Genomic DNA, 119,247 nt, shown 5'->3' on the forward strand with positions numbered 1-119,247 from the left:
CTGCAACTACTTTCCGAAGGACCCCTGGGATGAGAGGGAGAGGAGGAAAGGCATAGAGAAGGCCCTCCGGCCAGTTGCACCAAGAGCATCAACTGCTTCTGCCCCTTGGGATGGAAACCTAGAGATGAATATGGGTAGTTGTGTGTTCGTTGGCATTGCAAACAGGTCTACAATGGGCCACCTGAACCTCTGGCAAATCAGAAGGAACAGTTCTGGATGTAGCAGCCACTCGCCATGGTCCATTGTGGCTCTGCTGAGCCAGTCAGCCTGATGGTTCTCCATGCCCGATATATGCTCTGCTCTCAGTGACAAGAGATGCCATTCCTCCCAGGTCCCCAGTTTCAATGCTTTGTGCCACAGCGCATGTGAGTATGTGCCCCTATGTTTGTTGATGTGGGCCTTGGTTGCCATGTTGTCTGTTAGTGCGAGTACATGCCAGCTGCAGACCTGCACTTTGAAATGATGAAGAGCCAGGTGGAGTGCCCTGAGCTCCAGCCAATTGATGTTGTGATGCATCCAGCAGTGCTCCCCAGCCGAAGAGGCTTGCATCCATGGTCAAGGTCAGATGGACCGGTTCCTTGAACACTGATTCCTTGTGTCCACCAGAGTAGTGACAGAAGGACCTGGGTGGCACACGGATTTTGAAAACAGCATCACTGGTTCCATTCCTTTGGTGTGGCAGAAGGTGTCACTGTGGTGCTCTGGCGTGGAGACAAGCCCAGAGAATAATTGTGATGCAGGAAATCATATTCCCCAGTAGCCTGGACAGCAGCGCTACGGAAACACAGCGTGTCCTGCATATCTGTTTGACCAACTTCACTATGCTATCTCTGCGATCAATAGAAGCTAGGTGATTGCCGTCCCTGATCCCTTCAAGGATAGACTTCAAGGAGAACATCTTGAATTGCCTGTATACTAGGTGAGAATTTAAGAGTTTTAGATCAAAAATCACTCTCCAACCCTCCAAACGTTTAGGAACAATGAATAGATTAGAACAAAACCCAGATCCTTTCTGATCCAGAGGAACAAGCTCAATTGCTTGGATATCCAGAAGATGCTGGATAGCCTTCTTCATAATCTGTCACTTGACCCTGTTCCAAGATAGAGAGAAAGTCCTGAATCAGCTCGTGAGGTGGGAGAGGAACTCTAATCTTAATCCAAATTTGACCATGTTGAGGACCCATGTGTCGGACAAGATGGACTCCCAATAGTCCGCAAATAAGGCAAGGCAGCCACCAATCGGGTGATCCTGTCCTGGATCACTTACCCCAGTGGAAAGGTCGGCCGCCTCCACCACGAAAGAGCTGCTTACTCTGGGGTTGATATCTAGATCTATCCCTATGGTACTGCCTATCCGTCTGTCTGTCTGACCTGGGGGGGAAATGCCTGTGCTATTGTGATTCCTGCTCAGAAGGACAAAAGAAAACCTTCGAAAATAAGAGGCAGGTCATTGATCCGAACGTCTGGTCACCATGAGAAAAACTTTGCGCTTGTTTTTGTCCTCCACCAAGATGGGATCCAGAGAAGCGCCAAACAAGGACCCACCTGAGAATTATGAGAAAGCTAATCTCCACTTAGATTTGGCATCAGCTTGCCAGCCACGAAGCCACAGCAGTTTTCTAGAGGTGACCGAAGAAGAAAGCGCCCTGGAAGCATACATCAGCAGAAAATTGAGTGGCGGTGGTTAGTTTGCTTACATCTTGCTGTAGTCTGACATCATTTGAGGGAATGCGCTCCTGCATTTGGCGTAACCAAAGGTGATCGGTGGTCCGATTGAAAAATGAGACTGAGATGGCCATTTAATGGCACAAGCTGCTGTTTGGAATGTTTTGCGTAATGTTAATTCAGCCTTCTTGTCCTCAGCCTTCAAGTTATCTGCAATGTCCTCTATGACCAGGGAGGTGGAAGTAGCCAGTGCAGCCACTGGGGAATCAATGATAGACATTTGTAATGCCTGGGAAAACCCTGATTCCAGATTGTAAAACCTGTGATAATGACCTCCAGGATTTGGGAAAGCACCAGGGCATGCCCACTGTAGATTTTTTACTACATCCAGAAAAAATTGTGAGGCCAGAATTTCCTTCTTCTCTATCTGTGGTTTTGAGAAAAGACCTCTGTCCAACTTCTGCTGAGTGTTAGGAACAGCAGCACCCCACAGCTTGGTGGTGGCTCTTGCTTTGCGAAGGAGGGATTTAAATAAAGCAGGAGAAAAAAGGCCAGTGAATGCAAGAGGATCAGGAGCTAGAATTTCCTCATCATCCGAGAGGTCAACATCCCTCTGACCCTCTTCCGCTAAAAGGGAACCCTCACTAGCAATTGATGGAGATGAAGGTCTCCAATCCTGGCTTGCTTCAATTCTGGGTTGGTCTAGATGACATCATTGGGTCTCACGGGATTCCCACTGCAAATTTGGTGGCTCTCTATGCTGCAGCCCTGAGACTATTCCCTGAGCTATAGCCTGTGAAATCAGTTGCTTAAAGCATTCAGGGAGGTCAGGCAAGAGAGGAGGAGGGTTGGGGGACATCCAAGTCAGGTCCAGGTTGGCCTGCTTGAGGAGCAAGCCTGGTGCTATTCTGGAGATGCAACGAGCCTGATGCAAGGCAATCAAAAGAATCTCCCTGTAAGGCAGGAAAAGAAGGGATTTTATTCCATTCCTGATCCCTAAGAGTTCAGGGAGGCTTCCTTGAAGGCTCTGGAACACAAAAAACTGGCCCCAAAGGCAAACCAGAAGTTTGGGAACGGACCTACGGTTTGCTTGTAGGGCCGTTTTTTGCCCTCTGGAGCCTTCAGGAGGCTTCCCTAAAGGCTCCAGAGGGCAAAAACGGCCCTATGAGCAAACCAGAAGTCTGTTCCTAAACTTCCGTAGGGCTGGTTTTTCGTGCTCTGTGGCTTCAGGGAAGCTCCTGAAGCCTCCGGAGGGCATCTGGGGGGGGGGAGGCTGTTTTCGCCTTCCCCGGGCTCCTAGAAAGCCTCCGAAGACTTGGGGAGGGTGAAAAAAGCGTGCCAAAAGGGGGTGGGGAGGAGTGCTAGTCGCACATGCATGCGCAAGGGGGGAAGCATGCATAGCATTATTGGTGTGGCACACCATTGCATGACCCCCCTGCGCTCCCTCCCACTTTTAGCCCGCAAGCCAAAAAAAGGTTCGCCATCACTGCTGTAGCCTATTGCAGCCTCCTGTTTGCTGCAAGGAGGTAAATTGCTGGGAGGCAGGGGCCAAAGGGTTGGGGCCAGTGGGTGGGTGGGCTACATTCAGTGTATAAGACGCACCCAAATTTTCACCCTCTTTTAGGGGGAAAATGGTGCGTCTTACACTCCGAAAAATACGTGGTGTCCCTCCAAATCAATAGCGTTTTGTTCCTCAAGCCACTCCATTATTTCACCCAAGTAAGAATTGAAGCCTGATAATACAATTCCCAATCTGGTAGCCCAAACCACCTCTATTTTTGGAATCTTGCAACATTTTCAAACTTAGCCAAATATATTTTAATATTGTTTTATTTAATTCTTCAAAATATTTTTTCCAGTTTTATTGGTATTGTTTGAAATAAATATAGTAATCTTGGCAAGATATTCATTTTTGTAGTGGCTACTCTTTCCATCAATGATAGTTATAGATTTTTCCACTTCTCTAAATCTGGTTTAATTTATTTTGCCAATTTATAATAATTATCTTCTTTAATCGTTACACAACTTGTAAATTGCCAATTGACGTTATCAAATGCTTTCTGTGCATATAAAAAGATCAACTCCATTTGTTTTCCAGGGTGTGCTTCATAATATTCCAATGTATTTAAAATCATTCTCATATTGTTTTTAATCTATAGGTAAGAAGCCATTTTGGTCTGAATGTAAAAATTCATTTAGAAACCTTTTTAGTCTCTCTGCCATTATTGAAGCGTATATTTTATAGTCAGCATTCAGTAAAGATATGGGCCTGTAGTTTTTTATCTGCATTAAATCTGAGTCTTCTTTCGGAATCAAAGTAATATTTGCTTCCATTTACAAATATGGCACCTTCGCATCAATCAATACTTCATTACAGACTTCCAACATTGTTGGACCTAGAGTATCTTGTAAACATTTGTAAAATTCTGCTGGCAGCCCATCTGGTCCTGATGTTTTATTTTTCTTTTGTCTCTTAATCGCTTCTGACAGTTCCATCATTGATATTTGTTCATTTAACATATCTTTTACTTTTTCTGATACTTTTGGTAGTTCTGCTTTTTCAAAATATTATTTAATTTTCTCTTCTGAAACTTTCTCTTGCTCATAATAATTTTAAATTATTATTTTTTTATCCTCATTTTGGTAGTGTAAAGTTCCTTTCTCATCTCATGGCCTCAAAGAAAATGCACTGCCATATTTTTATGTTGCCTTTCTATTTCTGGCTTCACGTTGGCTATTTATGATTTATTATTGGTTGGTTGCTTTAATGCTACAACTCAGTTTCGAGAGAAAGAAGTTGGATTAAATGAAGAACCAACATAAGGAAGTGTTGTAATGTTTAACTTAACGGTAATAATTTAATAGAATTTCTCTCTTGAAAGCCAGGATGCTTGCAAATATACTGGTGATAATTAAGGAAGATTCTTACTTTCCTGTTCTCTCACTTAGGGATTTGGGGAAGAATTGGTATGTTTATCATTTTAAATAGGTTGCTGCTTTTTATGTTGCAAGACAATAAAAACCTATCTGTACTGAATATATTGCTGTGTTTGTGATGTACAAACATACTAAAATGTTTCAATATGCTCATGTAATACTTGTTACCTATTTGTTTTTAGGTGCAATTCAAAGAGCCAATTGTTACCTATAAAGCCGTACATGGCAGTTGGCCTGGTTACTTGTGGGACTGCCTGTCTCCCATGGTATCTGCCCAGCCAATTCAATTAAACAACCCCAGAAGTATGCCTTTTTTGTAGCAGCACTTGCCCTCTGGAATGAGGTTTCCCTTGGCTGCCCCCTCCCCCTCCTACCAGTGTTTCCAAGGGCCTTAAAAACCTGGCTCTTCATCCAGTCGTTTGGTAGTGTGTGTGAAGCCTTCTTGGATTGCATGGATGGATTGGTTTCTTTTTCCTTCCCTCTGGTATTCATAATCCTTGCCATCATTTATTATTTTACTTTCATCTCTCTCTCCTTTTAAATATTTTTACTTGTGAGCTACCCAGAGTCTTTGGGAATTGGATGGCATACACAGTTTAATAGTAATAATAATAATAGCAGCAACAACAGCCATGTTTTCCTGTCTTCTAGGTCTAAATTAAAGACTATTGGAAAACTGTATTCCCCTTTATTATCTCCAACTGAACATTGTGTCAGCAAAGAAATTAAAAAGAACGAGGAACTCAATTTTTCTGGTAGAGATCTCACACTGGCAGTTTCAGAAGTAGATCTTCTGCCAGAATGCCTGTCTGCTAAGCTACAGCTGGAGAAAGTAGAGAGCAAGAGGTAAGATTTCTCTCTTTCTTTATAAATGTTGAGAAGTGCTAAGAATGGGAATATGAATGGGTAGAAAGAACAGAAAAAACATAAAATGATGGGATTCAATATTCATTCATTTAGTTCTAGTTCTGATATTCTAGTCACTTAGAGTTGGGAGGCAGCAAATGTTATCAATAAAGAAATAACATTAGGAATGTTATCTATTGATTGGAATAAGAGGAATAGGGCATGTGATAATGAAAACATGGTACTATCACACGTAGACCCATATTTTACTTTATTGTATTTCATTTTATTTTTATTATTTCTCAATTTATTCAGGGATGCTTCTCATTAATAGGAATAATAAGCCTGAATCTATTTCCATTCATTTCTGATCCCAAATCAGCATATCATCTGCTGTTGAATTTCAACGGCACGTCTTTCAATGACTCCAGGAGCTACAGGAGGCCTGAAAAGAATGAATTGTCCATCTCTGGATACCCAATCCCAGGCAGACTATCCCAAATATTCCTGTGGAATAAGGTTATAAGAGGTACAAAATCACAGCAGCCATCAGAAAGAAGTTTCCTATCAGGACGTCTTAAACAATAGATTGCCATCATGGAGGTTGGTTTAGATCAGTGATGGCTATGGAAGGCAGAGGCAGACAGTGAAGACCACGGTGCGGTGAATTTGACGATTTGTGAATACTGTGTGGCCATAGGGGACAACAAGATGGCGGGTGCCATTATAGCCGGAGAGGCGAGCTCTCCGGTGCCCTCTGGAGCCCTCAGTCCAGGGGAGGGAACTTCATGGCCCATAGCTCCGAGCACTAAGAAAAGGTCTTCGTACTGCAAGCACCCTCCTAGGGCTGTGGAGAAAGATGAGCAGCGCAGGGACAAGGCTCTGAACAAACATCTAATAAGGACTGAAATGGAAAGACTTACCAGAGGTAGCAGAATTAGCCCTTTTCCATCCCAGTCCAGGTCTCCCTGCAGGCAATCCCTCAGGCTGGGCACATACATTGCTCCCCAAGCTCCCACAGGAGCTCTCTTCCCCCCTCCCCTGTCTGCTGGGGGTCCAGCTGACTTACAGGGAGATTCTTTTGATTGCCTTGCACCAGGCTCGGTGCATCTCCAGAATAGCACCAGGCTTGCCCACCCTGGCCACGCCCCCATCCCTCCACCTCCCCAAGGTCAAACACAACCCTGATGTGGCCCTCAGTGAAATTGAGTTTGACACCCCTGGTCTAGATTAACTTTGTGAAATATTCAAACTCCAAAAATATGTTTTTGTATAAGACTATAGAATAGAATGTTCTTTCAGAATACAAAGAAGGGATTTTATTGTTATTATTTATTCAAGTTAAGTAAATTATCTGCTAGTGAGCAACTATGCCAAAGAAATGCTACAGCTGTGCTTAATCATAATGCTGTTTATTTTCTATTTTCAACCAGGTTCCCCTCCCCAATTCAGAAACTGAATTGCCTAATGTAAGTTAAAAGACTACTTTTCTGTCTGAGACTTCAGATTCCATTCTGTGCTATGTATGTATGTATGTATGTATGTATGTATGTATGTATGTATGCATGCATGCATGCATGCATGCATCAGTGGTGTGTTTCAAAAATTTTTAGAACCTATTCTGTAGGTGTAGCCTGTTTTGTGGGAGTGGCTCGGCAGTCATGTGACCAGGTGGGCGTGGCAAACTTGGAAAATGTGGTGAAACTCACTTAACAATGCTCTTGCTTAGCAACTAAAATTTTGGCCTCAATTGTGGTCATAAGTTGTTTTTCTTTTTTCTTCTTTTTTCTTTCTTTTTTCTTTCTTTTTCTTTCTTTCTTTCCTTCCTTTTGTCTCTCTCTCCCTTTTTCTTTCTTTCATCTCTCTCTCTCTTTCTTTCTTTTTCTTGGAAAGAAAGTTTATTTTTCAGTGCACATAAAACTTCAATAGTGCTAAGTCTCTAACTTGAAACCTTTCATACACTCATTTCTCTCAGTATTCTATAGGATCTCTGCTTCGGCTTAAGCTCTGCAAATGGAAGAGAATCACAAATCATAGAACCTCCGTGCTGGCCCATACGGCTGAAACCCACCCCTGGTATGTATGCATGCATGTATGTTGATCTATTGGAGAACCCCACATGACTCAGGAAAAATAAGCATTCCCTTTAAAAAATGAAAGAAATCCATATTTAAGGAAAGAAGAAAAAAATCATATCACCCGTCATCTTTTAATTTTTCTAAAACCTATATTTTTTATTACTACATATAAAAACTATGGATGAACCAGATCATATTTCCCTAATGCTATTTATATTCCCTAATATAAAATAGCCTATACAAGTATAGACATTTTTGGTTTTTAGCCTAGGTAAATTACACAACTATTTGCACTAGGTCAGGCTGGGGATTAGTCTGAAAGCCAATGTTATTTGGATAATTCCTGTTTATGCAAACAAAGTGTTTATTATATTTTGAATGCTGTATGCAAATATGATCCTTTTGATAATGAACTCAGAGAACTGAGGAAAGCTTGAAAACCAAAATTAAGGACATCAAAGATTACAAACATTTTTAAAATTATTGTTTATTAAAGCAAATCTATGATGAATGAAAAGTCAGAAAACTTGGATCATTTATACAAAAGACAAGCATATAAAAAGAATTCAATTTTTTTAATAAGGGTCTTAATAAAACCAATTCTTCAAGGGGGAGAGAAATAGTGCACAGCGATGAAATATAGATAAATTGATGAAAGAAAGTAGCAAAAGGAAGTAGGGATATCTTAAGAAATATTAGAAAAAGAAAGAAGGAGAAAAAAAATCTTAGGGTTAGGGTTATGCACAAGTAGGGCATATAAATGACTGGACAGAATAAAGGCGGTTAATGTTTTTCCTCTTATTTCTACTTAAGAGAGGGGAGCTTCAACCAGTCAGAAGAACAAAGTTCCACAGGCCTTCAAGACTCCATATTTACATTTTTCCTCAGATGTGTTTGTCTTTGCCAGATAAGTTCTTTTTTCTTCCAAATGTAGCAGAATTTAGAGACACCTTATAAGGAGCAACAACCAACAGGGCAGCAGCAGGTTTTCACTGACTTCTCTCTTCACTGGTTCCTTGGAAAAGAGTCCCTTTGGCCTCAAGTTACTGCCTCAAAAAGAACCTCAGACAGACTTCAAGATTGTTACAACGAAGCAGCAAATCCTAAACTATGTCTGTTGGTCATTTCTGCAGCCAGTTCTTTCCTCCCGTTTCTTATTGCCTTTGTTGAGCATTTGCCTGAAAGGGGACTGTCAGGATATAGGGAAGAAAAGCGCCCCAGGGTCCAGACGGGGAAGACATTTCGATAGGAGCTGTAGCTGATAGCACAAGTCTTGTTAAATACACCTGCATTATTCTCCTGTAAGCAAAACAAGAAACAAAATGTAAAGCTTCCCTCTCATCTTTCCTGCGCATTTCATAGCCCAAAAGATCCTGCAGGAAAGGAAAATAAAACATGTGAGTCACCTGCACCTAACATACATGACCACATACGGGAAGCTTCTAACAAGTTGACTTGCCTTGTATATCAAAAGAATAAAAAGTCTGCATATTTTGAGGATAATTTAGGAATTCAAAAGGAGGGACTTGCTGCTGTTGAAATGGACTTAACCAAGAAGGGTATCAGAATAAATCAAAACTGAACTCATGATATTATTGCAAAGTACAAGGCAGTAGTGGCAGATGCTTTTCGCTTTCCATCCATATTTAAGCATGTCAGCAACTTCATGAGAGTTTGGGGACAACCCACTTTAATGTATTTTAATTCATATATTAATCATTATTTAGCATATAGTAATAGCTTTGGGGGTGGTGTGGTTATCCATTGACTGAGCTGCTTTGTTAGGCAGGGAAAATAGCAATAGATGGAAGCCAGACCATCTGCCTTCCTGCTCAAGAATGGCTGTCCATTAAGATGATGGACAAGGTCAAAGTACCAAGTTCTCAGGAATTCTTTTAGTGTAGGAATATTATTGATAAGATAAAAGTCTTAGCAAACCTTGTAGGTTTTGGTTGAACTATGTTACTTCTGAAATGTGTGCATGATGTTACTTTTAATGATTGGTTTACAGTAATGTTTCTGTGACTGGTTCATGGCAATGTATGATTTTCAAACCTGCATAAATGGGAATCCACTGTAAGCAGGGATGTGGCGATTTTGGAACTTGCTTCTTGGCAATCTTTTTTTTTTTTTTGCAAATAAAAGTCTTATTGCTTTCCATCTATCTGGTGTGGCTTATTGGCTCTGCACGCCGGATAAAAGGACCTAAGCTGAGAAGAGGACTTTGAGAACTAAGCCTTTTAAGCATTAAAAACTGTTGGCATGGCAGTTCCTCAAGAGTAGCCTAAGAGTGGGAAAGAATATACCACTTAGCTGGTAGGCCGTCCAGAAGATAAGTAAAAACATATCAGGAAATCCTACAGAGTAACAGAAAAGGAACTTTTTTGATGCTGAAAAATCCAGGGAGAAGGATTATAAGGGCTAAGTAATTGAGGCACAATGCTTTTAAGCAAAAGACAGGTAAACTGAAAAAAGAGACATTTTACCTGGGGCCAGTCCCCATTAGGCAGCTGTTTCTCAATCAATAGTTTAATTCCCTTTTCCAGAACTCCAACATCTGGATACCTGCAAAGCAAAATGAACCAACCTGATGTAGTAATTAAGAGGCTGGACAGAAACTAGAAGCTAGTAAGTTCTAGTGCTCCATTAATCATGAAAGCTGGCTAGATGACTCTGGGCCAGTCATTCTTTCCCAATCTAATTCATCCCACAGAGGACAAGAGGAGGAGGTCAGAGCATAATGTGCATTGCCTTGAATGCACATTATAAAGGCAGGATAGAAATCACCATCTTCCCCTTCTCCTCCACTTGCTTCCTATAAAACTGCTACAAGCAGATTCAGGGAACTTAACTTGCAGTTACATTTAGAGAAAGAAAAGGTAGCAGAGAAAACATCTATGTTCAGAAAAGCTCTTTTTCCATGTGCTGCAGTACCCCAAGCACAAAAATCCAGTCCAATCTCTTGTTAGAATTTCCATCAGAGACCTGTGATTAATTACCCAATTCATGGCAAACATTTAAGATGGCTGAGGGCATTGCTGAAGGGTCTTGTGGTGTATAATAGGTCTTCAGATAGACTCTATTCACAGCTCAGCACACTTTATTTGAAATGATAGAAAATTGAATGTGGATGTGAGACTATGGAGAAAATGCTGTTTCGGGAGATATCCTAAGGATACTGTTTTGCACAATCAGTTACAGCACCTATATTGGAAGTGGTTGTGTGGACCAGTGGTGGGTTTCAAAAATTGCTACCTATTTTGTGGGTGTGGCCTATTTTCTGGGTTTGGCTTAGCGGTCATGTGACTGTGTGGGTGTGGCCAACTTGATGTCACTCACCAGGAGATGTCATGGCTTGGGTAAAATGTGGTGAAGCTCACTTAACAACACTCTTACTTAGCAACCAAAATTTTGGGCTCAATTGTAGTCATAAGTCAAGGACTATCTCTGCTTTCCTCTGCATGGCAGCCTTGTCCTAGTAAACTCCTTCTCCTTTCTGGCAATTTTTCTGACACCAAAATAATCCAGACAATGTAAAGTTTCCTGTTGTAGCAGGGGTTTGGACTAGATGACCTTCTAGCCCTAAATTGCTGTGCTGTTTTCCCTCCCTCCCTTCCTTCTTTCTTTCTCCCTTCCCTCTGTGGGAAGCCACCAACCCCCAAAGGGAGTGGATCCTGCAAGCTCTTACCTAGCAGCCATGAGTCCCAAGAGAGCCCAACAGGTGTTGTGGATCTGCGATGCAATGCTCTGGACATATCTGCGTTGTTCACAAGACTCAAAGTCCTCTCCCCAACCACCATCCTCCATCTGCTTGGAGACTAAGAACTCACAAGCCCGGGACACTGCCTGATAGGCCACTCTAGGAGAAGAAAGGCAAAAGGATGGAAATTCAAAGCCATCCTTGCCAACCAAAAGAGTGACTGGAAGAGCAAGGAAAAAGATTTTATCCTAAAGTGCTCATGAGAAGTTTCTTCCACTGCCAATCTTTCCTTCTAACCAGAAATGAAAGGAGAAAGGAGGTGACTCACCTGCCACAGTAGGTCTGCTGCATACAAGCATGTGCTTCCAATCCAAACCATGTGCCATAAGTGAAGCACACACCCCAGCTTCTAAAAAGGAAAAGAAATCAGTCAGCCAATGCAGACTGCTCAGGGCAGAAGGGAAGGGAGGGTAAAATACTGGGCTGTCTGTTGTTCATTCTCGGCAGCAATGAGAGAGAGAGAGAGAGAGAGAGAGAGAGAGAGAGAGAGAGAGAGAGAGACGGAGAGAGAGAGAGAGAGAGAGAGAGACAGAGAGAGAGAGAGAGAGAGAGAGAGAGAGAGAGACGGAGAGAGAGACGGAGAGAGAAAGAGATGGAGATGTGCCTGCCAGAAACAGGAGGGATCTTCCAGGTTCACAGTGGGTAACCTTCTGCTACAATGACAAAGGGCCACTGACTGCAAACCAACAAGTGAGAAAACAGGATCTGTGAAACAAACCAGGGATCTCCCTATTTGCAATGACACATTTTCCAATCCAAAGAAATGTCTGGAATAGACAGCCCTAAAACTGTCAAGCTGTATTTATTTAGAAGATACTCACCCTTCCCATGACCCATCAGCTCTCTGCTTTTTCTGACAATACCTCAAGCCCTTTTGCAGTATCTCTCTAAGTAAAAAGGAGAACACAATGGGAAACCATTTCAACATTTCCACTCTCTGTTCTCTCCTTCCTAAGCTATCAAGATTTTCTCTCCCCTTAAGGAATCATGATCTATTTCCTCCCCTGCCCTGATTCTGCAGTTTGTCCTCTAGCAGACTTTCTCAAAAAGAAGGTCCAGTAAAATAAAATAAAGTAAAATAAAAGTAAACTCTGAAAGAGTCTTTCCTTCTACCTTCACTCGCCTTTGTTTACCTGATTTCCAAGGTTCTGTGTTCCGGGAAGCACTTGTGGAAATGCTTCAGCGCCTGCATCACAGCTGAGGTACATTCCACATATGTATAGTCAACCATGATATCACCTAAACACCACACAGCAACAAGTAGGTCAGAATGATCTGGATGTTGGATGCGGAATATACCATGTTTTTCAGAGTATAAAATGCACCTTTCCCCCCCCCGCCCTAAAAGAGGGTGAAAATGTGGTGCGTCTTATACACTGAATAGAGTCCCACCCACCACCCACCACCCTTTGGCCTCTGCCTCCCAGCAATTTACCTCCTTGCAGCAAATGGGGGAAATGGGGTTTGTGGAGGCTGCAATAGGCTGTGGCAATCTCTGCAGCCTGAAACAGCTGATGATCGGGAGGGCCATGCTTAAACTGAAATTGAAAGTGAAACTTGCTGTTTGCTGCAGGAGGCAAATTGCTGGGAGGCAAAGGCAGATATTTTTTTCTTGTGCTAATCAGGCTGTTTGCTGCAAGGAGGCAAATCAACACTATAAATGCCTATAGAATGTTCAAATTATTAGACTTATTTTTTAAAGACTACTTTATTATTGTTCTAGACGACTTAACAAAATGAAGAAGCTTTTTAAAATAAATGCTTGATCTGAAGAGGCCCAATGCTATTGTATCTTTTTTTAAATAGCAGAGAATAATGTATACTTCCAGAAAGCCACATCAATTTTAACAGCATCTGTACAAGTATAGTCTGAAATATAACACCACAAACAGTGTATATCGTCTGTACTGTTTCCTGTTTGTTGCTAGGAGGCAAATTGCTGGGAGGCAGAGGCAGATTTTTTCCCCTTTTTTTTCTCCCCAAAAGCTAGGTGCGTCTTATACTTCAGAGCATCTTATAGTTAGAAAAATATGGTACTTTTCTTTCTTCCAGTGCAATTCTGGCACGTTTTACATGGTGAAGCCATCAAAAGGCAAGAAAACTGCTGAGCACTGGGAAAGTGAGGGGGGTCGGTAGATTCAACCCATCTTTATTCTACAAAGGCACCATCCCTTGGACAGAATAAACCGTAGCAGAGACTGACATGAATTGTCCAGAAAGGAAACTGAAGGCCTTCTAGAGAAAGTAAAGAAGCCATATAAGTTTTCACTCTTACCAAATACCTCTGAAGGATTCAACAACTCCAACAACCAGCCTCCGCGCATAGTTTCATAGGTTGAAAAGCCACCATCCGCATTCTGCATGTTTAGCAGCTAAAGAGAGAGAGAGGACAAAGAACAATCTGACTTGATCAAAGAGGAGTCCAGGAAGCTGCAAAAAGGTTCAGACTTTATCTGCCTTGAAAATCGTCTCTAATGGAACCATCACTCCATCTAGATCAGTGGTTCTCACCTTCCCAATGCCGCAACCCTTTAATACAGTTCCTCATGTTGTGGTGATCCCCAACCATAAAATTATTTTCATTGCTACTACGTAACTATAATTTTGCTACTGTTATGAACCGTAATGTAAATATCTGATATGCAGGATGTATTTTTATTGCTATAAATTGAACATAATTAAAGCATAGTGATTAATCACAAAAACAATATGTAATTATATATTGTGAAATATTTATTTCTAATTACAAATTAATGAAATTTTGTCTTGAAGTATGGTGTAGCACAGGGGTAGGCAATCTTAAAACACTCAAAGAGCCAACTCAACATCACTCCCACCCAGTCACATGACATCCCCCCCCCCGAAAGGCCTACCCAGGTTTCATGGCTCAGTGTTTTCTGTGGGAATAGGGTCTCTCTCTCTTCTCTCCCCCTCCCTCTCATTTCTGTTTTTCTCTATTTTTCCTCTTCCTTTCTCTTCTTTCTTCCTTTCCTTTCCCTCTTTCTTTTTCTTTCTTTCTCATTGAACATGATAGCAAATCCAAAATAAAGTTATTAATTGTAGGAAATTGCTTCTCTGCAATCTATTCATAGTTAACTCTTACATTGATAAAAACTGGCAAGATTGTACTAATAGCAATAGGATATATATTTTGATTTCTTTTGAGTTTGACAATATAATATGTTATCTAAATTATAAATAATCTTATTTTCAGATGCATTTTTTCACCTTCTCTTTTATTTTCTTTAAAAAATATCAGACTTGCTTCCAATTTGTGCCTTCTGGCAAACTGCAGTTTTCTTGGCAAGAGATCTAGCTTGCCATTGCTTTCGTCATAGGTCTGAGAAAGTTAGTCTTTCTTTCTTTCTTTTTCTTTCTTTTCTCTTCCTTTCTTTCCCCCTGATTTGTTTCCCTCTCTTTTCCCTCTCCCCCTTCTCTAATTTGTCTACCTCTATTTTCCTTCTTTCCCATTCCCTCCTTCCAGCTCTTTCATTTTTCTCTCTCTCTATCTCTCTCTCTTTCCTCTTTCATCTCTTTCTTGCACGTGCAAGCAAAATACCTTCCTGGGCCGGGATCACAGCGGCGGGGACAGCGACTCCTTCCGCTGCCGCCACTGAGAAGTGAGTAGCTAGTTGTGCTGCGCAGGAGAGCCACGCTGCGCTGGAGACTCCTCAGCGCCAGACTCCTCAGTACCAGGTCCCCTTCGTGTTGGCTCAGGAAAGAGCCGGAGCAGCCACCTCTGGATGCAGAGAGGGAAGAGTTCCAGAGCCCTGCGCAAGGAGAGCCATGTGCAGCACAGGAGAACTGGAGCTCTTCCCTCCCTGCACCCAACCAGCTGCTGCTGCTCTCCATTCCCCTCTTTCCTGAGCCAACACGAAGGGGAAAGGAGCTCACAACGACCTAGTCTGGTGCTTAGGAGTCTCCTGCGCAGCGTGGCTCCCCTGTGCTGTGTACCCAGTTACTCACCTCATTGCGCAGTGTTGTCCCCTCCGCCTTGATCCTGGCCCAGGAGGGTATTTTGCTTGTGCACGCGCTAGAGATGAGCAGCTAACAATTCCCCCCTCAGATCCTGGCGGAACTAAGCAGAGCCAGCTCAGCAGAGCCAGGTCTGTGCCGGGGGCAGGGAAGCGATGTCAGATGGAAACTCGGCCACCGCCGCAGCCTCTCCTCAGCCGTTACCCTTCTCACTGCCCAAGCCTTCCCCTTTGATGCAGCTCAACCCTGGCGAAGGAGTGCGCCCTGTAGGAGCTCCCTGGCAGGAACACTTGCTGAAAAACGCCTGCTAGGAAGCCTGTCAGTCTTCTGGCACCTCTCCTTCCGCCGCGCGGGGAACCCGAGCCGCTCCTTCCCTTTGAGCCAGCTTCTCACTAGCCTCTCTGTGGGAGGCTCCTCGGTGACCCCTGTGAAAAGGTTGTTCGACCCCCAAAGGGGTCGCGACCCACAGGTTGAGAACCGCTGATCTAGATGTCTAGCCCCCTACTTCCCTGAAAATCACAATTCCTCTGTGAATTCAGTCTAACTTATTGTTTGTGGGTGCACCTTGTATTGCTGCTTTTTTTAAAAAAAATATTTTGTTTCTACAAACTTTACATCTTTGCAACACATTACATTTTTTACCTATCTATGATGTCTGTGCTTCACCGATTGCTTTGAAATTTTGACACAACGTTGCATTCGAATGGCGTATATTATACACGTATATTACATAGATGTCACACCTGTGATAGGTAAAAACATTATTTTTTGTAAAAAATGCTTTTTTGAAAACCAATGCCATCTGGTGGACGTAAAAGAACACACGCTATACTAAATATTTCATTATTCCATTTCAATGTTTCCAGCACCATCTGATGGATGTAAAAGCAACACACGCTATACTAAATATTTCATAATTCCATTTCAATGTTTCCAGCGCCATCTGGTGGACGTGACAGCAACACATGCTATACTAAATATTTCATGATTCCATTTCAATGTTTCCAGCGCCATCTGGTGGACGTAAAAGCAACACACACTATACTAAATATTTCATGATTCCATTTCAATGTTTCCGATTGCATTGTTATATTGAATTTTCATAGATTTCGATTAATTTTCATTTTGATTTAATTATTTTGTGTGACATTGCATTGGAATTGAGTCATTTATCATAGCGTTCATTTAGTGAGTATAGTATATTCGGAACAATTCGGCCTCTCTCCAGCTTCACCCTGACGGTCCCTTTATAAGTGTTGCTGGGCTGCGGCCACACCCTTTCCCCTTTCCGCCCCACAACTGACGAGCTTTGGCCATTTCCGCCAAGGGGAGCCGAAGCCCTTCGGCCTCTCCCTCCCCTCTCTCTCCTCCCCTACCACCGGGCCTTTGCTGTCTGCGGCGGGGTGCCACCTATGCCATCCCTCGGCTGCCTCTCCCCGTCCTTAAGCCGACCTACCCCAGGCCAGCCCAGTGGAGCTCCAGAGGAGACGGAGGCAGAGCTAGCCGCACGCACTTTCCACCCCACCTCACAGCGAGCCAGCTACGGCCTCGCCAAGGCGGTTTTGACGGGGCGGTGGCAGCAGTGGCAGCCTGAGGTGCAGTGGGGCTGGGGCAGCCCCTGGATGCCCCGTGAGGCGGCACACCAAGGACTTCTCCTCCTCCGAGATCCTAGACATCTCACTCTCCTGAGCCACCGACTTGGGGAAGCCCGAGTGGAGCTCCTCCGAGGAGATGCTCAACAACTTCCACGAGGTCGACAGCCCCAGCACCATCTCCCCCAACCAGCCTCACCCAGCCCAGCAGCCCCGAGTCCTGACCAATGGCAGCACCCACCCGCCGCCCCACTACGCCCAAACTGGGTCACAGCAACGCATGGCCGGGTACAGCTAGTATACAATATATTAAATCTTTTATAACTGATTTTATATATTTGTGCATTTACTTTATTTCATACATTTTTTTCATTCTATATGTAATATTCTATATATTCTATGTATAACAGTTTTTACTACATTTACATCATTTTGTATAATATTTATTTGCTATAGTCTATCTCATATTTCAATCTTTTAATCCTTTTCCGGTTTTGTAGTTGTCTATTGTTTTGTTCATCTTTCTTCCTTTCTTTTTTGCTTTCCTGCTTTTCCCCTCCTTTCTTTTAGCCAATAAATCCCATACGGAGTAATATTCAGATTCGTCTTTCTCTTTTAGTTTTTTCGTGAGCCATCGTTGATATCTGTTATAGCTTTGAAGTTGCTAATTAGACATATATCATATTCTATTTCTATTATTTTTTGGTGGATCTTCTTATAAAATTCTTTTTGGTTTTGTATTTGGGGCGTATATTGCTGTGAGAAGAATTTTTCTTTGTTCTGTTTCTATTTCTATCATTAAAATCCTCCCCTCTTCATCTGCATATTTTTTTTTGCATTTATCCATTCTTTTATATATATTGCAATTCCTCCTTTTTTGTGCTAATGTTGCAAATAATTTTCCTAACTTGGGATATTCTAGTAGTTTGTTATATTGCTTTTTAATATGTACCTCTTGAAGGCATACTATGTCCATATTCATTTTTTGTAATCTAGTCAAGTTTGCCTTCTTTTTTCCAGTGAGTTTAATCCATTTATTTTTAGTGAGAGTAACTTAATTTCTTGTTCCATTGTGTTATTTGTATGCCGACCTTAGTTTCCTTGCGTTTCTTGTCTCTATTCCTATTTTACTACCTTCTTGTTCTATTTGTTCTCTTTCCTGTCTTCTTCTTTGTTCTTGTTCTCTTTCTTCCTCTGTTTTCAACTGACTGTTCTTCTTGACTTCTACTCTCTGGTTCCTCTTTACTTTCTTGTTCTTCCTCAGCGGTGATATGATGTTCAAAGAACTCATGTGCTTTCTCAACTGTGTCTATTTTATATCTTTTATCCTGCCAGGTAATCATCACTCCCTCTGGTGTGAGTCATCTGAACATTACATTGTACTTTATTAGTTGTTGTGTAAGGAACATATTGCCTTCTCTGGTCTCTCACTATTTTTGGGATTTGTCTCAGGATTTGTATCTCTCTTCCTTTATATGTTATTTGTTCTTCTCTCACTTTCTTATATACTTCATCTCTTACCGATTTTCTAGTAAAGTGGGAGCCTGTGTCTCCTGGCATAATTTGTGTGGATTTGATACACCTCGTCTATGTCCCTTCTTGTTTCTTGTTTGTTTTTTTGTAATATGTTCGCAACAATCTCTGTGATTGTTTCCTCTAAATCCTCCTCCTTTTCTTCTACTATATTTTGAAAGCGGAGAAAGAAGCCAGCTTTTTCAAGTTCCAAAAACACTATTTTTTCCCTAATTGTCTGTTTAGTGTAGTCAGCTTCTAATCTACAATCTCTATTCTCTTCTCTGTTTTTTCTACCTTTGTTTCTACTTTTTGAATTTTTTGTCCATTTTTTGTTATTTCGCTTTGTATTTTCCCTATTGTATCATCTATTCTAATCTCTCTTCATTTCTCCCATTTCTAGTTTAATTTCTTCATGATTTCTCCTAGTTTCTTCGTGATTTTTTGTAATTGATTCTTGTGTTTTTGTAATTATTTCTTTTGTTTTTGTAATTGTTTCTTGTGTTTTCAGCATTGTTTCTTGTATCATTGCTAATGCATCTTGTGTACACTGAAGGTTCATTGTTGAGCTCGCTTTCTCTAGACCCGGTGTGCTCTCAACTGTATGCTGGTTTGACTTCCTGGGCGGGGCTTACTGATGGAAGCAGCTTAACATAGCTGCTCCCGAGTTCCTGGTCGCGTTATCTGTTTAGACGATCGTCTATCAGACGTCTGACAGGTATCTTACTCTTCGGGCAAGAAGGGAAGAAGATCAGTTCTGCTGTGCAAGTGCCTTTTGATCTTTGCAGCTTCTGTGTCTGCGGAGAGAGGGGGGCCAGCCGAAGGCAGAACTGTATCCATGCTGGGAATCTCCAGCTGCCTTGCAGCACGAAGTAAGCATTCTCCCACTCAGAACAAGGCTTGAACTATTTGATTTTAATACGAGCTGAACTCGTATGCGAGAACTTTAATTGTTTATTCAAATCCTAGCTTCATTTTTACAAGATCTTCTTCTGTTAATCTAGCTATTTAAAGAGACATTTAAAATGGCAATGAGCCTGCTGAATTCTTCCATAACAATGATTATTTTCTTAATCTCCTTGTTAAGTTCTACGGAGCTTTAAAACTTCAAAGGAAAGGAGTGATTTATTACTTTGCCTCACAGTCGGCCAGCAGAGTTTTACTAATTAGTTTCACTTTTACAAGACTTTCTTTCTTCCGTTAACTCTGCTAATATAGAGACACTTAAAATGGCGATGAGTATGCTGAACTGTTTCGCTACAATGTTTATCTTCTGAAACCTTTTGCAAAGTCCTACGGAGCCTCATAAATTTCAAAATAAAGGGGAGATTTAGTACCTCTTTCCATAGCTGTACAGTGGGCCAGTAGAGTTTTACTAATTGCTTGAAGATAAAACTTGGAATGGCCTCAAAACCAAATCCTAATTTGAAACCCCCTCCCTCAGCCCCCAGAAGCACATCGCCAATACCTAGCACAAAGTCGCAGCCTCCGCTCTCCATGCCCCCTACTGGAGATTTGCTAACGAAAGAATTTTTCTTGAGGGAATTAAATGAGGCTCTCAACACTCAGACAATTAAAGTGGAAGACAAACTTAAAGATTTTAAAGAGGAAATAAAAGAGGAGATAAAAGAGGAGATAAAAGAACTTAAAGAGGAGTTGTATGATAAAATTGATGCCAGGGATGCTAAAATTAGAGATGATATGCTGGGGCTTGTAACTGTACTGACAGAACATGTTTCCGGAATTGAAGATAGTCTAGAGGATCTTAATGAAGCTAATATAAACTTGACATCGAAAACAGAGGTGGTGCAACAAAAAGTTGAAAATGCTGAAAAAGAAATTATGATACAGTACAGCAAATGGAACTGGCATTAAGAGTTAAGGGGGTTGCGTGAAGAAAAACAGGAAAACCTGAAACAGATTCTTTCAGAAGCTTTTGATAGTCTGGTGGGAAGACCGGGGGCTAAGTTTGACTGGCAAATCGATAAAGTTTCTCGCGTTAACTCTTGGGTCGCAAAGCAGAAGCAGCTCCCTTGAGACATTGTTATATATTTCACTACAAGAGAGCTCAGAAACACGATATTACAAGAGTCTTATAACACTAAGCTCCAAATTGGGGGTCAAGACCTGACTGTTTTGAAAGAGATACCACCTCAAATGCTAAGAGCCAGGAGAGATTATGCTTTTTTAGTTGAAGAACTTAGAAACCGTCAAATACAGTACAGATGGGACGCACTATTTGGCATTATACTTACATTGTCGTAAGAGGACTAAGGAAGTTTTGCTATTGGAGAGACATAGGCTGATAGACTGAAGAATACAATTGAAAATTAGCTAAATCTAATTACTCTTATTTGTAATAGATATAGCTGAATAATAATTGATATTGATAGTAATGTATATAATGTGGAGTTGATATGATAAATAATAATTGGATATGAGAAAGGAAGGTTGGAAATATTTTTGGATTATATATAAAGGGTATTAATCACAATAATTATCACTATTAAAAAACTAAATAAAATATATACAGTTAAATGTTAATATGGGGAAAATGTTATGATATATGATATAACTAAATATTATGGATGTTCAGCTAAAATGAGGATTTGATGTTAATAGAGGATTTTACAAACAAGTAAATGAAATGTCAGCATGTGTTATGGATTAATTCTTTGGCATAGTTAAGGATAAAGGATGTTTAAATAACTATAGTTAACTAAAAGTGGAGGTATAATGATGTTAATATGGTAAACATTTGAGTTAAGATATTTGAATTAATATGAATTAATGGAAGAGATGCACCAAAACATGTTGTAACCAGCTAATATACTTTTTTTTAAAATAATATATACCTGTGTTCCTTTTTTTTTTCCCCTGCCTTGTGTTTTGTCCTTTTTGTCCTGTTTGTCCTTTTTGTTTTTTTTTCTTTGTTTTTTTGTTGTTGGTTTTTTTGACTTTTTCTTTTCCCACTGGTGTGGGCATGTATTGTTTAAGATTATTACTTTTATTAATATTTTTAAATAATAATTACAGTCAAATGAAAATGGATATATGACGATGGTGATATGTATGAATATCTGAGTTAAAATGCTTGAGTTAACATGAGTTATGTTTGTTGAATGTGGAGGAGATGTACCAAAGTTTATTTGTGATCGACTGATACACTTCTATAGATGTAAAGAAAGATGTTGTACTTGTTTCAAATTAAAATTAAAAAAAAAATTAATAAAAAAAATCCTCCTCCTTTTCTTCTACTATATTTTGAAAGCGGAGAAAGAAGCCAGCTTTTTCAAGTTCCAAAAACACTATTTTCCCCAAATTTTCTGTTTAGTGTAGTCAGCTTCTAATCTACAATCTCTATTCTCTTCTCCGTTTTTTCTACCTTTGTTTCTACTTTTTGAATTTTTTGTTCATTTTTTGTTATTTCGCTTTGTATTTTCCCTATTGTATCATCTATTCTAATCTCTCTTCATTTCTCCCATTTCTAGTTTAATTTCTTCATGATTTCTCCTAGTTTCTTCATGATTTTTTTGTAATTGTTTCTTGTGTTTTTGTAATTGTTTCTTGTGTTTTTGTAATTGTTTCTTGTATTTTCAGCATGGTTTCTTGTATCATTGCTAATGCATCTTGCGTAAACTGAAGGTTCGTTGTTGAGCTCGCTTTCTCTAGACCCAGTGTGCTCTCAATTGAATGCTGGTTTGAGGGTGAAGACGTTGGTGATGCTGGATTGGATGCTGCCTTCCTATTCATTTTACTAATTGTTGTTGTTGTACTTGTCATTTTTGATTTTAATTTCTTTACAATGTTTTCCCACAATAGCATATACTTCTCTTTGCCCACTGCCTGTTTCCACTCTCTTACCAGCCCCTTCAATCTTTGAACTTTCCCTCTTCCATGTACATTTCAATTCAATATCATTCAATCTTACAATCTAACAACTTAATTTCTATATATTCGGGTTTGTATGTAAGTCAATCCACACAATATTCATGCAATATTCAATATATTTAACCTAACACGTTCTTGATTTGATTCAGTATATAACCTTATATCGTCTGTTTAATAACTACAAACTGTTACCCCCTACTTCAACACTATATTACTATTATTATTTTTTTATATTCTCAAGGTATACAGTATGTTTAGGCTAATAGATCCTTAATTTAATTCTTATATACTATTATATAATATTATGTCTTCTATTTATAACGTTGATAATTTCAGAGTATCACAGATAGTTCATATATCATCTATGCTCTCTCTTCCAATTATAATATAGTTCAATACAATTCAACAATATTTTATCTCACCACAGTTCAGTTTAGCTTTATATTTCTTCTTTCAATGTTATCCTTCAAAATAAAAGATTTTTTTTTAGTCCAATTTCAGAGATCACAACAAAAAAAAAATATTTTCATGTTGCATCAGCAGATTTGTCCTATATATTGTTATTCAGTTCACCATCCACTAGATGGAGCTGTTACTCTTCTTTCGTATAGGCTTTTTTTTTTTTTGCGCTCTTCAATCATCCGATATTTTCTCTCAAGTATTCCCAAGTATTTCTCTCTCCTTCTTCGCTGTTATCACTGATTTATCTGGCTCCAATTTCTGTTTATTGTCCAAATCGCTCCAACAGCCCTCTCGTCCTCTGCTTATTCCGTTCCGTTCTTAAATCACTCCAAGTCTTCTATTGCTACAGGAAATCACATGCTTTCAGCTCTTCTTATAGCTGCCAATATTGAACTGTATCCAGCTCGCTTCAAAGCTTTGAAATTCTACCTCAAAGAATCTTTAGTAGAATTTACATCGTTTTAGTTTAGTTCTTTTAGTTATTCTCACCGATGTTGCTGTGTTGCTATCTTCTCTCCCTCATGTGCGGCTGTCACCACCCAAGCAAGACCATGAATGCCAATTTCTTCAAAGATGTTTTCAAGGGGTTTTCCCTTGTCCGATAGGGAAGTTGCTTGCTTCCTCCTTCGGCGCCCAGGCTCCCCCTCTCTCCTTTTGATTCCTCCAGGTTCAACTCATCCTTTTCCCAGATTTTCACCACAGAAAAGCTAGCGGAGATCCCATTCCTTCACCCACATGGAAGTGATGTCACTGCAGGAAATCTGTACTGCTGCTTTTATTTGGCTATTATTGTTTCTGTTTTGCTTTGTTATTTACCACCTAAAGTCATAATTGATCAGGGCAACCTAAAAATACAATTAAAACATATACATAGCCCTACTTCTTGTCTGGAAATCTCTACATGTAGTCCTCAGGTTATGACCCAAATTGGAAATGGAGTTTCTGTCATTAAGGAAAACAGTCATTAAACAAAACATTGTATGACCATGCCATTTAGCAATGGTCATTGGACAAGGATTTCCCACTTCTCTGCCCTGCATGAATTGTCTCTGCTTTAACTCCCTCCCCCAGCTATCCCTTCAGTATCTCTGCCCTTTTGGTCACTCTGCACAGCATGGGCAAGATGAGAATAAGTGGGGGAGATGGATTCTCAGGAAGAAATTTACTTTTTTGTGCTCACCACATTTACAGCATCAAAGAGACGACCGGGGGGGATGTGTTCCTTGATGAATGGGCACTTTTCCTGTAACAGTATCACAGATTTCAGACCTTCTGCAGTACTGTCAGCAACGATCCAGCCACAGTCACGAGTGCTGAAGGGAAATCCACCCTAGTGGTTATTAGACAATAGTGGTTTAATTTGGTTTGGAGCACAGAACACCGAAAAAGAACACAAAAGAAAACAAATTTGCAAACTAAAATGGCAACATTCACCGAGAAGAAATAACGAATTACATATCCTAACTAACTAAAGTTTATGAAATATGGTGAAAATCAAAGACAGGTAAATACTTGTAAAAAGCTAGTGATTAGTATGTAAACTATTAGGAGGAATTAATATGTTGAATGAGGTGGGAAAGGTAACCTTGAGAAATATATGTCATAAAACAAAAAGAGAAAAAAACAAGAATGTATGCTTACATGAGTATTAATTGAATTCAAAATAACCAATACAAAAGATGTACATTGAGATTATAAAGGAAAAGTCAAAGAGTTGAGAGAAAGGGGACAACTAAAAACGTATGCTTGTATGCTTGGATTGAGTTGACAAGATTGTAAAAAGGAAAAATAGTAAATTACACTGCATCTATGAAGTAGTGTCAGAACAGGGAATCAAGGATGGAAAGTTGGAAAAGTGAATGGTGGTATTAGGCTCAACAATTTTTTTCCTTTTTTTCTCATTCTTATGCTCTAATTTCTCTGCCTTACTATTTCTTTCTCTCTTAAACACATTGCTTTAGCACTCAGGAAAATATTAGAAACCTCCAACTCCTTCTTGGGGTAAAAATTACCAGGCAAGATATTCTATCTGCCTCTGTTTAGCATATGTGAGCTGCAAGTCTAGATATTTGTTGACCTGAATCTAGAAGATGGGAGCAATGAAACTCTGCTTCTCTAATGATGATGCAGATTTTTGCAGCATGGCTCTGGTAGATTTATTTTAAATGCCTTGAGTGAATGAGTCCATAATGTATCATTACAATCAATTCCAATGCCACTCTCACCCTATTTTGCCCTCTGGGGAAAAGAGAACAATTCTGCCACATCTAGAAGAAAGGGAAATGCTAAAAGATGGCCCAATGTTCAGAGTGTTCACTGAACACTCTCATCCATAATCCTACAGTGTGACTGCCTCTGAGGTTAGATCATTCAGTGTACAAGCAGGAATGCAGAAGGCTCCTTCAAACAAACCCCCAAATCCACTCAACAATTACAAACCTGCTTTGCTTCTTTCACCCTTCTTATTCACCCTAGCTGTTCTGTTCTAGGGCACAGAGAAGTTTTCACAACTAATTTAAGATCTTGTTTCCACTTTCTGTCACCTTGAACAATCATACCTTGTTCATCTGACGGTAGTACTTTTCATAATTAGGTGGATTATCTGGAACCTGGAGGAGATAAAATATTATAATGATATGCATCTTGCAGGAGTAAACCACAACAAAGTTACTTAGTTCTAGCTATGGGCTTGAGGAGAGAGAACCAGTGGTTAAGGTGGTAGAATAGGAATCTGAAGATAGAGTTCAAGTCCCACCATAAGTGTGAAAGCCGCCTGGGTTATTTTGGGCCCATCACTCTCTCTCTCAGTCCAACCCACCTTACAGGATAGTTGTTGTGGGGAAAAACTTGAGCTATTTACAAAAAAACAAAAACAAAGGCAAGATATAAAAAATGAATAATAGAATGAGAATGGATAGGAGGTATCATTTCCTTTCTCCATAGTTCTATTTTCCAGATTCAGGGTGTTCATTTTTAAGAAGAGCTATGGACTTAGAATTTTTTATCCACCTATCAAGTACTTTGTAAGGATCTGGGATAGGCAGATGTTGTTGTTGGGACTATCAGAAATGGTTAGTTTGTTCTCTGATGTGATTAGTCCTTTTTACTCAAATGTTCAATAGATACAATGTCTATAGTACATAGCTCAGTGGCCGCTGGGAAAAAAATCCTTCAAATATAATCAGGGACTAGAATGTGACATTTTCACCTGTGCTATTCTGAAGTGCTGATGTGCAAGTATCAGACAGTTGTCAAATTCAGGCTTCTCATGGGCACCAGCCTTTAAATAAAAGAGTTTAATCAAGTAAAGCAAAGACATCATTTTAGATTCCAATCAATCTCTGTAATTTTTTATTTAATATTTTATTACCATTTTTTTCCATTTAGGGTTTATTGCTAGAATACTATTTACACTCAGTGCAAACCACGTGGCACGACATAACCGCGAACGTCAAAAGCGCAACGACAACACCGCGGCGCTAAAACCGCGATGTCAAAAGTGCGCCCACAACAGTGCGCCCACAACAGCGCGCCGACAGAAGCGCGATTTAACTTAAGGTAAGGTTTAGGGTTAGGTTTAGGGTTAGGTTTAGGGTAGATTTAGCGTTAGGGTTAGGGTTAGGTTTAGGGTTATTTTTAGGGTTATGCTACAGCGCGCTTCTGTCGGCGCGCTGTTGTCGGCGCGCTGTTGTCGGCGCGCTGTTGTCGCGCGGTTTTGACGGTGCGGTTTTGTCACCGCGCTTTAGTCACACACGCTTTAGTCTACCGCGGTTTTGTGGTGGAACCGCAAACCATAGCCAATATAGTTATATTAATTATATCCAGTTTAAAAATGTAAATAAAATAAGGAAGGAAAAGAAGCCAGAAGAAGGCTATTAGCATACTGAATAGATAGAGTAGAAAGTGATGTAATTTCATTTGTTTTGTTTTTCTCTCACAATTGCAATTTGAAGCTGAAAGAGCTGCTTTGGGGCAGAGTTCTTGTTTAAATTATGATATAGGAAAGTGCAGCTAGTTAACTATTCCACAAAGTTCATTAAAATTAACAAGAAAAACTTGTGAAAAGCTGTTACCTCCAGAAAAGCTTGGACAGCAAATGCTGTATCCCAAACCTGTGATCCATTGGTGCCCTAAAAGAGAAGATAAATGATGCTTTTTGAAATATACATCATGCATACTGTTTCAGCCAGCAGACTACATAAAATCAATTGCAGCTGATTTCCCTTCCAAGAGTACAGTATGCTAAGGGATACTCTTCCAGGAACCTTTCCTGTAGCACAAGGGTGTCAAACTCGCTTCATCACGGCGTTTTCATGTGACATACCAGGACTTTTTTCCCCTTCACTAAACCGGGTGAAAATGGGGCTAACACGTGATAGATGTGGCCTGTGGGCTGCGTTAGACACCCTGTTCTAGCACCAATACCTTCTACCTGGAACCTTACTGTACTCTTCAAGACAATTTCTCTCCCCTGCAATAAAAACTTCGATAGTCCTTTGCTATTTAGGAATTACTTTCTAAATGTATCCCTTTCCACACATGGGGCAACAAAAAAAGGTGTTGGTACTTACCTGATACACCTCTTCTAATAGAGTGGAGATAGCATCCATGTATGGATTTACACTTTTCCTTCTCTGATTGGACTGAGTCTGATTACTAATTAATTAATCACCTATATAACCCGTCCCTGTGAGTGATTCCACCCAGCTTACGACGAAGAAAAAGACAACAGACTCCTCGTGTTATCCAAAGATCAACTTTAGTGAACGATTCAACTCAGATCCTGACCAAAAACACCAATAAAAAAACCAACATAGACCAGCTGATCAATCACCTCCCCAGTCCTTGATGGGAAAACAGTCTCCGTGCAGGGCGGGGCTGGATGCTATCTCCACTCTATTAGAAGAGGCGTATCAGGTAAGTGACAATGCCCTTTCTCAATAGAGGTGGAGATAGCATCCAGCCCCGCCCTGCCCGGAGACTGTATGGGACATACCCAAGCTAGTCCCCATTGAGAGGGAGGAGACTGTAGGTCTACCTGTCAGCATGCACTGCTTGTAGAACTCTACGGCCAAAGGCAGCATCCACCGAAGCAAACTTGTCTAATTTATAATTACGAATAAAGGGCAAAGGGAGTGCCCACGCAGCTGCCCTGCAGATCTCTCCCAGGGAAGCCTGCGTACTCCACACCATAGTGGTGGCCGAACTCCTGGTGGCCGAACTCCTGGTTGAATGTGCCGTAATTCCTTGAGGGATCGGCTCCTGATTAGATGAATAGGCCGCAGCGATGCACTTTCTAACCCATCTGCCCATTGTAGTGACTGATACCTTTTGCACCAGGGAGGAAGATTGGAAAGAGACAAAAAGATGTTCCGTCTTTCTAAATTCCAATGTCTAGTTTATGTAGATTTGGAGAGCTCGCTGGACATCTAGGCTGTGCTACTGCTCTTCTAATGGCCTTGATGGTGATGGACAAAAGTCTGATAAAACAATTTCCTGTGCCCGATGGAACCATGTACTGGCCTTGGGTCGGAATTAAGGGTCCATCCAGTCTAAGTATCACCCTATCCACATAAAAGGTACACAATTTGTCCCTCACTGATAATGCCTGGACCTCTGATATCCTCCGAGCAGAGGTGATGGCTACTAAGAATGAGACTTTCAGGGAAAGAAATTGTAGCGGAATCGTACAGAGTGGCTCAAATGGAGACTGAGTAAGTGCAGTGAAAACCTTTCACAAATCCCACCCGGGGTATCTGTGCACCACAGGTGGTCTCAGGTTGGATGCTCCCTTTAAAAACTTCCTAACTGCTGGGTGATGGGACAATGACTGACCCGCTCCACAAGACAATAGGGTTGCCAGGGCCGCCACCTGCCTCCTAAGAGTATTGGGCGACAACTCCAGGACCTGGGGAACTGAAGCTGAAGTAGACATGATCCCCCTCACAGAACATCATTCACAAAAAATCCTCCAGGTGGTGTTATAAATGCGGTCCGGAGAGAGCCGTCTAGATGCCTGTATAGTGTCTATAACTCTAGTGGAAAAGCTGTCCAGCATTAGACCCTCCCGCTCAATCGCCAGGCAGTTAATTGGAGCCATTGGGGGTTCGGGTGGTCCAATGACCCCTGGCTGAGGAACACCCTGTCTGGCGGGATCCTCCAGGGCTTCTCCAAGGACAATGTCTGGAGACCTGCAAACCATGACCGGCGCGGCCAATGCGGGGCAATGTGGATGATCTCCGCCCTGGACGAAATGATCTTGTGCATGACAATAGCGGAAGTGGTGGGAAGGCATACAGTAACCCCAGAGGCCAGGGCCAGCAGAGGGTGTCCATCCCCTCTGCACCTGTCATGGGGAATCTCGTGAGGAATGTTTGGCTGGAGAGGTGAACAGGTCCATGACTAGAACCCCGAACCGGCATGTAATCTTCTGGAAGAGAGAAGGGTGCAATTTCCACTCTGCCTGATACAGGGTAGAGCGACTCAGCCAGTCTGCCCCCATATTGTCAATCCCTGAAATGTGCTCAGCAGTAATGGACAGGAGGTTAACCTCCGCCCAGTGACCCAGCTCGCTCGCCTCCTTCATCAGCTGTCTTGACCTGGTACCCACCCACCCTGTCTGTTTACATGAGCCTTGGCTATAATGTTATCGGTTAGACAAGGTCATGGATGCCCTTGATCAAGTCTACGAAACACAGGAGGGCGAGACAGATGGCCCTGAGCTCAAGGAGGTTAATACTCAAGGTACCCTCTTCCTCCGTTCACCTGCCTTCTGCAATATGTGCCTCCAGGTGGGCACCCCAACCTCTAAGACTCGCATCAGTGGTGATTGTGATTCTGTCTTCTACCCCAAAATGGCACCCCCTGGAGATAGCAGGGGACCTCCAAAAACTCAAGTAGAGCAGCACCTCACCAGGCAAGGTGACTGTTATCAGGGAAGTGCTCCTCCATTCCTTTTGGAAGGGCAGGAGGAACCATTGCAACTCCCTGGTGTGTAGTCTGGTCCAAGGGACAATTGAAATGTCTGAAACCATTTTCCCTAGCAATTTTGGTAAGATAGCTAGCGGCACCTTCCGTTCCCTTTCCACCTGAGACACCAGTTGGCGGAGACTGTCTTGTCTCTCCTAAGAGATGAAAACTTGGGCCGCCTTCGTGTCAATCCAAGCCCCTAGGTGCAAAATGCGAGTGGTGGGTGTAAAGTGACTCTTGGTCCAATTGATGGAAAACATGGGATTGGAGCATCCGAACAGTGGTGTCAAGATCCCTTGTGGCCCCATCCCTAGAAGGTGATAATAACAAAATATCATCCAGATAAGACATAATCCTAATGGGCACTGTTCTCAAATGGGCCGTCAGGGCGACTAAAACCTTAGTGAAAGCCCGGGGGCAGATGATAGGCTGAATGGCAAGGCCCTGTACTGGTAATGACAGCTGTCATAACAAAAACGTAGGGAGCGACAGTGGTTCTGGAGGATAGATATATGTAAATATGCCTCTGTCAGATCTATAGAGGTAAGATAGTCCCCTTGCTGGACCCCCTCTAAAATTGACTGCAAGGAGTGCATTTTAAAGCGCCGGTATTTCAAGTATTTATTAAGACATTTAAAATCCAAAATAGCCCTCCAACCCCCTAAGGACTTGGGGATAACAAATAAACAGAATAAAAACCCTGATGACATTGGTCGTCCGGCACTGGTTGGATGGCCTTGATGTCCAAAAGGTGCCGGATGGCCGAGGTCATCAAGAGTTGTCGCTGCTGGAGGAGCCAACGTCACAACGATATGGTTGTGTAGCCTTGATGCGCTGAGACCGCGGGCAATACTTTTGCTTCTGGGTGGTCCAAACGGACCTAAACTATCCCAAAGAGACGGTGAACAGGAAGGATACATCTTGCTGATCTCGGGGAAAGGAAAGGAAAAGGAAAGAGAAAGTGTGATCATCTGGTGAATCTTTTCTGTTTTGAAAAAGATTGCCCAAAAGAACTTCTTTTTTATGCTAAATTAAATCCTTAAGCAGAAGAAGTAAGCGGTGGAATTGATCTCCATTGGATTGTTTTGGTTAGTATGCTTTTCTTTTTTTAATTACACTTTGTGGATTGAAGTGCTCACAACTTTTTTTTCTCTCTCCCCTTTTCTTAAACTGAACGGACCGGTTTTTCTTCTTCGACTTTTTCGTGCTTTATTTTTTTCAATTTAAGGATTAAAATCTCAGTCTCTACGCTAACAAAAATCGTCTATTATTTGCTATTAAACTCCATTTAAGAACTTTGTCCCTCCTAAATCTGAGACAACACAAGAAAGTGAAAGGAAAATACTTGAATTCTGCTGCTCGGAGGCTATAGGCTAGAGTTTTTTTGAAACTACGCATTTATTCCTGTTTCTCCTTTGATCTCACCGTCTTTGTGCTGGAGGCTGGTTGGCCACCAGGAGGCACCTGAGCCTTGGACCAGTGGGGAGGAGACAAGGAAGAGTGAGCCAGAGGCCAGTAGTGAGTTGTTCCTGGATGTACACCATCGAAGAGCTACTAGGCGTCAGGAACAATTACGCAATTACAGGAGGTAATTGCGCTCAGCTGGTGGTCATTAGGCTCCTCTCCAGACTATAAAAAGCTACTTGTGCACATGCCCCTCTTTGCAGAAGTCAACACAGAATCGAATGTCGGAGAACTTTGTGCGAGCTTGTTAGGCTGGATTGCTGCCAAGCCTTATCTGTCTTTAAAGCTGCCCAAGCTTGTCTGTGCTGGGTTGCTGCCAAAGACCTGTTTGTCTGCTAATTAAATGCCGTAATTTATCTCTGGCTCAGAGTATGCTTTGGTGTGGAACGAGTGGGGTCAGAATATATAAAGTCTTGAAAGCTAGAGTGGCAGTAATTTACAATTTGGAAACATGGATCAATTTTCAGAAGAGGAAACTTTAATCTTGCAAAAGATTTGGGGTGCAATTCAAAACTTATTGGAGGTAGTAACTGGGAGAATGGAGAAGAAGATAGAGTTTATATTAGGAAAAAATGATGGAGATGGAGCCCCAAAAACTGAAGAGAAAAATGAATACAAAGATAAGAAAACTAATGATTTGATTTCTGAAGCGAAAGTGGTTGAAAGCGAAAAAATGGGAGTATGGAAAAGGGAATTTGATGGTCAGGAGTCAAAACTTACTTTATCACTTTTACCTTCTCATACTTAATGGCTGGGAGTGTGGGTGGGGTAGGAATTTATTAGAAGAAGAGAAACAGTTCTCTACCTCCCTAATACCAACTTCCTCTTTGGAAATGAACTTTATATAGTCGCTCATGCCCAGTCACATCCTGGTTTGACTACTCAATGCACTCCATTTGAAAACTAACTGGAAGCTTTAATTAGTCTAGAATGTAGCAACAGTACAGACAGCGATGGGCATGCCCATCTCTAAAGCTTCTGCTTTACAAGCTGCACTTGTTGTTTGTTTCCAGGTGTGATTTAAGCTGTTGTTACATATAAAGCACTACTTGGCATAGGGCTTGCTTGGTCCAGGGACTGCCTGTCTCTCCTCGCTTTTGCCTGGCAGATTTGTTCCTGCAGGGTTGGCATGGTGTAGGTTCCTTGGATTAAACAATGACATCTATTGGGATTCTAGAGTTAGATCTTCCCAGTGGCAGCATCTACCCTCTGGGAACAGATCCCACCAAGATCCAAATGGCCCCCACTCTGCTATTGTTTGAAAGAGCTAGGAAGACTTGGCTTTTCACTCAGGTCTTTGACTTGAAGGACCCTTCACTTCATCATGCTTGCCATCTTTTTAAAATTGATTTTATTGTACATTTTTATTGTTATGAGTCACTCAAAGTTGATAGTAGCAAGATGACAAAAAATTAATAAATTACTATTGTTACTGTTAATTTTAAGCAGAGCTCTTGGCAGAGTCTACAGTAGTCATTACCCGGTGAGACGGGTTCAGACCTCAGCAAAATAAAAACATGCCAGGAATGATTACCTGCATCTTCATGCCATCCAGACCCAGCCTGCAAGAAAAGCAAAAGCAAGCATGAGAGGCATGGCAAAGAAGAAACAGGTAAGGGACCTGTAAGTTTCACTATCATAAACATATTTATTTATCATAAACAGTGAGCCATGAGTAGCATGAACATTGGGCTTCTAGTCATTCCTGGAAAGGCCTTTTGAATAAGAGACAATGGCTAAATTAGGACTGGATGTGAGGAAGGAGGCAGGCAGGCTAGATGACCCACCCTTATACTTATTGGCCTATCGCTAAAACGCTGCAGTGATTTCCTAGAGGAGTGAGTCACAACACAAATGGAAGGGGAAAAAATGACTTTGTAAGATTTTCTACCTGGAACTTTAATGTGTACTTCTCATCTCAGGATATCTCTCCCCTACAATAGATAGTCTTTGACTTACAACTGTTTCAAGTAGTTTAATAAAATGCAGTTAAAAACACTATACAAGCCCTCATTAAGAAATTATATTTACATACACACCAGGAACAGGAAGAGAGCAGATAGAGGTAAATCCTAGAATGGCAGGAAATGCATCACAAAACAATAGAGATGAATGCTAGAGAGGAATAAAGCTGCACACAAGGCAGACATAACACCTGTAACATCTTCCTCTTTTCATATTAACAACGCACAACATTGTAAAAGTTCAGATGAGAACCAACACTTTCTACAGATTTAGTCTATCAGGTGGTTGCGAACATCTGCTACTACGGTTGAAGACTGGCCCTCTTGTGCAGACTGGCTCTCTTTGTACCAAGAGCTTCTCTGACCTCAGGGAGGCCGCTGGGCTCTTCTCACCACTTACTGGGGCAACCAGTGTTTGACTGCTGTTGGGTATACTGGTCACTCAGAACTCTCATCAACATTGGTCTGAGGCATCATCACTGTGCATTTCTTATTGTCAGTGGGTAAATGTGGTGTGGGAATACCAGGTGCATCTGGCCTGTCCACTGGATATGGAAAATCTGACTGTTCAGCCACAAGCAAATCCAATTGGAGCCACAATTTCCATTGCTAAGCAAGATGGTTGCTAGGTGACTCATGCCAGATTCTATGATCTTTTTGCCATGGATGTTAAGTAAATCACTGCAATTGTGAAGTGAATCAAGAGACCCTTACATGAATCAGCTCCTTCCATTGACTTTGCTTGTTGGAAGCTGTCTGGGAAGGTTACAAATAGCGACCACGTGACCCTGGGATGATGTAACTGTCATAAATACATGCCAGTTGCCAAGTGCCCAAATTTTAATCATGTGGGGATGTTATGAAGTGTAAGCATGAGGACTGGTTGTAGATCACTTTTCAGTGCCGTTGTAACTTCATAGGGTCACTAAACAAGTGGTTGTAAGTCGAGGACTACCTGTATAACCTTAGATAATCCATCTATATTTTGGAATTACTTTCTAAATGTATTTTGGAGTACATATGGTATCTTCTAAAGGATAGTAGGCAGTATTTAAGAGCCATGTTGCACTTTCAAACTACATAACAGCTTTCATAACATGGTATCTTTTAGCTGTGTTGCACCAGACTAGAATTTACACTTTGCAAAGTCAACTCCCAAAATACCTAACCAGAATTGCTAATTCTATAGTTCAACATATCAGGAAGATTCCAGGTTAAAAAAGTTTGCTGGACAAGTTTGGATTTCAACAAAGCCTTACCAGAGATAGTCCGAGATTCTAGAAACGTGTCCCTGGAATGCGGGAGACTTCTCTCCTTCGACATGCCAGCGTACGAACATGTTAATTGTTTTAGACATCTACAAAGGCAAAGAAAAAACTATTATTTTCCTCCTAAAGTCTAAAGTCATCTGAGAGTAATAGCTGTGCTCTTCACAAATGTAGCTCTTCATCATTTCAGAAACTCCTGAGAAAAGCAGTATCTTCTGTTTAACTGTAGACACAGATGAGAAATATTTAAAAGTACAACCTTTTTCATAAAAATCAAAGGAATATTAACTACTGAGTAAACTACTGAAGTTTGCAGATGATACAACAGTGATTGGTCTCATTCAAGACAATGATGAAACCACATACAAATGAGAGGTTGAACAACTAGCCTTGTAGTTCGACCAGAACAACCTGGAACTGAACACACTCAAAACCATAGAAATAGACTTTAGGAGAAACCCTACCATACTACCACCTCTTACAGTACTAGACAACACAGTATCAACAGTAGAGCCCTTCAAATTTCTAGGTTCTATCATATCTCAAAACCTAAAATGGACACCTAACATCAAAAACGTCATCAAAAAAGCACAGCAAAGAATCTTCTTCTTGCACCAACTCAACAAGCTCAAACTGCCCAAGGAGCTGCTGATACAGTTCTATAGAGGAATTATTGAGTCTGTCATCTGCACCTCTATAACTGCCTGGTTCAGTTCTGCAACCAAGGAGAAAACTCCACCCCCACCAATACTGGCAGGGCAAGCTGCTGAATATAAACAGGGAGCAAACCCTACACTCCCCAGCACTCATGATGGTACTTGTTGAGTAATGAAACTTGGTTGCGAACAAAAACAAAAAACACAACCCAAGCTCAGACAGCACCAAGGATACCACAAACAATGGTGCCACTGATTTTGTGCAGAGCAATTTATGATACAATACAGTGTTATTGAGTTAATTGATACTTAAAAATTACTTACAGAGCCAATGCTGATGAACTTGGTAAATTGGTCATCAGCCTTGATATGATCATATAATTCCTCCACGGCTCGCTGTCTCAATTTTTTGATGTGAAATTGCTCATAGATATTGGCTATTGCTGGAATAGAAGCAGAAAGAGACCTATGGAAGACTCAGTTTACCTTCTGAAAAATCAGAAGCAAATACAACAGAAACTGTATTCAATCAATTTGCATATGATTTGCACAATCAATATGATTTGCACAATGAACCCAGCATGTTTCCAATTCAAGCTGCAACTGGGAAACACATCTAATTTCCATTTAACATATTGCTCCAGGCAAACCATGTCTAGTTTTTACACCTTTCTTAATCTTCATTCCCACTCCCCCCAACAAAGGCTTTGGTTTATAGCTTTGCCATTTCCTGTTAAATGTATAGGTAATCTTCAGGAAATGATGGCAATTGGGACTGAAATTTATATTGCGAAGCAATGTGATCATAAAGACTAAATCACATGACTACATCACTTAGCAATAGCAATCCCTGTGGTCCCTATTGCGGTTGTTAAACAAGGATCATGAATTTTTAAGTTAGTACTTCCTTGCAACTTCCTGCCAACGTCCATTAATCAAGATCAGTGGGGAAACCAGCAGAAAGTTGCAAGTCCCAGGTGCTCCCAAGGCAGGTAGATAAGTGGCTGCTGCCAGGTGGTAGAGAAAGGGAGTGAACAGGTGGTCAGGAAGGAGTGGCACAAATGCAGTATGGCTTGGGATGGCTGCTGCCATGGGAGAGGATGTGCAACGGTATGCGAGTGACTAAGGAGGGTGCTGTCAGATAGGAGAATAATATATCTGTTACTATCACTGTCATTTGGGGGAACCATTAGATAGAATGAAATGTTAGGAAAAACACCTGTTAGGCTTATCTTCCTTATATTCTGAGGATCCTTTTGGAATTACAAAGATGTTTCCTTGGCAGCGTTTTTTATTCTGCAGTAAAATGGAATCTAGCAAGAACAAATGAGGGGGGCCCTTCGGCAAGAAGCAGGTTTACATACCATAGATAACGGTCAGTAGCCAACTATGTGGTGTGTATAAATCCCCAGAAGCAATATTATTTTTTTGTGCTGGCCAGTCAATACTGTCGTAGTCTTGTACGTAGAGTTCCTACAAAAGAAACCCAGAAGAATAAAGAATTAGCATTTGAAGATCCACAAGAAATCTCAGTGGGTTTTGAACAGACAAAACTGTTACTTAAGGAACATGCCAGAAGCGCTGACTTCCAAAAGGCCTTTAGAGAGATTTCACCATGAGACCAGAAAAAAACAATTGTGCCTGCCCAATATTTATTTAATATCGTATCCTAAAAAAGATTGGACAACCACTTGTCTGAAATGTTATAGTTTCCTGTTTGAGTAGGGGGCTGGACTAGTCCCACTCACTCCAAGAGAAGAGCCTTTAACAGATTAACAAAGTTGGAAAGGACCTTGCAGGCCATCTAGTCCAACCTCCTGACCAAGCAGGAGACCCTACATCTGCTTCTACCTAGGATCGAACTCACAACCTCCTGATTGTGAGACGAGAGCTCCACCTCTAGGCCACAGCAAACCGAGTTCCCATGTGCAATAATTTCTTTGGCAGGATCTAGGAGAAGAGCCTTCTCTGTTGTGGCTCCCGACATTTGGCAGATTCTTCCATTGAAGGTAAGGTTGGCCCCATATTCCTGGCCTCCCAGAAGAGCCTTAAAACCTGGCTCTGTTGGCTGGCCTAGGGCTCCAATAAGGGTGCTTAATGCTGGGGCTGACTATGCAGAGAGAATATCCCCACCATGTCATATGTCCTCTTGGTTTTTTATCTGTATTTAATCTTTCTTACTTTTAAAATTGTTTTGTATTATCTTTTTATTATGCTGTAAGTCATCCAGACTTACTTTTACAGTGAGATGAGTGTCACATACGTTTCATAAGTACATTTAATAAATAAATTAGATTATCCCACTGTAATGCCCTTCCACCTGCTCTTTTCAACAGCCAATTTAGCAACACCTCTAAAATATAAGTCAGGGAGAAACAGAAGCTATGGGCCAGGTCCTGCTGTGCTGCCTCTTGGTGGAGATATCTGGACTACAGGTAGTCTTAAACCATTTGTTTAGTGACCATTCAAAATTACAATGGTACTGAAAAAAGTGACTTATAACTTTCACATTTACGACTGAATCAGCATCTCCATGGTCATGTGATCAAAATTCAACTTCTTAACAACTGGCATGTATTTATGACAGTTGCACTGTCCAAGGGTCATGTGATCACCATTTGTTACTTTCCCAGCTGGCTTCAAATAAATAATCAATGGGGAAGTGAGGTTCGTTTAACAACCACATGATTCCAAAGTGTGGAAGGGTTAGCTGGCATCCACAAAGGAAAACTTTCTAAGGAATGAGTCACAGTTCTGCTGTGCACTGACTTAACGGAGAGAAGCTAAAACCTTTGGTGATCGGTAAATTGGCAAAGCCATCCTCATTCAAGAACCTGCAGCCCAAAGACCTTCCCGTCACCTGGAAATCTTAACAAATCTACATGGATGACTGATGCCCTATTTGAGGAGGGGATAAGTGGTATTGACTGAGAAATGAAGAAGAAGAAATGGCCCATTCTTCTGGACAATTGTCCTAGCCATCCCCAAGTGAATCATCCTACAAACTGAAAAATTTGCCTCCAAACACTACATCAAAACTTCAACCTCTTGACAAGGCATAATCAAAACATTCCACTGTAAATGCACTACTGAGCCCAGCTTCTGCAGTGGGTCAATGCTAACATCCAAACCTATGGTTCGTCTGCAGAAGCAAATCCCTGACCCTGATTCAGAAGCAATTTTCCAATCAGTACTGACTGAGGTACAACCCAGTGGAAAAGTGCTGGAAGGAACTGATGAAGCAAAAGAATTAAATGAGGATAATAAAACTGCAGATATTCCAAAAGAAGATGATGTCAGTCATTTGATAATGCAATTAAAGTCATTTGCCATGGAAAATTGCCTAGATATAGTGAGTGGTATGGCCAGCATTCAGAGTGCTTTCTCCACTTACCTTCATAACATGAATAAGAAACAGACTAAAATTGACTCTTTTTTTCATGAGAAAATAATACATACATAAATGTATTGATTTTGTATGATGCAGTATTGTATGAATGATTTTACTATGTTTTCATTATGTGTGTTTCTGTAAAGTAAAATGAGGCATGTGTACATATCAGTACAGTTGTTCAGTATGCTGGCCACTTTCATTCAGTCCCTTGGGTCAATTTTCAGAGGTTTTATTCTATTTTATGAACAGAGAATTACAAGCTTAAATAGTAAGGCTGTGCATTCTTTGAAAACTATTTGGAAATATGTTTTGGAATATGAAAGAGCACAAGCACAGCTTCTCTTTAAAGCAGCACTAAATACAGGGGTGCTTTAATGAGCTGAATTGTGGAAGGCTGAAAAATGTAGCTGCTTTAAAATGATGCCTTAATCCCATGCATTTCATAATACCGCTTTGAAATAATTTTTGAAGCATGTACATCTCTTCTAAATTGGTTTGAAATATATGTATGTATGTATGTGTGTGTGTATGTATGTATGTATGTGTATGTATGTGTATGTATGTGTATGTATGTGTATGTATGTGTATGCATGTGTATGTATGTGTATGTATGTGTATGTATATATTTATTTATATATTTATATATTTATATATTATATATTTATATATAATAGCAAAAAGTTGGGGTGGGGGTCAAAAGGCATTTTCCTATATTTCAATTTTGGAATCCTTTGGGGACTGGGAAACTGAAAATTGGCCCAACCCTACATCTTAAACAAGATTAGAGATTCCATTAATTGAAAGCCATTGGACTAATAGGAAAGCTATGCTTTGGCAACTACCCGTCGAAGGCTCAAGATAAGTTCATCTTCTTCTGCAGTGAGGCGGACAGCATAGCAGTAGGCCATTGGCAGGTAAACCTGGCGGCAATGACACCAAAGTGTGGAAGGGTTAGCTGGCATCCATGAAGGAAACAACCTATTGTGAAGTGGAAAGAAGGGAAAAGCTCGTAACAGTGGACAGTTGCCTGCAAAGACAATGTAACAAGACAATGTGACTGAAGGAAATGCAAAAAGATCATGACAACAAAACATGGAGTGGCTGCCTAAACACACTTCATCCAGCAGGCTTTGAAAAATTGGCCACTGGCATGCCCATCTCTAGCAATTATCAGACCTCAAAGAGTCTCCATGAAGTTGTTCAGTGTATAAATAATTTCACCTTTGGGGACAGTATCAAAAATACTGGAATCAGGTTGTACTCTTTTAGTCTTAGATGAAAACTGTGATATAGTGACCCTTTTTACTCTGCTACTCTAATTGGTAGACAAGTTTAGAAAGCCATTTGGTAGTGCTTAAAGCACCATACACTCCTTGTGGGGAGGGGGTATTAGATTCTAATCTTAAACATTGAGGTGAATTTTTAAAAGTAAATATAGGAAATTTCTCCTCAGCTTGTAGAAAAGAAAACAGAAGAGAAAGTAAAGGAGGACATTCAAGAGCCCAGGGAAAAAATCCTCATACTAAATACTGAAACAGATTCCATTAATAATGTGACTTCTTCAGTCTCACCATGAAAATACAACTAAGAATTCATTGTGAAGCTTTCCCTATACCTCTTACCTCATAAATAAATTTTCAGCAGTTTAAACTTACAAGTGGTCTGTTTTGGAAGGAGATAGGGGGGATAATCTGGAACATGGGTTGAAATATAATAAACTGATATGAATGAATAGGAAATTAACTGACTTGCAAAGAGCATGTGCAAATTCTAATAAACCTTTGTGTCTTGGAAGGGCGGATGGTAAACAGGGTTGGGAATTTTTTGGGTCAAGTGCATCCATCCATATAACGAACACAGACAGAAGCTGGGTATAATTTTCTTGATGATGATTTACACACCACATCTCAGGAAGCAACGTATTCATTCCTTCCCAACTGTAGACATTCAAGACAGCCAGCCAAAATTTACCCCAGGAAGGGACTCCTACAGCACCACCTGAAGAATTCCAAAACAGAATAATAATCAAAACAGCTGACAACTTTATAAAACATAAACAGTTCATAGTTATTACAGAGGAAAAGAAAGGGGAGAAATGATCTATTTAAGAGCTACAGTTCTCCTTTTTCCCTCCGCCTATGTGGTGTGTCTTGCCTTCTCACTCCCGAAAAGACACTGCTACCAAATAGTCTGGCCTCATCCTTCCTCTTTTTCCCTTAGCCCTGTTCATAACAACAGTTTTATATGAGTCATTCTTTACAGATAGACTTTTCATATCTCCTGAAGTTTCTGGCCAGGAAAATGTACAACATACAGTAGAAAACAAAAAGTAAAAGAGTGGCTTCAATTTATTCAGTCAGAGAGAAAGCAAGAAGAGCTAATGAGTAACTTTTTACCTCCCATAGAACTAATACAAATACCTACTATTCATTGGACTTGGAGCAGACTAGAAGAACAAATCTACTCACAAGGCTAAGTAAAACAGGGAACTCTTAGGAAAGAAGAGATGGTGCTTCCTACTTAAAGACTTCCTAGGTATCAGATCCCTAAAAGTGATACATTTGGGAGGAGGGGAGCCTCGGAGTTAAATCATTAGCCACATCTAAAACAACTGAGTTTTACAACTTTACAACTGGTTTCCTGTCTCCGGGAGACTGAAGGTCCCACCATCTCTCGAGGGATGTTTATGGTAGCCATGTAGGATATATAACTTTGATGTCTAACTAGAGATAGCCATGGGAACGTGTGCTTTATTGACTCCCAGGGCAGAAGAGTTAAGGAAGTATCTTCACACTTGTATATAGGTCAGAATCTGCATTCCAACAAACGGGAGGGGTCATTATCAGCTTAATCCCATTTGCATGGCCTAAAGGTTTTTAGGTGCTGCTTTGCTTCTAATGGTTTCCATCCTGCTTGATTAAAAATTCCTTTTGAAATAATCAGTTTCAAGAGTCTTTACTTTCTCAAGTTAGGAGAGGAGCCATTACACTAGGAAAATTGAACAATGTAAGTAACATTTAATTCACAAGTGGTCACATAATCATTCCCATTTCCTGCAAATAGCAAACTATTAATCAATGAACAGCATGAGGCATGTTAATTACTGAGCAGCTTCAATCAAGCTGAGAATATCATCTGAAAACCAGAGGAACCTCTTAGCTAGATATTTAGAAAAGGAGGCAGGTTGGCATCAAGCTGATCTTTTTTTCTTCTCCTAGATTTTCATAATAACAAACATGATCAAGGAGAATCAAGAATGCACTGAAAAATCTAAAGTAAAAATGTAATATTCCCCCTCAAGTCCTCCTGAACATGGGAAAGCTCAAAACAATGAAATAGGAAATGTATTTGCTACATGTTTAAGTCTTTGGCATCAGCAAATTAAAATGAATGCCAACTGGATATTTTCAGCCAGTTGACCATACTGTTTACTACTCAGGACACAAAAACAAAGAAACTGCATTTTTTTCATAATCAGGAAGGATCTAGTGAAAGTAGTATTTGGGCATAATGTAGCAATGTTCAAATATTAGCCATTACACTTCCTGTACAACCTTTTAATATGAAGGTTATCCAAGTATATTCTCCAACCACTGAGGCAGAAAAAGAGGAAATTTTATGGTCCAGTGTTTGGATCAACTTGTCCAATTTTATGGACAAGTTTTATGATCCAGTTTAACGTGAAATCAGTAGAATATGCAAACAAAATGTGCTATTTGGAGATTGGAATGTCAATGGTGGAAATCATGATGAAGAAAATATAGTTGGACTATACGGCTTAGGAAACTGAACTGGAACTGTCAGGACCAGAAAGACAGGACCAGAAAGACAGGACCACACATGAAGTTCCAATTAAACTGATTTATTACAATTCATGCTTATGCAGAGGAATTTACTCAACTAAACTTTAGCACTATTTTGACACTAGATAAAGTCAACGGAATTCAAGACAAGTTGGATTTTGTCTGTTTGTGATTATGTAAACACTCTAGGCTGATTCCTCTTTTGACTTGCCTCCAAGTTCTGCCACTCCTCCTTCAAGAACAGAACAATGTATCAGTTTCTGGCAATCTAATTACTTCACTGCTATCAAAATCTTCAAACAACTAAAGTGTTGGACATCATAGAAAATGAATACAAAAATGAAAATAACTATGCTATTGGCAGAAGCATGTGGAAGACTCAGCTACAAGAGCAAAAATGTGGCCAGACACTGACTATGGAACAGATCATGAACTGTTCATGTACAAGTTCCAAACTAACCTAAAGCATAAGAACAAAGCCAACTTGTTTCTATGATACAATCTTGAGCATATATCCACCATTTTCAAGGAGCTTGTCAGGAATTGCTTGGAAGCCCTGAACCTAATTTGACAGAGGATCAGAGGAAATGAGGAATAATATCAGAGAAATTGTTAAGAATAAATGTGAAAAAAGACTGCCAAAAATAGACTAAAGAACACTACATGTCAGAATAAGAGGTGGAAATTGCCAAAAAGAAAACAGAAACTAAAGTAAATATAGGCAAAGATCTCAGGAAGCAACCTAATAAAGAGTTTCAGAAAGCTGTTACAAATGACAAGAAGTGGCATTGACACTAATAAAGACACTGAAGACAGGAAGACCTGAAGGGCCAGAATAGGGATAAATATTTCTAAAGACAGTGTACCAATATGGTCACTAAGAGATGAAATCAACTTAATCCATAAACACATAAACCATAATTTGTGATTATTCTGTAAGCAGAGTGTCCTTTTTTTCCAAAGGCATCAAATGATGGTAAAATAAAAAATAAAAGCCACATTTATTTCCAGGCTCCAGCTGGTCATTCACCTTTGCTATGGAGGTTATTTCGAGCCTTCACTAAATCTGGATCATCAGCGCTGACTCCAAGAATACGCATGGCCGTGTAGTTCAGAGCAGTAGAAAATACCTTAGACAAGTCCTCAATGTGTCTAACAGACAACAAACAAGAAAAGTGTTAGGTAGATGGGTTCACACAAGAAAACCCAACTGTACTTCAAGTTCTGTGAATTTTTAAGAACTGATTAAACCAAAGAAGGCAAAATAAAAGAGCATGGAGTAATTTTATTACAACTTGACTAACAATGGCTATATTTTAGAGTTTTATTTTAAATGCATAAAAGAGAAATATAATGCTGCAGATTGAGATTAGGTAGAATTACAGTTTGCTTGCAGAATCAATTCACCAGAAATAGGAAAAATTAATACTGTAATCCCTAAGCATTCAAATGATAAATCAGAGAAGTAAAGCTTAATGAGCACTAGTGGTAACAACTCTATGGATTTGTTTCCTATTCATCCAAGCCATATAAACATTAGGAATATCGTGTTATCTGGGCTGTTTTGAGTTTCTTTCTCTCTTCTATTAATTAAACATTCCACCTTCTAGACAATGTGGAAGACAAAAGACAATGTCTTTTAGACAGAAAGTCATTCCTCAACCTCATTTGTGAAAGGAAGCTATTAGCGCATTTTAACAATGCAATAAATCTAAAATTTCTTTCCAAGAAATATAACTATAGGAAGGATAGCTTTAAAAAGAAAACAAAGAAGTCTGGACATTTCACTATCTATAGCTACAATTAATGTATCTGTTAGAAGAAGCATTGGAAACAACTGCAGGAACCAGCCAGGAGTTCCCAGCCCATAGGTGGGTAGGAAACATTTTAAAGTAACTCCACCTTAATTGATCTGCTATGAATTTGTCTGGAAGTTATTTTTATAGTTTTCAAGACTACACATTAAACTAGCATTAAGAAGTCTTCCTGAAATTCATATCATTTTCATTTGCTGAGTTTTCAAACTTTGTGGGGTTTAAGAAGCATAAATAGGACTAAGCAACAGAATTTCCACCTATTCCAAACAAAGCCACTGTCTGTTCTAAGCCCTTCCCCCATTCTCCCACTTTTTTTCCTACCAAAGTCATTCGCTCTGCCTTTATTTTATACCATTTTGGTAATAAAATCATAGTGATGGAAGGAACCTCAGAAGTCTTCTAGTCCAACCCTCTGCTCGAGGCAGAAGCCTTATGCTATCCCAGTCAAATGATTGTCTAGTTTATCCCCTCTTGGCTTCATAAAAAATCTGTCAATCGTGACGCTAGAATTACTGAACAGTTATTAAGAAAGTAGTGTTTTATGTAAAGGGAAATCTATACTTATATTTAAATTAGTGTAGATTATGACAGGACAAATGTTATTAATAAACACAGGTGTGAACTATGTTGGAGCCCCCAAATTAATAAAAATTAGTCAACATGACAAAAGACATATATTAGATACAAAACAGAGTAAGCTACAGGCCATTGCAATAGCAGATAAATTGGATAAAACAAAGTATTGGCAGGGAAGGAAATAAGAGATAAAAAGCACAGATTATGCACAAGATTTTTTGGTTCAAGTTGATGTCTTGTATATTTCCTAGAGATAGAAAAATGTTTGAAATAACTATACAGATAATTCTCAACTAACAACCATTTGTTTAGTAATCATTCAGAGTTACAGAAGAACTGAAAAAAGTGACTTATAACCATTTTTCACACTTATGACTATTGCAGTTTCCCTGTGGTCACATGATCAAAATTCAGATGTTTGGCAACTGACTTATATTTATGATAGTTGCAGTATGCCAAGACTGAGAAAGATTCTCCAAGGTTTCATAAAATATTTCACTGCAATAGTAGATTTTTGCAAGATAACAAATTTCTACTACCCTTTCAAAATGCAAAGTAATTGTAGATTTCTTACTGATTTCTTAAGGCACTAAACACTCTTGGCCAATTCCTGAAACAGGTATCAACTTCTCCTTAGGAATCCCAACCATTTGCTCCTGAAGTAATTGGCTAGGCATTGATGCCCATCAGCAATAAGAGCTTTTGCTTTTTTATGCCTTTGGTTCAAACATGTATGATATGCCACTGTGTAATATGCTTATGAATTCACACTGCCCACACCGAGAGCAGCATATCAATCCCTTCTGAACCAGGATGGCATTTGCCAGCTGGAAAAAGGAGTGACTGTCAGATATTTACAATTGAAAAAAAAATCCAGGGACATCTCTATTTAGGCTGAGGAGAACTGAAATGTTGCTAGTGCTGCTGCCACCACCACTGGTAATGAAATAGCAGAAAGTGGGGAAAGTCCTTCTGAAGCAACGGCTTTTGAGCTTTACTCACAGGCCCCATCCTCCATCTGGGAGTTGCACTGAACGCAAGTAACGCACCATCTCCTTCCTACTTTCTTCTGGGAGTGGAATCTTAGCAACGTGGCACACAATCAGAAGTCCTGTTGGAAGAAGACCAGAAGGTAGAAAAATGCAGTTAAGGCTGGAAAGCCTTTTCAGGCAGCAACAACAAGCTGTTGAAATAATGAATGGTCTCTGAGCTTCTGCTGAAATCCAATGATTGGAATGCTTAGACTTAAAAGATTCCAAGAGGCCTGGAGACAGACCTGTCTTTTAAACTCACCACCGTCATGAGCCAATTTGTTCTAGCTATCTATTCCTTTTAAACTATTAGTCAGTAATTGGTAGCATGTAGAGAAACATTTACTGTATTTTTCGGAGTATAAGACGTACCTTTTTTCCTCAAAAAACAGGCTGAAAATCTGGGTGCATCTTATACATCGAATACAGCATTTATTGCCCCCTGAAGTCCCACCCCTTCACCAAAATGGCCGTGCATACCCTTATGGAGGCTTTCAGAGAGCTCCTGGGGGCTGGGGAGGGCAGAAATAAGCAAAAAATGGGCCATTTTTGCCCCTCCCCAGCCCCCAGCAGCACTCTATAAGCCTCCATAAGCAGTTTTTTTGACAAAAAACGGGCCTGTTTTTGTGAAAAACGGGTCATTTTTTGCTGATTCCCCCCCCCCAGCCTCCCCCCAGGAGCACTCTGCAAGCCCCCCCCCCCCAAGGCTCTTCATGCCTTTTATTTGAAAAACGGGCCATTTTGGGGAGGTTTCCATACTGAAAAAACTTTTTTTTCCCTTTTGGAAAGCTCTTTAACTGATTGATGAGAATTACATTGATCAAGTGCTGTGCCAGCAGAAACAAGTCTTAGGTGCTGCAGATTGTCAGTGATTTCCTTCTTCAGCACATGGATAAATGCACCTGGAAACATCTACCTACCTACCTACTCTCTCTCTCCCTATCTACCTACTGTATTTCTCCCTCTCTCTCCCTCTATCTACCTACCTTCCTACCTACTCTCTCTCCCTACCTATCTACTGTATTTCTCTCTATCTATCTCTTTCTGTATCCCTCTACCTACCTACCTACACTCACTCACTCTCCCCTACCTGCCTACTGTATTTCTCACTCTATCTCTCTATTTCTCTCTCTCTCTATCCCTTTATCTACCTACCTACCTACCTACTCTCTCTATCCCTACCTACCTACTGTATTTCTCCCTCCATATCTCTCTCTATCCCTCTATCTATCTACCTACCTACTGTATTTCTCTCTCTCTTTCTATTTCTCTCTCTCTCTCTATCCCTCTACCTACCTACACTTTCTCTCTCTCCCTACCTACCTACTGTATTTCTCCCTCCCTCTCTCTATCTCTCTACTTACCTACCTACTCTCTCTCCCGACCTACTGTATTTCTCTCTCTATTTCTTCTCTATCCCTCTACCTACCTAATTACACACACACTCTCTTACCTACCTACTGAATTTCTCTTTCTCTCTCTCTCTCCCTCTCCCTTTATCTACCTACCTACCTAATTATTCTCTCTCTCTCCCTACCTACTTACTGTATTTCTCTCTCTTTCTCTCCCTCTATCTACCTACCTACTTTTTTTAAAATTTGCCTCTTCAAAACCTTGGTGCGTCTTATACTTTGGTGCGTTTTATACTCTGAAAAATATGGTAATTAATTCTGAAGTAGCTACAACCAATGTAGCTTAGAAGATTATTTGCCTTTGATACAAAACACTGATCATCTGACCAATGCATGACCATCTGTGAGAAGAAGCTAGTGGGACCTTTCTTGTAATAATACCTGGCAACAGAAAGAGAGGTCCTCCATAATCCTCAGCCCAGTGACCATCCTCTGCTTGTAGGCCTGCAAAAAATTTCATCCCATTTAGCGCTGCCTCTTCTGCAGTACAGGCTGTAGGCAAGATTGGGAAGACTTTAGTCTGCAAAATAGAAAGAATTGGAACCAGAAAGTAATATAAATGACCAGATGTAGGTCCATAAAAGTCTAAAGGGAACTGGCATATGTATAAAGATGTTCACTGAAGTCTACTGCTTTATTCAAGCAGTACAACATATGGAGGGGTACTTAACTGCTCTCTCTCCCTGATTCTGGTACAACAGAAAGGATAGCAGCTGACCTTGGATTTGCTCCCTAGGCAAACCAAAAACAGTTCTGATACCAGCCAGAAAAGATTCATAGTGAATTTGTTTACTTGTTCTTTGTTTACTGGTTTTTACAAATGATTGAACATATTCAGAACACCTTGCTCCTCCTATTTTCTCTACAACAACCCTGTGAGGTGAGCTGGGTGGAGAGAAGAAGCTTGGCTCGAGGTAATCCACTAGGCTTTAATGGCTAATGCAGGACTAGAACTCAGTTTCACACTTTCTAGCCTGATGCCTTAAGCACTAGACCAATCCTACTGTATGATAAACCACAGGTTATCTAACCCTGCTTTCATCTAATCTATTGTTTTATGGAACCAGCCAGTATCTGTATGCTTCCTAAAGGGCAGTATCCTCTTTCACCTTGTGAGAATCTGCTGAATATTGCTTCTGGACCCAGATCCAACACACTGATGCCTGAAACACTAAAAGATATTAGTAAGAGAAATACATAGAATATGAGCCTTCTTCAAACACTTTCTTGTATATACTGGAAAGTAATATTTCTAATTACAGAAGACTAGAAATAAAAGTTGAAGTCTGCAGTATAAGTCATGTATTTCAGATGGTATCTTTCTAAAAAGAGAGCTGTAGATCGCTTTTGCATCCTTTCTCCAATTTACAGAGGGCCAGCACTGACATGTGTACACAAACCATCTGAATCCATCACATCTTCTTATAGTTTTGTCCTTTCAGAGGTTTTTGTCAAGCAAATCAGTTTCACCATATTTGCCCTTTTCCAAAAGAAATTAAGTAGTAACAGACAAGCTCCCCAGAAATATGGAGCGCTCTCCCACCATTACCATTTTCCCTTTTGCAAAGACAATGTGCGTCATGGGACAATTCCTGGATACTCATGTTAACAGTAGAGCTCCACAGATCTTCACAGTGCCTCACATGACCCAAAGATGCACTATGAATTTGCTCTCTTCCATGTCTGCTAGAGTACAGAAATATTTTGCAACAGACAAGCTGTCCTGCTCCCTAAAGACTGAACTTGAAAGAAATTGCTGAGAGTTTTGCAAGCTGTCCATCCCCCTCCTATCTCATATTTACAACAGCATCAGTCACTTACTGTGTCCAGCCCTAGAGAATGAGCCTCCAGTGCAGTCTGCTCCTGCTCCACATCCTCGCCATCTGCTAGATATCGCCACCGCTGCCGACCTTCTTCATTACTCAAATGCCAGCGGGTTAAGTCTGTGGCTGGTTCTGTCTTATATGGACCTCCTCTTCTCCGTAAATATCTAACAGGGGTGAAAAGCAAAAGAGAGACCCTAGGTAAAGCCTTCATCCTCGCATTGCAAATGAAAAATGTCCAAGCATTAGGATCCAAGCAGTGTCTGAAACTTGTTTTTTAGGATTCCAGCTTAAAACTAAACTATGGATTAACTGTGGATAAAATAAAACTCGCTACAGCCACATGTAATAGAAAATGTAAGGAAATAAACCCATTGGATAAGTAAAACAGAACAATTAATCAGTAGAACAGCTTTCTTCCAGAAGTTATGAATGCTCCAACAGTGGTAGTTTTTAAGAAAAAACTGGACAACCATTTGTCTAAAATGATATAGGGTTTTCTGCCTGAGCACTAGAATACCTCCAAGGCCCCTTCCAATTTTCTGTTAGTCTATATCTGTTTAAATGTGTAATCTCAAAATCCAATAAAAAATTAAATCAGGAAATAAAACCTCTACTGTTTCTCCCTGTATGCTTCCAATGTGAAGCTGCTTGGGTTGTGGAGGGTTCAGCCCCATTCCTGCTTCTGAGCATTTGCATCCCTTCTATTAATCATACCATGATATGCAAACAGCCAATTATGGGCTATTCATCTAATGGTAATTCAATGGGCCTTGGCTTAGTTCAATATTTATATAGGTAGTCCTTGACTTACAACAGTTCATTTATTGTCCCAAGGTCATATGATCATCTTTTGCAACCTTCTGACAAGCAAAATCAATAGGGAAGCCACATCCAATTAACAACCAGGTTATTGACTTATCATCTTCAGCGATTCACTTAACAACTGGTCATAAAATGGGACAAAATTCACTTAACAAATGTCTCACTTAACAAGAAATATTGAGGTCAATTGTGATTGTAAGTTGAGGACTATTGTACTCAGCTAATATATTCAAACTGTTAAGAGTAAAAATGCACCAGTAATTACTTGCACACCTTCTGATGGCGTGATACTGGGGATTGTGTCAATTTCAACAGATGATGTGGGAAAAGTTACAATGTTTTAATTTAATTTAAAAGGGGTTCTATTTTTGGACAAAGTTCTAGATCCTTCAAATAGATAAACCAAAGAAACATCTCTGTTGACATTAAATTCCCCTCAAACTGCTTTTCTCTGGGACTGCTATTTAAAGAGCTACATTGGTGACCTTTTTACATGTTTGAGAATGATTTGCTTTCCAATAGCTGAGAATATATGAGAATAAGTTTAAAGTGTTGGTTCTTGATGTTTTCTGAGCTCAGAGTACCAAGAATCCAGGTTCCAAGCCGATGTGCTGCAGGCATTCTTACCAAACCAGCCTTTTTACATCAGCCTTCTTTGGTCACTAACTCCCTCGGCACCTCTATTTTAAGGGATTATTTTTACCATGTATCTTTTTATTCTACCATTTATATGGGATTTGTCAATTTTACTATGTTTAATCTAGAAAAGGTTTATGGCTATTGCAAACCAATTCAAGTTTTTCTATGATATAGTAGAGAAATATAATACAGAAGAAGAAAAAGATGTATAAAATACAAGAATGAATTTGATAAATATGAAATATTATCAAAATTAACCTTTTTTGTGAAACGAAAGGACAACCAAACCACAAACAGCCTCTGTGTGATTTAAATTGTTTAACAGAGAAAGAGCACAGAGCAATAATGTATGTATCACATCATATATATAGTACAAATATGTTTTTAATTATTCCCATTTTGTCAAAAAAATTAACGGGTAGATGATCACAGAAGATTCAAATCCCTTCTCAGACCATGGGAAAATGTGTCATTTTTTAATCACCAATTACGTCCTGGACTTTTCATTCTTTTCTTTTTTTCTTTTTGCATTGCCACAAGTAAAGCATCCTAGTGATTTTTCCAAACAAAGCTAAAACTAAAACGACCAGAAAGCTCTGGAAGAATCCTAAAATAGGAGAGATGCCAAAATACTCACGTTCCATCCATCCTGTCACTCTGAGCTAAGGTTGAAGCCTGCAGGCAGTAGCAGAAGGACCGGCATAAAATAAAGTACAGCCAAGGCTGGACTTATCACACACCTCACAGCTCGACTGTTTCAGCGGCACGCTGGGATATGAAGACTTTTGTGTGAATCGTGGCCCAAAGCAGTTCCTTCTTGAGGACTACAATTCCCAAGAAGATATTGGAAACCTCCGATTTGAACTGATGAAAGTACGAGCCAATCACGAGAGTTTAGGTACAATTGAAGGCGGAGTCAGTTTCCAAGTAAAGCTTGCTGTTGGTCTCCTATGGGAAAGGAGAAACCTTTGCAGGGAGTAATCACAGAAAAACGAGTTATTGGATGTGGAACAATAACAGGCGCTGGTGGCTTTAACGGAGCAAGCGAGAGGATCCAAAGAAATGCAGGGACTCAGCAAGTCAAATTCCGGCGCTTTCACCATTGAAAATTTAAAGCCGAGGAGCGCCAGCCGTTCCACGCTTTGATCTTGTTTTCCTCCTTAGAGCTTAAATGTGGACTGCTGCAGAGCTTCCATGCGAAGGAAGCGAGTCTGGCTCAGATCAGTGACAAGAAAATGGGGATGGGAAGAAAGCCGCAAAGAGCACAGAAGGGACGCTTCCAAATCAAGTGCAAAAATCATGTGTTGGGGCTACAGCCCTTTGCAGGATATGAGGCAAAACTTCTTTCAAGCCAGCCAAACCAATGTAACTCTCCAGATATAGATACATATAGTTGTAGGGCATTGACACCAGGTGGAAATCTTCTGGTGAAAAATCGCATCATGCTGGGGATCTCTGTAGAATTTAAAGTGATTTACAGCTTCACAGCAAACCAAAGGTGTTCTTGGATTATGCCTAACTGTGACAGATTGTGGCTGGAGGGAGGCAGTTAACGATTGAAACAGTTTGAGTTACTGAAATTAGCCCGTAGTGTCATCTAACGAACTTACTATTTGCTTTTGCTAAATAAAGAGGCTTGGCTGGTTCATCTCTAACAAAGTTGGTCATTATTGCTGAGATGTTCAATTAGCACCAGTAGGCGAGGACAAGCTGCTGCAGTGTTTCTGCAAACACGAAACCCTTAAATGAATCCTGAACTGTAATGTCAGATCTTAAATTCTGCATTCTGAATGTTGTTTCCTATTGATGAAACTGACAGCCTTTTCTATTTAAAGGAAGCCATTGTAGACATCCAATCATTCTGTACGTTGATGGTAATGAGGCAGATTGTTCACCATATCACATAGATGTCAAATTATATGCCAAGAACATTTGTTGAATAAGAGTACCCATCTCTTTCCATAAAGTTGAACTGAAAAGACATATCAGTACATATGTGGTCCTTGACTTATGACCACAATTGGGACCAGAATTTCCATTGTTAATCAAAGTAGTTGTTTAAGTGAGTTGTGCAAGTTTATGACCTTTTCTGCCATGGTTGTTAAGCAGTTAAGTGACTCATGGTCATTAAGCATATGCAATTTACTCCGTTCACTTTGCTTCTTGGAAGCTGGCTGGGAAAGTAGCAAATGATAATCATGTGACACAAACACCCCCCCAACGCTCCAACCCTCATTAATATATGCCAATTGCCAAGCTCCTAAATGTTGATCATGTCACTCTGGGGATGCTGCAATAGTTGATTGTCACTTTTCAGTAGTGTTGTAATTTCAAATGGTCAGTAAACAAATGGATGCAAGATGAAGACTGCCTATACTTTCACAACAGGATGAAGTCCAAAAAGAAAGAATTACACTAACTGCAATAGGAACTTCTAGCTCTCATTTATAAGTGAGTTTAAGGCAGAGTCTGAACATTTTGAATCTTTTCTTCCTTCAAAACTGCCTTTTGAAAGATAGCTGCTAACAAACTCCTATCTGCTAGTTGTGATTCCATCCAAAATTTTGCGTCTAATATTAAAAATATTGACTGATCAATTTGGCTGGTCTCAACATCTCAGAAACAGATTTTTTTTGGTATTTTTTCCCCTGAAATGTTTGGCCAAAAAGAAAGATTTCAGTGGAACATTCCCTTGCTGCAGTTATGATTTCTACTCATGAGTTGACAAGCTTGTTTTACTGGGATATGTTTCAGGTTGTTTTGCTGAAATATATTTCGTCAGAGCAGAGCATCGTTCTGTGGGAGAATCATTCTGTGAGAGAAAATTGTCCTGCTTCACTTTGCATGTTGAATAGAACATACTATGCAACATAACTGGTCTAAACTAGGATTCAGGAAATTCTTTTGATCAAGGGCCTGATCCTACCTCTGTCTTTGCAGGTATAAGATGGCAAGACTGCAGGCCAAACAGCACAGTAGCCATTGGACAGTGCCAGCCTGTCAGAAAGCAGGCTGACTGATAGGCCTTTATGGCCACCTAGGATATTCACGCATCCACGGCCCTTGGCTGAAATATGGCACTGATAATCTGCCACCCACTTGCCTGTTCATTCATGGCTCATGGGCTGTATAAAAACAAATGGCAGGTCAGATTTAGCCTGTGGATCATAGTTTGAGGAAATAAAGTCTTCAGATTTGGTGTGAATATAGTTATTTATTACACAGTATAAATATAAGTTGGAAACTTGTTTTAGTGCATTCCCTCAAATAGAGCATTTTGACATATATCAAATTGCTGGATGCCCCATTCATGTTGTCCTAATTGTTTTAACTATACATTTCAAAACTTTCTAGTTCTACATGATGGATTGGTTTGTCTAGTTCTTCATGAGCTTGATTGTTAAGGGGTTAGTAATAGTATAATATTAAGTGACATTGTTTTCATGGTAAGACGCTGAGCCTGCGTTCTGCTGAGGTCAGCAGCTTGGCAGCTCGATTCCCATGAGCAAATAAACCATGTAGGGACAGGAAAGGAGCCTCCCCCGATTGTCTACTGGCATCCTGGCATCCTCCGGGTAAGATAACACCGCCCGAAAACAATCCTTTCACAGAGGCAGGCAGCCGCTTCAGTGATCCCTGGCTAACACGTGCCATACACTAAACAAAAAAAGCAAAAGCAAAAGGATGCACCAATCACCCAACTTGAAAGTAATTGGTGGTATGAGTTGACTGAGACCAGAAGATTGACATTCTCAGTAGTATCCCACTGCCTCTGGAAAAGCTTTCTTACTAAGCATAGGTGTATTCTTATCCCAATGTTTTAGAATATAACAAATAGTCTTTTAATACAGCATACTGACTTGTTTGATAGCAGGTATAGAGTTATAGTTTTTCTCATGTGTTGTAAGCCGTTAGAATAAAAGTACAGGTAGTCCTCGACTTACAACAGTTCATTTAGTGACCGTTCAGTTACAACAGCACTGAAAAAAGCAACTCATGACCGTTTTTCACAATTACGAGCTCTCCAGCATCCCTATGATCAAAATTCAAAATTTTGATCAAAATTCAGATGCTTGGCTAATGAATCATATTTATCATCATTGCTATGTCCCAAGATCATGTGATCCCCTTTTACGACCTTCTGATAAGCAAAGTCAACGGGGAAACCAGATTCACTTCACAACCGGATTACTAACTTATCAACTGCAGTGATTCACTTAATAATTGAGGCAAGAAAAGTCATAAAATGGGTCAAAATTCACTTAACAAATGTTGGGCTCAGCTGTAAATGGAGAATTACTTGTAGATGGCATATACATATGGGCAAATCAGTTTGAGACATCACACATGCTTTATTTTATCTGCTCTATTCCTACTTTATTTTAGAGAATATAGGTAGTCCTTAAGTTACAACCACAATTGAGCCCAAAATTTATGTTGCTAAGCAAGTCAGTCAAGTGAGATTTGTCCTTTTTTACAATCTTTTCTGCCACAGTTAAGTGAATCCTGTTATTAGTAACATTAGTAATTGATTTCCCCACTGACTTAGCTTGTCAGAAGATAACAAGAGAGGATTCACAAGACCCCCAGACACTGCAATCATCATAAATACAGGCTGCTGCCAAGTATCTGAATTTTTATCACATGACTGTGGGGATGCTTCAATGAGCATAAGTGTGAAAAATGGTCCTAAGTACATTTTTTCAGTGCCATTGTAACTCCAAATGATTGCTAAACAAATGGTTTTAAGTCAAGGACTATGAATATTCGGTAATAAACTTTTAAAAATTGGATTCACCAGGAGTTGCCATCAAATCACAGAATTCATCTTTCTTTATTGACTGAACCATAGTATTACACTCGGTCTAAATCCAAGACATAGATGCTCAGTTTTAAATGGAATCCCTCAGAAACCAGGCACTTGATCTTAATACTTTACTGCAAAACAGGCCATCTGCAGCCCTATAGGCGGTTGTGTTTCATGAGCCTCATTTATGAGCTCTTGAACTAGTTTTTTGCTGTCTGGGGGGGGAAAGGGGGAAATGATATAAGCTGTAAAGAAGGCATATAACAAGTAACAAAGAATGTCCATCCCTCAAACATCATCCTGCAATCTCAGGCAAATTGTAGCTCATACTCCAATTCCCCAATTGGAGGTATTCAGTAAGGCACTTGTCTACCCGTTCAATATCAACCAACCAAACATATATGTAATTGAAGTCTTCCACTTTGCCTAAAATATTTCCACTTTATAATTGTAAGCTCCCTTAGAGAATGGTTCAATGAAACTTGTGATTACATTTAAAAGTGTTTCAATCATTTTTAATGTACATCATCAGCTGCAAACCTTATGTGTAATTTTTTTTTGTCTTAAGGTTTGTAGCTGATATACATTAAACATGATTGAAACATTTAAATTTCATTATAAGTTAAAATAATGAAACATCAACAGTAAGAACTGCAATTTCACAATTTGGATGGATTATATTATTTATCTTTCTAGCAATAGTTTATAATAGTGTATCTTACATATATGGTAAATGTGTATATGTGCAATATCTGTTTTATTTACATGGTAGTTGTCTTTTGAATTTTCTATATATTTTCTTTATAATTTTCTTTTTAGTATAATTAGCTGATACTGTGTTATTAATCATATTTCAGTAAAACAATGGAATAATAATCAGATGCAAATTATAAAAAATATACACCCTATCCAATATACCAGAAAAAATGCAAAAGCTGGGGAATAATATCTGGTCACAATATAAATACCTCTTTCAAATCATTATACTTAGCTAATTGTTTTAAAAGATAAATATAGTTACCAAGTGTCTTAGTCTTAATAAGCTACTGCCCACTTTATAATCTGTATATTTAAGAATATTTACATCAAATTGATAATATTTTCTGGATAAAGACTCATTAAAAATATGTTCTAATGTTTTAATACAGGTAGTCCTCAACTTACAACAGTTCATTTAGTGACTGTTCAAAGTTACAATGTCACTGAAAAAAGTACTTATAACCATTTTTCACACAACCATTGCTGCATTTCCATGATCATGTGATCAAAATTTGGATACTTAGCAACTGTTGCAGTATCCCAGAATCATTTGATCACCTTTGGCGATCTGACAAGCAAAATTCAAGGGGGAAGCTAGATTTAGTTTACAACTGTATTATTAAACAACTGCAGTGATTCACTTAACAATTGTGGCAAGAAAGGTCATAAAATGGGTCAAAATTCTCTTAGCAACTGTCTCACTTAGCAACAAAAACTTTGGGCTCAATTGTGGTCATAAGTCAAGGACTACAAAGTCTGAAGTCACTTCATAAAACTATTCCAAAAGAATGAGGTGAGTTAGTCAATTCAGATTAGGGTTTTTATAGATCTCAGAAGACAAAGGATAGAACATTTATGATAAAAAATTTCCAGGGTCTCATGGAACAGAGGTTGCTAATATCCCACAACAGAAAAAAAACCTAGATGCCAAATGTTCTTGGATTCTCCACTAGACTTCAAGTCTCTTTCATGACTGAAAGTAACTTCATCTGAAATTCAAATCTCTTTTCAACCATGGAAACCAATACAAATGAAAAAGATACATTAAGGCCACAAATTCATTCCAATATTCATAAAATTCATATTGACAAATCCTAATATGAGGGAACTTAAGGAAATTCAAAGAACGTTTTTGCCCTCCTCTTCTGCTGCATTCCACATTATCCAGAAAACCCTTTCCCAAATCCTAGCCAAAGAAACAGGAAATGCTCTGTCCATGAACTTCTTTATATTAACTTTTCTTAGAATTCAAGCCTTTGCCTACATAGCACACATTACATGTCCATAAGGTAGCAACATACAATTTACAGGATACAGTAAATTCTTACATAGAAACTATGACTATGTAAAAAGTAATCATTAGAAGTTGTTTAATATAAGCTCTATAAAATAAAATTCCCATAAAATGCATCATGCAAAGAATGTTCCACTTTTCACAGTAGAGTTCCAGATAAAATCCAGAACTTGAAAATATGATTTGTAATGTAGACTGGAAATAAGAACTTCATTCTGAATTGTAAAGCAGAAAAAGAGGTGCACAATTCATAAAAAATAACAATTGGCTTTCATAGGAATAAATACTATTCAGATTAATGGAACATTCCCAGGTATACACATATAGTAAAATAACCAGGTCAAAGAGCAAGAGCTGCTTTCAACTTCATCAAGGAAGTATTGCCTGTGCAAGAATTATCAGACAGTCATCCATCTATTGTGACTTTTTTCCAGCAAACTCTTGTTATTCAAGTCTGACGCCATACATCGTCAGCTCTCTTGTTCTAGTTTAAGGAAATGCTGATCAAGCATCTACCATGTCTAGCAAAGCAGACATGTGGAATTCACAAGCTGTTTCTTCTTCTTTATTAACTTTAATCAGTTGTTTCAGCAATGTCAGTCTGCCAAATAAAGAGGAATCTATGTCTCTCCTTTCCGTCCCAACCTGAATAGGAGAGAAGCATAAAACATTTTCAAAATCAAAGTAGATAAGCAGTAATGAAAAGTGACAAATACCTAGAGACTTGAATAGGATATAATGGTTGTAAGAAACCTGGGTTATATATGTTGGATCAACCCAGTTAATTGTAATATTCCCAAACATGCTGAGTACTTTTTACATTCAAACATATGTAAGAAAAAGCTATTTTCAGCACAGAAAACATAGAACTGAGGAAACAGGAATCCTAAATCAACAGTTTGTTCTCTAATTATGGTTGGTTACATAATCAATCATATTTGGCAAGTCCTTCCCGAGAATTTGGAATAGACAGATTGTCATTTAATAATATTAAATCTATTCTTGCAGGATGTTATTATAATTGGTTGCATGATTAACCAGTTATTAAGAGTGGATTTGGCATTTTCATCCACTTACAGAGTCCTTTCCAAGGGCCTGGGATAGGCAGAAGGGAATGCTTGATGGTGTTAAAGGTATTGCCACAGGAAGTAAAGCTGCCTTTATCAATGGACTGATGATGATTTTGTTGATGTCAATAGTGTTCAAATAATGTTCCAATTGTTTTGAGAATGCACTCAAGGTGCCTATTACTACTGGTATTTGATTTCTTTTGCCAGAATCATTCTATTTGAAAATGCTATTAATATTGATTATGTTATACTGATATTGATTAAATAATAGAATGTTCATTAATATTACATAAATATTAGTTCAATGAAATCTGCATGAAAGAATACAATGCATCAAGACCTAAGCATTACATTAAAAGGAAAAATATATTCATTAAACAAAAAATGAGGGGGGGGAGATGGACCCTAAGAAGTAGAGAATGCCAGCATTTGAGTCAACAATACCTTTTTTACACATTGCCATACCTTGTATTAATGTAATGCCCAAGTAAGATTTTAACTGGATACTGAGCTCAATTGAATGCCCAAAATAAATCATATTTGGATTAGAGAAATATGTTAAAAATTACTATGAATGGTGAGGTCAAAAAGATTAAACGTTATTGTGGCAGCATTATTAAAGCCCTATCCATTTTATGTATTATACAAAAACTAAGTCAACCATTGAGCATTTATGGACAAGACAGCACTATGGATTGAATACTCAGCTTCACTGAGGTTTGAGATTGCTGTTACAGGTAATATACAACTCAAATCTGATGGCTTTGATGCAGCCACAATGCAAGGCCTAATCATAGCAGTTCCACTGCAATAAAAGTGCCAGGTTTACAGTTTGCTTGAGATACCTAACAAACTGGACATAAATTAGTGTTATTATTTCTGGCTCCTTTCTGTAACTGACTTGCACCAATTCTCAAAATAGGAAGAGAATGGTCAAGGGAAGTGAACAGAAAGTCTAATATTACAGCCCACCACCATTATATTTTAATTTATATGTTACCTCTGGACTTCTTGGTTTTGGAATTCTGGTGAATGGCTGAATAATCTGGGGCATAGATACTAGAGATTCAGGAAGATAAAGAGGCAGAGGCAAGGTGTCCTGAAGTGTCTCAGAATCTTCAACTAATAACTGCTGCAGTTGTTCATCAAATCTAGACAAAAGAAAATGAAACACATAAACAAACATTTATTTCCCATGACAGTTCAACAGAGGTTCAAAAACATTAATAATGAATATAAACCATCATCATCATCCCACTGGCCCAACCTGGCTGTGGCCAACACCAACCTTGCTAATAAGAGGGCTGGCAAGGTGGAATGGCATCCGGGAGGAGGGTACGAAGGAAAGGGGGACAGGCGCAAAACTGAGAAGCAAGCACGAGCTGCGCAGGGAGCTCCCTGAATCCCCGCTTGTGCGCACCCTCCCAGCTCCACAACAGCCGGCCAGGGGGTCGCATGAAGAGGAGGAGGAGGGTCATCTTTGGGAAAGCTGCCACTGTCACTGCAGCTCGTGCTCGCTCAGCCAGCCCAGAGAGACAGAGAGAGAGAGGGAGGAAGGGAGGGAGGGGGGAGGGGAAGGAGAGAGGGGGGAGGGGAGAGAGAGAGGGGGGAGGGGGAGAGAGAGGGGAGAGAGAAAATGAGAGAAAGGAAAAAGAAACAAATGAGAGAGAGAAGGGAGAGAAAGTAAAGAAAAGGAACGAAAGAAAGAAAGATAGAGAGGAAAAAGAGAAAAATAGAAATTAGAGGGAGAGAAAGAGACCCATTTCCCACAGACAACTCCGGGGGCACAAAACCTGGGTAGGTGTGGCTGTGGGCGGTGTCCATGTGATGGGGTGGGTGTGACATTGTTGGCCCTGCCCACCCAGGTTTTGTGGCTCCCTGTATTTTTTTTTCCTGTGGGAAACGAGTCCAAATGGCTCTTGAGTGTTTAAGGTTGCAGGCCCCTGTTCTAGAAGGTGCTGTGCAACTAGATGTCAGTTTCCAGGTGTACATATATTACCATTTGTTGGGTATCTGATAATCTGAAAAATGCAGATTGGTATAACTTTCTTTCTCTTTCTCTATAACTCTCAACATTTATTCAGTAAAATACCTTTCAGCATTTCACCATGGGCTGAACCTACTATTTTAAAAAACTGAAAAATATGCAGTCTTTTGGCTGGCAATACCCTATCATGACAAATATATGACTGCTGAGCAAAGAGAAGTTCAACATATGTATTACAGTCCTCAATTCTAAGTAATTGGGCCTGTGATTTGTTTCTCCTCTGGCCATATCCCCTAGGTTGGGGTACTAGTTCCAATACCTAATGGATTGAGATAATGTTCTGGCACAGAATTTAAAATAAAATCCCTATTTTATTTCACTTTTTATTTTGCATATTATAACCTCTCCATTTAATCCAACATATCCCACACAGTCAGCATAGGCTATTTGTGGGAACCCTTTTCACAATTTTCTAATATACATTTTCTCCTTTATCATCTTTCTCAACTTTCCATCTTCCTTCCATATTATTCTTCTCTTATCTTTGTTCTGAACATATGAGGTTCATTTTTGAGAACCCCCTTTCCATCTCTGCTGAACTAACAGCAATTGTCCTGACTCTCTAGCTTTTCTGATACCATCAGGAATTTTGTACTTGTCTGGATTTTTCAGCACATTTTCCAAAAAATCTCTGTAGGCGTTCAAATTAATTTCGTAATTAAAAATTCTGCCAAATGCAACCAATGCTGCCTCTGCCTCTGCCTCAGCCCATGGAACAACTACATCTTCAATTTTCCAGTAATCTGGCTCCAAATATGTGATAAAGTGTAACTTGTTTGTGGCTGGCAATAGGCTACCTGTTCTTAGATGATCGCAATCCATCAGCCTTTTCTTCAAATTGGTGATGATGCTTGACAGAAGTTTGTTATGAGGAAGGGCAACAAATCGTTGATTTGGAGCTAAATTGATGTTTTTCAAGGCTTGTGTTTTTAGCACTTCAACAAGTTCTGTTTCATATCTGCCCTTTCTCTGTCTAAGCACGTCAAAAGCATTGATTGTTTGCAATACTAACTTTTTGGCCATGATGGCATCTGTCTCTCTCCCCTACAGAGCATTTGATAGAAGAGAAATCTCATTTAGAATATCAATCATGAGGGCCAAATCCTTAAAAAAAAATTAGATTTTCAAAACGGGAAGCCGTGCCTGGGAATCTTTCATTGCCCAGAAAAAACTGATGTAGCGCTGGATAAGCACACCACACAGCTATGGTTGCCCTTAAACTACAGGCAGCCTATCTTGGTCCCAAAACTCTGCCAATCTTCACAATTTCTATGCCCAATTGTTCAGAGATTTGGAAAAGGTCATTCTGGCTCTTGCAGGATTTCTGGAAAGTGGTGTGTATTTTATCAAGGAAGCTCTTGAAGTGGTTGATCTGCTTCACTTCTCTTATTGCATCATCCAGCACAAGTTGCAGGCAGTGGTTCAAGCTGTGCCAGATTATGATGTTTGGGAAGTCTTGAGCTATTCTGGCGCTGACTCCAGATTTCCTTCCAAGCATAACATTGGCACCATTGGAGCAGAAAGCAATTAAATTCTTCTGTAGATATTCGGTGGTAAACCCAACTTTATGCAAACTTCCCATAACTGCAGAATATATGGTCTCCGCATCTTGTTTCTCTAATTCCAAAAGCTCAACGAAGACAGTTGCTGGGCATTCTAGATCCTCAACTCTAACAAAAACTATCAGCACTGCTTTCATTGAAAGTGTTGTGGCTTCATCGATTATTAGGCACACCTTTTGATTATTTGCAATAATCCTGGAAAACAGAGTGGTCTTGATTTGGTTTGCAATGAATTCAACTATTTTCACTGCAGATCTCTGTGAATGCAAGCCAACTCCCACATCCACTCCAACTGTATTTAACAAATTTACCTGCGCTTCAATGTCTGAGAATGGATTACATCTTTGCGCCAGATTGTAAACAGTAGAAAATATTGTGCAAGTACTAGATAAATATTTGTCAGTTGACTTATCCACGGATTTGGTTAAAGCTTCCTGCTCCCATTGCTTCCTGCTCTCCACGCAAATAAGGTGTGCTTTTGATTGAAAATGTTCCCTTATTTTTTTTCTGAGCGATGCTTGTTGTGTATCCTTAGTTTTCCCTGCTGGCACAACCTGGAAATGCTTCCACTCTCTAGAAACATGAATACCTTTCTCTAATGAGAACATGGGTTTTGCACAGTACTCACAACCCATCTTCCTGTCAGATACTGCCAGTGCATCATACTTGTCCTTGAAGTGTCTGTATTGCTGCAAATTCCAGCAGTCAGGAAGTTGTGGAACTTCAGTGCAGTCGATGGACTTGCTGCTTTCTCCAACCTCAAGTGGTGGAAGTGGTGCTGATGCTTGTGGTGCTGGTGCTGGTGCTTGTGTTGCTGGTGCTTGTGGTGCTGGTGGTGCTGGTGCTGGTGACTGTTGTGGATCAATTGATTCCTCAACTCTTGGTTTTTTGGAGAAGAAAGCGGTCATACTCTGTTGCCTCTTCTTCATTATGTTAAATAATACTAACTGCCAAAGAAATAAAACAATATTGGACTCAATTGTGGTTGTAAGCTGAGGACTACAGGTAACAGAAGGGACCTCTGCTTTCAACCAACAATGTACAGTCTTTTCAGGAATGATAAGAAACAGGAAAGATATAAACAAACAGGAAAGATATAGTCTTTCATCCAAGAAGTTAGTTCAATAATAAATGTCATAGATTCCCAGAGCAATACAGATTTCCTTTTTCTGAAATTTAGTTCTCAGTTCCAAAAAACAGGAATATATGAATTAGGTTCAGTACTTAGATTGGTCCAAGTAGCTATTCAGAAGTTAGTGGTTAGAAGCAATGGTAAAGCAAGATATGAAATTAAAACCAGAAATATTTTGTTGGCTATTTGAAAGGGAGTACAATATACATTTAATTTTACATATGTTAGCAGCTGCTGGAATTGTGTTTGCACAACAGTGGAAAACCAGATATGAAAATGAATAAATATTACAATGTGCAAGAATAAATAAATTGACAATTAAAATCAAGAAGGCTTTGAATACTTTTTCACATGGGATTTGTTTTAGCAATTGCTAATAGAAACAGAAAATAAGAAATCCAAAAGTATGAAAGAAAACACCATGGAAGGAAAGGTCACTAAAATGTATAAGGAAATATTATTAGTTCTTGATCATTATTAATGTGTAGATAACTGTGGGACATTACAGACCCACACCCACAAAAACTATGACAGTGCCAGGAAAGCATAAAAAAATAAGAATTCCCCCCCCCCAAAAAAAGACTGCAAATGAAACCAGTTTTTCCCTTAACCCTAAGGACAGGAAAGACAAAGCCACTGGAATAAAAACCATCAAGGCATTGTGGGAAATTATAAAGGGCAGTGCCAGGAAGCTCACAGAACCAGCAACCATCTCAGAATTACCTAAACAACCAGGGTGAAACACACTAAATCTGGCAAAGCTGCCTTGCACCAACCTGGCCTGCCCATAGAAAAGCAGCCACTTTGAGACACATGAAGCTGGTCTGAACACTTAAAAGCAACATATTGTATCACAAAGAAAACATTTGCAAAAAGGAATAACATTTCTTGTAGTAAATATATTTTAAAAACAATTAAAAATAATTTTTCCCTAAAATAATTAAAAAAGATATTCTATAAATAAAAAAAATATCCTTAAAAACCATTGTTAAGTATTCCACACACAATAATTTATACTGTAACCATTTCAAGGTACTCTACCAGCAATAATTTATACTGTAACCATTTCAAGATATTCTACCAGCAATAATTTATACTGTAACCATTTCAAGGTACTCTACCAGCAATAATTTATGCTATAACCATTTCAAGATATTCTACCAGCAATAATTTATACTGTAACCATTTCAAGGTACTCTACCAGCAATAATTTATACTGTAACCATTTCAAGATATTCTACCAGCAATAATTTATACTGTAACCATTTCAAGGTACTCTACCAGCAATAATTTATACTGTAACCATTTCAAGGTATTCTACCAGCAATAATTTATACTGTAACCTTTTCAAGGTATTCTACCAGCAATAATTTATACTGTAACCATTTCAAGGTATTCTACCAGCAATAATTTATACTGTAACCATTTCAAGATATTCTACCAGCAATAATTTATACTGTAACCATTTCAAGGTATTCTACCAGCAACAATTTATACTGTAATAATTTCAAGGTATTCTCCACACAATAAATTGAAGTAAACCATTTTAAAATATTCTATACTCAATAATTTTAAGTAAAATGATTAAAAAAATTTTTATGCAGAATAAATAAAATATTCTAGCGAAAGCTGAAGTCCTTCCCTCGCGAAAGCTAGACTGCTGCCGCCACCCACCTGCTTTCAGCCACATGGCGTATGCCAGCCCGCGGCTTGCATAAGGCAAGGCCTGAAGGTCTTCCCTCATGAAAGCTAGCCCACTGCCGCTGCCCACCTGCTTTCGGCCATGAGGCATAAGCCAGCTTGCGGCTTGTGTGAGGGAAGTCCTGAAGGCCTTCCCTCATGAAAGCTAGCCTGTCACCACTGCCGCTGCCCACCCGCTTTCAGCTGCATGGTGTACGCCAGCTCGCAGCTTTCATGAGGGAAGGCCTGAAGGCTTTCCCTAGCGAAAGCCATGAAAGCTAGCCTGCCGCTGCCACCACCGCTACCCACCCACTTTCAGCCATGTGGCGTACGCCAGCCTGAAGGCCTTCCCTCACAAAAGCTAGCCTGCCACCACCACCGCCATCGCTGACCAGCGCCTTTTGGCCACGCGGCGTATGCCAGCTCACAGCTTTCGTGTGGCAAGGCTGGAAGCTAGCCTCCCGCCGCCGCCCCTCACACTTAGTTGCTTACCTGAGGGAAGCAGCAAGCTACTGGAAGGCAAATTGAAGCAAAGGGAGGACCGATCAGCAAGCGCAATGCAACAGCTGCTTGGGAATGAGAAAGACTCTTTTCAAAAGAGAAAGACTGTTTTCAAAAGAGGAATGTTGGCCGTTGGCGCCACACTTTTAAATAGGTCACCTCCAGCCCATTCACTGATTGGCTGGACTCCAGCCAATCAGTGAGCAGTGGGCTGGGCTAGTTTAGTGCGGACGGGCGGGAGAGCGAGCAAGCTGTGACAGGATGGCCAGGGCAAGCAAGGGACAGGGCCGGGGCAGGTGTTCTGAAAGTTACTTCCGGGTCCACCGGTCATATCTCCTTTCACTGGATCGATAAATGTCACCAACCAGTTCTCCCAAGGTGGATGACCGGATGGTGAGCCAGTGAAAATTCCCTTACTCCATCAAGCACTATGGCCAAGGCAGCCACTTGCCTATAAATTGTGCTTTGTGAAAGATCCCTATCTAACCCATCCTGAAGGAACTCCAGCACCTGAGGGGCGGAAGCTGAGGTAGGATCTAACTGTGCTGCCTGGCACCAGGGGACAAAGGTAGACTATGTGGTGTTATATATCCACGTGGTGGACTGCCTCCTAGAGGCCTTAATAGTCCTGATCACCCGAGCTGAGAAATCAGCAGCCCTCAAGCATTCTCACTGAAGTGCCAGGCATTCAACTGGAGCCACTGAGGCTCTGGATGGACCAGGACCCCTGGCACAGGGAAATTTCCTCCCGGGGGATTCTCCAATGGGAAGAGATGGATAGGCTTACAAGGTTCGCGAACCAAGATCTGCAAGATCAATATGGTGCTATCAAAATCATTGCTGCCCTCTCTGCAACTACTTTCTGAAGGACCCCTGGGATGAGAGGGAGAGGAGGAAAGGCATAGAGAAGGCCCTCCGGCCAGTTGCACCAAGAGCATCAACTGCTTCTGCCCCTTGGGATGGAAACCTGGAGATGAATATGGGTAGTTGTGTGTTCGTTGGCATTGCAAATAGTTCTACAATGGGCCGCCTGAACCTCTGGCAAATCAGAAGGAACAGTTCTGGATGTAGCAGCCACTCACCATGGTCCACTGTGGCTCTGCTGAGCCAGTCAGCCTGATGGTTCTCCATGCCCGATATATGCTCTGCTCTCAGTGACAAGAGATGCCATTCCTCCCAGGTCCCCAGTTTCAATGCTTTGTGCCACAGCGCATGTGAGTATGTGCCCCCTTGTTTGTTGATGTGGGCCTTGGTTGCCATGTTGTCTGTTAGTGCGAGTACATGCCAGCTGCAGACCTGCACTTTGAAATGATGAAGAGCCAGGTGGAGTGCCCTGAGCTCCAGCCAATTGATGTTGTGATGCATCCAGCAGTGCTCCCCAGCCGAAGAGGCTTGCATCCATGGTCAAGGTCAGATGGACCGGTTCCTTGAACACTGATTCCTTGTGTCCACCAGAGTAGTGACAGAAGGACCTGGGGTGGCACACGGATCTTGAAAACAGCATCACTGGTTCCATTCCTTTGGTGTGGCAGAAGGTGTCACTGTAGTGCTTGGCGTGGAGACAAGCCCAGAGAATAATTGTGATGCAGGAAATCATATTCCCCAGTAGCCTGGACAGCAGCGCTACGGGAACACAGCGTGTCCTGCATATCTGTTTGACCAACTTCACTATGCTATCTCTGCGATCAATAGAAGCTAGGTGATTGCCGTCCCTGATCCCTTCAAGGATAGACTTCAGGGAGAACATCTTGAATTGCCTGTATACTAGGTGAGAATTTAAGAGATTTAGATCAAAAATCACTCTCCAACCCTCCAAACGTTTAGGAACAATGAAAAGATTAGAACAAAACCCAGATCCTTTCTGATCCAGAGGAACAAGCTCAATTGCTTGGATATCCAGAAGATGCTAGATAGCCTTCTTCATAATCTGTCACTTGACCCTGTTCCAAGATGGAGAGAAAGTCCTGAATCAGCTTTTGAGGTGGGAGAGGAACTCTAATCTTAGTCCAAATTTGACCATGTTGAGGACTTATGTATCGGACAAGATGGACTCCCAATAGTCCGCAAATAAGGCAAGGCAGCCACCAATCGGGTGATCCTGTCCCCAATCACTTACCCCAGTGGAAAGGTCGGCCGCCTCCACCATGAAAGAGCTGCTTACTCTGGGGTTGATATCTAGATCTATCCCTATGGTACTGCCTATCCGTCTGTCTGTCTGACCTGGGGGGGAAATGCCTGTGCTATTGTGATTCCTGCTCAGAAGGACAAAAGAAAACCTTCGAAAATAAGAGGCAGGTCATTGATCCGAATGTCTGGTCACCATGAGAAAAACTTTGTGCTTGTTTTTGTCCTCCACCAAGATGGGATCCAGAGAAGCGCCAAACAAGGACCCACCTGAGAATTATGAGAAAGCTAATCTCCACTTAGATTTGGCATCAGTTTGCCAGCCACGAAGCCACAGCAGTTTTCTAGAGGTGACCGAAGAAGAAAGCGCCCTGGAAGCATACATCAGCAGAAAATTGAGTGGCGGTGATTAGTTTGCTTACATCTTGCTGTAGTCTGACATCATTTGAGGGAATGCACTCCTGCATTTGGCGTAACCAAAGGTGGTCGGTGGTCCAATTGAAAAATGAGGCTGAGATGGCCATTTAATGGCACAAGCTGCTGCTTGGAATGTTTTGCGTAATGTTAATTCAGCCTTCTTGTCCTCAGCCTTCAAGTTATCTGCAATGTCCTCTATGACCAGGGAGGTGGAAGTAGCCAGTGCAGCCACTGGGGAATCAATGATAGACATTTGTAATGCCTGGGAAAACCCTGATTCCAGATTGTAAAACCTGTGATAATGACCTCCAGGATTTGGGAAAGCACCAGGGCATGCCCACTGATTTTTTACTACATCCAGAAAAAATTGTGAGGCCAGAATTTCCTTCTTCTCTATCTGTGGTTTTGAGAAAAGACCTCTGTCCAACTCCTGCTGTGTGTTAGGAACAGCAGCACCCCACAGCTTGGTGGTGGCTCTTGCTTTGCGAAGGAGGGATTTAAATAAAGCAGGAGAAAAAAGGCCAGTGAATGCAGGAGGATCAGGAGCTAGAATTTCCTCATCATCCGAGAGGTCAACATCCCTCTGACCCTCTTCCGCTAAAAGGGAACCCTCACTAGCAATTGATGGAAATGAAGGTCTCCAATCCTGGCTTGCTTCAATTCTGGGTTGGTCTAGATGACATCATTGGGTCTCACGGGATTCACGCTGCAAATTTGGTGGCTCTCTATGCTGCAGCCCCGAGGCTATCCCCTGACCTATAGCCTGTGAAATCAGCTGCTTAAAACATTCAGGGAGGTCAGGCAAGAGAGGAGGAGGGTTGGGGGGATCCAAGTCAGGTCCAGGTTGGCCTGCTTGAGGAGCAAGCCTGGTGCTATTCTGGAGATGCACCGAGCCTGGTGCAAGGCAATCAAAAGAATCTCCCTGTAAGTCAGCTGGATCCCCAGCAGACAGGGGAGGGGGGAAGAGAGCTCCTGTGGGAGCTTGGGGAGCAATGTGTGTGCCCAGCCTGAGGGGATTGCCTGCAGGGAGACCTGGACTGGGATGGAAAAGGGCTAATTCTGCTACCTCTGGTAAGTCTTTTCATTTCAGTCCTTATTACATGTTTGTTCAGAGCCTTGTCCCTGCGCTGCTCATCTTTCTCCACAGCCCTAGGAGGGTGCTTGCAGTACGAAGACCTTTTCTTAGTGCTCGGAGCTATGGGCCATGAAGGTCCCTCCCCTGGACTGAGGGCTCCAGAAGGCACCGGAGAGCTCGCCTCTCCGGCTGTAATTGCACCCGCCATCTTGTTGTCCCCTATGGCCACACAGTATTCACAAATCGTCAAATTCACCGCACCGTGGTCTTCACTGTCTGCCTCTGCCTTCCATAGCCATCACTGATCTAAACCAACCTCCATGATGGCAATCTATTGTTTAAGACGTCCTGATAGGAAACTTCTTTCTGATGGCTGATGTGATTTTGTACCTCTTATAACCTTATTCCACAGGAATATTTGGGATAGTCTGCCTGGGATTGGGTATCCAGAGATGGACAATTCATTCTTTTCAGGCCTCCTGTAGCTCCTGGAGTCATTGAAAGACGTGCCGTTGAAATTCAACAGCAGATGATATGCTGATTTGGGATCAGAAATGAATGGAAATAGATTCAGGCTTATTATTCCTATTAATGAGAAGCATCCCTGAATAAATTGAGAAATAATAAAAATAAAATGAAATACAATAAAGTAAAATATGGGTCTACATGTGATAGTACCATGTTTTCATTATCACATGCCCTATACGTAAGGTGACCAGATTTTCAGATTGGTAAAGAGGGACAACTTTGACCGGGAGGGGGGGGAGGGGGGGCTTGATTAAAAATTTTATACGGAGCAACAAAATTTTTCATACAAGGCAAAAATAGTATTGTAATTTTTTTTATTTCAATATAACTACAATTTACAAATATAAATTGTAACTGTTGCCAAACATCAAAATTTTGATCACGTGACCATGAGGATGCTGCAATGGTCGCTAAGTGTGAAAATGGTCACTAAGTGTGAAAAATAGTCATCAGTCACTTTTTTCAATGCCATTGTAACTTTGGTCACTATACCATCTTTCTTGCCACAGTCCTTAAGTGAATAACTGCAGCTGATAGGTTAGTAACATAAGTGAATCTGGTTTCCCCATTTGACTTTGTCAAAAGGTCACAAAAGGCAATTAAAATGACCCCAGGACACTGAAACCATCATAAATACGAATCTGTTGCCAAACATCAAAATTTTGATCGCGTGACCATGAGGATGCTGCAATAATCGCTAAGTGTGAAAATGGTTGCTAAGTGTGAAAAATGGTCATCAGTCACTTTTTTCAATGCCATTGTAACTTTGGTCACTATACCCCCTTTCTTGCCACAGTTCTTAAGTGAATAACTGTAGCTGGTATTTTGTATTTTGGGTAGAATCTTTGGATAGAAGAAGAGCCGAGGTGGCACAATGGTTAAATGCAGCACTGCAGGCTACTTCAGCTGAATGCAGTTCTGCAGTTCGGCTGTTCAAATCTCACCGGCTCAAGGTTGACGCAGCCTTCCATCCTTCCGAGATGGGTGAAATGAGGACCCAGACTGTGGGGGCAATATGCTGACTCTGTAAACCGCTTAGAGAGGGCTGAAAGCCCTATGAAGCGGTATATAAATCTAACTGCTATTGCTATTGCTATTTTTAAATAGTCTAAGACAATTTAAAAAAAGAATCCACAGAGAATAAATTGAAGTAAAACATTTCAAATTATTCCACACAGAATAAATTGAAGTAAAACTATTTTTTAAAATTCCATGCATAATATATTTCAAAGTATTGTGCATAGAATTTTTAAAAATGGTTTCACTTCAATTTATTTTGGATAGAATCTTTTTTTATATAGTCTAAGACAATTTAAAAAAAGAATCCACACAGAATAAAACTATTTTAAAAAATCCTATGCACAATAAATAAAATATTATTTTAAAATACATTAAAAAAATAAAAGAAAAAAACCCAGCTCACTTACCAGCAGGCAGGCACTCCAAGTCAATCTAGAATGATGTAGATGTTAATACAAAGAACTGAGCAAATTAAAATGGTGAAATTAGTCAGGGAAATATTTTTCAAAGAAACTTTGCCACCATTTTTTCCACATGAGCCAACCTCCAACCTCCGTGCCCCTCCCCTCTGGGAAATCCAGGAAGGAACACTTGCGACTTCTCTAGCCAAGTATTTCCTGGAGCTCTATGGTACTGGGTCATTTTTTCTTATAAAAGGAGGTAAAAAAGGCGGGGGGTGGTGTTCCATTTTCTTGCTTTAACCGTTTAATATCTTCAATGAAAGTACTGAGACAGAGAGAAGGATTAGACAGAGTGGCTTTTGTCTTGCCCCGGTTCGGATTTCTTAAGCAAATCCACTGGGCTTTCAACATGAAGCCAGAAAATCGGGACTTTTTAAAAACGCCCCGGGACACGGGACAAATTGTTATAAATCATGACTGTCCCGCTGAAATCGGGACATCTGGTCACCTTACCTATACTTCTGAACCACCAAAAAAAAAAAAAAAAAACCCAAGAAAAACAAAATCACTGATAAAAAGTTCTCTGTGAAGAAAGTCTGTAGTAAAAAGTGTTTCAGATTTTTCAAAAAGCCATTTTCAGATTTAGTCAGTGCTATTTTGAGACATTATTCTCAACATGCCATGTGACCAGGCCTCTTAGACATACTGTTCCATTCTATATACAAATCATACCTTGTTTCACAGCAGAAAGGCCAGTCTGAAAGAAAATGCTACAGAAGAATATCTGAGTGTTCTCTTAAGAACACATGACATCATAATTGTGTAGAAACATTCTAAGCTTCATAATTTCCTCTGAACCTCTTGAAACTCTGAGGTGACCTGTCTAGCCAAGGCTGTCCCTAATAAATTAATCCTTCCTCACCAGTGAGGAAGAGGAGGATGACAGAGGAAAGAGAGTGGATAAAAAGAATTCAGGAAGAAAATGCACATCTCAAAAATCAAATTAAGCTGCTCAGAGAAAATTATGAATTACGCACATTGTTGAGTCAGCAGTGTGAGAATAACAGTCAGGCCCAGTTCATAGCACCTCAGATTTCTCCTTCATATATTGATACTGGTTCATCAGTAAAAACAGGTAAGAAACATGCCAGTTAGCTTGTTAAAAGCAGTTGTTATATAAATATTGTAAATATGTTTCATTGTTTATCCAAGTTAATACATACAATTTAGTAATATCTTTGTGAATTCATCTCTTGGAACAAGACACTTTGGTCAAATCTGTATAATAGGAAGTATATTGGGCCAAGTAGGAAAGACTAAACATGATTTAAATAGGAGGATGACAAATTATCCTGATTTGTTCATTTATGAATGTGCATACATGCACATACACATGTTCAGGAGTTTCACAATTTTAATTTCTATGAGTTTTTACTTGCATCCCTGCATCCTTATCATAGTATTCATTTTCAGGGTAAACACCATTATAGAAAGCACAAAAATTGAAGAAAACATTGCAATCCAAAGAAATTAAGGACACAAAATAAGGAAAAGAAAGATCTATTCTACACAAAGAAATTGTATTTATACTTCCCATGTCTTACTATACTTTTCTAACGCGTAACTTCCTTCCCTCATACCTGTAGATTGGTTTATATATTGCTTTCTTTGGGCTTTTCGTCTCCTTCTTTTTGAGGACTATCACCTACTGTACATCCAACCACAACTTTTTTGGTTTTCTCTTCCTTTCAAACCATTTACTCTTCCTTCATATTTTGTGAGTCAAACCTCATCAAAATGGCCAAAATAATCACTAAACTTGTTTACTATTGGTCTCTCACTTTGGTATTCAATCAACATTCATTCAGCATCCTTTCATTCCTATGGTCCATGATATAACCCAATTGTCTTTAGGTCAACTGATACTTTCACATAAAACATTTTGATAAAATTGAAAAGGTGTAGTAGAACAGCTTTAGTACTAGCTATACTACATGAAGCATTTTCTGTGAACAATAACATTTTCTTTCATACTCATAAAGTTGAAATGTACCTTACAATAATCTTGTACAACCCCCTTTCTATCATAAGATATACTGCAGTACATCATATCTGGCAGTTGGCCATCCAGTCTCTCTCTTAAGGTCTCCAGTGAGGTAGAACTCACCACTTTGTGGGACAGTCTGTTCCTGCAGTGAGATCTTGTATGGTCCAGAAATTGAATTGGTCAATAAGAACACCTGGATCTCCTTTTAGACATTTTACTCTCAAACCAGTTCACCTAATCCTATACTGGTACCTTTCCTTTATTTCCCCAGTTCTACATTTCTTTCTGTTAAACTCTATAAGGTAGTCCCCATTTAGAACAGTTTATTTAGTGACTGTTATAATGGCACTGAAAAAAAGTAGCTTATAATCGTTTTTCACACTTATGACCATTGCAGCATACACATGGTCACATGATTAAAATTTAGATGCTTGATGGTTAATATTTATGATAGTTGCAGCCTCCTGTGACCTTTTGACAAGCAAAGTCAATGGGAAAGCCTGCTTTACTTAACAATCATGTTATTAAGTACACAACAGTGATTTACTTACCAGCTATTGGAAGAAAGCTCATAAAATAGAGCAAAATTCACCTAATAAACGTCTCACTTATCAACATAAATTTTGGGCTCAATTGTGGTCGTAAGTCAAGGACTAGCTGTATTACTCATTCCAACACACTGTTCAAATCAATTCAGTTATATTTGAATGTTCTCTCTTTCTTCCAAAATACTAGCCATCCCTCCCAATTTTGTATCATATACAAACTTGGTAACTTTTTATTTCGCCCTTAGTTCTGACAGAAGTCCATCAAGGTCTTGCAGAAATCTGATCCAACCCACTTGTTGCTATTTTATTTTATTAAGGAATATCATAAGGCACTCTTGCCACAAGCTTTGCTATGGACCAAGTACACTGCATCAATGGCATTGTTAGGCTAGTAATAATTATTAGCAAAATTTGCTTTATCAAACCCATCCTGGTTTTTATTAATTGTAGCTTCTTATTTATGTGCTCAACATGCATGTTCCTAGACCTTGCTCTTCCGGTTGGTTTGCTCAAAGGGCTTAGGCCAACTTCGCTCCCTCCCTCCCTCCCTCCCTCCCTCTCTTCTCTCTCTCACACACACTCACACACACACACACACTCCCCCCATTCTATGCAAAAATGTTAAAAGCCCCAGATAAAATGATGATAATAATTGCTTGTAGTAATGTCCTTGCTTTAATACGATGTTCAGTTGGGATACAAAAGTCACATTCAGTATGAAAAATAATTCAATACTACTTATTGATGTTCAAGAAAGTATGTTTGGACTGTGAGGATTAGATGATTTCTGCATGCTTTCTGGGTACATATTTTGAAGCATTTCAATCAGTCCAGATAAACCTGTTATCTGAGTCAATTTTCCAAGGACAGGTCTATCAATAGACATCATACTAGATATGTTCACTGGTAATGTTTTCTAGAAATAGCATATGCTCTGATGATGTCAAAAAGTATTTTGCTAAATCATGTCTAGATATGTACATGACATACATGACATCCATGTAACTATTTCTATTGTTTGTTTTTCTTTTCAGCTCAGTTTGTCAGAAAAGATTATAATTATTCTCCCCACATCCTTTCCAAAGAGGCCAACATGTCATATCCTAGCACCCAGTCACCAATTAAATTGTTCCATACTGATCCTGTTACTGTTCAATCTAGAAATGAAGATAGAAAATCTGCACACATCTCAAATATACCATATTCTACCATGCCTGGAAAACAGCGTGAAGAACCCACAGACATATCAATGTTAAGGAAGTCTTGGGCTACAGATGGTCCTTTCCCTGGTGGTGATAAGGTTCAAACATTTCCATTTAACGTTGGTGAGAAATTATATTTGATGCCAACACTTTATGTGTATATTTTTAGGTACATGTTTGCAGAGTTAATGGGATAGAGTTTGTTCTAGAAGCATCTGAATGTTTTCTGTTTTCAGTCCATTAGAACAAATATATAGTGTAAAAGTAATTACACGAGTGACTAAGTTCTATCTGTGGACAAATCTAAGTGTCAACTGCACAACTCCTTATTTTAGTTGCAGTTTTTTAGATCTTCATGATCCATTTTAGAGATGAAGTCACCTAAAATGTTAATATATTCCAATTATGGTTGCACAATAGAGCTGTGTAACAGATTTAACATACTAACTGTGATTTTCAGTTCCTTATCTAAGCTTTCATCCATAAATAAACTTGCTTAAACAGCTTATATAAAGCTACATCTAGAATATTCTTTCCTTCGATTTGGAAATAGCTTTTTGAAGGTCTTCTTCATCATTTTAAGTAATATTGGGCATTTAATTGCTTATTAATGTAATAAATTTTAGTAAACAAATATCAAAAGCAATGTCCCGATGTTTTAGGAAATTTTTTGCACCCTTTATTGTGAAAATTATCCATTCATTCATATTTTGAACTTTTTAAAAAAAGTCATGTTGAGATTGCACAAGAAATTGGAAGACCTTACCCCTCAAACCTTTTGTCATAACTTCACAAGATTTAAACAGTCAACACTCAAAATATTTTTAATGAGTCCTAATGAAACTGAAAAAAAAACTTGTTCTCTGTTACTAAATGGAAAAACACAGAGATCTATTTGATTTAAGATTTTGTAAAGAAATCTATCAGATGAAGAAGAAATCACAGCATGGAATTTCTCCATTAGATGATTGATTATGTATCATCAAGTCATTTTCAACTCCTAGCAACTACAAAGATAGATTTTCTTCATGAGGTTTTTCTCCATGATATCACTTCCATTAGACTGGGAAGTCTCTAATAGAGAAATATGAGCTTTGTGCTACCGTGGCACGACATAACCGCGAACGTCAAAAGCATGCCGACAAAACCGCGGCGCTTAAACCGTGATGTCAAAAGCGCGCCGACAATAGCGCGCCGACAACAGCGCGCCGACAACAGCGCAATTTAAGTTAAGGTAAGGTTTAGGGTTAGGTTTAGGGTTAGGTTTAGGGTTAGGTTTAGGGTTAGGTTTAGGGTTAGGTTTAGGGTGAGGTTTAGGGTTAGGTTTAAGGTTAGGTTTAGGGTTATTTTTAGGGTTATGTTACGGCGCGCTTCTGTCAGCGCGCTGTTGTCGACGCGCTTCAGCGCTCATTTGTCTCCGCGGTTTTGACAGTGCGGTTTTGTCACCGCGCTTTAGTTACACGCGCTTTTGTCATATGCGCATTTGTGGTGGAACCTTGTGCTACATGAACTGCACACTGCACTAACAACAATTTCAACAAGGTGAGCCCCCCCCTCTCATTGCACTGTAATTTAAAGGGGAGAGCAGAGGACACAGCCTTTATCAAAGCCCAGATTATTTATGGCCTAGCTATTCACAGAAGATATGGAGAACAGTGAGAGGAAAATATTTATTTGGGGCTGATGTGCCCAGTAAAAGGAATTTCTATAATACATTTGCTGTTTTATTACTCTTTGTGTAACCTGGTACTAAATCTGCTTAACTGCAGCTCATTACAAAACAGGACTCCTGAATCCAAAAGAGAAGCTCAATTCCTCAACATTGTGGGCAGAAGAATCACCTTCTTCAAGGACACTCAAAGAGGATGCCCAAACACAGATCACATTTTCTAACGATGTAAACATCCCAAAAGGAAGGAGTCCTGAGAAACAGCCCTATAGCTTAGGAGGTAATGCTCTGGACACCAGCATAGACAAAAACCAGCCTGAATCGCAAGAGATGCCTCGGAAGAAGAGAGTCTGGTTCTCTGATTCACCTGCTACAGACAAGTCAAGGAAGTTCCATACGTTCTACCTGAATGGTAATACTGAGACTTTGTGGTTGTTTCATGTTGCAGATGTTGTGAAGCGAAACCCTCAATCCCCCCGCCAAAACATTTTTAGAGTTTTCACACCTCTGTGTGTGGTATGTTTGTGTGTTTGCATAACAGAATAAGAAATTTGAGAATTTAAATATGCTAATATTTGTATTACTCATTATAAATATTTATTAATTAAATAAATCTATATAGTAAAACTACCGAGCTACCCAAAATAAACTCTGGATGGTGAAAACAATAAGAACACAATACAGAAAAAACAACCATTTAAAATGATAAACTACACTGAGGCACCAGTAAAAACTCACATCCATTCACCAACCGTCCATGTCAGATATATAATTATTTTGGTTGCTTTTTAAAATGTATTATGTATAATTTAGGTATACATAAAATGCTGCTTCCAGAAATAAATAGGAAGTCATGCAGCTTTTCTTACTCATGCACTTTAATTCATATTGTCCTTAGTACAGTATAAAAATGATCCCTCTTAGGTACTTTTAATATATTGCATTATTATTACAGAGCCCCCAAGGACATTTCATTTCCCTAAAACACAAACAAAATGTAAAAAAAGGATGACTAGTAACAATACTAGAATACTCTGTAGAGCTGTTGTGCAATGCTTTTTTCCCTGGTCTTTTTATGCAGGAATGGTCCCTAAAATATTCCATTGTTAATTTCTTTCTCTCCTCTCTTCCCATTCTAGCATTTACAATTAAAAGTCAAATAAATAGTTTAGTAAATGTAAACTGATGGCACACATACCACTTTTCCCCTGCATCTTAATACAATACAATACAATAGCAGAGTTGGAAGAGACCTTGGAGGTCTTCTAGTCCAACCTCCTGCCTAGGCAGGAAACCCTTTAAGAAATGCTGAATTTTTTATAAACTCCTTATAGTCTGACTTTTATTTGGGTCATATCAGGAGTTTGCCCTTCTGGGGAAATGCTATGATGGAAAAGTAGTGGCTTTCTTTCTGCTATCAGTTATATTTTATACCCAAACAAGCAAGATCTGACCATTGTTATTTCTTTGGATATCATGGAAGCTTATGATAAGCTGATTGACAGAATTATTAAGTATTTTGATAAAATATGGCTTTTTTGCATTTTGCAAAAAAACTGAATAAATATATATTTATTCATAATTAATTAGAATAACAGAGTTGGAAGGGACCTTGGAGGACTTCTAGTCCAACCTCCTGCTCAAGTAGGAAACCCTATCATTTCAGACAAATGGTTGTCCAATCTCTTCTTAAAAACTTCCTGTGTTGGAGCATTAACAACTTCTGGAGGGAAGTTGTTCCACTGATTAATTGTTCTAACTGTCAGGAAATTTCTTCTTAGTTCTAGGTTGCTTCTCTCCTTGATTAGTTTCCATCCATTGTTTCTTGTCCTGCCCTCAGCTGCTTTGGAGAATAGCTTGTCTCCCTCTTCTTTGTGGCAACCCCTGAGATACTGCTATCATGTCTCCCCTAGTCCTTCTTTTCATTAAACTAGAAATACCAAATTCCAGCAACTGTTCTTTATATGTTAATATAATAAATGTATTTATATATTTATTCATATATCACATAATTTATTATAAACAATATATATTCTTTCTTATGTTGAAATGAATGCTAAAAATGTATCTGATCTCCTTACTTCTTAAATATGATTTAAGAGTTGCTTTCTTGTACATTAATAACATATTATTAATGAGAGCCAAATTTGTGTAGTGGTTAAGCTGCTGGTATAGAAACTGTAGATCGTACGTTCTAGTCCTGCTTTAGGCATGAAGGGTAGTTGGGTGACTTTGTGCTAGTCAATTTCTCTCAGCTAACTCACCTCACAAGGTTGTCATTGTGAAGAAAATAGGTGGCGGGATCATTAGTCACATATGCTACCTTGAGTTTATAAAAAATAAAGACAAGATAAATCAAATAAATGAATAAATAAGTATTACATTTCAGTGAAGTTAAATATAAACTAGTTTTTCAAGCAGATAACAGACCAGAAATTATCACCACAGTTTTTATTTAATAGAAATTTGATATTTATTCTGCTATATAAACAAATATAAATGAATTCTGATGCCATTGGGATCCAACATGTTAAAAACAAGAAAAAAGTTAAGGAAACAATTGGTCCATTGCTGGGAGAAAGTGGCAAGAAGGTGACAAGCAACAGGGAGAAAGCAGAACTATTTAACTCATGTTTTGCATCTGTCTTTACACAAAGGGATAAAACAGTCCAACCTATCAAAAACAGCACCACAAAAATCAGATTAGAAACACAAGTTGAAATAGGGAAGAAAATGGTAAGTGAGCAATAGCAATAGCAGTAGACTTATATACCGCTTCATAGGCCTTTCAGGCCTCTCTAAGCGGTTTACAGAGAGTCAGCATATTGCCCCCAACAATCTGGGTCCTCATTTTACCCACCTCGGAAGGATGGAAGGCTGAGTCAACCCTGAGCCAGTGAGATTTGAACCGCTGACCTGCTGATCTAGCAGTAGCCTGCAGTGCTGCATTTAACCACTGCGCCACCTTGGCTCTTGACAAGTGAGCACCTGTCTACCCTAGACAAGTTCAAATCACCAGAACTGGATGGATTACACCCCAGGGTTCTGAAGGAACTGGCAGATGAGATCTCAGAATCACTGAACTATATCTTTCAGAGATCCTGGAACACCGGGGAACTACCAGAGGACTGGAAAAGAGCTGATGTGGTTCCCATCTTCAAAAAAGGAAAAAAAATAGATCCAGGAAACTACAGGTCTATCAGCCTGACCTCAATACCAGGAAAGATCCTGGAAAAGATAATCAAGCAACGAATTAGCAAACACCTAGAAGCAAACAAAGTAATAGCCAAAAGCCAACATGGGTTTGTCAAAAACAGATCATGCCAGACTAATCTTATTTCATTCTTTGATAATGTAACAAAATTAGAGGACCAGAGGAATGCCGTCGATATAGTTTACTTAGACTTCAGTAAGGCATTTGATAAGGTAGACCATAACCTACTACTAGATAAAGTAGAATAATGTGGGTTAGACAGCATCACCACCAGATGGATTTGTAACTGGCTGACCAACCACACTCAACATGTAGTCCTCAATGGAACTGCATCTTCATGGAGGAAGTATGCAGTGGAGTACCCCAAGGCTCTGTTTTGGGCCCAGTACTCTTCAACATCTTCATCAATGATTTGGATGAGGGAATAAATGGGGAACTCATCAAATGTGCAAATGACACCAAGCTGGCAGGAATAGCCAACACTCCAGAAGATAGGCTAAAGATACAGAAGGATCTTGACAAACTTGAACATTGGGCACTATCTAATAAAATGAAATTCAATGGTGAAAAGAGTAAGGTTCTACATTTAGGCAACAAAAACAAAATGCACAGGTACAGTATAGGTGGTACCTTCCTCAATAGTAGTAACTGTGAGAGGGATCTTGGAGTCCTAGTGGATAATCATTTAAATATGAGCCAGCAGTGTGCAGTACCTGCCAAAAAAGCCAACACAGTTCTAGGCTGCATAAACAGAGGGATAGAATCAAGATCATGTGAAGTGTTAATACCACTTTATAGTGCCTTGGTAAGGCCATACTTGGAATACTGCATTCAGTTTTGGTCACCACGATGTAGAAAAGATGTGGAGACTCTAGAAAGAGTGCAGAGAAGAGCAACAAAGATGATTAGGGGACTGGAGACTAAAACATATGAAGAACGGTTGCAGGAACTGGGGATATCTAGTTTAATAGAAAGAAGGACTAGGGGAGACATGATAGCAGTGTTTCAATATCTCAGTGATTGCCACAAAGAAGAGGGAGTCAAACTATTCTCCAAGGCACCTGAGGATAGAACAAGAAGCAATGGGTGGAAACTAATCAAGGAGAGAAGTAACTTAGAATGGAGGAGAAATTTCCTGAAAGTTAGAACAATTAATCAGTGGAACAGCTTGCCTCCAGAAGTTGTGAATGTACCAACACTGGAAGTCTTTAAGAAGATGTTGGATAGCCATTTGTCTGAAATGGTATAGATTTCCTACCTAGACAGGGGGTTGGACTAGAAGATCTCCAAGGTCCCTTCCAACTCTCTATTGCATTGCATTGCATTGCATTGCATTGCATTGCATTGCATTGCATTGCATTGTAGTAAGACTATTATGTGCTCAGGATTTATGGTTTAAGTAATTTCCACTCTCATTCTCCTTCAGTATTAATGTGGAGTATTTTTTTAATCTAATAAGGGAAAAGTTCATTACAGAGAGGCTATTTCATAGAAGTGTTTTTGGCTTCTCCTAGCTAAGATCATGTCTATCTTTTTCCTCTAGATTTAGAAATTGCTCAAAACAACAAGAAAAATGGGCGCATTGTTGGAGAGATTGCTTTCCAGTTAGACAGGCGTATTCTTGCACATGTGTTCCCTGGAATCACACGGCTCTATGGATTCACAGTATCCAATATCCCTGAAAAAATAAAGCAAGTAAGTAATTCTATCCCAACACTTAGAGATAAATGGATATTTTTGTCAAGATTGTAGACCTAAATAAAATTTAGAGGTCCAGCTTTTGTGCCACCTGGCATTATTGAGCAAAAGAAGGTAGCCTCTTAAGGTGTCAAAGAAGAGAATTGCAAAGCTTCAGAGTTGTATCAGGAGATTAGCCAACTTAAACAGAAAATATTACAGTAATAGTACTATAAGAGCCAATTCACAAATTTAAAAAAGCCTGTACAATTGTCATTTTTTTCTTTTCTGCTCCTATTAATGTTATATAAAATTGAGGCTGATTTACACTTCCATAAAATATTAACCATAGATATATATCTGACAATTCTTAGGTCTCCACGAGATCTTTAGATGGTTCTCTAGACGAGAAAAAATATCGAACTATAACCCAGCGTTATCGTAACCTGATTACCCGCTTGAAGAAAATGGGCTACCATACTGATGTCCACCCAGTGTTTAGTGAATTTCTTATCAACACCTATGGCATCCTGAAGCAAAGGCCTGACCTCAGCTCTAACCCCATCAATGACAATCCTAATGATCTCAGAAAGATGGTGATAGACATTGTCCCAGCTAAATTCCTTGGCGATACCTTACTGCTCTTGAACTGTTTGTGTGAACTTTCCAAAGAAGACAACAAGGCCCTTTTCGCCTGGTAGTGCCTGCTGCAACGTCCCCATTTTTAATAGAAAGAGCACCTAAGCACAGCATATACGTAATAAAGAATGCTGCCAAAAGAGGGTGTGGGATAACACGTGTATGATTTTTTAATTAAGCTGTGGCTGTCCAAATCACTGCTTCATGTTGTATGTAATTTGGTTTTGGCAAAGTTTATATTTCATTATATTTTTGAAAAACTGGTGCTGAATTGATAATGTTTCATTGGTAACTGCTATGTCAGGTATATTTTGATGGGAATATCAATAAAATAAAACGGAAGTGGTTGTTTGTTGCAACAGTTCACAAATTCCCAATTAAATCCTGCATTATTTCTGTGTGAGGAAGAAAGCGCCTGTCAGACTATAATTTTATTTTGTTTGTTCCACAAAGGTATAATTATAGGTATGACATGACTTACTTTAAAATTTGAATGCTCTTCAAGAAACACATCTCTTTCTCATGCCTATAAAAACCTTGGACATTTTGGTTCAGTGGGAATAAAATGTATATAGCTTCCTTTGGATTGATACAGCATAGTATATCACCATTTACCTGCATTGGTGGTACAAAACTTTTCCACTACTTCCAAAATCTTGGATTCTGGAATCCTATCATTTAGTATGATGAATGTGCATTCAAATGTTTGTCAATGTATTCAAATGTTTGAAAGCATAATAGACTTTCCTAATTAGTTTTAGGATGACAAAGAGAGGGAATAACTTTTACCATGGGCTTAGTTCTAACGAGGTCTGTGCATTTTTTCACAATGAACACAACTACAATTTCAAATGCTATTGCAAAACTTCATGTAGTGGAGTAGTTGATGGTTATCAACATTCTGTTTTATGCCTGGAATTGATGATTAGGCACCTTTTGAGGCTGTACACCACTAATGGAGCGGGGAATATATGGCTCCCCACATGCTGTTAAACTAGATTGCCACATCACCTCAGCCAGCATGGCCAATGATAGGCAATGGTGGAAGCTGTATACAACAACTCCTGAAAAAGCCAGGGATTCCTTAGACCTTTCATCAAATTTTATCTTCAGTAATGCTGAATCTGTCTTATTTTTCTTCAAAGAGTTCTTCTCTCCCTTTACATATTATTGATGTGCCATTTATCTATTTAGTGAAGCGTGAATTCTGTCCAATTGTGCAAAGGATGGATTATTGTTGAGCTTAATAAACTATTTCAGTCAAATGACATTGGAATGCTATTACATCTTTTCTCCTTCACAGGGTTGGTTTGGTAAGGGAGCCCTAGGTTTAAGACTATCCTTAGTTACAGAAACCCATTGGGTTATTTTTGCCCACTCATTCTCTCTCAGTCCAGTTTACGTCATAGGGTTGTTATGGAGGGAGTGCTATGATCACCACATTGAGAATTAATAAGAAAGTGAGTTGAGTGTGTTCTAGAGAGCAAAATCTGAACTTGGCAAAAATGAGTGGGGGTCAAGGGACTAGGGAAAGCTTAGCTCTTAGAACAGTGTTTCTCAACCTTGTCAACTTGAAGATGTCTGGACTTCAACCCCAGAATTCCCCAGCCAGCATTCGCTGGCTGGGGAATTCTGGGAGTTGAAGTCCAGACATCTTCAAGTTGACAAGGTTGAGAAACACTGTCTTAGAAGCTACATATCCGTCTAGGCAGAGAACAAGTGATTATCAGAAGACACAGGCATTTGCAGGAAACAAGTGAGAAAGTGAATGTTGCGATAAGTAAATCCTTGCTTCTTTTCATGTAATATCATGATACAAAAGGTAGAGCTTTTTTACTCTACTGATATCACAATTTATAGTTGGACATTTTGGCATCATTGTGTTGATGAACCAAGGCCTGTGAAAAGGAGGCAGGAAATATCCTATCATTAGCAATCTCACAAAGAACGGGCAGAGAGAAGGGTAAACATCAAGATCTGTGACCCCATTTCATCAGATGCATATATTTCTAAAGCGATGATGAAAGAATTGTCCTTCTGGGTTTGGCTCCAAGTGGGGAAAAAAGACACTGGAGACATGGAGGCTGCTTGGAAAGATGGTTTATTGGTGGACAGGACCACATGGCTTGAGTCCTGAACAGAAAAGGTGATCACATGCTTCACTGTTGGTGGAGAAAAGGGAAGGGCTGGCTGAGATGCTGAGTTCCTGGTTTTATGCCCTCTCGGGCCTTTGATCTTGTATTCTGATTGGTTGTCAGACTCCCATGGAGCCATGCAGGGGCAACTCTCTAGGCTGCATTCTGAGTCCAGGTTTGGTTGAGTTCTCAGATGCCATGTGGGGAGTTGGGTAAAGGGCCAATATTATCATGCCTTAATCCCATCCTCTGGCGCTGAAGGGGAGAACTCTTTATTATGTAAAGGGACTGGCTTGGCCTTCTTAATGGCCCATTGACAAAGTGGGTGGGGGTAGGAAGCTACAGGGAGCTATTCTCTCTTAAAACATGTTTCTTCCTTTTCACATCCAGGAAACTATAATATTCTGCCTTTTCAATATTTCCTAGGATATTTCATTTTTCTGGGAGAGGGCTGGGTGATAACTTCCTACAGTGAGTTGCTAACAATTCTACTGTTACTTGTTTGTCACTTTTTTGTCTTGTATTATTTCTCTTGTGTTATTACTGTTTTTTATTTATGGATTATTATGTGCACTGTCTAGAATTGCTAAGGTAACAGAGGCAATTTAGAGATTAAATAAATAAATGTAAATAAACAGGGCTTACAGAGGAAATTCCTGCTTCTTTACTTACATTTCAAACCTTGTGGTCAGAAAATTGTGAGGTGCTAAAGAGTCAGTGCAATTATAGTTACATTTCCAATAAAACATAGGAAGATTCTAAATGGATAGAAGACAACATTTTAAAAAGTGTGTTGTAATAGATATACTGTGATAGACTGATTTAAACAAGGCCTAATTGAATAATACTGTAGTGCATTGCCTCTAAAATTAGTACAACATTCCATGCACAACTGTGCATGGAAGAAAAATATATTCTATTCATAACTTTGATGGGGATAAAGATCCTTTTGGTCAAGCAGAAAAAATAAAAATTCTATTTATCTCCATTCAATTTTTTACAGAGCAGCATGAATGTATATTTTCAACAATACTCTGCTTTTAAATGCAGCTGCGGCTGCTGAACCACAACATTGATGAACAGGGCTAGGGCTAATTTTAAAAAAAAAATAAAGGTCAGTCCAAAGTGCTAACAAAATTCTTTGTAGCTGGTGTACCTTGGTTAATGAGAAACAATGAGGATTGAGAAATCCCGTTAGATACAAGCTATAAAGACTCAGATTCTACTTTACTTTCACTTTAAAGCAAAAAAGCAGAGGAAAAATACATCCAGGATTCTCTAAAACAAGGATAAGCTTCCAACTAGAATAATGTCAAAGTTAGTGGAATGTGTTCCCAATTTTTCTGAAGGAAACAATAAAAAGGTAAGTTCTACATAATTTTCTTTCTAAGGAAACCTCATTTTTATAAGAGACTTTTATAATCCTGAGCTTTTTGAATTAAACTATAAAGTGTAAGAAAAATGATCTTGACAGAGTTATAGAGGAAGGCAAAAGACAGTGAAGCATTTTAAATATCCAAAATAACCAGGTAACATTTGAAAGTGACTCAGCAGACACCTTCCTAATTCAATGAATTCTAAGAAGGAGGCTGCAACACAACACACTCACACTTCCAAGATTTTATTACTACAATCAATCACAATAAAATGTAGTTCGGATCTTCCTGTGAAGTTGATTTCCTGGTCTGGTTCATCTAGCAGAGCTGACAGAAGCATACCTATCATCTCTATACAATCAAATACTCTTGGAAATGTTTTACTAGTCACCGAAAACAGGCCTTTTACATCTATGGACACAGATATCTGTGCAACAAGATTTTAAATTACCATATGTTAATAACTTGCATATACTAACTGCTAGTAAACTAGCAAGTGAGTGAGGGATAACTGCTGGTAGTAAGTAAAGGCTAATTGCTTGTAAACTGCCAAGAAAACAGACTTTGGGAGGTGTGAAGCATCCTCTTCCTACAAAGTAACTATGAAAAAGACCATGAGGTGAGATTATAGTTTTGTTTTTTATGTGGCATAAATATTTATTTATATATTTTTCACTTAAACAGAACACATAAACAGAAACCATGGAAGAGATACCAAACTAGGCAATCAGTGTTCTGCATAAGAAGCAGTTTCATTCACTAGATTAAGAACTGTTGTCTTTTGTAAGAGTTCCTCAACTTGATTAATTTACTCTTGAATGAAGTCCTAACCAGAGGATTCTACTATAATTGTTTGAAGTAATAGGGGAAAGTTCATTCCTAAATTCTTCGGGGCAAAATGAATTAGACTAATTGTAAGAACATGGAAATCTAGTTCCCAATTAAGGCAAGTGATTGGAGTTTACTGAGGTATATCAACATGTGCTTCCTTTCCAAGCTCTCTGTCTCTTCTCTGCTACAGGTGATAGATGAGATTAGCAAGGCCATCTCTCAAACAAAGGGTTGCCGCCTCTTGGATGTGGATGCAGGCCCTTCCACTAATCGGACTGTTTACACCTTTGTTGGAAATCCAGAGGATGTTGTCCTGGGTGCACTGAATGCAGCTAAAATTGCTTTTCAGCTTATTGACATGACAAAACATAAAGGTAATCCTTATTGACATCCAAAACATAAAGGAGACAAATTATGAGAGTCAATGTAGGAGCAAAAGGTTCTGTGATATAGGGCTGCAGCCTGTGTTTAGTGTTGCAACAACTCTGATCAGATGGTTCAGTATGAAAGTTCTCTGGGTCCTGACCTTTTAGATAATGCCATATGGGGGACCAGTGATCGAACCTTTGGAGCCCAACCTCAAATCCACTGCTCATACAGGAATCTTGAATAGCCTTGATGAATCTCATGAAAATATTGTAAAACTAAAATTATACAGATTGCTACTTGGAGGCTTTGTAATAAGATAAATATAAGATTACCCAAGCAAAGACTTCCATCCTCCTTTATACAATGTGTTTTTATATTTTTGGGAAGATTGGAAAGTCCCACACTTACAAATATTGACCAAAAGATGGATTGACAGGTGTAAAAGGCATTTGGATTTGTGTGATTAGTCAATGAGACTGACCATCTCTGCTTGGAATATGAATATGATAGACACCAATGCATAAATATAGAAATTTATATCATCTTCAATTTGGCCAAATTTTGCCTCAAAAGGGCTCTGTTAACTTTCAGAAGAAAGATATCCATACTTTGCTTCTTTCAGTAAGACTGTACAGCCCTGAATTTGTGACATGCTACGTGTTGCCTGGAACCAATGTTTCTGAAAGCAAAACACAAACATTAATCAGTTATTTTCCCCACACCTGGCAGTGATCCTCAATGTTAACTTAGTCCTTTGGTAGAGTTCAGGGGTCCCGAACCCCTGATCTGTGGCCTGTTAGGAACCGGGCCATGCAAGTGGTGAGCAAGCAAGTGAAGCTTCATTTGTGCATGTGCAGGATCTAAATTACGTGCAAAACTACCAATACCCCGGTCCATGGATAAGTTGTCTTCCATGAAACCAGTCCCTGGTTCTAGAAAGGTTGGGGACCACTAGTATAGTTTATTCAATATTTCCCAACAAATGAAAACAAAACATACTGTATATTTAATCTGTTTTATGACTACTTATTCCTGGTATCCTTTCTGATTTTGTTACACATTTTAATTTTTTGCTTTTGTATACAGGTGAACATCCCCGAATGGGAGCACTGGATGTTTGCCCATTTATTCCTGTGAGGAATGTTACCATGGAAGAGTGCATTTGTTCTGCTAATCTCTTTGGAAAATGCTTAGCAGATGAACTGCATGTGCCTGGTGAGCCTGTCATGGAAAAATAAGCTGGGTCCGAAAGACTGCAGTGACTAATCAATTTCAGTTTAAAATTCTGTTTGACCATTCACAGAAAGGAGCCTTTGTTCTAGTCCCAAAGAAGATCTGTGATCTTCTTGCTCAGTGACAACATGCCTACCAAATTTGAGTAAAGGTGTTGATACATTCTATGCAGACCTGTTGAGGAAGTCTCTTACTCTGCTGCGATAAAGTTCTGAACAGACTGTTAAATATTATTTCCTTTTCCTATATGAGCAATAATTTAGTGCTCAGTTTTATTCTGAAGCTGTCAGTATTCCAATGCTGGAGAACACTAAATGTGAAGCCAGAAGATGGCGCTAGAGTTCTACTACTACATCCATAATAGGCAAGCACTGGGCAATCAACCAAAGAAGGACATTCCAATTCATGCCCCCCCCCCACTTCATTTCAGTCCACCAATTCCGTTTCAGTGAAGCAATCCTGTTTTCCCATAGGTAAAATTATTTTAATTTTCATCTCTAAATCTTCTCCAGGCAAGGCCTAGCAGATGGAACCCCTGACTTTTTTTTTTTTAGCTTTGCTCTAAATTATGATATGGGGTTGTGGATAGAAGCCCAGGAAAAGCAAATGGCAGGTATAAAAATGATAAAAAAGGAATAGGCTCCTGAGAGAAAAGAAGGCCCTCCATATCTCAACTGGGCTATCAAAGCCTAAAACTAACACTAATTATGCAGCACAGGTTTGTACAGCTCCTAGGCCTCCTATCCATTCTTTTGATGTACCATTAATTTCTTGCAAACCGGGCTCTTTAGATTTCAAAATGATAACCCTCAGTGAATTTAGCCTTTATTTGCAGTGTACCTATATGGTGAAGCAGCTCTGAATGAGAGCAGAAGATCTTTGCCTGCTCTCCGAGCAGGGGAATATGAAGCCCTGCCTGAGAAAGTAAGATAACAATAGTGTTTTTAACATTAGCTATACCAGGGGTGTCAAATTTGATTTCATTGACGGCCGCATCAGGGTTGTGGTTGACCTTGGGGGGCTGGGGGGCATGGCTGGGGTGGACTGGTCATTCATGTTGGGGGGAGCCTGTGGGGGCCCTGCTGGGGGGGATACATTGTCTCTAGCGGAGGAAGGCAAGACCAGGGCGAGTGCTAAACCCTTGTCCATCAGAGGAGCCTTGAGGTCCCGCTCAGGCCATATGGAGGACCCCTGGATGGCAGCATCTGCCCAGATCCCTGGCCATTGGAGGGCAAGTGCCCATCCTTGCCCGCAAACGCCCATGGCACAGGGACCCCACAGCCCAGCCCAACCCTACTTCCCCAAGGGGGTGCCTGGCTACACTTACCTCCTCCTCAAGGCTGCTGTTGCTACTGTGCTTGCTCTCCTTGTCCAGGTTGGTCATGGTTTGTGCAGGAGGGTAAAATGTGTGGGTCAGAGGGAGGCCCATTGCCTCTCCTTGCAAGGAGACCCAGCTTGGTAACCAAAGCATCTTCATCTATAGGATGGGAGACCACCAAGAAAGGAGGGGGCAGGGGAATGGCGAAAGAGCAACAGGGCTGCTGGTGGCAAAGTGCTAAGGAAGGACTTCCCTCAGACTGTCCCTCCCTCTCATAATCTCCTCCCTTCCTCTCTCCCTCCCTCCTTCCTTTCCTTCTCATTCCCATCTTCCTTCCTTCCATCCTTCCTTCTTCCCCTTTCCTCCTTCCCTTCTTCCCCTCCTCTTTCCTTCTCCTCCTCTTCTCCCACCCTTACTCCTCCTATCCCTACCCTTTTCCCTCCCTTCTTTATTTCCTCCATCCCTTGCTTTTCCCCTTTTCTTCTTTTTAATTCCCTCTTCATTCTCCTTGAAGATTTTTTAAAATAGAAATATATCAATATTTTCAGACACCCCTTTAACATTCCTACAATACATAGTTCACTTTACATTATATTTCCATTATTTCCAATTTTAGCTGTATTACTTTTCTTCTCATATTTTCCAATTTCTAGTTTTTAACATATACAAATAATATAATTTCCCCTTCGCTTTAAAAATAAACAATTTATTATTTCTTTTCCATCTGTTTTCCATTAACAATATCAGTCTTCAAATTTCAAATTTTATATAATCAACATAATTATTTAACAGCTTTAAAATTATTAATATAATTCCCATATATTCTAGTTAAAACATATTTTACCTTATTTTTGGTATTCCTTTCTACTGGGTCATATCATTCCACTATTCTCCTCTTTCTAAGTTTTTTTGTTCTTTTTCTTTTTTTATGTGTCTTATATCTTTTCTTCTGTATCTTCCCTCTCACTCTTCGAAGATTATTGATGCAATATATTGTTGTCATCCATAGAACAATTGTCTTTTCTGATTTTGAAATCGCTTCAATGTCAAATCATTCCATAGAATGTTATTCCCCAGCAAATTATAAAATTTGGCAAAGAGCATGTTCATAGTATTAAAGTAAAAACATTCTTTACTTCCTCTCAAGCTAAAAAAGGCAGAATGGAGTCCCGATTTTGGTCCTGCAACCTTTGTTCCAAGATGGGGAGCCACTGTAACAGGAGCACGAAAATTCCTCATTGCATACAACATCAACTTGCTGTGTACAAAGGAACTAGCACATCGGATAGCACTTAACATTCGGGAGCAGGGCCGTAGTAAGAACCAGGTACTGTTGGCTTGTAGATCTTCCTATTCTGCACTCCAATAAAGTCTCAAAACAAGGCAAGGCAGTCATCAGATTTGATCAACAAATTGGAATCTAGTACAAAAGGCTGAACTTGTTTGCTTTTCAGAGTCTTCTCTGTTTCTCACTTACAGCCTGGGCGGTTAAAACAGGTGCAAGGCATAGGATGGTATCTGGATGAGGAAAACATTGCTCAAGTCTCTACAAATCTGTTGGATTTTGAAACCACTCCTCTTCATGTGGTCTATGAAGAAGTTTGCAAGGATGCCAAGGTGAGTGGCACAAAAACGATCAATTAAATGGACCTGAGATTGGGGTGAAGTGGAGCAAAATGCAGTAGGCTTGGGGCTTCCTGTCTGAAATTCCCCCTGAAGCTCTTTTATTCATTTCTACATAACTGCCAACCTTTCAAGGTAATCCAGAGCAGGAAACCAAAATCATGGATAGTAATACTATTTTTTATTGTGGGGTTACCACAACAAAATTTGGCTAGTTTGAAAGCACTTATCCCTCCCCTCAATTAAGTTTATTTAAGGAAATTCAAAATTACAATAGATATCCAAAATTGCATACAATCCTGCTTCAAAGTTAGGACCATTGCAATGCCACTGCAATTATTTGCCCTTACAACTGACCACAGAGATGTTACAATGTTTCCCACCTCCCCCCCCGCCCACCATGACTTTGCAGTGCTTAGGCCTCCTTCCTACATGCCCATAGCACTTACCTTTTGAAGTTCTCTGCTGGACCTGATGTTGGGGAAGGAGGGCAGAACATGTAGCCATGGGCTGTGTGGACGTGACAGCCATTTTATCCTACTTCCTTGTGGGACAAAATGGTGATCACCAGACAAATTGTTATCAGGTTTCCAAGTAACGGCCCATATGAAATAAAAACTCCAAGGCAGGGCTCCTCAAGTATAATTTATTAGGCATGTCATATTGGCACAGCTGGTGAAAACCTGACTCTGAAGTTCCCCAGGTTTTCTCCACCCAGTTCAAATCCAAAGTTCTCCCCCCCATCACTCATAACCATCACATCCCCCAATCAGTCGCTCTCTCCATCCCAAATGCCTCCCATCCATGTCCCTCCAAGTGCTGGTGAGAGTGTCCTTGCTTCCCAGAAGAATAATGTTACTTTGGCTACGTATTCCCCCAGGTATCTCTACTCCTGTCAGGCATGCCTCCTTAAATATCCAAGAAAGAAAAACCTCAACTCCATGTTAATAGAGATAAAGTACATATGAAGTGAAAGCAGCTAAAAGGAAAGCAAGATCTGAGCCAGAAAGGCGGAACATATACATATCAAACGTACAGCAAGGTTCCAATTTTGCTATCAACATTAGAAGCAGTAGTACACCCAAATTTTATCAACCCAGGAAAACAGGTCACCTATAAAGATATAATAGACAAAGAAGGGAGATTAAGATCGAGGCAAGAGCTAAAAGAGCAAGGGATAGAATTGGAATGGTGGTCCTATCTTCAAATCCAATCATGTTACTCGAAAGATATGAAAGAGTGGGGTATTAATAGAGAGCTGATGGCAATAGATAAGATCCTTTTGGGGACAAACAATAAATTGATAAAGAAGATTTACAAATTTTTATTGGAATATAAGATGGAATAAGAGCAGGTTAAGGAGACAATGGTAGCATAGTGATAAACTTTGGCTATAATATACATCTGGAAAAATGGCAAGAACTATGGGAAAGGATTAGGAAAATAACATTGTTAATTCCGTATAAAGAAAACTTATATACAATATTTTATAGGTGGCATCTCCCACCTGTGAAAAGTTGGTCCTTATTTGCAGCTGATACCAAAATGTCATCAAAATAGGGGATGACTCCTGGTATCCCCTGCAAAAGCCATTCCATGACACTTTGGAACAGTCCAGGGGCAATACTAATGCTGAATTGTAGTTGGGTGCATTTAAAGGCACCCCTATGCGTCACAATGGTTTGGGCCTCCACTGTGGCACCATCTACAGGCAACTGCTGGTATGCCTGCACCATATCTAATTTAGCGAAAACCTTTCCTGGGCCAAGGGAATGTAATAGGTGCTATACAATGGGCACAGGATAAGCGCTTTGTTGTAAAGGTTTATTTATTGTGCACTTGTAGTCTGCGCAGATGCAGACAGACCCATTAAGCTTGATCGGGGTCACTATAGGGGTCTCCCAGCAGTCGTGATCGACCAGCTCTAGAATTCCCTGGCCAATTAATTGCTCCAATTCAAGATCAATTTTGGGACAGAGAGTGAAAGGAACTCTCCTGGGCTTTAGCCTAATACGTTGGGGTCCAAATTAAAAGAGATTCAAGTTCCCACATACTTACCTAGACCGGTGCCTAAGATGTCCTCGAACTCCTTAAGGAACTCTTCCGTGCTGTCGTCATGAACTGTGTTGATTCCGGTCATCCCTAGGCCCAGGGATTCGAACCAGTCTAAGCCTAGAAGGCTCTGCAGGGCTCCACCCACCACCGTCACAGGAAGCAATCCATCGAAGGACTTGAATTGCACTTGGAAAGTGCCTTGGCCCAGAACTGGGATTCGGTTCCCCTGGTAGTCGCTCAGGCATAGATCTGGAACCCTCAGCTTGTGCCTCCTCAAGTTGGGGACAGCCTTCTTTAGCGTAGCCCAGGACATGATGGCCAGTGATGACCCGGTGTCAATCTCCATAGAGCATGGAGATTCTCAAGGGGGATAGTGACTCTCAGCTTTTTGTTCCGCAGGGTGCTTGCTTGACCGATGGTGGTCTGGAAGGTTGTGTCGGTTTCTGTCCCAGGCTGCTTTGGCCATGGCTGCCATAAGCCTTGTCTTGGCGGTCTTGGGCATGCAGGTTGGCCCTTCGGTTGCTTGGGTGCTGCAGGGAATTTGCTTCTGCAGACCCTGGCGATGTGCCCCTTTTGTTCGCAGCGCTGGCAGATGGCATCCCGGAAATGGCAGGCAGATTGCTGGTGGTTGACTCCACAGCCGACACGAAGAGCAAAATGTGTTTCAAATTTCTGTGGCAATTCTGTACGGTCAGTGTAGATGCGGTAGATTTCGTCCTTGCTATGTGAGGCCTCTGGCTCTGTAGTCTCGCGATGCACTTCTGCAGTTTTGTGCACACTCTTAGGGCTGCTCTGCCTCTGCAGCTTTTCCGTCAACTTAGTCAAAGATTCGGTAGTCCTGGCTTCGTCCAGGGCAATTTGTAGAGTGAGGTTTGTCTTGGCGAGCAACCTCCTCTATAAACTAATGTCCTGAACATCACAAATGATTCTGTCCAGCAATAGTTCATCTAAGTCCCTGAATTCACAGTAGGCTGCAGCCTTCCGAAGTTGATCATTTCCCCTTCTTTCTCGTTGTGGAGATTGAATTCATGCCTCCGCACGTATTTAGATGGTTTGGAAGTGTAGTGTGTCCACAGTATCTGTTGTAGGACCAACCAAGTGACTGACTATATTGGTGTTGGTTCAGACAAGTCTTTGGTGGTCTCGAATACGTCTGGTCCCCAGTAGCTCAGGAACATTGCTTTTTTCCGGCCTTCGGACAGGCCTAAAAGGTTGTTGGCTTCGAGGAAGCATTTGAACCTCATCATATATGAGTCTCAGTGCTTGGTGGCTGGGTCGTACAGAGCTAGTAGGGCGTGCGTAGTCATCTTGTCTTTCAAGCGGATTTGAATTTGCCGCTTTAAGATGGCTGCTTGATGCCATGCTTTGCTCCGGTCTGGATTGACTTGCTGGACTGTATTTGCTCTTTTTGGTGCCTAGTTGCCTTCCAATCCCACCTTCATCACCAGTGTTAGATAGGGTGAATGGATGAGGCAGACTCAGGCTTCAGCAACAAACAGCTCTTTATTAAGTGACAACTATGTACAATCCAGCAAAGACTCTGTCTGGCAGTAACCCTTTTATATTCCTTTATATTTTATCGACCAATCACATTCAAGTATTGTTCCCGCCGGAACAGAGGACCTGAGTGGAAACTACCATACTGTCTGTAAGTATGTAACAGTAACGATCTATAAAATATCTGGTTTTATTTCTAGGATCTCAATCTGCCAGTAGTAGGATCTCAGCTAGTGGGACTGATTCCTAAAAAGGCCATGTTAGATGCAGCAGAATTTTATATCAAGAAAGAAAATCTCTTCATCCTTGAGGAGGAACATAAAATTAGACTGGTAACTTTTGATATCCATTTATATCTTGGTTTTATATAACAGAAAAGTTTTTAAAAACCTCATGTGTCCTATAAAATGCATTAAGTTGGATGTTCATTACCTTTTCAAAAATAATTCAAACTGCAGTGTATGGTTTTCCTTTCATTTCTCATGACAGATATTTCTAAGTTCTTAGTTTGAAGCTACTTTTTATTCCTTTGTTATCACCTAACATACTTTTCTAGAGAATGGGATCCTGCACTGTGGTAAATCACAATGTGGGTTGTTTAGTTTTATCATGTTGTGTAAATCTAGTCAACTCTGATTTATCTAGTATGGGTATCGGCAACCCAGAGCTCCGGAGCACATGTGGCTTTTTGACCCCTCTCCTGCAGCTCCCTGCTGACCCGGTTGTGTGCCATGCTCTCCACCATGAGCCATTGGCGGAACCCGGCCGTGGCCGAACACAACCTGGCTAATATGAAGGCTGGCAAGGTGGGAATGTGATCTGGGAGGAAGGTATACCAGAAAGGAGGACAGGTCCACAGCTGAGGAGTGAACACAAGCTGCGGCGGCGGCTTCCCTGAAGATGACCCTCCTCCTTCTCACGCGAGGCGTGATCGCGCATGCAGTGAACCAGCAGTAATGCCAGCAGCAGCCCACCCCTGTATTGTTCAAGTATCTGTCCTGATGGTGGTTTACTCAGTGCAATGTAAACTTAAAAATAAGGAACAGAAGACCTTCATTTGTTTCAAATGCCAATTTCTATTTAATAATATGAATTTGTATTTTTGAATCTCAGGTAATTAATCGATTAGGCTTGGATTCTTTGACTCCATTCAGTCCTAAGGAGCGCATAATTGAGTATGGATATTTTTATTTTCTCACAGATGTATGGTGATAGTGTATGTCTGAAGACTTTGGCTGGATGGGTGATATATGGATTACTAATATATTGAAGTCATATTATGTGTCCTTAGCATGTTTTTTATCCATTTATATTGAATATAGATAGGTCTTAACCTATGGAGCCACAGATAAAAGTGCAATTTGCAGAAACAAACATTGTCTTTACTTCTTAACTTTTTCAGAAATCAAGTTGCCGAAAAGCTTAAGCACAAATTTTAAGATGCAAATCATTTCATTTCCAGTTTATCATTATGCAAATGTGTTGCACCTGTTTAAGATTTAATTAAATAATTACCAGTACTTAATTTAATTAGTACTATTTAATTCACATAACCCTATGATCCCAAGAGATCTGCTTTTGCTTGGGAAACTCAAAACCATATTCCAAGTGAGCAATTTTTAAAAACATTTTTCTGGCTCAAATAACGTCTTGTTACTTTGGATCATTTCCTCATCCAAAAGTCTGTATTCCTATATTCGGCAGAGAGATGTCTGAGTACACTCCTTTCTTGACTTCATTTTGTTTTTAAGCAGCATTTTATAGTACCAACAGAAGAGAATATTTGTACATCAGGGTTGAACTGTGGGATCCGTGGTATTCTTTAACTTAGTGGTTTTCTTGCAGTCATTTCTTTGCCAGATTAGGTGCATCGATGATGTTACCTAGTCTGATAATGAAATATCTGCAAGAAAAAACCCCAAACTCAGAGAACACCAAGGACCACATAGCATTTTATACTTTGTGATTAAAAAAGTGATTTTTTTTTTTTCAAATGCTTTTTCCCTTCGGAAGGGACATGGTGGAGGATGACAGAGAAAAAGACTGTCTGGTGTCTTTGTCTCTTCACACCTTTGTGCAGAAAGTTGGTGCAAGATCAGCTGCTCCTGGAGGAGGATCAGTATCAGCAGCAATATCATCTCTGGTATGTAGCTACTTCAATACCCCATTTTAAAACTATTATCCTAAATAGTGATTCCATACAGGACTTCTCCTGTAATGCTGATATACAGTAATGCTGAGCTCAGCCAGCAAGATTTAAAATTTGAAAATAAATTGTTCTCTGCCAATGCAGACTGCAAACTTTTCCTGTTTTTGATAATATCTGGAAATATTTATTCTGTATTTTTGGTTGAATGTAGGTAAAAGGTTCCTTCTTGATCTGCCAGCCAAATGACATTAAAATCAGCACCTGAGGAATTTTTTTTCCTCAGGAAGAGTATGAACCACAGATACACACATTTCAGAAATTAATTCAATCAATTATACTGTAATTATGTTTATGCTCTTCCTTCAGCTTTTCTTTACTCTACAGATCTGTGAAGGTAATAATAAAGTTACTTCTTCATCATCATTTTAACTGTGAACTGTTGTTAAATGCTGCAGTCGCTAAATGAGAACTACAGGTAGTTCAAAATAATACGGATATCCAAAAATATTAATTAATGTCTCAAAATCAGATTGTTATGTGCAATGACTTCTTTCCAGGACATCACTACATCACAGTTTTAGGACATTATATTTTAATTGTTATTTTTCAACTGTACATTCATTTCTTTTCCATACAAAGCTATGAGGTTCAGTAAATCTCATATATATGATAAGCTGTAAATTTAAAATTTACTGAAATATGTCAAATGGGGAGAATTTCAATTCCAATTTACAACAATGTCAAGAAAATTTTATTTGGAGCAGAATAAAACTTTGTATAAGTTTCAAAAAAGAAATGTGGCCTTGCTCTTCCAAATTTTAAACTGTATTCTAGAACAAGCTGTTTGACAGCAGAATGTTACTATTGGAAGGAACTGGGATCCATACGGTACAGGGTAGGGGTGAGTTCTGGCCAGCGTTACTGCCAGTTCGCTTATGCATGCACTTTGCGTGTGCGCATGCATGCACAATTCAACAGAAATTGTTCTGCGCATTTGCAGAACTAAAAAAAAAGATAGTGGTGGCAACAGCTTGGAGACGTGTCCAGCCTGGGTTGCTGCCAGATCTGCGATCCAGGCCGGCATATCACTATCAGTTGTACGGGTAGCAGAACGAACCGGAACGAACCGATAGGAACCCACCTCTGGTACAGGGAAACAAAAGAGGAACACAACCTGAAAAGCAAATTATAAAATAAAGCTTGGCAAAAATGCAGAACTCTTCATAGAAAATAATGCCCAATAAATTTACCATTAGCCTTTTGTGAGAATACTTTTCATGTTGAAGAAAAGTATAATTGCATGTGCAAACATGGAATAGAGTAAAGACAAAGGAAGAATTTGATGTACCTACAAATTGCTGGAAGAATAAAATCTGACCTTAGAAATGAGAGACATTAAGAAAATGAAAGAATTTGAAATCCTTATTGAAAATGAAGATCACCTACAGTATATACAGTATAATCTAATTAGTTCTGTTACGGGGACAGAACAAATGAAAGCATTTATGTTAAATTGGATGCAAATCTTCAAAGACTTTGTCTCAATACAACAATGGGAAGTCTTATTGAAACAACTATGATTTGAGAGAAAATTGGTGTAAATTTTTTTACAGATAGTATACAACTCTGTCAATAATAGCCAAAGCAATCAAATTATGTGGTAATCAGTGCTGGAAATGCCACAATACCGAAGAAAAAATCTGCCATATATGGCGGACATGCAAAGCTTTGGAAAGACACGACACCATTCAGCAAATGTCAGAATCAGGGGTGGGTTGAGTGTGCAAGATGGTTCAGGGTTTGGGGAAGGTGTCCAGAGTGAACAAGTGTTAGATAAGGAGATCTCTCCCTCCCTCCCTGCCTCCCTCCCTCTCTCTTCCTCTCCTATCCTTCTCCCTCTCCCCTGCAAGCAGTTTTTCTCCCCAGTATTTTGGTGTAACATAAAAAGTCCCTGCCGCCTGGTGATTGGTGAAATTAGGAAAGTGTAGACATCTTACTTCCCCCCTCCCCTCCTGTGTGACAAAGGCATTTCAGAACATCAGGTATCTCCTTCTAGGGAGCAGCACTTGGTTGCATGGTGGGATTAATGACATATGGAAAGCGTCAGTTTGAGGACCTGGACCCAATTATGAGGCAACTCGTACCCCCGTTTCATCAGGCTATGAATCAACTAATTGCTATAGTAGACAGGGACTCCTTGGCATTCAGCAGCTACATGGTGAGTGAAGTGTTCATACTTTCAGCTACTCTGAATTTTGTGCATCTTGTATCTTTGATTAGGAAGAATGTGGGATAGAGTTGGGTTTTGTTTTGTTTTTTTGCTTTCTGCTTGATGAAGACTATTTTTGAGCAAAAGGCATATGAAAGGTAAGGTGAAAATAAGTTTGGGAATCTATCTTAGAGCCTCACCCTCCATGCCTGTTCCCTAGAATAATAGTCTAAGTATGTGTTTGTGTTCTCTACAGGATGCTATGAAACTTCCTAAGCAGACCCATGAGGAGAAAGAGAGGTATTATTGGGCCTTTTGTTCACTTGAAACTACAGTACTTGCTATACAGTACTTTGGACTAATATTGTGATCTCCTGTGTTCTAGTCTGGGGCCTCAACCATTATACCAAACTGGCTCTCATGTCCCATGCAGGACTAGGCAAATTTTCTTAGCAAAGAAGAACTGATAGCTTAGCTTCATATGTTGCAAAGAGAATAGTAATATTCCTACTTTGCAAGATAAAGATGTTTTTAAACAATGAAGAGAAAAGAAGGAAGCTGAGCAAGTGAGGAGCTCTTGCTTCACACAGGTGAGAAATAGTCACTGAAAAATGTAATGGCTGAATGGATTATGAGTTTCTTGACACAAGGATGGCTCAGACTACCGTTGCATTAATTGCACAATTATAAAAGAAAAGAAACCAAGTAGAAAATATAGCAGACCTTCAGCCCAGGAGGAGACAGTTGCATAGGACAATGACATGGAGCTGGAGCCAAGGGGCACAGGTGAGGTTCTCTAGCCAATGAAAACTGAGGCTTATTAGAATGGAATAAAGTGCTGGAGACCATCCGCTCTGAAGGACTTTAGAGCTTTGATTGGAAAACAGCCCTTTTGAAGTGAAGCTGGAGAAATGGCTGTGGATGTATTTCAATGGGCCGGGCGGAGAAAGAGGATGAAATCATCCATTTCTGCACCAGGAAAGTGGTGGGTGGCCTGCCCTGGTGGTAGCCAAGCAAAAAATATGCCCTGTTAAACTGGGGGTGGGAAGGGGCGGGGGAAGAGACTTCAGCTGACTGAACATCTTTGGCAGGTAGAGTGAACCTGGGTCTATTATTACATTACACTTTCCTTAGATGGTGGGCAATCTCCCCCCCCCCTCTTTGTATTGAGTACATTTACATTTTAAAAAGAGTAAAATAACATGGTAAAAGTAGTCTGGTAGTTCTTAATCAGTTTTTATTGCAAGATAGATGCTCTTATGGCTGCTTCTTTTGGGTTTCCTTGGGATGGGATTGTCCTCCTAGATATATTTCATTGTTTTCTTATTCCCTGTCTGCAGGCGTACAGCAGCCATGCAGCTAGGCCTGAAGAATGCTGTTGATGTTCCTTTCTCCTTGGCAGAAAAAGTTAACTCTTTATGGCCTTTTTTGAAAGAAATGGCACAGCATGGAAACATAGCCTGCAAATCAGATATCCAGGTATTTGTGCTGCCTGGTCTGAGGACAGAACTGATCTTCAGTTGTGCAACTAATTGTTTCATTGAGCTAAACTCTTGCCACAAATTGGTTGAAGCCATAGTTGACTGCATGAAGTTGGTAGGTTCCATTCCCCCTGGTCACCGGCATTTCTTCTCCTGTTACTGATTTTAGGTGGCAGCTAAAGCTTTAGAAGCAGGTGTGTTTGGGGCCTATTTCAATGTCATCACCAACTTGAAAGATATATCAGATGAAGATTTCACACAACAGGTAGGAATTGTTCACATTTGCTTAGAACTATGGACAATTTAGCATTAGTTTGTATCCTTAAAAAAGGCTGAAACAGCTCTTCAGCTATGTTAAGATTGGTTGAGATTATTTGAATGATTCTGTTTGGTGTGAGTTGGACTGGAGGGCTGGTGACTCCCTTGCTAAACTCTATTTTTTTTTACATTTTTCTCTAAGATAAGAGATACTTGACAGAAAGTGTGTTCCAGAAGGCTTAGATCAGGGGTGTCAAACTCACCTCGTCATGGCGGCATCATGTGACATATTGTGACATTTCCCCCCTTCACTAAACCAGGTGTGGGTGTGGCCAGCGTGTGACGCATCTGGCCCATGGACTGTGAGTTTGACAGCCCTGACTTAGATGATGGCATTCTTTAAGTCAAGGGTTTCAGCCACAGTTTCACAGTTAAGGAAAGTCTAACAGACATTGTCCCCTCTCTCAATCTTAGTTTGAGTTCATGCCTTAGAACTTATCTTTAACTGTGCCTTACTTACTTCAAGTATGGTAGGGAATGAACGATGACCACAATGACTCAAGAAATTCACTAAATGTCCCCCTCATGATCAAGACTTCACTTCCAAGGTGGCGCAGTGGTTAAATGCAGCACTGCAGGCTACTGCTAGATCAGCAGGTCAGCGGTTCAAATCTCACCGGCTCAGGGTTGACTCAGCCTTCCATCCTTCCGAGGTGGGTAAAATGAGGACCCAGATTGTTGGGGGCAATATGCTGACTCTCTGTAAACCGCTTAGAGAGGCCTGAAAGGCCTATGAAGCGGTATATAAGTCTACTGCTATTCCCTTAAAGCACTGTTTCTCTACTTTGGCAGTTTTAAGATGTGTGGACTTCAACTTCCACAATTCTTCAACCAGCATTCCTAGCTGAGGCACTCTGGGAGTTGAAGTCCACATATCTTAAAGTTGCCAAAATTGGGAAGTAGTGTCTTAGACTAGAGCTGCTTGTCAGGGATTTGCCAATTTTAGCTGGTCTTTTGAGTCAAAATAGTTTTATAAGGAAAAGCTCCCACCTCACCCTGTTATTGTCTCATATCTCCTTCCTCATCCTCCCACATTTTTTCTGCCTGTTATTTTGCTTTATTGCTTCACGCTAATTGGCTACTCTTGAGATCTACATGCTGTGTTAAGTCACATTTTATGCATGGTAATCACTATGTAGCTGACCTACATTCCATTCTGAGAATCTGATTTCCTTTGTTTATTTTGCTATTCTTATGTATTAATATATTTATGCTATAGTTTTTGCAAAATCTTATCATATAGTATTACACAGTTAGAAATCAATCCAGGAAAAAAATCATTTCCTTACTGTATCTGGCAACTGAGTTGCAGCATCCTCACATAATGTGTCCAAATAGGATAATTTGAGCCTCACTATGCAAAATACCACTTCTTCATGATTAATTCAGGACCAAAGTAAGTAATTCTTTGCCTCCCTCCCTCTCCCTCCCTCCCTCCCCCCTCTCTCTTGCAGATGCACAGGAATATTTCTTACTTCTTGGAGGAAGCCCAAAAGAATACAACAGTTATCCTAGATCATCTGGACAAGCGGGCAACATGAAATATTGTATCTACCACCAATTTGTTTAAACATAAAATTCTTATCTATAGTACTGTTCAGCTACATTCAGACAGATTTGACACTTTTGAGAAAAAGAAAAAATATATAACTTACTTTCTATCCTATACATGGATGAATTTTGTTACAAATTCAAAGGTTTTCTGCTGTAACTAAAAGGGATCTCCTTTTGCTGCCTGTTATTCCATCCTAATAATCATGATAGCAACATGAAGCAAGTTTTCAGTGACCCAGTCTTGTGTAGAAAGCTTTAAATCTACAAAATATGAGCAATGTAGCATATCATTTCAGCCATCATGCCAAATATTAGATTGTTAGATTAAGCAAAGTTACTGAAAGGATAATCCTTTGGTTTATTATTTGAATGACAAATGTATCTTGAGTGGAATTTTGTAAAGTGGAAATAAATCATGTTGTCCTCAATAAACCCTGGCTATGAGGAGGGTTTTTTGTGTCCTAATTCATGCATCAATGGTTAGATATATATACTGCTGTGGCATTATGATTATGGAAAGAGTTATTGCATTTATTCTTATTCTGATTACCTGGTCTCATGATACTTTCTCTTTTATATGTATATTCTTTCATAATTCTATAAAAAAATGCTTGTGAAGTAATATTTCAGCTGACTAATGTTACCTGACATTATTTGGAGGCCCTTGTTTCCCAAAAGTTGGAATGGACAATCTAAGCCTTTGTAGATGGACAAAACAAGCCCCATGCTCTTCCACGGAGAACCTGCAGGAAAAGACTCTTCGCGAGCTGGTATGAGACTTCCATCTCCAGTGGGAGAGGTGAGGAGGGCAGGGGCTGCATCTGAGGGCATTAGCAGCGTCAACTCTCCCATCATGGAATGGAAGTAGGCTTGTCTGCTTCTTTTTTGTGTGTCTCAGGCTGCAAAATATTTTGGGGCTGCTCTGAAGAGGCAACTTCAGCTGTCTCTCATAATCTCCCCTAGCAACCATTTTACTTGTTTTCCATCTTGATATGGAAATAAATATACATTGTGTTGATCAAGCGCTTGTAATCAAACAATTTTTTTCATTACTCAAATTTTGTCAATGAGTGGCCTTTTCACTAGGCTCAAATATTTTCCCCCATAATAAATAAATTGGCATGCTGTACTACCTATTGTATATAACTTTTTTTTTTGCATTTATATTTTATTGTTTATATATAAAATACAAAGATAAGTAGAAATGGGAAATTAGGGTAAGGAAAAAGAGAGGAGAAAAGAAAATGGGAGGTACAAGGGGAAAAAAAGGCATCGACTTCTGATTCTTTTTAGCATAGTACAAGATAAAAACACTCCAGCCACAACTTTTTGCTTTTACACATTAATATATAGTTATATATATAATATACAAATCTTTCCAATCAACAAAATCAGTCAAATTTTCATTTTTTTCATCACAAGCATAAAATCCAGAGGTGATATACAAATGAAAAATGTACTTAAATATATTCTCCTCTTTGAATAAAACTTATATATCTCTTTTTTTAAAAACAATTTTATTGAATGTTTTAATCTTCAAAAACAGATAGAAAACACCATAAAAACAAACAAAACACAAAACATACATAACAATATAAAATAATTATACAGCCTTCTGTATCAGCTTTCCTGTTTAGCTTTTATAATTCTCCATTCTGCATTGCCTTCCTATTGCTTTAAACTTGTCCTATAATATAACAACAACAGTGCTAACACTTATAATAATATTGATTATTTATATCATCATATATTTGCATTCTCTATTTTCTATTTTGGCTTCTGTTTTCTAGCCATTTATAAATTTTATTCCATATTTTATAAAAATCCGATTCTTCTCTTTTAGTTCTATTGTCATTTTGCCCATCTCTGCACATTCGAGTACTTTGATAATTATTATTTCATCTTTGGGTGTATTGATTTTTTCCCCAGTTTTGTGAGAAAGCAATCCTGGCTGCAGTGAGTATGTGTATGATTATGTATTGAGACTGTTTATCCATTTTTTGGTCTAGTAGTTCTAATAAGAATGCTTCTGGTTTCAGTTCTATTTTTTGCTCTGCAATTTCTTCCAACCATTTCCGAATTTTGCACCAGTATTTTCTTGTGATGGGGCACGTCCACCACATATGGTAAAAAGTTCCAGACTCCTGGCTACATCTCCAACATTTGGGGAATTATTTTTGGTTAAATTTTGGCCAATCTTGTTGGAGGCAAATGCCATCCATAAAACATTTTACAGAAGTTTTCTTTGTAAGCTACTACCGTTGTAAATTTATAATTTCTTTCCCATAATTTATCCCTTTTTTCTTACTCTATATTATGGCCAAAATTTCTTCCCCAGCTAATCATTGTCTCCTTTACTGTCTCTGCCTCCATTTTATATCTTAAAAGAAAATTATACAATCTAGTAATCATTTTTCCTCCCATTCCTAATAATATTTTAATATTTTATCTAATTCCATTTCTTTCTTGTGTATTCCGTATTGTTCCCGAACTTTTTTAAATCTTGTTTTAATTTGTAAATAGGGCCACCATTTCATATTTATTCTTTGTATTTTCAGATCTTGTACTGATTTTAGTTCTCCTTTTTCATCTAAGAGTTCTGCATAACTTACCATTTTGCTGAGATCTATAGTATTTGGATATGTCATTGCCTCCATTGTTGATAGCCAGATTGGAATTTTCACATCATGCAGTTTTTTATTTTTTCCCAGACCTTAAACAGGGCATCCCTTACTATGTGTCTCTGGAAGTATTCTTTCCTCCCAGAGGAAGCCATGTCAGCCTAGTTGGAGATCATGGCCTCCTAGCATAATAATTCTTTTATTTTTTAGTTGAACCCAGTCTTTGAGCCATGTCAGGGCTGCCGCCTGATAATAAAGTTCCCAGTCTGGGAGGCCAAAGCCCCCTTTGTTTCTACTATCTTGTAGAAGTCTGTATTTAATACACGGTTTTTTCCCTGACCAGATACATTTGGATACCATTTTATTTAGTTGTTCGAAAAATGTTTTCTGTAATTTAATCAATATTGTTTGGAAAAGATAAAGTAGTTTAGCAATAACAATAGCAGTTAGACTTATATACTGCTTCATAGGGCTTTCAGCTCTCTCTAAGCGGTTTACAGAGTCAGCATATTGCCCCCAACAACAATCCGGGTCCTCATTTTACCCACCTTGGAAGGATGGAAGGTTGAGTCAACCCTGAGCCGGTGAGATTTGAACAGCCGAGCTGCAGAACTGCAGTCAGCTGAAGTAGCCTGCAGTGCTGCATTTAACCACTGCGTCATCTCGGCTCTAGTTTGGGTAATACATTCATTTTAATTGTTGAGATTCTGCCAATTAGTGATATCTGCAGTTTAGTCCAATTATCCAAATCTTTTTGTATTTGTCATAGCAATTTATTTTAGTTATCTTATTTTATTGTAATACATTTTGCCAATAACCATATTCTCAAATATTTAATATTCCTGGCCCTCAAAATTTCAAATTTCTCCTCCAGTTACTCATTTTGTCTTTTGGTTAAATTCTTAGTTAATATTTTAGTTTTCTCTATTTATTTTAAACCCTGCCACATTACCGAATTGGTTTATGTGTTCTAATAATATTAGTCCAGTTTCTAGGATTTCCTCTATGATAAATGCTAGATCGTCCGCAAAGGCCTGCACTTTGTATTCCTGTATTCTAATTTTCAATCCCTTTGTGTCCTTGTTCTGTCTAATTTTTAACATCAATGTCTCCATTGAGAGGATAAATAACAGGGGATATAGAGGGCATCCCTGTCTTACCCCTTGGTTATGCTGAAACTTTCTGTTGCTTCCCCATTTAGTATTATTTTTGCCCTCTGACTAGAATATTGCTCTGATCATCCCGATAAATTTATCTCCAAAGTTCATTACCATTAGTTGATGTATAAGAAAATCCCAATTCAGGTTATCAAATGCTTTTTGTGCATCAATAAATATCAATGCTGCTTGTTTTTCTGAGTGTATCTTGTAGTATTCTATTATCGTTCGTATATTGTTTTTTATGTGTCGGATAAAAATCCATTTTGATCTGGGTGTATGATTCTTTTTAATATATTTTTCTTTCCACAATTATTGTCATAAATATTTTATAATCAGCATTTAGCAGCGAGATTGGCCTATAATTTTGGATCTTTTGTTTTTCAGTGTTATCTTTGGGAATTAATGTTATTAGTGTCTCCGTCCAGGATTTTGGTGTCTTAGCTTGTTCTAGTACTTCATTATAAATTTCTAATACTATGTTTTCTAATGGTTTTTGCAATTCTTTATAAAATTCTGCTGGAATTCCGTCCGGGCCCAGGGTTTTGTTATTTTTTTGTTTTTGGATTGCCCTAGCCTCGTTATTCTCTCATTTAGTGTTTCCTTTGTTGTTTCTGATAAGGTTGGGAGATTCCTCTTCTGTAGGTATCTTTTAATATCCTCCTCTTCTATTTTCTCTCGGCTATACAGTGTCTGAAAGTATCTTACTGCTATGCTTTCCCCCCCTTCCTTTTGTAGTGTATCACCCCTTCTTCATCCTCTAGTTGCTGTATTAATTTCTTTTCTTTTTCTTTTTTTAGTTTATAGGCTAGCCATGTCCCTGGTTTGTTGGCATTTTCGAAATAATTTTCTCTACTTGATCTAATTTTCTGGGCCACTTCTTCTTGTGTAATTACATTTAATCTATGTTTAATTATTTCTTTTTCTTCTTTAACTTCCTGGTTTTACGGTTCTGTCTGGATTTTATATTCTAATTTCCCCAGTGTCTCCTGGAGCTCTGTACATCATTTCTTTTTATCTTTGTTTCTTCTTATTGTATATGCTATCATAATACCACGCACATAGGCTTTGGTTGTATCCCACAGGTTTTGGATGGTTGTCTGTTCATTCCAGTTTTCCTTTAGGAAAAATGCTAATTATTTTTCCACATATTGAACATAGTTTTTTTCTTTCACAACCCTCTGATTCATGGTCCATCTCTTTTTCCTTTTTGCCTCTCCTTTCCATTTGATTGTTAATGAGTTATGGTCCGCCCACATGTTCGGTGTTATTTCTACTTCCTCTACATCCTTCTTCCTTTCTGGGTCCATCTACAGCATGTCAATCCTGGACCATGAATTATGGGGGTTTGAAAAGAATGTGTATTGACTCTTCTGTGGGTTGATTTCTCTCCAGACATCTTTTAGATTTAATTCTCAGGCCATTTCAAAGAATGCATTTGGTAGTGTTCTCCTTTCATAATTTTTTTTAGCTGCTTTATAGTCTTTCTTTGGGTCTACCACTGCATTGAAATCCCCTAATAATCATATGTTGTCCAGTTCCAGTTCTGCAATCCGCTTATGTAATTTATTGTAGTATTCTTTCTGGTTTGTGTTCGGTGCATATATGACTGCAATTACTATTCTTTTTTGTTTTATTGATACTTCAATTAATAATGTTCTTCCCTCTTCATCTGCGTATATCTGTTTAGGTTTTAGCCAATCCTTTATATATACCGCAATTCCTCTTTTCTTTGTTTCGGCCAAGGCCAGATGTAATTTCCCTAACTTCGAAGATTCCAGGATACTACAATTTCCTTTTTTAATATGAACTTCCTGTAGGCATGTGATGTCCATGTTTTGTTTTTGGAGTTTAGAAATTGTTTGTCTTCTTTGAATAGGTGAATTTAGTCCATTTATATTGACTGATATTAATTTCACTTCTTCCTCCATCCTGTTACTTGTTTGTCGCCTTTGTTCCTCTACTTGGTTTTGTTTCCCTTTGGTTTCCTGTCCTCACTCCTTCTCTTTCTTGAAATTCTGTATCAGTCTTCTCTCTCACTTCTTGGTCTAATCCTTTTTTCCCGTCTGCTGCTCCTCTTGGCTTTTGGTTTCCAACTCCTCTCTGCTATCTGATTCTCCCTCTATGTAATGTTCATAGAATTCCTGGGCTTTTTCTATGGTGTCAATCCTTATTTTCTTATTTTGCCAGGATATTAACATGCCTTCCTGTATCAACCAGCGGAACATTATTTTATATTTTATCAGTTGTGCAGAGAGAAATTGGTAGTTCCTTCTTTGCTCTCTGATTCTCTTTGGTATCTGTTTGAGAGTTATGACTTCTTCTCCTTTATAGACCAACAGTTCATCCCTCGTTCTTTTATAGATTTCATCTCTGACAGCTTTTTTTGCAAATCTTATATGTATTTCATGGGGCAACCTATGCATAATTAGTATGCACTCTGTAGATTTCATCACTATTATTCCTCAGTTCACTTTTGTCCATTTGCAATTGGTCAGCTAGAAGATGAGTTTTGGTAGGCCCTCATCTTTTGTCTTTATTATGTTCTGAAATCTTAGATAGAAAGAGGATCTTTCTAACTTTAAATGGACTATTGCCTCCTCAAGTTCTCTGTTGGCTGCTGTCAGTCTTTCTTTTGTTGCTTCCAATTTCTTTTCAGTTCGTTCTGTCCTTGCTTCTACCAGTTTTATTTTCTGCTCATTTTTGGCTATTGTTTCCTGTATCTTCCCCATTCTATCATCCAACTTCTTTATATCATCTTTCACTTCCCCTAGATCACCTTTCATTTCCTTGTGATTTTTGTTTATTGATTCTTGTATTTTTATCAAAAATTCCAGAATCATGTTTAAAGAAGCTTCTAGGCTTTGTAAGGTTGGTGCAGATCCTGGTTTTTACTGCTGGGCATGTCTGTTAACTTTTGTCCTGCTGGAGAAGCTATCATTGGCAGCATTTTCTTTACAGTTTTGGTAGCTGTGGATGTGTTTGCCATCTTTAGCTTTTGGAAAAAATTATTCCACAATACCGTAAGTTTTCAGTCTTTCACTCTAGGTTTTTCCTTAGTCACTATCCCTTCTCTTCTCTTCTTTTTTAATCTGATAGTTAACAATGGTAATGTAGTATAGATCACTGATTAAATCCAATCCTTAATATCAATTTTCTATAAACAATTATATAGACAGTTATATATGTAAATCACAATGATAAATTATTATATTTGTAGTTATTTTTTATAGATTTTCCTAACTTAACTGCATTAAAGGGAGAGAGGGAATGAAAGAGAGAGATAAATAAATATTTGTAATATCTATAAGTAGTTAAATAGTCTATTACACTTTTTTACTATATAATAAATCTACTAAAATTCACAAATAAATAAATTGGTATATGCAATTAATCAATCAATTAATTAAAGGTTACTATTAATCAATAGTTCCTACTTTAAGGCTAGATAGATTTTTTTTTTTTTATCATATATATCTTTTATTTCATTTTCATTTTCATTTTATACAATCACTTATATACTGTGCATAAAAAAAAAAAGAAAAAAGGAAAAAAAAAGAACCCCACATAACACTTCATTCCCCCATACACCCTCTCTTCTCCCCCTCCAACTTTCCTTTCACCCCTCCAGCATTCCCCTCTTCTACTTCCCTACCCCCTCAGACATCTCCCCCTCCCTCCATTTCACCCTCCATACATTCCCTCTCACTCCCTCTTTACTTCTCCCTTCTCTTTCCCTCTTCTCCTCACTTTGGTGTATCCATACAATTCAATTTGTTTTTTACAATAAAAGTAGAAAAAGAAAAAAAGAAAAAAAAAGAAAAACGAGCCGCAGTACACAAGTGAATTCTTATTGTTCTAAGGATTGAAACTGTAATTCCACCCTCCCCCCTCCCCCCCTATAATCCCCCCTCCCTAACCCCCTTACGGCTTCGCAGGTCCCATGCCCGGCATAATTCTTTAACAAGCATTTGAGTATAATAAGGCCAGCTAACTTTAAAATTAAAAAAATAAAATAAAAGTAAAGCCAAAAAGAAAAAGGAAAAATAGTAGAAAATAAGAAATAAACAACACCCACACTCACACACAAAAAGAAGAAAGAAACAAAAAGGGTCAATAAACCCACTACGTTAACACAGCTTCCCATTATCTGTAAATCTTAAACAATGTGACTCATTCCAAATTTCAATTATTTTGCTACTTGCAGGGTATCAAACTGTATTAGAGCCAGGTAAGTTGATCAATTAGAATTCCCCAACTAAAAGTCTCCTTGCTTTGTCTATCTATTCAAACCTTTAATTTATCTCTTTTTTATCCAAATATCCAAACCTTTCTATAACACCATTAAACTCAAAAACTTCTTTCATTTTTCATTTCCAACACCTCCCTTTCTATCCTTACCCACCTCCACATATAAATTTTTTACCTTCCACCCTGCCTTTATCCATATCCACATACATATTTTATCCACATTCATTGCTCCTCCCATGTTTACTCCACTTTCCTGAAGATTCTCCGACCAGTCTTTCTTAACTTTATATTGATATAGCAACTCAAACAAACATCAGCTTGCGTTCTAGCCCCAGGTAATCTAATTAAACTTTCGCTGCCCTTCCCTCTCCCACGCACCTCCCAACTCCGTTCGTCCCAAACCGCAACTCAAAAAGATCACAATTTCCGCTCTCCTCGCCTAAGAAAATAGTTCATGCACAATTTGAGTTAGAGTTCAGACAAAACTTCTGTACAATATATGTCCACAATCAGCAACGCTTCTTTCAGTCTCCATGTCTCATCATCAATATGCCACTTTTCCATTTTATCCCAGACAGAAATCATAAAACTTTAAAAACATCGCTTAGTCTTTATTCTTTAGTCTTCTGCCCTTCCGGAAGAGAAAAACAACACCCTCCACCTTGTAGCCACGTGTCTCGCTGTTTGTCTTCTCCTTCTCCTTGCCTCTCCCCAGATCCGGATGAATCAGGAAGTCCCGCCTTCAGGGTCTCGTAGTAAAATTTTCGGGCTTCACAGACGGAGTTAATGCGGTGTTTTTGATTGCCAAATGTAACTGTAATACCAGCTGGGACTTCCCATTTGTATGGAATCTGAGAATTTCTGAGTTCTTCGGTTAAGAAAGCGTACTGTCTTCTTGTTCTTAATATTTGAAATGGTATCTCTTTAAAAACAATCAAGTCCTCCCCATCAATTATCAACCTCTTTCCGTAAAGCCTCTGTATTATCTCATTTCTAGATTCCCTTGTAGTAAAGTATATTATTATGTCCCTCGGAAGCTGTCGCTGTTTTGCTACCCAGGAATTCTGGCGGTAAATTCTTTGAATCTGCCAATCAAAGTTAAGTCCCGGACTTCCCACCAAGCGACTGAAAGCCTCAAAGAATGTCTGTTTCAAATTCTCCTGTTGGTTTTCACGCAGTCCTCTAACTCGTATGGCAAAGGCAGCCTTGTTATAATTTATCATGACAAGTTCTTTTTGGGCAGATTCAATTTCCTGTTCTAACGTTTGGATTTTTGATATCAGATTAAGGTTAGTTTCTTCCAAAAGTTCCAATTTGTCCTCTGTTTCAGCAATATAATCTGTCATGACTGTCATTACTCCGATCATATCCTGCTTTGCCTGAGCAATTTTAGCATCAAATTGATCACATAAATCCGATATCAGTTGATTAATCTCCTGTCTGAAATCATTAAGCGTTTTGAGGAGGAATTCTTGTGTTAGCAAATCTCCCGTGGAGGGTGTAGGAGACAAGGGTAGCGGCTTCATAGCAGTTTTTGGAGATATGTTATTAAGGAAGCGCTTCTGTTTAGGTTTGGGAGCCATTCCAGAATAAAAATAAAAGACAAGCAATCAAGCGAGCCAAAAATCAAAGTCTGTGCTCCCCTCAGTTAATCTTTTAGCAATTAGTACGGAGAAGCCTTCAGGAGGGTAGGGCTTACTAGGTACGTCACATCAAACACAAAAGCTACGAGATCGCCATCTTGTGACGCAGCTAAAAAAGAAAGGGAGCCTTTTGCGAAATTGAAGCTGGTATTTTAAATAGTAATAGAAGAAATTCCTCGGGAATGGTCCCCGCCCGGATTGGCTTTTAAATAGCTTAGCTTTGTCCTGGGGGGGGAGGCAATCTGCCTAGGCTGCAAAAAAGGCAGCGCGGAAAACTGGCCGGAGTAAAGGCTCAGCTAATGTTGAATCTCTTCTCCATTCACAGCAAAAAAAAAGCTATGAATTACAAAGAGATCCTAACGACTGACCTCCTCTCTGCCCCTTTCTGCCAGAAAGGGGAGATATCTATAGATCTTATAAGATATACGAACCAGAGTCCTGGCAGGAGCTTTTTTGAGCTCCCGACGGCGGCAGCTCCTCCCCTCGAAGCCGCTAGATAGATTTTTTAATATGCAGTAATAAAGGAAGTGGCTATAAATTCTATCCTATTTTAAATATTTGAATATATTAAATATATGTAGAGTATAAGTATATAAAATGTATAAAATGTATAGATTATAAAATATTAAATTCTTTGATCTAAAGATCACCGTGGTAGATATAACATTTAAATACCATAAATAGGGTAAAGATATCTGAAGTGTACAAAGCTGGTTGTAAATGAGTCCAATCCAAAGTCTTCTGTTGGGAATACCACAGTTCTTATTCCTCGATCTCTCTACTTCCTTGCAACTTCTCTGTTCCCTGTTCTCTGTGCTCAAAATTACTGCTGTCCTCAAATTGCACAGTCACTGTCCTCTCTCTTCATTTTCTTTCCCTTCTGTCTCTCCGGGTTGCAAAGGGAATCTATTCTTCCTTCTTTCTCAATCCATTCACCACCCACACAAAACTCTCAATTTATATCACCGGACATCCAGTCTCAGAAATCAGTAGAAATTCTCCACTCTGCAACCGCAATCACTTTCACTCTCTACAGATTCTGTAATTCATCTTCTTCGTGTTTCTGCTCCCCCCTACAGGCGTTGTTTTCCCCTCTTTGGAGACTCAATTAATTGCTCTATTGTAAATTCCACCAACTTGGAGAAGTTTCAGGTTATTTAACACTGTCCGTTTATACTTCTGCCGCTTCTCACTTTTTGCTGCCTCCATCATTAATCAGGCTGTTACATCTCAGGACCAGGACCAGGACCAAGCTATAACAGCTGGTCTCTTCTGTGGATTTCAGGGATTCCACCTTTCATAATGGGGAGATCGCTTTCTCCTCGTCACCCCTGGATATTTCCCTCACTATAGCTGTCCTCTCCAAGGCTCAGCTTTGCTGCTGACAGCCTCCAGACACGAAAAATCAGACAGGGAGAATGGAGACTCGCTTCCCTGCAACTGCTCCAATGTGACATCAACCAGGAAGGCCAAAACCTATATATCTCAACAATGAATAATATTCACACAGTATCATTGATTGCTATTTGTCCTACTAATGAAAATCAGGGTATGTATCTCAATTGTTTGAATGGTGCAATCATTCCCTCTGGCCTACATGGTGCAGTGGAAGCTAAAACCAATTCTAGCCTGACTATATTTGATCTGTTCACAATTCTATATCAAGAGAACTTTATATAAGAACAGTCAAAACGTGCATCTTGAGTATAATTGTATAGATCTTCTATGAGCTGAAAAGTCCTTGTATGTGGAATCTTGGCATCTGTCAATGGGAAGGCTTCTCAGCAGAATAATTTTCCCCCGTGTTGCCTTTCCCTTCCAGGCCTAACTCCTAGGTATTCTTTTACAGGACAAAGTAATAGTAGTGTGATGAGAATACAGCATGTATTCTCTGCAAAGAAAGTACTTTCTCCATTGGCAGCTTTCATAATCTCCAGTGTATGCCCTCTTGCTTTTCATCGGATTCCATATATGAGTTTGCCTTTAATTTGAATCTGGAGTGAAAAAGAAGCTTTAGTCAAATTTTTAAAATGTTTTTCTAGCATATGTTGACCACTGTTAAAGGCATTTTTTGCTTTTGTTATATTTTTGACTACTAAATTAGCTGATTTAGTGAAATATAGGCAAACTCATCAATTGGAAAAATACATTTTCCGTAGCAAAAATAAATTCTATGCTCTCAGGAAAGATTTTCATCAAAAATTGGAGCAAAAATTGGTAAATCCACTTGAACACTTTTGGTCTAGTGGACAAGCATGGCTGACCACACAATTTACTGATGTAATTACTTACCTGAATGCTGCAGAAGACAGAAAATTATAGCTCACCTTGAAACAATGATTTTCCTTTCCTGCCACTCCTCAGTTTAATTGGATTATCACTCTATAACTAATTTCCAATTCAATCTTTCAAATTTTGTATTTGTTTAATTATATAAAATGCAAAGAAAAAATATAAATAGGAAATTAAGGGAAGGAAAAGGAGTGGGGAAAAGGAGGTGTGAGATATAAGGGAGGAAAAAAGAAAAAAATGGTGTTGACTTCCGACTCTTCTTAGCACATTACAAGATAAAAGCAATCCAACGTAAACTTTTTGCTTTTACACATTAATATATAACTAGCCATTTCTATAACGACAAATCTTTCTGATCAACAGAGCCAAAGTTTCATTTCTTTTCATCATAAGCACCAAATCCAGAATGATATCCAAATGAAAATATATTTTCCTCTTTGAATAAAATAATCAATTTAAGCATTCCTGCTTTATCTTCCTTGCTATGGAAATAGTATGTATTTCTATTTTCACTTAATAATCTTTGTGAACTGTTACCATTTTTATTAATAAGATTTCATTGTATTCTTTCAGATTCCTTGGCCTTATTTAAAAAAAAACCACTTTTCCCACCTTTTTTTTGAAGTGCTAAACTTTCTTTAAACCCTTTTTTAAAGTGCTAAACTTTCTTTAAACCCCTTTTTAAAGTTTCTAATGCACCTTTTTCTTTGACTTCTTAACATGCAAGCTTTAAACTTCAGTATTAAATTTAAATCCCTCCCTCCAAACTATCATAATTTCCAATACAATCTGATGACTTTGTGCTTGTGTATGCACATGCAAGCTTGACTTTAAAAGAAAGTATTGCAAACTGGAAATCTTGGAAGGAAAAATGAAAAGTCAATAAAAAGGGTTTCAATTACTAGTAAATTAGTTTGCCCACAGTTACACTGCCTGGACCTGCTCTCTGGTTGGCAGGAAAGTCTGTTTACAGCGTGTGTTATATAATTGAAAATTCAGTAAGAAAAAGTCAAGCCAGAAAGATGATGTGCTATGGTGAAGTCTTGAATTTAGGTAAGCTTCAGCTTTTTAAAAAACAGATTAACAGTTGAAAGGGATCTCGTAGGTCATCTACTTCAAACCCCTGGCCAAGCAGGAGACCCTACACTATTTCTGACAGATGGCAGTCCAGGCTCTTCTTGAAAGCTTACAGTGCTGAAGCTTCCACAACGTCTGAAGGAAAGTTGTTCCATCCATTGATTGTTCCCTCTGTCAGAAAATTTATCCTTATTTCTAGGTTGAATATCTCCTTGTTCAGTTCCCATCCATTATTCCTTGTCTGTCCTTCAGGTGCTTTGGAAAATAGATTGATCCCATCCTTTCTGTAGCAGCCCCTCAAATATTGGAACACTGCTATCATATCTCCCCTGGTCCTTCTCTTCACTAGACTAGCCACGCCCAGTTCCTGAAATTGTTCCTCAAATGTTGTAGTCTCCAGTCCCCTAATCATCCTGGTTGCTCTTCTCTGCACTTTTTCCAGAGTCTCAACAACTTTTTTATAGTGTGATGACCAAAACTGGATGCAGTATTCTAGGTGTGGTCTTACTAAGGCTTGATAGAGTAGTATTAGTACCTCACTTGATTTTGATTGTATCCCTCTGTTAATGCAATTTAGGATTGCATTGACTTTTTTGACTGCCGTTGCATACTGTTGGCTCATATTTAATGGCTTGTCCACTAAGGCTTCAAGATCCCTGTCACAGTTACTGGTATTAAGCCTGGTTTCACCCAGTCTATATGTGTACTTTTGGTTTTTCTTGCCTAAGTGTAAGATATACTTTTCGCTAAATTGAATTTCATATTGTTAAATAGTGCCGTGTTCAAGTCTGTTTCTGGATGTTTAGCCTATTATTTAGGACAGTGATGGTGAATCTTTTTTTCGCTATCGGTTTGGTGGACATGGCTAGGTAGGGCAGGTCATATGACTGAGTGGGCATGACCAACTTGATGTCACTCATGTCCATACCCACTCAGTCACGTGACCCCCACTACCAAGCCACAGAACCCCTGAAAATGGTAGGAATATTTTTTGAATTTCTACCTATCTACCTGCATGCCGCCTCACCCTCCCTTCACCAGTTGCATGTATTGCCCCATTTCCCCTGCTTCAACGGCCCTGGCCCTAGCCCCACTTCCACCACCAAAACTGCCTCCTTGTTTGGGCTGCTTACCTTCCTCTCACGATGCCTGGTCTAGACTCCGGAAGGTGAACTGTAGTTTTCAGCAGCCCCCAGCCAGCTCTCAAAGAGGCAATGGCTGGCTGCAAGCCATTGAAAACCACCAGAGATTGCCAAAATAGCCACTGCTGTTGCTGCTCTGTTCTTCACACATGCGCATCCCATTGCCTTGTAAGTCCGAGCGGAGCAATGCTGCAAAGTGGCTCTTCAAGGGGAGGCGGCTGGGAGGCTTCTTTGTCATCTGCTTTGCAGCACTGGTGGCTGGCAGGGGGTTGCTGAGAACTACTGTTAGCCTTCTGGAGTTTGAACCAGCCATCGTGAGAGGAAGGAAAGAAGCTCGAACAAAGAGGTGGTTTTGAGAGAAGAAGCGGGACTAGGGCCGTGGCCGCTGAAGCAGGGGAAATGGGGTGACACGTGCAAATGGCGAAGGGAAGGTGGGGCAGCAAGTGAGCAGTGGCTCTGGGCCAAGGCCAGAGCTGGGGAATGGTGCATTCCCCCAACCCGGCTAAGGAGGGTGGCGAGCAGATGGCAGCTCCGGGGCAAGCCTGGAGCCAGGGAATGGCACATTACCTGTTCCGGCCGAAGTGGGTGGCAACTCCCTTGGGAAATGGCGTGTCCCTGGGGGATTGAAGGGCAAGTGGGTAGCATGCTTACTTAACTTTGGTAAGCTGAGCAGAGCGGGCACAGAGGCAACTGGTGAGGTCCGTAGGTGGGCTGCATGGTGAAGGCAAAATATATAGGCCTGGGATGGGTGGGGTGAGCAGGAATCGAGCGGGCGGGCAGTGTGAGCAAGCGGCGAGTGGGTGGACAGGATGAATGAGCAGCAAGCAGATGATCGGTTTGGGGGTGTGGCCAGCCCGAGGTCGCTACCAGTTCGGCAACCCATGCAAATTTCTGCTACCGGTTCACACGAACCGGTGCGAACTGGCTGAATACAACCTTTGGTGATGCTATTTATCCCACTTTTTTCTTGCTTATCAAGAAGTAGATTGTGCTCTACTTTGTTGAATGCCTTGCCGAAGTCTATGTATATTATGTATTATATCCACAGTATTTTGCTGGTTAATTAATTAATTTAATCACTATGTTGAAGAATGAAATAAGATTAGTTTGGCATGATCTGTTTTTAACAAACCCATGCTAACTTCTAGTTATTACTTTACTAGTTACTAGATGTTGACAGATCTGTTTATTAGCTTTTCCAGTATCTTCCCGGATATTGATGTTAGGCTGATTGGTCTGTAGTTTCCTGGGTCTGTTCCCCCCCCCCTTTTTTTAAATGGGAACCACATCAACTCTTTTCCAATTTTCTGGTAGTTCCCCGATGCTCCAGGATTTTTGAAAGATGTGATACAGTGGTTCCGAGATGACATCTGCCAGCTCCTTTAGAACTTGGATATAATCCATCAGGTCCCAGTGATTTGTATTAATCAACATCAGATAGGAGTTCTCTTACTTACTTTTTGCTTATTTCAACTTTTAAACACAAATTTAAATTTAAAACATAAATCCTGCAACCATTCTTCATGTTTTTGTCTCCAGGCTTTTAATCATCTTAGTTGCTCTTTTCCAAAATCTCAACATCTTTTTTGTGTAGTGACCAAAATTGGATGCAGTACTCCAGGTGTGGCCTTACTAAGGCTTTGGAAAGCAGTACTAATACTTCATGTGATTTTGATTCTATGCCTCCATACCCAGGATTATATTAACTTTTTTGCTGCTGCTGCACACTGCTAACTCATGTTTAAGTGATCATCCCTAACCCTACAAGGTCCCTCTTACAGTTATTGTTTTTGAGCCAGGTTTTGCCTAATCTGTACTTGTACCTTTGGTTTTTCCTGCCCAGGTATAAAATCTTGCTTTTTTCCACATTAAATTTTATATTGTTGGATATGACCCAGTGTTAAACTCTGTCAAGATCTTTTTGGATCCTGAGCTTGTCTTCTGGGGTGTTGGGTATTCCTGCCAGCTTAGTGTCATCTACAAATTTAATGAGTTCCCATTCTATTTCCTCATCTAAGCCATTTATGAAGATATTGAAGAGTACTTTGTGATACCCCACTGCTTCCTTCCTTCCATGTAGATGTAGTACCATTGAGAACTACTCATTGAGTAAGTTACAAATCCATCTGGTGGTGATGCTGTCTATCCTACATTTTTCTAGCTTAACAAGTGGATTGTTTGTCAAATGCCTTGCTGAAGGGTAGGTCATTTTCCTGACTAAAAAAGTAATCTATTGTTCCAACTAATGTATTTAAACTGAATGAAATCCCCTTTAAAGATGATCAGCAACTAAGAAGGGCTCAGTATCTACATGTTTATACTGCTGGCAGGAATGCCAGGTGGGATGCCATGATCACAGCCCATTCCTGCCAGCCCTTTTTCTTTGGATCTTCAGGGCTGGCAGGATCTTCACGATGGAGACGGGGTGAGATGTCTCACCATAACAACATTCTTCTCCCTGGGAGCCAAGGACATTCAGCCTGCACCTGGAGTGGAGTGACTGGGAAACAACTCCAGTTGGGACAGTGACCTGATTCGACCATGTGATGGACATGTTGGTGCAGGAGAAGGGACTTTGACTTTCCTTTGTATGGGAAAAAACCTGGGGGGGGGGACTTTCAGATTCAGATTTTCTCAGATGTGCCAATATGACATCTCTAATAAAATGGAACTTTGAGGAAAATGTCTGCCTTGTAGTCTTACTTCTGTTGGAGGTGTTACTTGAAACCCTGACAATTCCTCTTGCTCCTGGACCACAAACAGAACCATACCCTGGACCAGGAATGCAACCATGCTCAATCCTGGTTACCCTGGCCAGCCTGTTCCATATGGATTTCCTGGGCCAGTGGGGGATCCTCTCCAGAGTCCACATCATTGCGGAAATCATCATGGATCTCATCCACCATCTGGTTTACCTAGAATGCTCCCTGGAGGGCCTGGATGCTACCCTCCTGCACCACCTCCAGGCTATCATCCCCCTGCAAGTCATCCCGGACATCACACAAAGAATAAGCATTATAAGCACTATAATGAAAAACATAGGAAGAAACAAATAGAAATGAAACAGTTAATACAGAAGTTAAATAAAAAAAGGAAAATAGATGCAAAATATCAACAATTGTAATAAGCTTTAATCATTTTTTT

The 119,247-nt window shown here is 39.7% G+C and overlaps 3 protein-coding genes and 1 long non-coding RNA gene across 5 annotated transcripts; 2 read left to right on the forward strand and 2 right to left on the reverse strand.

Moving 5' to 3' along the window:
• Positions 1-8,363: 8,363 nt before the first annotated feature.
• LOC116505285 (lanosterol synthase-like) lies at positions 8,364-48,997 on the reverse strand. 2 transcript variants are annotated; one of them, XM_032212444.1, is made up of 21 exons: positions 48,894-48,997; positions 47,454-47,592; positions 45,632-45,740; positions 43,267-43,388; positions 40,335-40,431; positions 39,276-39,411; positions 36,404-36,512; positions 35,364-35,482; positions 34,375-34,472; positions 32,686-32,713; positions 26,792-26,848; positions 25,927-25,998; positions 25,277-25,327; positions 23,899-24,048; positions 13,562-13,658; positions 12,420-12,525; positions 12,108-12,173; positions 11,559-11,635; positions 11,215-11,383; positions 10,013-10,091; positions 8,364-8,825 (listed from the first exon to the last, which is right to left on the reverse strand). In XM_032212444.1, exons 2-21 carry the CDS (start codon positions 47,530-47,532, stop codon positions 8,610-8,612), a joined length of 2,037 nt encoding a protein of 678 aa, XP_032068335.1. In that variant the 5' UTR covers positions 47,533-47,592; positions 48,894-48,997; the 3' UTR covers positions 8,364-8,609. The 2 variants fall into 2 exon arrangements, with proteins under 2 accessions (XP_032068335.1, XP_032068334.1); XM_032212443.1 differs by having other exon boundaries at positions 11,215-11,385; positions 11,555-11,635.
• Positions 48,998-57,684: 8,687 nt separating this feature from the next.
• LOC116506490 lies at positions 57,685-59,521 on the reverse strand. The gene is made up of 2 exons (XR_004255033.1): positions 59,290-59,521; positions 57,685-57,864 (listed from the first exon to the last, which is right to left on the reverse strand). It is a non-coding gene; the product is annotated as an uncharacterized LOC116506490 (long non-coding RNA).
• Positions 59,522-71,715: 12,194 nt separating this feature from the next.
• Positions 71,716-81,834, forward strand: SPATC1L (spermatogenesis and centriole associated 1 like). Its single transcript, XM_032212853.1, has 5 exons — positions 71,716-71,911; positions 74,406-74,696; positions 76,343-76,654; positions 81,000-81,151; positions 81,508-81,834. Exons 1-5 carry the CDS (start codon positions 71,716-71,718, stop codon positions 81,832-81,834), a joined length of 1,278 nt encoding a protein of 425 aa, XP_032068744.1.
• A 3,299-nt stretch (positions 81,835-85,133) lies between these two features.
• On the forward strand, positions 85,134-102,368 carry FTCD (formimidoyltransferase cyclodeaminase). The gene is made up of 14 exons (XM_032214402.1): positions 85,134-85,270; positions 86,305-86,488; positions 87,570-87,698; positions 88,552-88,640; positions 90,182-90,361; positions 90,514-90,651; positions 94,410-94,541; positions 95,323-95,384; positions 96,223-96,352; positions 98,415-98,576; positions 98,824-98,867; positions 99,908-100,046; positions 100,218-100,313; positions 101,821-102,368. Exons 1-14 carry the CDS (start codon positions 85,217-85,219, stop codon positions 101,905-101,907), a joined length of 1,626 nt encoding a protein of 541 aa, XP_032070293.1. The 5' UTR covers positions 85,134-85,216; the 3' UTR covers positions 101,908-102,368.
• Positions 102,369-119,247: the final 16,879 nt, after the last annotated feature.

This window comes from Thamnophis elegans, chromosome 3 (genome assembly GCF_009769535.1).
Source record: "Thamnophis elegans isolate rThaEle1 chromosome 3, rThaEle1.pri, whole genome shotgun sequence".
NCBI lineage: Eukaryota > Metazoa > Chordata > Lepidosauria > Squamata > Colubridae > Thamnophis > Thamnophis elegans.

Coding starts and splice junctions, on each gene's coding strand:
- LOC116505285 (XM_032212443.1), bottom strand. CDS start 47,532: ATGAAATTTTTTGCAGGCCTACAAGCAGAGGATGGTCACTGGGCTGAG. Junction 45,741..47,453: donor ACCTCTCTTTCTGTTGCCAG/GTATTATTACAA, acceptor TTCTTCCAACAG/GACTTCTGATTGTGTGCCAC. Junction 10,092..11,214: donor TTGGGACTCATGGCTGCTAG/GTAAGAGCTTGC, acceptor TTTGCTTTGCAG/GTATCCAGATGTTGGAGTTC.
- SPATC1L (XM_032212853.1), top strand. CDS start 71,716: ATGACAGAGGAAAGAGAGTGGATAAAAAGAATTCAGGAAGAAAATGCA. Junction 74,697..76,342: donor AACATTTCCATTTAACGTTG/GTGAGAAATTAT, acceptor GCTTAACTGCAG/CTCATTACAAAACAGGACTC. Junction 76,655..80,999: donor CCATACGTTCTACCTGAATG/GTAATACTGAGA, acceptor TTTTTCCTCTAG/ATTTAGAAATTGCTCAAAAC.
- FTCD (XM_032214402.1), top strand. CDS start 85,217: ATGTCAAAGTTAGTGGAATGTGTTCCCAATTTTTCTGAAGGAAACAAT. Junction 85,271..86,304: donor CTGAAGGAAACAATAAAAAG/GTAAGTTCTACA, acceptor TCTCTGCTACAG/GTGATAGATGAGATTAGCAA. Junction 100,047..100,217: donor CCTGCAAATCAGATATCCAG/GTATTTGTGCTG, acceptor TACTGATTTTAG/GTGGCAGCTAAAGCTTTAGA.